The 144,179-nt window shown below is 44.1% G+C and overlaps 2 protein-coding genes and 1 long non-coding RNA gene across 9 annotated transcripts in view; all 3 read right to left on the bottom strand.

The window, feature by feature from the left end:
• Positions 1-7,337: 7,337 nt before the first annotated feature.
• Positions 7,338-9,519, bottom strand: LOC135559897 (uncharacterized). Its single transcript, XR_010458587.1, has 3 exons — positions 9,463-9,519; positions 7,499-7,594; positions 7,338-7,404 (listed from the first exon to the last, which is right to left on the bottom strand). It is a non-coding gene; the product is annotated as an uncharacterized LOC135559897 (long non-coding RNA).
• A 17,848-nt stretch (positions 9,520-27,367) lies between these two features.
• LOC115142457 (septin-9-like) lies at positions 27,368-117,137 on the bottom strand. Of its 6 annotated transcripts, none has more exons than XM_065001518.1 (11): positions 117,098-117,137; positions 78,980-79,633; positions 45,681-45,857; positions 42,932-43,060; positions 42,722-42,803; positions 42,487-42,624; positions 33,148-33,265; positions 31,023-31,118; positions 30,811-30,907; positions 28,990-29,041; positions 27,368-28,854 (listed from the first exon to the last, which is right to left on the bottom strand). In XM_065001518.1, the coding sequence occupies exons 1-11, from the start codon at positions 117,120-117,122 to the stop codon at positions 28,689-28,691; spliced, it is 1,734 nt and encodes a 577-aa protein (XP_064857590.1). In that variant the 5' UTR covers positions 117,123-117,137; the 3' UTR covers positions 27,368-28,688. The 6 variants fall into 6 exon arrangements, with proteins under 6 accessions (XP_064857590.1, XP_029537799.2, XP_029537798.2 ...); XM_029681939.2 differs by lacking the exon at positions 117,098-117,137 and adding an exon at positions 100,312-100,412; XM_029681938.2 differs by lacking the exon at positions 117,098-117,137 and adding an exon at positions 88,554-88,790.
• Positions 117,138-137,909: 20,772 nt separating this feature from the next.
• Positions 137,910-144,179, bottom strand: part of LOC115142455 (uncharacterized) — a 7,108-nt gene continuing 838 nt past the window's right edge. The window contains exons 2-5 of one of the 2 annotated variants that reach the window (XM_029681937.2): positions 141,933-142,052; positions 141,480-141,809; positions 140,968-141,089; positions 137,910-140,690 (exon numbers count right to left, since the gene is read on the bottom strand). In XM_029681937.2, coding sequence (XP_029537797.1) covers positions 140,529-140,690; positions 140,968-141,089; positions 141,480-141,809; positions 141,933-141,999 — 681 coding nt within the window. In that variant the 5' untranslated portion in view covers positions 142,000-142,052 and the 3' untranslated portion in view covers positions 137,910-140,528. Of the gene's footprint in view, positions 140,691-140,967; positions 141,153-141,479; positions 141,810-141,932; positions 142,053-144,179 lie in introns of both variants that reach the window. The other variant, XM_029681936.2, reaches the window with a different exon arrangement.

The raw sequence follows: 144,179 nt of genomic DNA, 5'->3' as shown, positions 1-144,179 counted from the left end.
GATAGTCAACCAGTCAACCACAGACCACACACCCTGTCAAAAAATAACTGAAACCCTATTGAAACCCTGCCAAATGTGTATGTCGACGTCTGCTGCCCCCAGCCTCCAGCTTATGTACATTAGACTGTGTGATTGTCTCATTAATGCAGACCACCCAGTGATTCTCAGTGTACCACAGCGTGTTGACTCCCCTGGTGCCGTGTAACAAACAACACTGGAACTGCAGCAACACGAAGGCATCACCCTGACACATACGCAGCAGAGGAGACACACACAGCACGCGCACACACACACACACACACACACAGCGCCAGAGAGAACTGTCTGGGAGACAAGACTAGGGCTCCCTTGAGCGCTATAAGCTCAATGGGGTTTCTCGCGCTGTCTGACAAGGGTCGCAGATACATGGTGTAAAAACAAACCAATCTACAGCTGTTTGATTACTAACTAACAAGTATGGCGCTACACTGCCCAGCCGCTCGCAAAACACAAACACATAGACACACACACACACACACAAACACTCCATCGAGTCTCTGCGCCTGAAAAGGTTCACTGAATGGCAAATTAATTTAATTACACAGTGACACAAAAGCGGTGCTTTGGCAAATAAAAAGGTAGGGGAGGAGGGAGTGTGTGTTCGGGAACAGAGTGAACACTCTGCTGCTATGGATCTGAGAGCAGCACATTTCTCTCTCCCTCTCTCTAAGGGATACGCCGGCGGCACCGTGCTGGAAAGAGTGTGAGATAATGAGCTGCTCTTTACCTGGCAGTGGCAGACAGAGCAAAATCCAAAACGTACTAGACAGAGGAAAGGGCGTGAGGGAGGGAGGGAGAGCACCCACCCGGCTGGATGGTTCAGGGAAAAAAGGTGAGAGAAAGAGCCACGGCGGGCGCCATTTTGAGTGCCGCCCGACCCCGACGTCTCGCCATTTTACAAGAGAAGGGGTATGAAAAGTCCCTGACCCACACACACTTCTAAACAAAAGCATTTGCATACCAACACAATAAGCATCGCTCTTCACTGCCAAGAGGACTCCGTTAATTAGCCCACAGACGACTTGCGTTGAGTACAGAGCGTTTTCAAGGCGTCCTTCAACGATGGTTGTGGAGTGGTTGAGATAACTACTAAGTTAATCTGCGTTCATAACAAGTGGGGAACTAAATGTAGACTGGGAGAAACGAGTTGTGTACGTTCACGTGCTTTGAACTCGTTGAGAATGACGTTTGGCTAATGGCAAACAAGCTCTGTCAACTAAAAAGTACAGCTTTTGTGCTCATGAACAATTTATAGAGTACAAAATACACTATAAATAGATTGCCATTTAGTTCATAAATAATGTTTTGTTGTTCCATTTAACTGCTGAAAATGCTGTTATCAAGGTCATTTCCTTAGTCGGTGACGTCAGAGCTCAGAATGTGGGAGAAGTTGGAGCTCAGAGAGGAGACATGTTTACCACTAGTAATTACGAGTTGGAGGGGAATTTGCTCATATCTGCGAATTTACGAGATGTTATAAGCACAGCATTAGGTACCATCCTAGTATATGTACCAATATATCTACATCATGGCAGGTGTCATTCGTATATACAACATTTACACAGCCAGCACACCTTATTAACATGAACACAGTTGTGTATAACCCATCACTCACCTCTTATACCCTAGTGGTAGTCAGCATCAATGTCAGTAGAGCCTAGATGACTAGGCGTCTTCAATGTTCAGGCAGGTCTTCCAAAACTAGTCTGGGGAGGCAGGGAAAGGCATAGAGTGAAAGTGTGAGATAGACTGACCTATTCAACTGAACGGCTAGTTAAACATGCCAACGTGGATTGAGGAAAGATGACAGGAGAGGTATGAATGAGTGTACCCAGCGTTGCGTGAACAAGGTGTGATTCGTGAAGCTCCGGTTTGAAGCGTTGTTACCCCTCAGGACATGGCCTGTCGTGAGCTAGTTGCTATTTTCCCACTCTACCTGTCTGGCCTTGGCAATTGAAGAGTTGTCAGAACAGCAATTCTACTAGGCTACTGTAAATTGTATAAATTCGTTCTAGAAAACAAAAAGTAGCCTAATGTCTTCTGTTGTAGCCCAGGCCCACACACGCCTTGGAACATTTTGGAATAACTTTGTAGTTCTCTATTGTAGTTTATTATCCAACATGGTTTACTAGGCCTATAAAGGCAGTTAAAATACATTGACCACCTTCCAATCCTAGAATATTTCCATTAATTATATTCCCGGACTGATGTTTACTTGCAACGGTACAACTACATCATCACCAAACTAAAAATATTTAGAAGTTTCATTGCAATTCGGTAGGTATATTTTACCCCCATCATTCCACTTCCAGTATCATATTGTTTGATTGTTTTCTAAATACCTTGTAATTTGGTTCTCCTCATTATAACTTTGAAAAAAATAATCCGTCATGACAATAAAACCCAAACTTCAATGGTAAAGCTTTGGTAAAAAGCCTTTCCGGTAGTTTTCGAAATTAACAAGTGTTTCGCAACGATTCAGAAGTGCCAAATTGCGTATGAGGAAAGGGGCTTTTGTGATTGGTTGAGTCAGGTGGATAATTGGCAATCAAGAGAGAATGAGTGTAAACAAGAAAATAGTATATTTCTTTGAGATGCATTAAGATGCATCTTTGATACGCTATCATACCATAAATTACACAACAATAAACATTGTATAACCTTTCGTCATTTTTTTATGTTACGTAAAGCTACATTGCTGAATGAATAGTACTCTTGGTTTTGACCTCTGTCCATGAGTTTTTGGCGGAGTGAAGAATTGTGTTTGGCAGAATGGCACATTTATGACTTTGGAATAAATGTTTAGTAGGGAAGATAAGGGAGTTAAACATTGACTACACCGGGAATGCAAAACTGTCCGGGAACTAAATATTACAAGCGGTGTATGTAGGCTACATATTACTGAGGTCCTATTCCGTATCATGTCCAAAAATACAGAATGTGAATCTAGATTCAAACAATTCCCTATGAATAAATGGGAGACAAAGTACGAGGGCAAGGAGATACTGATAAATATAACCAAATGGGGTCTACATAGGTTTTCCTTGCCTGGCTACCCAGACTCAAAGGCTATGCCAACGGACATTAGTTACTTCTCCATAGCGAAAGACCGAGCAGGAGAATTCCAGGAGAACAACGGGCGTGTTTAGAAGCTGGTAGCCTATGAGCATCATCTAACTCAATTAAAAGTGAGTACATGATGGGCATAAACAGAAAGGACATGTATTTGGTTTAGAGAAGAGAAAATGCATAGGGAGAAAACAGATGTGTTCCCTACACCCAAATCTAGCTAAAAACAACACAATAATACATTATAATTATAATAACAACATAACGGTAAAACATAACGGTAAATGTAAAATGCACTGTCACAAATATGACATTAGCATATTGGTAAAGACAGGATCGTTTGGCAAGAGGTCTTGCATTTATGAAAACACAAAGGGAAAAAGACAAAGGGATTTCAAAGCATCTCCACACTGCATTGCTGTTTTACTGGACAGTGCAGAACCTAAACCCTAATATCTAGACAACACCATACAGCACAACATGGACATAGACCAGGTCTTTCAAGATGAACTAAATGTGCTATACTTCGATAGCTGGTCTGTACACTGTACACTATCTGTATGCTATAATACTGTGGCATCCCATCTCCCTAGGGGACATCTTGTACTGTTTACCCAACAGCTCTGACCTACAACGACCTACACTAGAACTTCCAGCTAACAGAAACTCTGCTTAGCAGTTGATCATGTAAAAATGGTTATACAACTTGATATTGGTATGTACAGTCCTTTATGTCACGTCAGCCAGTGATGATGGGGAGATGTCGGAGGAGGCTCAGTGTGAGTGGATGTGTGTGTGTGTCACGTGGTGTTTGCATGTTTGGGTGCGTGTGTGTGTGTGTGTGTGTGTGTGTGTCACATTAGTTGCCAGCCGTTAAAGATATGGGTTGTTCCACAAAATGAGTCCCTTTTGCATCCCTTTGATATTTAAAGTAGAAATTGTGCATCAATTAAAAAAGCCTGTTTAAATGAATTAAATAAAAGTATATTTTTTTATATGAATAAGACTTGATTAAGTGCCAAAATTCAGCATCTTGACATGTATCTCTGTGCATGCTCTGTGATTTCTAGTAAGATTTTAACCCCAACAGTTTTCAAGTGTTCACCATCATTGTAAAGCCTTAGTTTTTTTGTTGCTTTGACAGAGTAATTTCTAAAGAGTATTATTTATTTCATGTGATTAGTGATTCATTTTAAGGGGAAACAATTAAGAAAACATGTTCCTCGTTTTAAGTTGAACCCTGTTACGTGAACTGAACTCTCATTTTAATGATGAAACTATATTTTTTATTCAAAGAAACATGAAAATAAATCAACTGAGCGGGTCGAGCATAATACGTACACCTTATTACCCATATATAGAAGGCAAAAAATGTTTTAACAATAAAAAATAAAAATGTGAAGCTTGCATTGAATTGCTCCTCCCTGTTGCACACAAGCTTCCATTCCCCTGTTAGAAAGGGATTTATGAATGATTTAAGATGAAATTGACAATCCTGTTACCGTCAACACTGTTATTTGATTTGGCTTCTAATAGGCACTTACTACAGTCATTTTTATATTTAACCTTTTGAGATTGGGAAAACATTCATTTTAAAATTAAGTTGAACATGTGCTCTTTATGACAGAATGTTAAAATTAGGTCAAATAAAACTCTTCAAGTCACACTACCCAAAAAGGGTCTCATTTTGTGGAACAACCCATATGTGCGTGTGTGTGTTTCTGGGGTGGTTAGACATCTACATCTCATGGGTCAGAACTGTGCTGCCACCCCGTTGGCCTGCTGTGGGTTGACCAGTGTGTTGGGTGGCTGGGCGTTGGTCTCGTTTAGCCTGCGGACACGGTACACCTCGTAGTGGATGCTACTGGTGATGTCCTTGATGTTATGCATGTGATAAATGTTACCTAGAGAAACATCAACCCAAGGACGGACCAGCCATTATATCAAAATGATAGTTTTAACCATGTTTTGAGGCTATACAGTGCTTGCTTAAATTTACGTTGTTTACAAATGTTGAGGTAAAACAATCTTATATTTAGGGTTCTGATGAGGTACAACAGTTGAACTAAGCTCATGAGGCATTCATAAGTTATATTCTCGAAGAACCAATTGGTATATACAATTTATTTAAAAGTCCAAAAATGTATTAAGCAATTGCAGACTGCCCCTTTAATAATACACTTTTACCTTTAGATAGTATTTTATGTGCGTTCAGAAAGTATTAACACCCCTTGACCTTTCCCCATGACAGCTGCTGGGCAGGTCTACACCTCTCTCTTCCTCTCACTTGCTCCCTCCATACATCCCTCTCCCACTGCCTGGCCAGGGGGCAACCACATTTCTCACATCACATGCTCCCACAAACATACCTTTGTCTTAAGTTCAATTAAAGTCCATGTGTGTTTTAACCCCATAGAGACTAAGCCTTGGGGCAAAACAAATAGTAAAAAATGTCATCACAAGGAAGTATGTTTTGAAGCGTCTGTCCTATATTTTTACCCATATTTATCCCCTTTTCGGGGCACAAAACGACTTCCATACACAGACGACTCTTGTGAAGCTTGTGGGTGTCGTAGAGAAAAACAACATGAGTCTCAGCTTTCGATAGTGGGGTCGTAATAGTTTGTAGCGCAAAGCGTTCAGATTCTACAAACCGAAGTTGGCACCGTCAGTACAGACTTCAGATGAGTCCTGTGAAGCTAGGGGGGTCGTGGAGCTAGTGGGGGTCGTGGAGCTGGTGGGGGCCGTGGAGCAAAAAATGCCCAAACTCTGAACACTGCAGACTTTTTAGGGAGAAAAATACATTTTTCAGGATGTCTCCTGGTCTGACAAACACCGCTGTAACTCTGACACCTTCTAGCTCAGATGCGGAAGGACGATTGAGAAGCTAATATCTAGCTTGAACAGAAAGATTTGTATTCTTATGCTAATTAGAGGAGCTTCAATCGACTATGGGGTAGGAGACCTTGACAGTTCCTGAAAAGGACCTAAGTACTAGAACTCTAGAAAGCTATGTACGCTAAGTTCTGGTTGGTTGGTCCTTTGAACAGACCTAACAGCAAGAGGTCCAGAATAATATAGTTGTTCTATACAAGTGTGGAGTGATGAAAGGAGCATTCACCAAGAGCCAAGAGGGGCCCTGGAGGGCCCAGGTGCAATCTGGGAAGAAGACAGTCGGTCCTCCAGTGAAAAGGAGCTGTGACATTTCCCCCCCCCCCCCTCTCTTTTCAGACCTCCTCCTCCTGTTTGTTCATCACCTCCAACCCCCCTATTCCCCCCAGTGGTGAGTCATGGACGCTCACTTGATATGACCCCCAACTTGGCAGTAAGAATGCTTAAGGCAGTCCAAAAAACATAAACACTATGATAGTTTGTGTGTGCGAGTGCAGGCATGTTCTCAACTACAGTATTGTCTGTCTACACCAGTGTCTGTCATAGACATTCAAACCAGTAGATAGTGATAGCGCTGACGTCATCCACGTATTCCTATGGAAAACTCCTGATGGCGCATGAAGCCGGAAATATTCTAATTTGAAGGGCACCATATTGCTGAATGGGACTGAATGGATCATGGTGAAATTGACCGTAACTAGCAGAGGAACATGGTCGATGTAGTCGTTTTCATCCTGCCTGAGAGAGTCAACCGTAATGTCTACAGCACGAGGGTGCAAGCCTCCTCGTAGCCTGCCGGCTCGTGATTGGACTGTGTCAGCACGTGGTCCTTAGTGGACAAATGTAGTAGTCAGAATGGATCACTATTTAAAATATGCATCTCGATTGGTAAAATAATTCACAGTGGGAATCGAACTTGATCATAATAAACACATATTAGAGCCCAAAACGACGTTGCTCAGAGCTCATGACATCACATTCCAGACCGGACACGGCAGGCCTGGTGTCTGTGCACAATTTCCCCCATTATGACCCGGATTCAGAAGATTCGGTAAATCGTCCTCCTCGCGTCTATTACTCCTAAATCTGTTTAGTCAAAGACAGACCAGAGAAACGTGGATATGAGTTAGACGACAAATGTTTAAATCAGTTGGCTGGGATTGAAACATGTACTGGCAGTAGTAACATGCATGGTTGATCCACTGTACTGTGCAGTCCAATCAGGCAATGGCAAATCTGCTTCAGCCCATTTGACATGATTAGTATGACAGGGATAGTAATGGTTGTGTGTGTGTGTGTGTTGAATTACCTTCTATGGCTACCCACTTTGTTTGTGCCCAGAATAATCTTTCCATTGATCAGGTACTACTGGTTGCTCCCCACCACAGCAAATGGGATCATCTCCTGACGACACACAACACAGGGTTTATAATGAATCCATGGGTGGGTGGGTGGGTGGGTCGGTCGGTCGCGCGTATTTACAACGCTGTAAACCCACCCTGATCTCATCATTGATCGTCCTGTCATCAGCATCCTCGTCAAACTCTTTCTGAGGGTAGACGTCGATCCCGTTGGCTCGCAGTCCTTCCCTGATCTGCACACACACAGAAACACATCAGAATCTAACACCAGGTTTGCACCGTTTCATCAATGTACTGTAGAACAGCAGTCAGGGCTAAACAATGGCCGTTTCCACCTCATGTCATCTACCAAGTCATCTAGTCCTGGAGGTGGAGGAGTGTGTGTCCTGCCCAGTACAACAACATCACACACCAAAGCCTTTCACTCACCACCAGAGGAAAGACCAGGCCAGGGAGGCTTTGTCACATCATAACAATTCTTCAAGCAGATCTCCAGATACCCTGATTGTTTGGACCAGTATAAGGTCATCATGATTGAAACGATAAATATACAAGTATGAAATGATTGACTACACACTGTTCGCTCACTCGGATTCCACCATAAATACTCCATGTTGTTAAGGCTGGTGTTGACCTTAAACAATCTATATCATGTTCTTTAACATGGAGACTTACTGTGGAGGTTAACAACCATTAAACAAATATACAGCCAGACACAAAATGGACGCCTTCTTTACAATGACGAACACAGACAGGCTTCTTCTGCCAGCAGTGATGGCCTTTAAATGAATGACCGTTCCGCTCACAATTACTACTTTGACAGTTTCCACTTGGTTGATGATCAAACAGATTTTCTACATTACTCTGTTTATACTTCTTGGAAAGTCTAAACTTGTAGCTTTAACTTTCTCAGCCTTAGGCCTACATTATAGGATGAAATGTAAACTGACTAAATTTTTAAAGCTATAACAGAGCATGCACACACACACTGTTGGACACAGATGGCAAAACCCGAATAAAAAGCTATTTTGTTCCTTTTGTATGCATGTCAACTGCTGCAGGGAGCAGAGAACTAGAAAGAAACATCAAGAAAAATGTAAGATCACAATCCCAGGGTCGTACATTGCCCAGCCCATGCAGCCAACCAAAACAAGCTGGTTACAAGCCCCAGAGCTTCCATCTCGCTCTGCCTTGTTCTCATTGGCCGTTGTCGGGGGAACGGTAGCCAAGTCGCCCAATGTGTATCCTCCTCCAGAATTAATAAAGCTGTCACGGGATGCCAGAGAGTGGAGACTAGCGTCCCTGGAGAGAGGGAATGTGCATGTACATGTGCATGTCCTTTTCTTCTTTGTGTGTGTGTACATGTTCATTTTCTTCTCCCAGGCTGACCACTGGCCAACAGAAACAGAGCGGGTTGCAGAGGTCTCTTTAAACTGAGCCAAGCAGGTAGTTTAGGCCTGTGTATCCTGGTATGGTGCAGAGTTAAAGTTACAGGAAGAGAAAGTAGCATTTGGGAATTCCATTGAATTCTAAATCATTTAAACTTCCATTTAAATCAGCAGAGGGCCTCTAGTCTCTATAACATAAGCATGAATCAGTCATCAACAGAAAGGGTTATGCATTCCATTATGGAGGAGTAGCTACTAGACAGCCTGCTACAGTACACTGGCATCTGTGCAGACGTCAGCTGCCTCGGAGGTTTACAGAAAGCTGGAATACTGTAAATAAATCACTTCTTAAAATGCTCCTTTCTGGCTAAAAACATCCGTTAAGTGTTCCAAGGTTTCATACCACTACTCCTCAGACTGGGCAGAGTACAGTAGTTTATCCAGATGGCTGCTGTTTGTAATGCCTGGCATCGCTTCATACCGGCCTGTGTGTGATCTTACCCTCTCGTTATCCTGTGTGTGTGCACGCGGGTGGCGTGTGTGTAATCTTACCCTCTTGTTACCCTGCTGTAAAAGCCTAATGTCATCCATGTCAGGTTGTTGTAGTGCAAAAGGGACTAGTTTAAAAGCAAATATACAGATTAATGTCATAGGCTTTTTGTGTACACACACGTGCCTGTACACACACACACACACACACACACACACCGTACCGTCTGTTTGAAGAAGTCCCTCTCCTCCAGGGTGAGTGTGTCTGCCTTGGCGATGACTCCACATCCAGGGGCCTCAGACTGGAGAGAGACAACATGGAGGGAGAGAGATAAGGGGGGGAGGAGATGGAGAAGGAGAGAAAAGATGTTAAGATATTTTCTGATTGGTAGGTTATATTGTAATGCAGCACTGTGGTATAATTGAAAGCATGTCCAAGACATTTATTCAACCACAAAGGACATTTCTTTTAAGACGTTTGATAAAGCAGTTGTGGGGCAATGAATGTCACATCCACTGAAGACTTTTCAGTCATGGATGATATGAGACAGATGTACCACTAGGGGGCAATGATGGTCCATTGTCTATTATTTTCTGATCAATGACAATGTCATGACTTTGGCCTGGGGGTTAGGTTTATGACAGTCATAAATACCTCTTCCCCCTTTTTCCTCTCTCTACCCTACTGAGGTTACATTTGCAAAACACTTGGATAACATAGAGATTCTGGGAACATCAGAAGGTGGGTGGGGGGGGGGGGGAATGAACTATATTCTGGTAATCTGACCAATGGAACATATGCGGTGGTACTTAATGAATATGATGTCAGTTCGGTTGTCATCTGAGACATTCTCATCAATGATCAGATGACAAACTCTACAGTGGAAAGTCTACACATCAGAGTTATCGGATTCACATGGAATTGTTGTTCAATTTAAATGTTTGAATATTAAATTATTCGTGATGGGATGAAATGTGATTTTAGCTTCTAAAATGTTAGGTTTGGGTTTTCATAAGGTAGGGCTCTGCTCAATCAGTGGCCCGCCCCTGTGAAGGGACATGGGCTATAAAACTTTTCAAACACGCCCTCCTCTTCCTTCCTATAAGCCCTTAACAACAATATAACCTCCTGTTCCGAGGACGACGGTCCTATGTCAGAATGGTTCAGATAATAACTACAGAACGAAGCCAACATCAGCGTGAGCTTTAGTTGCGAATGGTATGAACTTTGAACTCCTATTCACTACAGAAGTAATACCTCCTAGCCGTTGAGTTAGCAACAGCAGATGCAAACGAGGGTTAGGAAGGAACAGACAAAGTATACCGTCTATCACCCAACGACATTACTACAACGTATCCAATTGACAACCAGAGACATTCTTCAAAGGACTCGGTTGGGCAAGACGGCCTTCCATCTACCACCAACCTACCGAAGTGCAGCTCAGAGTAAATATTTATTGCATTTTCCTTTTCCAAATGGGCGGTAATTTAGAATGCATAAGATACTGTATTTACAATAGCACAGCTTAGGCCTTTGTTCCTCAGTCTTCCCGCTCTTTCACTCAAACCCAGCCCATTTTCTTTTGTGTAAGAAGCTGTCATATCTGTTCCGCCCGCTAGGGACGTTTTCTTTTATGATGTAATTTGTAATCAAGTTATGATTTTATGTGTATGTGTAATTTTTTTAAATTGGACCTTTATTTAACCAGGCAAGTCAGTTAAGAACAAATTCTTATTTTCAATGACGGCCTAGGAACAGTGGGTTGACTGCCTGTTCAGGGGCAGAACGACAGCTCAGGGGTTTGAACTTGCAACCTTCCGGTTACTAGTCCAACGCTCTAACCACTAGGCTACCCTTGTTAGCCATGGTTTGTGCAGATAACCAAGAATGTACAACTTTCAGATGAGACTGAATTAAGATGACGATTAATATTGACTGCTATTGATGTAAAATATTACTAGGTCTTTAAGAGTTTATTCGGAAGATAACAGCTCTATAAATATTATTTAGTGGTGCCCGACTCTCTAGTTAATTACATTTACATGATTAGCTCAATCAGGTAATATTAATTACGGAGAAATTATTTTATAGAATAGCATGTCATATCACTTAATCCGGCATAGCCAAAGACACGACAACCCCAAAGACACAGACGACTCATAAACTCCACATCCAGGGGCCTCAGACTGGAGAGAGACAACATGGAGGGAGAGAGATAAGGGGGGGAGGAGATGGAGAAGGAGAGAAAGATGTTAAGATATATTCTGATTGGTAGGTTATATTGTAATGCAGCACTGTGGTATAATTGAAAGCATGTTCAAGACGTTTATTCAACCACAAAGGACATTTCTTTTGAGACGTTTGATAAAGCAGCTGTGGGGCAATGAATGTCACATCCACTGAAGACTTTTCAGTCATGGATGATATGAGACAGATGTACCACTAGGGGGCAATGATGGTCCATTGTCTATTATTTTCTGATCAATGACAATGTGATTTTGCAGCAGTGTGCCAGTATAATCCTAAATCTCAAATGTAAAAGACGAATCATAACCTCTTTCCAAGGTTAAACACAAAATGGTTAAGAACTGAAACTGATAAGCCTGGAAACAGATAATGGTCCTCAAGATTTGTCATGGATGGCAGTTTTAGGAGGTAAAATGTGGGTATAATGCAATTGAATACATATCTATATTGAGCATTATGTGACGAGAGACATTGTCCTCAACTGACCACTCACACAAAGCTTGTACATCCTACTCCCAAGTTGTCAAGTCTTAGAGCTTCTTCTACTATCTCCTATAAACCTTCTCATCTCTTTGTATCCTGTATACACTCTCCTATCAGAGGAGAATGCATGAGAATATTCAGGCTATAGCTAGCCTGGCAGTGGCTCTGGCTATTCCATATGGAGTATGTCTAGAGTCTGAAACACATTTACACATTCATTTATTCAACATTTAAAAAAATGTGAATATCTCCAAACCACCATTTTTGATGATTTTAAGACATATCGTTTGGAACAATGCATTACAAGTACATCACATTTACAGAGTGGGCTCTCTGCTCATTCTGAAGTTCTTATCAATTGTATGAGCACCACCAACACAGGGAACGGTAAATGGATTCAAGAGGAAACTCCCTTTGCTGATGAGTTGCTGAATGTGCAATCCTAAAGGTGGGCTGTGATTGGTTAATGACCTATAATGTTAATTTCTATGTATAAAATGGGTCGTACCAGAGAGCCCACTCTGGAAATGTGATGTGTATGAAGACTATAGTGTTCCACACAATATGTCTAAAATTATGGGAAAAACGGATAATTTGGCAATATTCATAGATTCAATGAATAAATGTATATTTCAGAATCTAAACATACTCCATGTTAGAGAACACTATAAGGAGTATAATGACTCCAAGATGCCTGTATCATGTACAGTTCACAGATCGATGGTCTTACAGGAGGCATGTAAAATAGCCACTTGCATCATGATTTCCTAAAGAAAATGGTTTGTGATTCAAAATGTAAAAAGCATTTCAAACATCCTTTTGGGATGCACCTGTCATGACGTTGGCCTGTGGGTAAGGTTTATGACCCCCCCATAAATACCTTTCTCCCCTCTCTCTCTTGACTCTACTGAAGGACTCTTGAATAGCCTTTGTTAAACATAGAGAGTCTGGGAACTTCAAACAAGTGGGGGGAAAGGAACCATATTTCGGTAATAGAACCAGTTGAAAATATACGTTGGTACTTAATGGATATGATGTCAGTTTGGTTGTCATCTGAGACATTATGACTGATGACAGGACGACAAACTGTATCTGGGAAAGTCTACACATTCTAGTTATCAGAGGCACATGGAATTGTTGTGCAATTTAAATGTTTAAATAAATTTCACACTATTTGTGAAAAGATTCAATGTAATTTTAGCTTCTAAATGAGAGATTTGGCTTTTCATAAAGTTAGAGCTCTGCTCAATCAGTGACCCACCCCTGTGAAGAGACATGGGTTATAAACTATGAAACACACCCTTCTCTCTCTCCACTATATAAGCCCTTGACGAAAATGTAACCTCCTGTCCCGAGGACGATAGGACCACGGTCCATTAGTTGAAAAGGACTAACATGTCAACTACAGAACTAAGCCAACCTCAGCGTGAGCTTTGGTTGCAAATGGTATGAACTTTGAACTCTTATTCACTACAGAAGTGATACCTCCTAGCCGTTGAGTTAGCAGCGGCCGCTGTAAACACGGGCTAGGAAAGGACAGACAGAGTATCCCATCTACCACCCAACGCCGACACTACAACGTATTCCGTTCACCACCAGAGACACTCTTCAAAGGACTCTGTTGGGCAACACGGCCTCCCATCTATCACCAACTTACCGAAGCGCAGATCAGAGTAAATATTTATTGCATTTTCCTTTTCCAAATGGGCGGTAATTTAGAATGCATAAGATTCTGTATTTACAATAGAGTAGCTAGTAGATAGAGACATATTTTCTCCCTTTGTTCCTCAAGTCTTCCCGCTCTTTCACTCAAACCCAACCCCCGTTCTTTGTATAACCAGCTGTCATATCTGTTCCGTCCGCTAGGGAAGTTTTCCTTTATGACATAATTTGTAATTAATGTATGATTAATTCTGTGTATATGTAATTATGTGTGATTAGTTAGGTATTTAGTAAATAAATAATTAAACCCAATTTTGTATTGCTGATTCAACTTGTTAGCCAGGGTTCGTGAAGATAAGCAAGAATTCTACGATGTTCAGATGAGACTGAAATAAGGTGACGATTAATATTGACTGCTATTGATGTAAAATATTACTAGTTCTTTAAGAGTTTATTCGGAAGATAACAGCTCTATAAACACTCTTTCGTGGTGCCCTGACTTTCTAGTTAATTACATTTACATGATTAGCTTAATCAGGTAATATTAATTACAGAGAAAGGATTTTATAGAATAGCATGTCATATCACTTAATCCGGCAAAGCCAAAGACACGACACTACCATAGTCATGTGTATTTATCTCAAACTGCTCAAGCTAGTAAAAGGAAACCTTGAAGCAAGTTGCTGACTCTAAACCAAGGACAAATCAATTCAATTAATGAATATTCAAGAGTAGTGTCTACAATCAAAACATTTTTATTCTGCTTGGGATTTCTCTATTATGGACATAATGGCACCAAAGCATGGAGCTATCCAAGACACATGGGTTAATTCCCAAATGGCATCCTATTCCCTATGTAGTTCACTACTTTTGACCAGAGACATAGGGGCCCTGCTCAAAAGCAGTGCACTACAAGGAAAAGGGTGTCATTTGGAATGCACATATGGCTTTGGCATCGTGTCTATGTAATTGATTAGAGGTCCTTGTTTCAAACCTCAACCGACAGACGATATTCCATTTGTGAAAGCAATGAATACGGAGGGAAGAAAAAAAACGAAGAATGAATGAAGAAGGGGGAGTATTTGGGTTTTGGGGAGAATTTTTTTAATAGTGCCAGAAGCTTCTTAAGTCTAGACCTTGAACCAGGTTCCACCGGCAGTAAGATCTATATTGCTTAAAGAACACCAGAACACCAGGATTGAGAGTTATACCCTCATATTGCCCTAAAGAGCAGCATTGGCTACTAAACACATTATTTTAGTGTCTCTCCCCTCATCGCCTGTCATGCCATCCGTTTTTGCTGAGTGACTAAGTGTTTTGTGTCGTGTTGTTCCTATTCATGTGCCTCAACACCAGGAAGGCCCAACCACCACTCACCCATGTCCACACTGCACCAAATTATGTGGCTCCCGGCTCAACCATCTGAAGACCCACAAATAGAATATCCACAAATATTAGACCCTACGGGCATGAGAGAGACTAACCAGGGTGCACTTAAGGACACTTTAATCCCTGTTAAATGAATCTAACAAACTGCAGACGTGAGTAAATGGAACATTTGCTAAATCACTAGCAGAGCGGCATGAGGCAATGTGGTTGGTATTACTGAGACATTAAGAGTGGGTTTCTATACAAACGTTATTCAAAATTAAACAAATAGCCACCACTTGAGTGTTTAATCTGATTATATTCGCTGCTAGTTGCTCACTAAATTAACCGTGATGATTCACAAGCATGCTGACGTTTTAAGGTTTAATTTTCCACTGCTGAAATCACAAGAAATAGCACATTTTAAACATTCAAATGGTTTTGTCCCCATTCCTAGTCATTGTTAGGCACCTCACACACTATTCCCACCTGAACATATACAAACGGATTCTAAATGCTTTGTCATATACATTGTCTCAGTCTCCCCATCACTCCCTGCCTAATGTTTTCTAGACTGGGTACTATAGTCTACAAAAGTATCTGCAGTCAAAAGGAGTCTTTGTGAAACTTGATTCCTAAAGCGATACCTCAGTGTCTCTGAATAGAATGAGTTCCACATGTGGTCGAAAGAGAGAGGGAAGGGGGGAGAGGATAGTGTAGGAGTGAAGAAGGAGGGGAGGAGAGGAGAGGGAGGGGGAAGTTTAGAGGAAGTGGTGAGGAGCATCTAATTTGTAAAAATGTTTACAGTATTAAAATTAAAACTTTTTCAATTGCACAGGAAATTAAGTTCTTCTCTTTCTTGTGATGCAAGTGTCGAGACGATGTGTTAAAGCCCAGATAAAGCAACGGAAAGACAATATTTGATTTTTAAACTTTTTTTGTATTTCATTGAGTGTGTTTGACAGGTCATGACAAACATTTCCGCGGTCATAACGTTAACGTGAAAACAACTACAGGCACAAGCAAAAGTATGAAAGAGTCGTAGTAGTAAAATGAAAACAATCAATCCATCAAGATTGAAGTGACAATTGGATTTTGCTTCCCTCAAACGCAGGAAATAGATGGCTGAAACATACAGATCCTCAGGTGGGAATGCACATTGCTAGTATAAGATTTATGGCATATTTCATTGTAGCATATATATATATTTGAGGATACCGTTCAAAATTCCCTGATCCGTGACTTGGAGGTGGGAGAGGGTATTTGTGACAAGGGTGCCCTCTACCCAACTCTATGGTCACGTGAGTACTGAGGGCACTCGTAGCAGGTGTGGCCTCTATTTTACTCTATGGACAGGAATTTATATGGGATGATCCGAACTTCCTCACACTCGTGTGAGTAGGGGAATGTGGCGAGATGTCTCTCATAATATCAGAGAACCGTGGTTACGCAAGTAACCCTAAATTCTCTTTAAATAATTTGTTTTGACATCTCATAGTGGGATATAACCAACTCCCATATCACACATGCTCTCTGGAGCCAGGGAGTCTCCATTCCCTTTGATGGGAATTCCTTCTGGACAAAACATCTGCTCCTATGTTCAGTACACCCGGGACATGAGTCGGGCGTAGGGACAGTACTGTAGGTGTGCTCTGCTCCAGAGAATAATCCTGACAGATAGTCTAAGCGTAGGGAGTGAGTGCCATCCAGGCGCATAATGTACTCCACTACAGTCGTATTGTCCGTTCTGATCAGAACATGCTAATTCTGAAGGGAGGGTAAAAAATGTTTCAGTGAAAGAAGCACCATCAGCAATGAGGTAATTTATGTGAGCAATGTGGATTAGTGGGGTCCATACTCTGTTTATTACATTTCCCTTGTGAACTGCGCCCAAGTCTGAGTGACACATCTGTCATCACCACTGGAGTGCCCAGTGTTGCCAACTTAGCGACTTTGCTGCTATATTTAGCGAGAATTCAGACCCCTCTGGTGTTATTGGAGACTCTGACGTGAAAGCATGTATCGTTCTTACTCTTCTCAACGAGCCCGGATAAAGGAGGAGAGTTGGAATTGTGAGATTTAAAAAAAAACAAGAATCGACAGTTCATTTGTAGTTCTAAGCATATTTAGGATATTTTCTACTCACTGTTTGTCTCTCCCATGACGTTATTCCTCTCTCCTATAGCATCCATCACAATTACATGCACATGGCCAATTATGCAAATTATGTGATGACGTCATTTAGCGACTTCTAGGACAGCCAATAGCTACTTTCCTTACTGCGGAGTTGGCAACACTGGGAGTGGCAGAAACGAAGATGGAGGGGCTCTTCCAGTGACTGGGAGCTGAGAGACATGCGGATGTCACCTCTATCCGGCGATTGACAGACAACAGGCAAAACCCTCAGTAGGCCGAGTGGTACTACTGAGATGGTGGATGCCATCAAACCCAGCACTCGGAGGCACGTCTCGAACATGACCGAGCACCCCTGTGTAACAGGGAGAGGCACTGTAGGAACGAGGCGATGCAGTCTTCCGAGAGTGTTGCCCGATAAGGGAGAGTACCCAGCATTATGCCAAGGTATTCTATTCTCTGTGTTGGCACCAAACAGTTATTTTTCTGATTGATCTTGAACCCTAGCTCGGAGAGTTGGGTTAAGCTTAGCTTAAACTTCCCAGTCAAAACAGTTTGCACATATGACATTTTGACGTTTCGGCATCATTCGCCAGGGGTTTTTCCTGGCATGTTCGAGCACACAACCATTTCTCTTGAGGCAAGCCAAAGTTTGGTAGCCGAAGTCTACGCCCCTTCGTTGGTGATTGGTCAACAGTAGGGATTCTTCAATTAAGTGTTTGTCATTCAACGACAGACGACTAGTTGCCATGCACATTTTGTCACTTGCAAACATCTTAAAACCTCCTCTGCAAAAACTTCAAAATGAATGACATATTTCTTGACTTATCTTTGATTAATTCTAACTATTTTGAGGAAGTGTTACTACGTGTTATTTTACATGGCGAGGGACAAACAGTAATATTGCTGTTTTTTTTTAAGGAAATGTCTATCTATTTAAGGGAATATGCGAGGCACGAATCGAATCTCCTTTTCATTCTATTTTCAACCTGTGTATGTGGATGCCTGGATACAGCAGAGGCTTTTTTTACTGAGGAAATAAAAAGAGTGAATGTATAAAAATGGGTCGCTGCACAAAGGGAAGGGTTTTAGGAGCACAGATGTGCCCCTCCCTCATAGTGGGGTGAACTGTTGGTTGCCCCTCTCTGCCGTGTACCCCTAGGTTGGGCGCCCATTCACTGCAGGGGAATCAAATGAGCCGGACATCATCGCGGCTGCAGGGAAGGAACGTTTTCCCCACTGTCAACCCATTAGGGGATCCGAACTGTGGGGTCGAAGACCAATGTGTGGCTGGGGGCTTCTCGCAGAAAGTTTCCCCCTCTCTGACACGAAGCCTTGCCTTCTGGAGGGGTTGGCCAGGTAACCACGATTCCCAGATCTACAGAGTTCGCATTTCTGCCGAATGATGGCAACAGGTGGTCCAAACAGTCCTTTCAGCCCGACAGGAACGTGAAGGAAATGTCCTTTCTCCTTGTCCGAGGCCACAGGCCTCTCTCCCCTACCACTGCAAAGCTCATGGCACAACCACACGCTTGAATGGCACAACCTGGAGGCTCGGAAGTGTCGTCTATGAAGACACCGATCTCTTCCCAAAGATTTGGATTAGGATTGCCAATCGATAGGAGATTATGCATCTCCAGCATCAAATCGGCCTGGAAAGCCAGTAGTATGGGGCGTAACGTTCAACACCTGTGAAGAATGTGCAGCAAACACTTACACAGTTTAGTAGATAGATGCGGAGAAGCGGTTCGTCTTAACAGGGAGAAAAGTGTACATCTTTGACAAGGTACTGGGGTTGAAGTGGTTGGTCAGTGACCACTCAACCACCGGTGGATTGTCCTTGACGTTCATTTTGGCCAAAAGTCTGGTTTGGACATTGCTAGTCATATCAAATGTATTTATATAGCCCGTCTTACATCAGATGATATCTTTAAGTGCTGTACAGAAACCCAGCCTAAAACCCCAAACAGCAAGCAATGCAGGTGTAGAAGCACGGTGACTAGCAAAAACTCCCTAGAAAGGCCAAAACCTAGGAAGAAATCTAGAGAGAACCAGGCTATGAGGGGTGGCCAGTCCTCTTCTGGCTGTGCCGGGTGGAGATTATAACAGAACATGGCCAAGATGTTCAAATGTTCATAAATGACCAGCATGGTCAAGAAATAATAATCACAGTGGTTGTCGAGGGTGCAGCAAGTCAGCACCTCAGGAGTAAATGTCAATTGGCTTTTCATAGTCAATCATTAAGAGTATCTCTACCGCTCCTGCTGTCTCTAGAGAGTTGAAAAAACAGCAGGTCTGGGACAGGTAGCACGTCCGGTGAACAGGTCAGGGTTCCATAGCTGCAGGCAGAACAGTTGAAACTGGAGCAGCAGCACGGCCAGGTGGACTGGGGACAGCAAGGAGTCATCATGCCAGGTAGTCCTGAGGCATGGTCCTAGGGCGCAGGTACTCCGAGAGAAAGAAAGAAAGAGAGAATTAGAGAGAGCATACTTAAATTCACACAGGACACCGGATAAGACAGGAGAAGTACTCCAGATATAACAGACTGACCCCCCAACACAAACTACTGCAGCATAAATACTGGAGGCTGAGACAGGAGGGGTCAGGAGACACTGTGGACCTATCCGATGATACCCCCGGACAGGGCCAAACAGGAAGGATATAACCCCACAGGAAACCCCACCCACTTTGCCAAAGCACAGCCCCCCGGGACACCACTAGAGGGATATCTTCAACCACCAACTTACCACTACACTCAATCATATGACCCACTGAAGAGATGAGTCTTCAGTAAAGACTTAAAGGTTGAGACCGAGTCTACGTCTCTCACATGGGTAGGCAGACCATTCCATAAAAATGTAGCTCTATAGGAGAAAGCCCTGCCTCCAGCTGTTTGCTTAGAAATTCTAGGGACAATTAGGAGGCCTGCGTCTTGTGACTGTAGCATACGTATGTACGGCAGGACCAAATCAGAAAGATAGGTAGGAGCAAGCCCATGTAATGCTTTGTAGGTTAGCAGTAAAACCTTGAAATCAGCCCTTGCCTTAACAGGAAGCCAGTGTAGGGAGGCTAGCACTGGAGTAATATCATCACATTTTTAGCTCTAGTCATTCTAGCAGCCATATGTAGCACTAACTGAAGTTTATTTAGTGCTTTATCTGGGTAGCCGGAAAGTAAAGCAATGCAGTAGTCCAACCTAGAAGTAACAAAAGCATGGATACATTTTTCTGCATCATTTTTGGACAGAAAGTTTCTGATTTTTGCAATGTTACGGAGATGGAAAAAAGCTGTCCTTGAAACAGTCTTGATATGTTCGTAAAAAGGGAGAACAGGGTCCAGAGTAACACCGAGGTCCTTCACAGTTTTTTTTTAAACGACTGTACAACCATCAAGAATAATTGTCAGATTCAACAGAAGATCTCTTTGTTTATTGGAACCTAGAACAAGCATCTCTGTTTTGTTTAAAAGTAGAAAGTTTGCAGCCATCCACTTCCTTATGTCTGAAACACAGGCTTCTAGCGAGGGCAGTTTGGGGGCTTCACCATGTTTCATTGAAATGTACAGCTTGGTGTCATCCGCATAGCAGTGAAAGTTAACATTATATTTTCGAATGACATCCCCAAGAGGTAAAATATATTGTGAAAACAATAGTGGTCCTAGAACGGAACCTTGAGGAACACCGAAATTTACAGCTGATTTGTCAGAGGATAAACCATTCATAGAGACAAACTGATATCTTTCCGACAGATAAGATCTAAACCAGGCCAGAACTTGTCCGTGTAGACCAATTTGGGTTTCCAATCTCTCCAAAAGAATGTGGTGATCGATGGTATCAAAAGCAGCACTAAGGTCTAGGACCACGAGGACAGATGTAGAGCCTCGGTCTGACGCCATTAAAAGGTCATTTACCACCTTCAGAAGTGCAGTCTCAGTGATATGATGGGGTCTAAAACCAGACTGAAGCATTTCGTATACATTGTTTGTCTTCAGGAAGGCAGCGAGTTGCTGCGCAACAGCTTTTTCTAAAATGTTTGAGAGGAATGGAAGATTCGATATAGGCCGATAGTTTTTTATATTTTCTGGGTCAAGGTTTGGCTTTTTCAAGAGAGGCTTTATTACTGCCACTTTTAGTGAGTTTGGTACACATCTGGTGGATAGAGAGAAGTTTATTATGTTCAACATAGGAGGTCCAAGCACAGGAAGCAGCTCTTTCAGTAGTTTAGTTGGAATTGGGTCCAGTATGCAGCTTGAAGGTTTAGAGGCCATGATTATTTTCATCATTGTGTCAAGAGACATAGTACTAAAACACTTGAGTGTCTCTCTTGATCATAGGTCCTGGCAGAGTTGTGCAGACTCAGAAAACTCAAAGGTTTTCAAAATTGCATTTGGCTTCAGTCATGCACGCTGAGAAGAGTTGTTTTCCTGGAACGGTCCTAGAGGGAAGTTCTACTCCTGTCGTACCAGTCCCTTGCTGATGCCACCCCCCATGGGTTCAGGCCACTCAATATGCTGCCTGTTTGCTGACATCAATGAGTGAATATCTCATCCGCCATCGATGCCCAGCTAATCTAGCAGGTTCCATGGCTCCAAAAAACACCTGAAAAAGTGAAACGTAACTAGCGTTCACCACTTGGGTTAGTAGCCTAGCTAGTTAAGACAGTGCTGTCCAGAAAAGCTAATCCTTTAACAATGTGAACGTAGATAGTATTCGCCACAAGGGTTAGTAGCCTAGCTAGTTAGCTTCCTTTGGCTAACTTTGTGCTATGTTGGTCTTGCAACAAACGAAAGCGTGGCTCTTGACCAATAAGCAGTGACGCTAGGATGGCCGGTCTAATCAATGCCGATGAAGGGTCAAACTAACAGAGAACAAACTAGTAATTCTACCCTTCCAAGTAGAAAAGCTAGTCGTAGGATAGCTAGCCTTGCAGCGAGCTAGCCAGGTTACCTAAGCATGGCAGCTAAGCTAGCCAAGTCTCCGCAGTTAGTCGTGTGATGCTAGTTACAAAAGGAAGACAAAGGCAGAAAGGCACTGAAGCAAATTATTACTCGAAAATGTCACCGAACACAAAAGACGTGAGCTAATAAGGTTACACCACCAAGTGCAGGGTTAACGGCACATGAACAGTTAAGCAGGAAAAAGTATCAAGTTGTGCTCAGGAGAGCCAAGTAGAACTCTTCTGTGAGGAAGAGAGGTGAGAATGAGAAGAGGGAAGGTGAGTGGCTCTTTGGTATGAGGGCTCCCTCATTCGCCACTTGACCGGTCTGATTAGTCCTTCAAGCTACATATGCCGAAACAAATAATTGAAAGAGAACCCGTGTGCGTCTTTGACATTTAAGTCACATTTATCATGTAGAAGATAAGAATAGAACTCCCTCACCATTGTTGTTCATAGGCCAAAGAGCTACAGTACATTTTCCTCTCATCCAAAACATGTAAACAGAGTTTGCATGGAGTTAAACTAGAATTTTCAAAACAACATTGGCATTGAGTAGAACAGGTGCTTAAGTCAGATGACATGAAAATAGAGCTCTTTGGCCACGCAAGCCAGTTGTGGGTTTGGCATGGAAATGAGAATGCATGAACAGAAATGAATCCCATACTTAATTTAAAATATAGTGGTGAAATGTATTGCACCTTTATTTGATCAGGGAGTCATACTGAGACCAAGGCGTCTTTTTTTACAGATGAGCCCTGAATTACACAAATTGCAGAAAATAAACATCAATATAAATACGAAATGCAAGAAGGAAACCAGGTCACAAAAAATAAACACATTAATCTGTAAAAATGTACTCAATCAGCTTTCTGACTTGCACTAGAGGAGGAAAAACATCAAATGTAAGAACATTTTGAAGATTGTTCCAGAAATAAGGTGTTCCAGAAGTAAGGTGTTAATAAACTCAAAGCTGATTTACCTAACTCAGTAGAGAGCAGAGGATTTTCCAGAGTTAGCCATCCCAGAGACTGAGTGTTGTAACTCATATGCCTAAAGTTTAGTAATGGTGTTAGGTACAGTGGGGCTTTTTGTAAAAGGCTTTATAAATGAAAACATAGCAATGCATCAACCTACATGTTTGGGCCATTATGCTTCCACTGGTCCTGGGGCAACAGCATAGTGAACTTTACCCAGTACCAGGACATTTTAGCCAAAAAGCTGGTTGCCTCTGCCACAACTGGCTCGTCCTGCATGACAATAACCCCAAGCACACATCAAAATCCACTTAGAAATTGTTAAATTGGCCACAAATCAACATTTTGAAATGGCAGTCTCAGTCTCTGGACTTGAAACCTTTTGAAAACCTGTGGTTTGAATAAAGAGGCCAGTCCATAAGTACAGACAAATTATATATTTTTTATTTGACCTTTATTTAACTAGGCAAGTCAGTTAAGAACAAATTCTTATTTTGACAGCCTAGGAACAGTGGGCTAATTGCCTTGTTCAGGGGCAGAACGACATATTTTTTACCTTGTCAGCTCGGCGATTCGATCTTGCAACCAGGGGTTAATTAGCTATAGCTCTGGACGGACGGACACATACATACACACACAATCCTCCTAGTTCATACATGATAGCAATGAGAGAAATTAATACCTTTTGACCTTGCCCAGATAGGTCTTCATTGACTTGGTGTCATGAGATGCCACCCTTATTTTAAACATTCCCCAATCACTGTTTGTAATGGTTAAGGATCTCCTCAGAACCACTATAACATATAGTATATATACAAAACACAATCCCGCAGGGCTCTTATACAAACACACTATATGTGTGTGTACGTGCATGTGTGGGCATTCTCTCTTCTCTACCAGCATCACCACACAAACATAAATACATGGCTAGCAGTACCGGTGCATCAAGTCTGACACCAACAGGCTCCTAAACAGCTTCTATCCCCAAGCCTTAACCAACAGAATGAATTGACCCTTCTGTTAAATTTTTATTTTTTCACTGACTCTACACACTCACACATTTATACCGACTCCACACACACACCTGGCATTAAAACTTGAAACTTAAAACACTGATTGATGTCTAAGCTGGGAAGGAAGACTCAAGGTTGTTCAACATGCTCTTTGTAGCGTCAATCACTTCTCAGTGTGTTCTCATTCTCCTAGATCCATCTGTTGGCTCAGGCTCTGCACACTCTTGGATTGCATCCTACCTGGCAGGTCACTCCTAGGTGACGTGGAGAGGATCTGTGTCTGCACCACATGTCTGCACCACATGCGCTCACTACCGGTGTCCCCCAGGGCTCAGTACTAGGCCCTCTCCTCTAAACACCAAATCACTTGGCTCCATCATATCCTCACAGTTGCACCTATCAACTACTTTTCTCCTTCCCACCCCTTCTGACAGGTGGCGACATGCATCTCTGAGTGCCTGGCAGACATCTCAGCTTGGAAGTCAGCCCACCACCTCAAGCTCAACAAGAAGGAGCTGCTCTTCCTCCGGCGGGGAAGGCCTGCCAGATCCAAGAGCTCTCCATCACTGTTGACGCCATGGGGTCCCCCTCCCAGAGTTCAAAGAACCTTGGCGTGACCATGGACAACAATCTGTCGTTCCCAGCTCTTCTCTGTCCTGGCACCCCAATGGTGGAACGAGCTTCCACCTAACGTCAGGAAAGCAGAGGGCCTGCCCATCTTCCGAAAACGTCTGAAACCCTACTTCTTCAAATTGTATTTGTTACTTGCGCCGAATACAACAGTGTAGACTTCACTGTGAAACGCTTACTTCTGACCCCTTTCTCAAAAACGCAGAGTTAAAAAGAAACATTTGCTCAATAAAAAAGGAAATAGTAAGAACAAAATAACAATAATGAGTAGTTACTCAGACGTAACGCCGTTCCCTAGCTGTTCCCTAACCGTTCCCTAGCTGTTCCCTAACCGTTCCCTAGCCTAGGGCTCGGGGACACACTTAACTCATACAACAAACCGGGGTGCCCCAACTGGGGATTTTATTTGGCCTCCCAGGTTTGTTGTTGGACATAAGATTAAAAACACCAGCAAATCAGCTCCAAGTGATTTTAATTCAGGAAATGTTTTACGAAGTAGCCCCACAAATAATACTGTAAAATAGATACACGCAATCGTATACAAACGTAAGCAAGGTTTGAAATTATAACGTTTTAGTCAAATATTATATCCGTTTGGGCTTCTTGCGGTCAGTTTGCAGTCGACAAATTATTTGTAATAATGTTCTGTCCCCCCCCCGACCATCCACTCAAAAAAAGTATAATTGGCCCAAGGCTGAATCTAGTTGATGATCCCGGTCATACACATATGCGGGCGCCTACACACCCACACAAGAAGCGCATGCACAATTTTAAAAAGGCAATGTTGTAAGACACTGGGTTTATGAGTCCCTACTCTGTGTGTGTGTGTGTGTGTGTGTGTGTGTGTGTGTGTGTGTGTGTGTGTGTGTGTGTGTGTGTGTGTGTGTGTGTGTGTGTGTGTGTGTGTGTGTGTGTGTGTGTGTGTGTGTGTGTGTGTGTGTGTGTGTGTGTGTGTGTGTGTGTGTGTGTGTGTGTGTGTGTGTGTGTGTGTAAGGCACATATTTGGTGGTGGCTTTTAATTGGCCCTTTTGAGCTGTTGATGTTCTCTTAATGAGAGTCTGCTAGAGCTTGTCAACATTAATGGGCATCATTACTCCACCATCTCTCTCTGCCTGACAGCTTTCTTATATCTAGTGAAGGATGCATGCCACTACGTGTAGTGTGTACCAATCTCAGGGGCACTCGGGGTAATAGTTCCCCAATGGGGTTCCATGCTAGTTCTCGAAAAACAAACTGGAGTGTGTGTGTGTCTACGTGCATATTAAATGCCACTCACCCGCAACCATGTCTAAGAAGAGTCCAACTTTAGCCACAGGACTAAACACTCATACTGCAACACAAAACATTGAATGAAATGACTGACACCCTCTTTCACCTACTAAAATTGAAGATTGATCCCTTGGGGATCTGCAAACCGAGTCAACAACCTGCTAAAATGGAAGATTCCAGATCCCCGAGGGATCAAACAAAGCCAACAACCTGCAGAGAACAGTAAATCACAGAGCAGTTTACAAAACACATCTGCTCCCTGGCGTCGCATCAATCTGAAGATATATATTCAACTCGTCGTGCCTTACAATAGCCATTCATTTTGTTTGGATTCAGACTGTTGCGTTCCCCAGGAGGACATTTGGTGAACAATGATTGGAAGCTGTAAAGTGGAGTGTGTGTAGCTGGCTGCAATGTGTGTTGTGGGTGTGTGTGTCACTAGGAGGTGGAGTAACGTCCAACTGCAGTGGTTCTCAAACCTCTCCTCAGGATCCCCCAGACATTTTACAATTTTCTTGTTGCCCTGAACTAACTCACCTGATTTACCCAGTCAAGGGCTTGATGAATAGTCAACAAGTTGAATCAGGTGTGCCAGCTGTGGGACGGCTGGGCGTCCCAGAGGAGAGGTTTGAGAACCCCTTCAGGCAGCCTCGCTGAAAACTGAGAGACAGGATACAAATAGGCACTAATGATGATATTAAAGTTCAATCTATAGCCATCCCGCCCCTGGATACCACAACAGTGCCAGTCAGCTTCCCCTGTGCCATCTGCTGGGTTATGTGACATCTGTGTTCTCCAAGAACACACTTACTGTATTCCCAGCCCTGAACGTTCAACTGTCTATGGGAACGTTTCCCAAACTCGGTCCTGGGGACTCTAAGGGGTACACGTTTTGGTTTATGCCCTAGCACCACACAGCTGATTAAAATAATGAACTCGTCATCAAGCTTTGATTATTTGAATCAGCTGTGTAGTGCTAAGGCAAAAACCAAAACGTGTACCCCTTAGAGTCCCCAGGACCGAGTTTGGGAAACGCTGGTCTATGAGCCCTTGGCCATGAGCTTGTAGACATGAAAAAAACATTGGCATCTGAAGATCCAATCACCTGACTAAAACGGACCAGTGAAAATATGACTATACATTCTAAATTTAGCTCATGCAGAGGACCCTAATTTGATGTAAAAACCCCTCCCAATACACACTGTATTTACCTCAATTCAGCCACAGATAGTTTGAAATAACTTTATGACTTTGCAAAGACACTTTATGACACTAAAACCCAAACACTACATAAAGGGTATCCTTTTCCACACAGTTTCAGACATGCCAAATTGCAAATTTTGTGATTGGTTAAGAGAGGAGTCACCTGCACAGGTGAAATGGATTGGCAATCAAGACAATTGTGAACAATAAAAATATCAATCTTTATTTATTTGACATAGCATATCAAAGATAAACCATACTCTCATCATACTATAACAAATTACACAATAACTATACAACAGTAAACATTGTATTACCTTTTGTAATTGTTTATGTTACGTAAAGCTACATTGCTGAATGAATAGTACTCTTGGTTTTGACCTCTGTCCATGAGTTTTTGGCGGAGTGAAGAATTGTGTTTGGCTGAATGGCACATTTATGACTTTTTGGAATAAATGTTTAGTAGGGAAGATAAGGGAGTTAAACATCGACTACACCGGGAATGCAAAATTGTCAGGTTACTAAATATTATTACAAGCGGTGTATGTCGGCTACATATTCAACCTACCTGTAGTCCTATTCTGTATCATGTCCAAAAAGACCATGTAAATCTAGATTCATAGAATTCTCTATAAATACACGGGAGACAATGCATGATTGCAAGAAAAATACAACCAAAGCAGATCTGTAGATTTTCCATCCTCTCGGAGAGCAACAGGAGTGTGTAGGTCGACTGGTAGGCTATATGAATATCTAACTCAATTATAACGGGAATACATAACAAGCATAAATATCTATTTAGAAATCAATTCTATATATTTCACTTCTCTTTAAAACAGAAAGGACATTTATTTGGTTTAGAGAAAGTTCGGAGAGCATAGGGATGTCTGTTCCCTGCATCCAGACAACAATACAATAATATTAGAACACAACAGTAAATGTAAAATGCACTGTATGAATGAACATGATACGTTTAACAAGATACAACATTGACAGGATGGTTTGGTAAGAGGTCTGAAACATATGAAAACGCACTGGAAAAAGACAAAAGGGATTTCAAAGCTGCTCCACACTACATTGCTGCTTTTCGGGGCAGTGCAGATGTGTCCAAAAATATACAAAGAACCTAAACCCTACCTCCTAATATCTCCAATATCTAGACAACACAACCCAAACGTAGAACAGGTCATTCCGACCAGTTATTTATAGTTGAGCTAATTGATGTGCTATACTTCGATAGCTGGTCTGTACACTATCTGTATGCTATAATACTGTGGCATCCCATCTCCCTAGGGGACATCTTGTACTGTTTACCCAACAGCTCTGACCTTGGCAGTTGATCATGTATGAATCATTATATACGTGATATTGGAATCCTCTTTGGAGTGTGTACAGTCCATGTCAGCCAGTAAGGATGGATGTGTGTGTGTCACGTGGTGTGTTTGCATGTGGTGTGTCACAGTTGCCAGCCATTAAAGATACATATGTGTGTGCGTGTGTGTGTGTATTTGTCTGCAGATGGTCAGACATCTACATCTCATGGGTCAGGACTTGGTGCTGTGCTGCCACCCCGTTGGCCTGCTGTGAGTTGACCGGTGCGTTGGGTGGCTGGGCGTTGGTCTCGTTTAGCCTGCGGACACGGTACACCTCGTAGTGGATGCTACTGGTGATGTCCTTGATGTTCTGCATGTGGGTCCTTACAGAGAGGAAACACAGATGAAGATTTAGTGAGAGAAACATCGACATTACCCAGAGAAACATCAAGCGTCATCAAAAACACTGGTCAAACACAGTCAGTATCACCATCACTTAAAACACAGTTAATATTCACCTGATGAGAAGGTCTCGCAGGTAAGCAAACTCACAGTGTGCAATGTTCTCAACTGCAAAAAGAGAGTAAAGAAAATGAAATTGCATTCTATGGGATAAACAGCAAGTGTTTTCTGTTTACAGTTAGTCAAATAATATACAATACAATAGCCACGTAGCATATATTTTGTGTATCAGGGTGTGCATATCAAGTTAAATGCCATGTGCTATTCTACACTCTGCCACAAGATGGGAGTATTGCGCCAAAGACACCCATTTATCTTGACATCTGCAGCAATTATCTTAAATAAAGGTTACACCTTCCACTACAAGTAATTTAATCCATCTCAGCTCCCTCAGCAAGTCAGATTATTTAACAAACTCTCCATGACAATTTGCTGGAGTCTAGAAAGGGTCCAACACATGTTTGAATGATCGATTATGTCAAGTCCACAAAATGAAAAAGGAGTGTTATTTATGTGAAATCGCAGCACAGGAAATTAAATTCCATTTCATCCCTCTTAGGGAGGGGCGGGGGAGAAGAGGGTGCTGCTGTGTGACCACCACAGTCTGTGGGTATACTGATTCACGTGGTGGTGGGTCTCCCTTAACCAGGCTGGTTTTTAAATGTTTCTCTGGCTAACACTTTCCTCCACCTATTACAAACAGGGGATTAACACAAGAACACACACAGAGAGACAGACACGTTGTATATGTACCTGTATAGGTACCAGCCCTCTAGATAAGTATGACTTATGGAATGAGGAGGGGGAGAAAGAATTTGATAATGAGGTTGATAATGAGAAAGACATTGGGGCAGTGGTAGAGGAAAAAGAGAATGTGACAGACAGACAGACAGACAGACAGACAGACAGACAGACAGACAGACAGACAGAGAGACAGAGAGACAGAGAGACAGAGAGAGAAAAAGTGAGAACGAGTAAGACAATCAGCGAGAGAGAGAAAGAAAATAGGAGGAGAGAGAAGGAGAAAGAGGTCCTGGCTATGAGAACCCTGGGCCTACAGGACTCCCTCCTCTTGTGGCCTAATTTATGATAGCAGTGCAGACAGGTCCGACCGGTCCTTCAGGTCCCTCCCTCCCTCCCTCCCTCCCTCCCTCCCTCCCTCCCTCCTCCCTCCCTCCCTCCCTCCCTCGACTGCCTGGCTGGCTCGAGTCAATGTTCCCTCAGCCAGGGGACAACCACATTTCTCACTTATCACACCCGTGCTCCGACAAACACACCTTTGTCTTAGAGTTAAATTATGGGTGTTTTAAGAACACCTTGACAGTTCCAGAACAGGACTCAAGTACTAGAACTCTAGAAAGCTATGATTGCTAAGCTCTAGTTGGTCGGTCCTTTGAACAGACCTAACAGCAAGACGTCCAGATTAAGATATCTGTTCTACAGCCATCTGTCGACAAGTGTGGAGTGATGAGAGGCGCATTCACCAAGAGCCAAGAGGGGCCCTGGAGGGGCCAGGTGCAATCTGGGAAGAAGACAGTCGGCCCTCCAGTAAAAAGGAGCTGTGACATTCCTCTCTTTCTCTCTAGACCTCCTTCGGTCTGTCCTCCACACATCACCTTTCCCCCCACTGTGTTATGGATGCAGACGGCTCAGTAAATCCTCCATGGGTCTGTGACTTAGAAATGCCTTTAGTCACAGACCAGAGAAACGTGGATATGAGAAACACTCGCTCATAGTCACACAAGACTCAATCAGTTGGCTGGGATTTAAACATGTGCTGGCAGCAGTAACGAAGCATGGTTTCGCCAACATCTGCTTCAACCCATTTTACATGACTAGTTTGACAGGGAGAGTAATGGTTGTGTGTGTTGAATTACCTTCTATGGTTCCCCACTTAGTTTTTCTGCCCAGAAGCCTCTTTCCATTGACCTGGTACTCCTGGTTGCTCCCCACCACAGCAAATGGGATCATCTCCTGAACCCACACACACAGTTTAAGACAAACAATTGCTTTGTAATGAATCCATGCGTCAGTGTGTGTGTGTGTGTGTGTGAGATTCTGCATGCCTATACACACATTGTATACCCACCCTGATCTTATCATTGATCATCCTATCATCAGCATCCTCGTCAAACTCTTTCTGAGGGTAGACGTCGATCCCGTTGGCTCGCAGTCCTTCCCTGATCTGCACACACACAGAAACACATCAGAATCTAACACCAGGTTTGCACCGTTTCATCAATGTACTGTAGACCAGCAGTCAGGGCTAAACAATGGCCGTTTCCACCTCATGTCATCTACCAAGTCATCTAGTCCTGGAGGTGGAGGAGTGTGTGTCCTGCCCAGTACAACAACATCACACACCAAAGCCTTTCACTCACCACCAGAGGAAAGACCAGGGAAGGGAGGCTGAGACTTGTATCACATCAGAATGCATCAAAAGTAAGTAAGTAAGCCTACTCATTCTTATAACTTAACTTTCACTGGCTAACCAACAATAACAACATAAATGATTCATGCAGATAGCCAGATTGTTAGACCAGTATGAGGTCACCGTGGCTGAAAATATAACAGAATAGGAAAGGACTGACTACAATTCTAGAGTAGCTCACTCCGAGTCCACCGTAAACACTGCTAAGGCTGGTGTTGATGTTAAATGGTCATTTAATGTTCCCTGACATTGAGAGTTAATGTGGAGGTTAACCACTATTACACAAATATACAGCCAGACACTCAGGTTTACAAAATGGCCGCCTTTCTTCTATGTCTTTATAATGACTGGAACACAGACAAGAGACAGAGAGAGCACGACAGGCTTCTTCTGCCAGCAGTGATGGCCTTTAAATGAATGACCGTTCCGCTCACAATTACTACTTTGGCAGTTTCCACTTGGTCGATGACGAACAGGTTTTCTAAATTTCTCGGTTTATACTTCTTGGAAAGTTTAAACTTGTAACTTTCTCAGCCTTGGGCCTATATCATAAGCCCACAACAGTCGACGGAACGTGACCAGAGCACACACACGAACGCCCGCAACGAACTGTGGACACAGAGGGTAAAACAATAAGAAGCTCTCGTTCCCTTTGCGTGCATGTCAACTGCTGCAGGGAGCAGAGAACAAGAAAGAAACGTTTTAAAAAACCATTAAGATCACAATCCCAGGGTCGTACATGGCCCAGCCCATGCAGCCAACCAAAACAAGCTGGTTACAAGCCCCAGAGCTTCCATCTCGCCCGCCCTTGTTCTCATTGGCCGTTGTCGGGGAAAACGGTAGCCAAGTTGCCCAGCGTGTTTCCTCCTCCAGAATTAATAAAGATCTGTCGCAGGACGCCAGAGAGGGGGAGACTAGCGTCCCTTGATGTGTGTGTGTGTGTGCGCGCAGGCATGTTATTTTGTTCTCCCAGGCTGATCACTGGCCAACAAACACACACTGGAACAGAAGGGGGTGCAGAGGCCTTTTTAAACTATGCCAAGCAGGTCGTATAGGCCAGTGTAACCTGGTATGGTGCAACTTTCAAGAGAAAGCAGCAACGGAGAATTCCATCGAATTCTAAATCAGTAGAGATGGCCTCTATACCATAGACATGAGTCATCAACAGAAAGGGCTGTGCTTTCTTTCATGGAGGAGTGGCTACTGGACAGCCTCTGCCGAGCAGCTACTAGACAGCCTCTGCCGAGTGTTGCATAAACCTTACTCTAAACAGACTCCTTATCTGAGGTCCTGTGTGGTTTCTCCATCTCCTGTACCCAGTAGCGTATTGCTAATAAGAGACTAGCCTGCTACAGTACACTGGCATCTGTGTAGACATCAGCTGCCTCGGAGGTTTATAGAAAGCTGGAATACTGTAAATAAATCACTTCTTAAAATGCTCCTTTCTGGCTAAAAACATCGGTTAAGTGTTCCAACGTTTCATACCGCTACTCCTCAGACTGGGCAGAGTACAGTAGTTTATCCAGATGGCTGCTGTTTGTAATGCCTGGCATCGCTTCATACCGGCCTGTGTGTGATCTTACCCTCTCGTTACCCTGTGTGTGTGCAAGCGGGTGGCGTGTGTGTAATCTTACCCTCTTGTTACCCTGCTGTAAAAGCCTAATGTCAGCCATGTCAGGTTGTTGTAGTGCAAAAGGGACTAGTTTAAAAGCAAATCAACAGATCAATGTCATAGGCTTTTTGTGTACACACACACGTGCCTGTACACACACACACACCGTACCATCTGTTTGAAGAAGTCCCTCTCCTCCAGGGTGAGTGTGTCTGCCTTGGCGATGACAGGGACTATGTTGACCACTTTACTCAGACGACTCATAAACTCCACATCCAGGGGCCTCAGACTGGAGAGAGGCAACATGGAGGGAGAGAGATAAGGGGAGGAGGAGAGAGATGTTAATAAGATTACTCTTAAAGTTAAGATATTTTCTGATCAAATCTAATTTTATTGGTCACATGCGCCAAATACCTTACAGTGAAATGCTTACTTATAAGCCCTTAACCAACAATGCTTTAAGTTAAGATTTTTAAAAACGTATATAGAAAAAGTAACAATTAAACATCAGCAGTAAAATAACAATAACGAGGCTACATACAGTTGAAAAAGGAAGTGTACATACGAGTTTTAATGACTCCAACCTAAGTGTTTTTCAACCACTCCACAAATTTCTTTTTAACAAACTATAGTTTCGGCAAGTCTGTTAGGACATCTACTTTGTGCATGACAAGTCATTTTTCCAACAATTGTTTACACACAGATTATTTCACTGTATCACAATTCCAGTGGGTCAGAAGTTTACATACAAATGTTGACTGACTGTGCCTTTAAACAGCTTGGAAAATTCCAGAAAATGATGTCATAGCTTTAGAAGCTTCTGATAGGCTAATTGACCAAATTTGAGTCAATTGGAGGTGTACCTGTGGATGATTTCAAGGTCTACCTTCAAACTCCGTGCCTCTGTTTGACATCATGGGAAAATCAAAAGAAATCAGCAAAGACCTCAGAAAGAAAATTGTAGACCTCCACAAGTCCGGTTCATCATTGGGAGCAATTTCCAAACTCCTGAAGGTACCACGTTCATCTGTACAAAGAATAGTACGCAAGTATAAACACCATGGAACCACGCAGCCGCCACATTGCTTAGGAAGGAGAAGAGTTCTGTCTCCTAGAGATGAACATACTTTGGTGCGAGAAGTGCAAATCAATCCCAGAACAGCAGCAAAGCCTTGTGAAGATGCTGGAGGAAAAGAGTACAAAAGTATCTATATCCACAGTAAAACGAGTCCTATAACGACATAACCTGAAAGGCCGCTCGGCAAGGAAGAAGCCACTGCTTCAAAACCGCCATAAAAAAGCCAGACTACGGTTTGCAACTGCACATGGGGACAAATATCATACTATTTGGAGAAATGTCCTCTGGTCTTATGAAACAAAAATAGAAATGTTTGGCCATAATGACCATTGTTATATTTGGAGGGAAAAGAGTGAGGCTTGCAAGCCGAAGAACACCATCCCAACCGTGAAGCATGGGGGTGGCAGCATCATGTTTATGGGGGGCTTTGCTACAGGAAGGACTGGTGCACTTCACAAAATAGATGGCATCATGAGAAAGGACAATTATGTGGATATATTGAAGCAACATCTCAAGATATCAGTTAAAGCTTGGTCAGAATGAGTCTTCCAAAAGGGCAATGACCCCAAGCATACTTCCAAAGTTGTGGCAAAATGGCTTAAGGACAACAAAGTCAAGGTATTGGAGTGGCCATCACAAAGCCCTGACCTCAATCCTATATAAAATTTGTGGGCAGTACTGAAAAAGTGTGTGCAAGCAAGGAGGCCTACAAACCTGACTCAGTTACACCAGATCTGTTAGGAGGAATGGGCCAAAATTCACCCAACTTATTGTGGGAAGATTGTAGAAGGCTACCTGAAATGTTTGACCCAACAATTTAAAAGGCAATGCTACCAAATACTAATTGAGTGTATGTAAACTTCTGACCCACTGGGAAAGTGATGAAAGAAATAAAAGATGAAATAAGTAATTATTTCTACCATTAATCTGACATGTCACATTCTTAAAATAGAGTGGTAATCCTAACTGACCTAAAACAGGGAATTGTTACTAGGATTAAATGTCAGGAATTGTGAAAAACTGAGTTTGCACGTATTTGGCTAAGGTGTACGTACATTTCCGACTTCAGTACAGTACAGAGTCAATGTGCTGGTAGAGTCAATGTACATGTTGGTAGAGTTAAAGTGACCATGCATAGATAATGAACAGAGAGTAGCAGCAGCGTAAGAGAGGGGTCTGGGTAGCCCTTTGATTAGCTGTTCAGGAGTCTTATGGCTTGGGGGTGGAAGTTGTTAAGAAACCTTTTGGACCTAGACTTGGCGCTCCGGTACCGCTTGCTGTGCGGTAGCAGAGAGAACAGTCTATGACTAGGGTGGCTAGCGTCTGACAATTTTTAGGGCCTTCCTCTGACACCGCCTGGTACAGAGGTCCAAGATGGCGTGAAGCTTGGCCCCACGCATTACCCTCTGTAGTGCCTTGTGGTCCGAGGCCGAGCGGTTGCCATACCATGTTCTCGATGGTGCAGCTGTAGAACCTTGAGGATCTGAGGACCCATGCCAAATCTTTTCAGTCTCCTGAGGGGGAATAGGTTTTGTCGTGCCCTCTTCATGACTGTCTTGGTGTGCTTGGACTATGATAGTTTGTTGGTGATGTGGACACCAAGGAACTTGAAGCTCTCAACCTGCTCCACTGCAGCCCCGTTGATGAGAATGGGGGCATGCTCGGTCCTCTTCCTGTAGTCCACAATCATCTCCTTTGTCTAGATCATGTTGCGGGAGAGGTTGTTGTCCTGGCACCACACAGCCACGTCTCTGACCTTCTCCCTATAGGCGGTTTCATCATTGTTGGTGATAAGGCCTGTTGTGTCATCGGCAAACTTGGTGTTGGAGTCGTGCCTGGCCATGCAGTCATGCGTGAACCGGGAGTACAGGAGGGGACTGAGCACGCACCAATGAGCTGCCATGCTGATCCATGTTGAGGATCAGCATGGCATATGTGTTGTTACCTACTCTTACCACCTGGCAGAAGCATGTCAGGAAGTCCAGGATCCAGTTGCAGAGGGAGGTGTTTAGTCCCAGGGTCCTTAGCTTAGTGATGAGCTTTGAGGGCACTATGGTGTTGAACTCTGAGCTGTAGTCAATGAATAGCATTCTCACATAGGTGTTCCTTTGTCCAGGTGAGAAAGAGCAGTGTGGAGTGCAATAGATATTTGGTCCTCTTTGGATCTGTTGGGGCGGTATCGAAATTGGGGAGAGTCTAGGGTTTCTGGGATAATGGTGTTGATGTGAGCCATGACCAGCCTTTCAAAGCACTTCATGGCTACAGACGTGAGTGCTACAGGTCAGTAGTCATTTAGGCAGGTTACCTTAGTGTTGGGCACAGGGACTATTGTGGTCTGCTTGAAACATGTTGGTATTACAGACTCAGTCAGGGACATGTTGAAAATGTCAGTGAAGACACTTGCAAGTTGGTCATCGCATGCTCGGAGTTCACGTCCTGGTAATCCATCTGGTCCTGCGGCCTTGTGAACGCTCACCTGTTTAAAGGTCTTACATCGGCTTCGGAGAGCGTGGTCATACAGTCGTCTGGAACACTGATGCTCTCATGCATGCTTCAGTGTTACTTGCCTTGAAGGGAGCATAGATTAATTTAGCTTGTCTGGTAGGCTCGTGTCACTGGGCAGTTCGCGGCTGTGCTTCCCTTTGTAGTCTAATAGTTTGCAAGCCCTACCACATCCAACGAGCGTCAGAGCCGGTGTACTACGATTCAACCCTAGTCCTGTATTGATGTTTTGCCTGTTTGATGGTTCTTTGGAGGGCATAGCGGGCATAGCAGGATTTCTTATAAGCTTCCGCGTTAGAGTCCCGCACCTTGAAAGTGGCAGCTCTACCCTTTAGCTCAGTGTGGCTGTTGCATGTTATCCATGGCTTCTGGTTGGGGTATGTACGTAGTCACTGTGGGAACAACATCATCAATGCACTTATTGATGAAGCCAGTGACTGATGTGATGCGCTCAGAAGGATCCCGGAACACATTCCAGTCTGTGCTAGTAAAACAGTCCTGTAGCTTAAAACTTGGTAGGTTATATTGTAATGCAGCACTGTAGTATAATTGAAAGCATGTCCAAAACGTTTATTCAAAGTATTTTCAGTCATGGATGATATGAGACAGATGTACCACTAGGGGGCAATGATGGTCCATTGTCTATTATTTTCTGATCAATGACAAGGTAATTGTGCAGCAGTGTGCCAGTATAACCCTAATTCTCAAATTTAAAAGACGAATCACAACCTCTTTCCAAGGTTAAACACAAAATGGTTAAGAACTGAAACTGATATAAGCCTGGAAACAGGTAATGGTCCTCAAGATTTTCATCATGGGTGGCAGTTTTAGGGGGTAAAATGTGGGTATAATGCAATTGAATACATATCTAGATCTAAAGACATTGTCCTCAACTGACCACTCACACAAAGCTTGTACATCCTACTCCCAAGTTGTCAAGTCTTAGAGCTTCTCTACTATCTCCTATAAACCTTCTCTCTTCCCCATCTCATCTCTTTCTATCCTGTATAAACTCTCCTATCTGCGCTCGATCTGAGGAGAATGAATGAGAATGTTCAGGCTATAGCTAGCCTGGCAGGGCCTCTGGTTGTTCCGTACGTCTAGATTCTGAAATACACATTTTCACATTCATTTATTAAAAATTGAAAATATGAATATCTAAAATGTTGTTCATTTTAAGACAATACTCTCTACAAGTACATCACATTTACAGAGTGGGCTCTCTGCTCATTCTGAATGTCTGATAATTGTTTGAGCAGCACCATAGTTGGCCTGGCAGTACCTCCTCCTCCTTTCTATAGGCTCCCTCTCTTTTCAGTCTCTCTCTTTATGGTATCACCACTCCCTGCTTGGCTGGCAGTAATGCCTCTGGTTGTTCCCCTCTCCAGCTCCTCCTTATGGTCTCCTCTCCCCTCCAATTATCCCAGCCATGATGGGTCACCCTGGATCAAAGACCTGGAGCAGCTGGACTATAGAGGGGCCCCCTCAGGAGAGGGGAGAGACATGCACACGGAACGGGGCAGGAACAGAGAACACTACGCGTGCCAATACACGTCACACTACATGCCAAGGGTGTCCGAGAGAGACCCACGTGACATGGTAAGGGTGTCCGAGAGAGACCCACGTGACATGGTAAGAGAGAGAGAGAGAGAGAGCGAGGAGCGAGAAAGGGGGAGAGAAGGAGAGCGACAGACACAGAGCGACAGACACAGAGAGAACACCACTTAATGGAAAGAAAGAAAGAGGAAGTGTGAGAGAGAGCTCCCATAGGTCATAGCCCTGCTGCAGCTCTCCTTGGCTCCGCCTATAATTTGATCTCCTGTCCCCTCAGGAACCGTGACCTCAGCTTTGTGGACTGTAAGTCAGACACACACAGTGTCTCATGTGCATCAGTGGTATGTAGGCCTACTGTACACAGGTCAGTGAATACATACGGTTGATGTTTGACTATAAAGATGTTCACACGCCTCTGAACAAATAGATGAGACCGAGGTTCACTGCACATGTGAATCACATATCAGTCAACACACACACATACCACAGATAGACATGCACATGTGAATCACATATCAGTCAACACGCATACCACAGATAGACATGCACACACACAATACAGCTATACTCCAATTCTTCACTTAAAAACGGGAAATTATCAAGAAAAAAGTTCAGCACACACAATGCACGCCTACACACTAAACTGTACATATTTATGCACACAGAGATGCCATATGCTCAAATTCTCCACTTCAAAAAGGGGAAATAGTCAACTTGGTAGCTGTGTCTGCAGAGGGAGGGCTGAGCTGTCAGTGCTAATTCTCGGAGAGCTGTTCTGTGGTCAAAATGGAAGCAACCACGTAGGGGGAGGGGGTGACCGCACTGTAGACTGCTCTCTTCCCTCCTCTTTCTCTGATGTCTTTAAAACCACCTCGCGGGTCAAGAGAGAGTCCAAGTGCAACATTGGCTGGCGTAACCGTGGGATACCCTGGTAGTCCTCAAAGAAAGCATCCTTCATGAGGTAACAAGAGGACAGCCTTGAGGGAAAGAGTGTGGTCAACCATTCAGTCAACGGCTGCTAGGCAGACAAGACTGCATCCGCTTCCATTCGCTACAGGTGCGACATAAATGGCATCCTATTCCCTATATTGTGTACTACTTTTGGCCATAGCCCACAGAGCATAGGGTGCCATTTGGGACGTATCCTACGTCTATTGAAAACCAGTCTACCTACTAAATGAAACCTTGAAGCAAATTGCTGACACTTAAAAGTACTCCAACTAACCCAGGGTCTAATACCTTCAAATTGCAGTCAAGAAGTTTGACAATAAAAAGAACCACAACCATTGGGCTATAAAACTTGATGTCTCTGCTATTATTTGGTGATATGAGATACCAGTATTACTGAATATTCAGCGTAGTGCCTGTTACGGACATAATGGCACCAAAGCATGGAGCTATCCAAGACACATGGGTTAATTCCCAAATGGCATCATATTCCCTATGTAGTTCACTACTTTTGACCAGAGACATAGGGGCGCTGGTCAACAGTAGTGGACTAAAATAGGTAATAGGGTGTCATTTGTTACACAGCCATGGCCTTGGCATGGTGTGTTAGTAATTGGTTACAGGCCCTTGTTGCAGACCTCAAGTCATTTGTGAGAGGAATGAAGAGGAGAGTAGAACGGGAGTTGGGAGAATAGACCATGAGCCAGGTTCAACCCACAGGCTTTCATCCTTAGATTGTCCTGTAGAGGAGCATTGGCTACTCAACACATTATTATTGTGTCTCTCCCCTGTCGTCCCATCTGCTTTTGCTGACTCTGCGTGCGTGCGCGTGTGTGTGTGTTCGTGTTTTATGCATCCCTATGCCTGTTGCTTGTATTCTCTAGCCCAGTGCCAGGTTGTAGCTTCAGCCCCACAGTGAGCGGTGGTGAGTGGAGGGGTAGGACATCCTCTTTGTGCTCCTGCTCTGAAGTCTCCTGGTGGCAGTTAAGAAGATCCTTCTTCCTGCTCCCCCTGTTTCCAGGCCTGATTAAGAGGTCCCTAGAGGGGACAGGTGCTTGGAAGTTTCCAAGAGAGCCTGTTTGGGGGAGGGGGGATGCACTCGAGGTCAAGCGGGTGAGAGAGGGAGGGGATTGGCAGGGGAAGTGAGTCATTTTAGCTTTTGGGACGAGAGAACGAGGGAAAAAGCTTTGGCTCATGCTTTGCGAAAGAGGGTCTGGACAATGCACTGACTGTAGAGCTGCCACATAGACCCACACACACACACTGTGCAGCTGTGGTGTCTTGAGGGGTAGGTGAGGGAGTGTGTCAAACTGTGGGATACACACACACACCACACACTCAATACACTCCAGAGAATAACTGGTGGACAACTGTTGAGCTACAGGTCAAGGAAATGATGTGGGCGGATGGAAGAGACAATTGTGAGCCAGTAGATGGAGTCCTGATATGTGTTCAGACAGTGTGTGTATATATATATGCAAGTCCACCCAGGGTGCCCAGGGTGCGCACACACACACACACACACAAACACACACACACAAATGACTAAAACTGCAGACGTGAAAGGAAGGAGTATTATTATTAAACCTTTATTTAACTAGCCAAGTCAGTTAAGAACAAATTCTTATTTTCAATGTTGGCCTTGGGTTAACTGCCTTGTTCAGGGGCAGAACGACAGATTTTTACCTTGTCAGCTCGGGGATTCGATCTTGCAACCTTCCGGTTACAAGTCCAACGCTCTAACCACTAGGCTACCTGTCACCTTGAAAAATGAAACAACTAGCCACCACCTGGGTGTTTAAAACTATTCTGTTAGTAATGCATACACATCTAGAAGACTGCAGGACCTTGACAGAATCTTTACATGCTCCGAGACAGACTGAAGACACTTAACCATTTCCCTGTCTATAAGAATAAATGCTTTTAACTTTGCATGAAAATAACCTCACACAACGTCAACAAAACTAAGGAGATGATTGTGGACTTCAGGAAACAGCAGAGGGAACACCCCCCTATCCACATTGATGGAACAGTAGTGGAGAGGGTAGTAAGTTTTAAGTTCCTCGGCGTACACATCACAGACAAACTGAATTGGTCCACCCACACAGACAGCATCGTGAAGAAGGCGCAGCAGCGCCTCTTCAACCTCAGGAGGCTGAAGAAATTCAGCTTGTCACCAAAAGCACTCAAAAACTTCTACAGATGCACAATCGAGAGCATCCTGTCAGGCTGTATCACCGCCTGGTACGGCAACTGCGCCGCCCACAACCGTAAGGCTCTCCAGAGGGTAGTGAGGTCTGCACAACGCATCACCGGGGGCAAACTACCTGCCCTCCAGGACACCTACACCACCCAATGTCACAGGAAGGCCATAAAGATCATCAAGGACCACAACCACTCGAGCCACTGCCTGTTCACCCCGCTATCATCCAGAAGGCGAGATCAGTACAGGTGCATCAAAGCTGGGACCGAGAGACTGAAAAACAGCTTCTATCTCAAGGCCATCAGACTGTTAAACAGCCACCACTAACATTGAGTGGCTGCTGCCAACACACTGACTCAACTCCAGCCACTTTAATAATGGGAATTGATGTAAAATATATCACTAGCCACTTTAAACAATGCTACTTAATATAATAATTACATACCCTACATTATTCATCTCATATGTCTACGTATATACTGTACTCTATATCATCTACTCATCTTTATGTAATACATGTATCACTAGCCACTTTAAACTATGCCACTTTGTTTACATACTCATCTCATATGTATATACTGTACTCGATACCATCTACTGCATCTTGCCTATGCCGCTCTGTACCATCACTCATTCATATATCTTTATGTACATATTCTTTATCCCTTTACACTTGTGTGTATAAGGTAGTAGTTTTGGAATTGTTAGTTAGATTACTCGTTGGTTATTACTGCATTGTCGGAACTAGAAGCACAAGCATTACGCTACACTCGCATTAACATCTGCTAACCATGTGTATGTGACAAATACATTTGATTTGATTGTCTAGGATTTTGGTGGTTTATCTTTCGGTATGTTAATATGAAGTAATTCTCTAATTTGCCAAGTCGCGGTTCCTGGTCAAATATACAAATGTATCCTAAACACTTTGTTGTACATACATGGTTTTAGTCTCCCTGGCACTCATGGTTTGCTTTCACAGTGGATAGGATTGGGTACTATAGTTTTCCAAGACAGTGGGTACTATAGAGTCTGCAGTCAAAGGAGTCTTTGTGAAACCTGATTCCCAAAGCGATACCTCTGAGTCTCGGTGGACAAGATGACTTCTATAAGTGGTCGAAAGAAAAGGAGGGTAGTCTAGAGGAAGTGGTGAAGTCCCAGACAAACAAACAGTGTGTGTGTGTGTGTGTGTGTGTGAGAGAGAGTGAGTGAGCCCATAACTCACCAGTGTCCAGTAGGTGGTATGAAGTACATGCAGCAGTGAACCCGTGAGTCTGGGATCCTCTTCTTCCTGTCGATGTTGATCTCCTCCTGCAGGTACTGCTCATACTGGTCATTGATGAACTTCATGATTGGCTGCCAGCTGTTGGGGGGAGGGGCACATGGGAAATGGAGTTCACAGACAGGCGACGACACAGTCATTCACTCTGTGGTAGGGATAAAAAAAAACTACAACTCACCAGTTCTCGTTGTTGATGTGGTCCCCAAAGCCGGGAGTGTCGATTACCGTTAGTTTCATCCTCACGCCCTTCTCTTCGATGTCTAGACAGAGACACAGGAGATATCCATGACATGTATTATGTATACTGCATACCATACATATACATATTATAATGTATACTGCATACCACAGATCCGTTTGTATGTATGTGTGTGTGTGTGTGTGTTACCGTGACTGATGGACTTGATCTCGATGGTCTTGGGGATCCTCTCCTCGGGGGTGGACACCACAGACTTCCTGCTGACCTTAGACTTGAACAGGGTGTTCATCAGGGTCGACTTCCCCAGACCACTCTGACCTGTTAAAGACCAACACGGGGTGAGCTATATGTCTGGACACACTCAAAAACAGAGGGGCTTATCTTCAACCATGAGGCTCTTCTAACCTGTCGTGAATGTACAATAGCTTTCCTGACTCTGAACAGAGACCCTACACACAAGTCATGTGACAGACCGAGCTAGACAAAGAGTGTGTCCTCATGCACTCACTGACTATGACACCAGCGTGGCAGCTATAGGGCCATTCCTGCCTGCTGTCGGGCCATTCCAGCCTGCTGTCGGGCCATTCCAGCCTGCTATCTGTCGGGCCATTCCTGCCTGCTGTCGGGCCATTCCAGCCTGCTATCTGTCGGGCCATTCCTGCCTGCTGTCGGGCCATTCCAGCCTGCTATCTGTCGGGCCATTCCTGCCTGCTGTCGGGCCATTCCAGCCTGCTATCTGTCGGGCCATTCCTGCCTGCTGTCGGGCCATTCCAGCCTGCTATCTGTCGGGCCACAGAGGACAGATGGACCAGCCACACACACTCCTCACCAAGACCCAGAAAAGGACTGGCCACCGCTCAGAACCTGGTTCCTCTCTAGGTTTCTTCCTAGGTTCCTGCCTTTCTCGGGAGTTGTTCCTAGCCACTGTGCTTCTACATCTGCATTGCTTGCTGTTGGGGGTTTTAGTCTGTGTTTCTGTTTAAGCACTTTGTGACATCTGCTGATGTAAGAAGAGCTTTATAAATACATTTGATTGATTCCTCTACCTCCCCAAGGCATCCATTAGCAGCAGGCCTGACAGTGGGCATCGGCAGCACAGCTGTGCCAGCTTAATTAGCCTTTATGCATAGGGGACACTGCTGCGGTCTAAGGGGCTTTAGGGCTGGGATTAGGGTAATACATCTCACAGAGGGGCCTTCAGAGATTGGAGTCGGATTACATCTCCTCTGACCTTTCTCACAATGCCTTTAGAGAGGGACAGAGAGCACTGCTGCTGTGTCGAACTCTGTCCCGGGGCTCCTTATGGGTGCACGTTTAGGTTCTTGCCCTAGCACATCACAGCCGATTGAAAAAAATCTAAGTTTGATGATGAGTTGGCCATTAGGAATCAGCTGTGTAGTGCCAGGGCAAAAAAAAAACAGAGGGGGCCTCAGGACCGAGTTTAGGAAAGACGGTCATAGAGGATAGCCAAAACGGCCACTTCAAAACCAAATCAGAGTTAGGCACTTGTACAGTAGTAAAACGACTTCACATCGAGTTTGACCCCGGATACTGTAGGTCACTGGATCAACTATACCCCTGTAAAAAGGACAACCTTATAAAATGTCTTCTTTAACTTAATCATCAGGACTTGGACAGATCCTATATGTACAGATAGGGATGCATCAACAACAACCCTCTATTCTAACCTGGCCTTTATCATGCGAGTCATGTCTCTCACACCAATAGCGACTATAACATGTAAGCGCACAATTGCACACCATAACCTGGGCTCACGAACACAACTATCATTCACTACAAGTCTGCCTTTCTCCAACGTTCCGACTCCACTTCCAGTGGGCACACGGGTCTGACGTCTCTGATGGAGCGCTGGCTGAATGTTGCCCTTTGCTGAAAACAACTATGAGGGTTGTGATGCATGTCAGTGACGGCTGGTCAACAAGAGAAAGATACAGCCTAGTCAGAGATTATGAAAGTCTGGCGTATTTTAATTTTTTATTGAATTGATCTTCCTACATCATAGCAATGAGAGAAAATGAATACTTTTTGACCTTGCCCAGATACGTTTTCTTTGACTTGGTACCATGAGATGCCACCTTTATTTTAAACAAACACATTCCAATGGTTTAGGATCTCCTCAGAACCACTATGACAGCTAGTATGTATACAAAACACACTCCTGCAGGGAGTACTGTGTGTTCTACTCTACCACCATCCCCCACTGACTGCCACCAAACACAAAAAGAGACATCTAAGCTGGAAGAGAGACTCGAGGTCCTTCAACATGCTCTTTGTAGCTTTCAATCACTTCTCACCGTGGTAAAGTACAGGTAACTGCCGAAATAAAGGAAACACCAACAGTGTCTCAATAGTGTGTTGCTCCACCACGAGCCGCCAGAACAGCTTCAATGTGCCTTGGTATCGATTCTACAAGTGACTGGAACTCTATTGCAGGGATGCGACACTGTTCTTCCACGAGACATTCAATAATTTGAGATCTTAGATCCGGTGACTCGCGAGCTGTGGTGAGCTGAGGGCAGGGTAGAGTTTGCTAGAGCCTGTCAACATTAATGGGCATCATTACTCCACCATCTCTGCCTGACTACTTTCTTTTATCTAGTGAAGGATGCATGCCACTATGTGTAGTGTGTACCAATCTCAGGGGCACTTGGGGTAAGGGTTCCCCAATGGGGTTCCACGCTAGTTAGTCCTGGAAGATCAAGCACTCACTCCAGGCTCATTTCCAAATGACAGCGTGACTTTGAAAACATTTAAATAGAGTGTATAGAAAATAAAGTGTGTCTCGCTCTCTCTGGGGATGGGTGGATGTAACTGAGGATGTGTGTGTGTTCATGCGTGTTTAAAACCATTCACTCACGTCCATGATCTCAAAAGGGTGTGTGTTGCATGCGTGTGTTCACTGTTCAACACCACTCACCGACGATCATGATGTTGAGCTCAAAGCCCTGTTTCATGGCCTTCCTCCTCATCTGCTCCAGGATGGCATCGATGCCCACGTAGCTGAAGTCGCCAGCGGCATGTGACGCTCCCTTGGCAGGGGGTTGCGGATGTGGTGGGGCGGACATGTTGCTGTGGTTCGGATTGACCTCTGACCCTGATGATGAGAGAGAGAGAGAGAGAGAGAGAGAGAGAGATCAGTGTTCAGCATAGAACATTTTAAATAGGAGCGTTCCATGCTGACAAACATTCTGATAAATATTTTCCATCCTACTCGTCACTGTAGCTGCTGATCAATGAGTAGATATCACGAATGTTCGCTGAATTCCAGCTGTACTGAACGCAAACTACACCGGACAAATGTAAGTTATCAAACTGATTCTACACAACAGTGGTGGCATGTTTGAGGAATAATGGATGCTATGCTTCAGCAGTATCAACACGGTTAACAACTCCACCTCACACAATAAGTCACTCTAACAAGAGTCCAACTGTAGCCACAGGACAAGACACTCATACACCGACACAAATCATTACATGAAGTGACTCAGAACCCCCCCCCCCCCCCCCGTCTAAAAGAGACAAACACAGATCCCTGTGGAATTAAACTGAGCGAGGCAGCCAACAACCTATAGAGACTTTAGCCCAATAAATGACACACAGAAAAGCAGACAAACACATCCGCTCCCTACACCACCTAAATCTGAAGATGTACGTGCGTGTCTTACGATAACCATTCATTTTACTGTGTTATGGTGAACAATGGTGGCAAGCTGCAGCTGTAAAGTGTATGTAGTTCTCACAATATTTCAAATTACAAAAAAAAAAAAAAAAGGTACACAGACTCGTGTTGTAGAATAGTAGCAGTTACAACTCACCTGAGTGAGTGACTGGGAGGCAGGTAGATGAAAAGTACAGTCTACGCTGACGTAGACCTAAAATAGTCCAAAGTTGCTGAAGAGAAGGTGTGACTGCCAATTGTAGCAAGGCTAACTGCCAAAGCAGTGTCTGGACGAGCCTACTAAACAGACAACAAGCTGCTATCAACTGTCGCATGTACACACACACACACACACACACACACACGTTAGCCCTGGAGGGGTGGGAGGAGATAGTTGGGTGTGATATTCCTTTGACAGCGTGCTGTGGTATCATCTACTGCTCAAGGTTTACAGACACTCCAAACCACAGACAGAGACATGTCACAGCCGCCAAAAATAGCCGTGAATGAATTCAAACATGCGAGCAGAAGATCCACAGACAATCTTCAAGACCAATGTACACGCTGTTAACACGGACCACGATGAACGTGCTCCGGATACGGGGGAACTGTGGCTGTCGTTTCCAGTGCTTTACATTCTAGTTGTGTGTCCATACAGTTCACTCACAGTAGGAGAGAAAGTAGAACTCCCTTTTGGAGTTTGACAACGTCAGCTCTGGCTGTCTGTGACACGTCATTCTAACCCCCCTGCAGCTGTGTGTGCATGTTGACCTGATGAATATGGATGAGTATCAACAGCCACGTCAGTCTTTACAGTGAAACCTTCACCGCAGTCTCTGGGTTTCCTGTTCATCACAATCGCATCTACATCGTCTCGCTTTAGCTGGCATTGCCTGATGATTCAAGTGTTGCGTTTTCCTCCACCTTGCACACGGGAAGTCATTGTTATTTCCTGTTCATGTCTGATAACGGCAGTTGGGAGTGTGCCCATAAAACATGCTGCCTCAGATCGGACACTAAATTCAATGTCACGTATAGAATCTTCTCCAATGGCTTTCTACACAATACGGAACCATTTTGTGGAACGACTACAGAAGGAGCTTTCTTTTATTTGGACTAGGAAGGCCCAGACCTTCCACAAGGAAGCCCTGGGAAAAGTGCTGCAAATAAACTTTTAATAAACACAGTGTTCCCAACTGGTCTATCGGAGCTAGAATTTCAGGGCCGAACCTGGACCCTCGTCCAGTGACTACCACACACGCATACATCACCTACACAGGAACCAATATACACAGGCAGTTAGGAAAGCTAAGGCTAGCTTTTTCAAACAGAAACTTGTAGCACACACTCAAAAAAGGTTCTGGGACACTGTAAAGTCCATGGAGAATAAGAGCACCTCCTCCCAGCTGCCCACTGCACTGAGGCTAGGAAACACTGTCACCACCAATAAATCCACTATAATTGAGAATTTCAATAAGCATTTTTCTACGGCTGGACATGCTTTCCACCTGGCTACTCCTACCCCGGTCAACAGCCCTGCACCCCCCACAGCCACCCGCCCAAGCCTCCCCTATTTCTCCTTCACCCAAATCCAGATAGCCGATGTTCTGAAAGAGCTGCAAAATCTGGACCACTACAAATCAGCAGGGCTAGACAATCTGGAGCCTCTCTTCCTAAAGTCATCTCCCGAAATTGTTGCAACCCCTATTACTAGCTTGTTCAACCTCATTCGTATCGTCTGAGATCCCCAAAGATTGGAAAACTGCTGCGGTCATCCCCCTCTTCAAAGGGGGAGACACTCTAGACCCAAACTACTACAGACCTAAATCTATCCTACCCTGCCTTTCTAAGGTCTTCTAAAACCAAGTTAAACAGATCACCGACCATTTCGAATCCCACCGTACCTTCTCCGCTAGGTAATCTGGTTTCAGAACTGGTCATCGGTGCACCTCAGCCACACTGAAGGTCCTAAATGATATCATAACCACAATGGATAAGAGACATTACTGTGCAGCCATATTCATCGACCTGGCCAAGGCTTTCGACTCCGTCAATCACCTCATTCTTATCAGCAGATTCAACAGCCTTGGTTTCTCAATTGACTGCCTCGCCTGGTTCACCAACTACTTCTCAGACAGAGTTCAGTGTGTCAAATTGGAGGGCCTGTTGTCCGGACCTCTGGCAGTCTCTATGGGGGTGCCACAGGGTTCAATCCTCAGGCCGACTCTTCTCTGTATACATCAATTATGTCACTCTTGCTGCTGGTGATTCTCTGATTCACCTTAATGCCATACAACTCTCCTTCTGTGGCCTCCAACTGCAAGTAAAATTAAATGCATGCTCTTCAACCGATCGCTGCCCGCAACAGCCCGCCCGTCCAGCATCACTACTCTGGACAGTTCTGACTCAGAATATGTGGACAACTACAAATACCTAGGTATCTGGTTAGACTGTAAACGCTCCTTCCAGACTCACATTAAGCATCTCCAATCCAAAATTAAATCTAGAATCGGATTCCTATTTTGCAACAAAGCATCCTTCACTCATGCTGCCAAACATACCCTCGTAAAACTGACCATCCTACCGATCCTCGACGATGTCATTTACAAAATAGCCTCCAACACTCTACTCAACAAATTGGATGCAGTCTATCACAGTGCCATCCGTTTTGTCACCAAAGCCCCATATACTACCCATCAGTGCGACCTGTACGCTCTCGTTGGCTGACCCTCGCTTCATACTCGTCGCCAAACCCACTGGCTCCATGTCATCTATAAGTCTTTGCTCGGTAAAGCCCCGCCTTATCTCAGCTCACTGGTCACCATAGCAGCACCCACCTGTAGCACTCGCTCCAGCAGGTATATTTCACTGGTCACCCCCAAAGCCAATTCCTCCTTTGGTCACCTTTCCTTCCAGTTCTCTGCTGCCAATGACTGGAACGAACTGCAACAATCACTGAAGCTGGAGACTAATATCTACCTCACTAGCTTTAAGCAACAGCTGTCAGAGCAGCTCACAGATCACTGCACCTGTACATAGCCCACCTGTAAACAGCCCATCTACCTACCTCATCCACATACTGTATTTATATTGCTCTTTAGCACCCCCAGTATCTCTACTTGCACATTCATCTTCTGCACATCTATCACTCCAGTGTTTAATTGCTATATTGTAATTACTTCGCCACCATGACCTATTTATTGCCTTACCTCCCTTGTCTTACCTTATTTGCACACAATGTATATAGACTGTTTGTTTATTCCTTGTGTATTCCATGTTACTTTATCTTGGCCAGGTCGCAGTTGTAAATGAGAACTTGTTCTCAACTAGCCTACCTGGTTAAATAAAGGTGTTCTCAACTAGCCTACCTGGTTAAATAAAGGTGTTCTCAACTAGCCTACCTGGTTAAATAAAGGTGTTCTCAACTAGCCTACCTGGTTAAATAAAGGTGTTCTCAACTAGCCTACCTGGTTAAATAAAGGTGTTCTCAACTAGCCTTAGCCTACCTGGTTAAATAAAGGTGTTCTCAACTAGCCTACCTGGTTAAATAAAGGTGTTCTCAACTAGCCTACCTGGTTAAATAAAGGTGTTCTCAACTAGCCTACCTGGTTAAATAAAGGTGTTCTCAACAAGCCTACCTGGTTAAATAAAGGTGTTCTCAACTAGCCTACCTGGTTAAATAAAGGTGTTCTCAACTAGCCTACCTGGTTAAATAAAGGTGTTCTCAACTAGCCTACCTGGTTAAATAAAGGTGTTCTCAACTAGCCTACCTGGTTAAATAAAGGTGTTCTCAACTAGCCTACCTGGTTAAATAAAGGTGTTCTCAACTAGCCTACCTGGTTAAATAAAGGTGTTCTCAACTAGCCTACCTGGTTAAATAAAGGTGTTCTCAACTAGCCTACCTGGTTAAATAAAGGTGTTCTCAACTAGCCTACCTGGTTAAATAAAGGTGTTCTCAACTAGCCTACCTGGTTAAATAAAGGTGTTCTCAACTAGCCTACCTGGTTAAATAAAGGTGTTCTCAACTAGCCTACCTGGTTAAATAAAGGTGTTCTCAACTAGCCTACCTGGTTAAATAAAGGTGTTCTCAACTAGCCTACCTGGTTAAATAAAGGTGTTCTCAACTAGCCTACCTGGTTAAATAAAGGTGTTCTCAACTAGCCTACCTGGTTAAATAAAGGTGTTCTCAACTAGCCTACCTGGTTAAATAAAGGTGTTCTCAACTAGCCTACCTGGTTAAATAAAGGTGTTCTCAACTAGCCTACCTGGTTAAATAAAGGTGTTCTCAACTAGCCTACCTGGTTAAATAAAGGTGTTCTCAACTAGCCTACCTGGTTAAATAAAGGTGTTCTCAACTAGCCTACCTGGTTAAATAAAGGTGTTCTCAACTAGCCTACCTGGTTAAATAAAGGTGTTCTCAACTAGCCTACCTGGTTAAATAAAGGTGAAATTAATACAAATAATAATAATTTAAAAAAAAACTTACTTCTAAACCCTCACCCCAGAATGAATATCTGAACGACTGTGAATCTCTGAACTGAATGTCCTTTTCTCCTCCACTAATAGTCAGATTGAGACACCCCAATAGAAGAGAATGGGTAGGTGGTGCCGGTTGAGTTGGACCACACCTTCACTTGCCAGTATCTGTGTGGAGCTGCAGTCTCAACCTTCACTTTCCCAGACCCTGTGATGATAGACGGAGGCTAAGACACCACAGAGCGGCTTGGCTGAAACGTCCTGGGAACATGAACTTTATAGAAGACAAATCCGTTCCTCTTTACCGTCATCAATCTACGCACATCACCGTCAGAGTATTGGGTTTTGTTTTTGTATTCCCTCAACCGGCAAAGCACTCAACTCCTTTGTGTTAAAGGGGGAGGGAAAGCATGACACAATGGCATGTACAGGGCCTTTGTTGATGTTGTGGTGTCATGTGCCTAACTACCTGCCTGCCTGCGTGCAGCATATCACCCTGCATCCCATTGCTGGTTTGCCTCTGAAGCTAAGTAGGGTTGGTGCTGGTCGGGAGACCAGATGATGTTGGAGGGCCAGTAGGAGGCACCTTTCCCTCTGGTCCCAACAAAAATAAATATCCCAATGCCCCAGGGCAGTGATTGGGGACATTGTCCTGTGTAGGGTGCCGCCTTAAATAAATAAAAGGTTAAATAAAAATAAACATTTCAGATGGGACGTTAAATGGGTGTCCTGACTCTCTGTGGTCATGGCACATAAGAGTAGGGGTGTTAACCCCGATGTCCTGGCTAAGTTCCCAATCTGGCCCTCATACCATCATGGCCATCTAATCATCCCTAGCTTCCAATTGGCTCATGTATCCCCCCCATAACTATTCCCCAGGTCATTGCTATAAATTAGATGTGTTCAGTCAACTTATCTGGTAAAATAAGGGTTAACAAAAAATTCAATTTTTTTTTTTTTTAAAAGAGTACGGACCCTACTGTGCAGGAAGCAGCCTCTCTAAGAGACAGGACACAAACCAGCACTAATGACATATTAAGGGTCTATAAGCCATCCCATGCCTGGGTACCACAATGCCAGCTCCCCCTGTGCCATCTGGTGGGTAACGTCTGGGTTCTCTAAGAATACACCCAAACAAGGGCACTGCGTTCATCCACCTCTGGCCTGCTCGCCTCCCTACCACTGAGGAAGTACAGTTCCCGCTCAGCCCAGTCAAAACTGTTCGCTGCTCTGGCCCCCCAATGGTGGAACAAACTCCCTCACGATGCCAGGACAGCGGAGTCAATCACCACCTTCCGGAGACACCTGAAACCCCACCTCTTTAAGGAATACCTAGGATAGGATAAAGTAATCCTTCTCCCCCCCCCCTCCCTCCCCCCCTTAAAAGACCTAGATGCACTATTGTAAAGTGGCTGTTCCACTGGATGTCATAAGGTGAAAGCACCAATTTGTAAGTCGCTCTGGATAAGAGCGTCTGCTAAATGACTTAAATGTAAATGTAAAGAGACCACACACACACACACACACACACACACAGCGAGAGAGCAAGGAGAAAATAGGGTGCTGATGGCTGTGGCTTAACCAGACTGGGAATCTGCTGTCTGAATTCTCTGTTCCGGCTGGACTGGCACAACAGACGAGAACCATCAGTTTCCCTCTCCTCAACAGTGACCACTGATCAAATCTGATTGGTCACATACACATGCTGTTGCGGGTGTAGCGAAACATTTCACCTTCCTCATAATTTATGAGCTACAAGAAAAACATTGGCGTTTGAAGATCCAATAGATGGGGCCCCATCAAACTTTTATAGAAAGCCTTGCCTTCTTTTTATGAGTCAGAATAGCAGACAGGCATAAAAATGTTTTATACAGAGCTCTGGTAGCCTTTGAAGCCTGCTGGGTCTCTGGCTGATTCACCTGATTAAAACTGACCAGTGAAACTATGACATTCTAAACTTAGCTCACGCTAAATTACCCTAATTTGATGTGAAGCCCTCTCCAATACACGTTGCATCCAAACTGAAGACGAAGGGCCCTTGAGCCCCCCAAAAAAGCATCTGTTGCTTATTCAAAAGAAATAAGATATTTGACCTGTAAAAACACCTAGCTGACCCCAGAATAAACCCTCAAAACACAACATCAAATGATTTCTTCCACTTTCTTAACCCTTTCCAACTGACTACCATTCACAGTGTTTTTACCAGAACTCTGAAAACAGACAACTGTTACGACTGGGGTTGAAAAAAGGCTAACTGACATTTCTGACTTGAGTGTGAAAAGAGATTTAAGTATTAAGGGAAAGAATGTGGAGCTTTGCAGAATGGACATGGTGGAGTTTAAGGGTTCAGTCCATCCTCATTTTCCTTGCATGCATGGATGAATGAATGGATGGATGGATGAGACCCTAACAGCTGCTGTTTCCAGACTACACATCCAGATTTGCTCCATTGAGAACCACCTCTGTTTCATCTAAACACTGGTTCGTTACACTCATCCTAGATCAATGGGGACCATGTGGACACTCATCCTAGATCAATGGGGACCATGTGGACACTCATCCGAGATCAATGGGGACCATGTGGACACTCATCCGAGATCAATGGGGACCATGTGGACACTCATCCGAGATCAATGGGGACCATGTGGACACTCATCCGAGATCAATGGGGACCATGTGGACACTCATCCGAGATCAATGGGGACCATGTGGACACTCATCCTAGATCAATGGGGACCATGTGGACACTCATCCTAGATCAATGGGGACCATGTGGACACTCATCCTAGATCAATGGGGACCATGTGGACACTCATCCTAGATCAATGGGGACCATGTGGACACTCATCCTAGATCAATGGGGACCATGTGGACACTCATCCTAGATCAATGGGGACCATGTGGACACTCATCCTAGATCAATGGGGACCATGTGCACACTCATCCTAGATCAATGGGGACCATGTGCACACTCATCCGAGATCAATGGGGACCATGTGGACACTCATCCTAGATCAATGGGGACCATGTGGACACTCATCCTAGATCAATGGGGACCATGTGGACACTCATCCTAGATCAATGGGGACCATGTGGACACTCATCCTAGATCAATGGGGACCATGTGCACACTCATCCTAGATCAATGGGGACCATGTGCACACTCATCCGAGATCAATGGGGACACCCAGCACCTTGGTCAAATGAGGAGGATTCTATTTAAAAAGACATGAACGAACAAGGGTGGAAATAAGATGTTTAGAAGTTCAATTATCTTGTGTAACGAAGCGGTTGAGATCTGAATGTTGAAAGCTAAATTATGCTACACGGTATGATCGGGACTGCATTGGTGGCGGTTATGGTATGGGATAGTACCAGTGTCTGCGTGCCACATCTAACCTCTACTGTCATGTATAATGAATGTTAATACGGGCTCATACAGAGATATGTATATCTGTGTTCTCTAGTAAGGATTGCTCACAAGCTACATTTCTCAACCCCATATGTGAGGTTTCAGGCTCTGTGGTAGATTCATGGTTTCCTGTTTGTCAGTAGAGACACAACGGAAGAGGCCTAGACGAGACAGCGAAAGAGACATCAATGAGAAATGAGTCAACTCATACGCCACCTGAAGACTATAAAAATCAACGTGTTTAAAAAAAAAAACAAGCACTGCTGATTCATTTCAAATGACAACCTCACTGACCATTTCAAGACCTTAACAATAATCCCCCAGTTTCCCTGTTAATCATGCCAGCTGACAGCAGTGCTGCACTAGTACTACTATAGCGTATCAAACCATCTTAAAAAGCACAGCCACCACATTCCCCACTCCCTTCAAGAGTTGGGGTCAATTCCAATTCACTTCAGTCAGTAAACTGAAATTCCAATTCTCCTCGTTGAAAAGCAATCCCCTTACCCTACATGCACCCTGTGCCCACCCGGTGCTCCTGGCCAGCCAACACGGCGTTCCCAAAGGAATGTGTTCTCTCAGGAATCTCTCCCACATCCCATTCGGATACAATCTGCCCACAGTCTGCACCGGAGGATCATTTACATGCACCCATAACCAAATATTGTTCTGCTTTCATTCTGCCGTTCAAACATTCATAATATCCGGCACATCCTGATCCAAATACAATATTCAAGGAGTGTAATTCATACTATGAATTTCATTCAAATCTTGTTTGTAGAGTTATGAAGCAATGGGTTGGTTGATTGCGGAGCGATGTGCTTTCGGTTTGTTTTGGTTTCTATATATTAAATATAATACAATACAATACAATTCGGCGGAACCTTGTTCAAAACCCATAGAAGACTCCAGAACTTTTCCAATTAAACCTCAACCTCTTTAGTTGCCTTTCTGTTATAAATTACATGACAAAGTGATTTTTTTCTTTCTCCGTTCTTTGAGGCAAATCCAACCTTTGATGATACCAGAACTCTGGATACCACAGAGAAGGGAAACATGGATGAGAGAGACCATGACAATGATTCATCTCCTGCACGACTTCTAATTTGGCCTGATGTTGGGCCATGCTGTTTGAATTGTGTGGCCAATGATTAAGCTGGTCCATCCAGGACTGGTCTGTGGGAGAGAAAGAGAGAGAGCTCTGGTCCAGGACAACATGTCTCTTCACAAGACAACGGGTCATAAAGAATGAGAACTCCACAGCACCAGTCATCCAATCCACTTTGAAGGTCTCTGGACTTCTGAGAAGATTACAACAGTTAAGCTGCTTCCTCATAATTGGTGCAACACACATTGTGACAGATTCTATTTGCATGGCTCAGATAAGAGACAGTATATGCCTTCTCTACAACCCTTTAACACATGGATGCCAAGGATGTCTTTGGGAGGAAGCCTAGGCATCATCCGCTTCTTGGTCACACACAGTTACCGATCCCCTTAACAACACGGTCTGCTCTTTTAATGTCCCAGTAGCCTGGTCCCAGATCTGTTTGTTCTGTCTTGCCAACTCCATGTGTGTCATTGTCACACCAGGACTTGGAGTTGGCAAGACAGCACAAACAGATCTGGGACCAGGCTAGGGTCTCTGCCCTGTACCGACCAAATGGTCTGACTCTCTCTCTCCCCCTCCATCTCTCTTATTCACCCCACCCCCCTCTATTTTACAGGAGATTACATTTCCATAGCTTTGGCGGCTGTCTCTCTCTCTCGTTAAATCGTTAAATTGTATGCCTTCTGCTGTCTTGAGCAGATATGTGGATGGTAGGATTACATGGGGCAGTGTGAGAGAGGGCTGACGGACAGGCACGGCAGGATGGCACCGGATCCTACTATTGGACATATTGCAGTAGTCACTATTGCCCTAAGAGCAACTCCTCCTCTGTATAGCTTACTGTACAAGACACGCATGCAAGAGGCATTGTAGACTAAATAGAGTAGAGTATTGTAAAGTAATTTACAAAAGTTTAATCAGAAAGGCTGGTCTGAATGCAGCCTAACACAATTCACTCGTTTTCCTATTATTCGGTATAGTGGGAATGAATACAAAACGTATCTTCATCAGCATGGCGTTTTGTTCTGCTCTTCCTATTAGTCATGTGTGGAATGTCATTCACCCAATTACCTTACAGCCTATAAACACGGCCCAAAAACTTGCTGTTTAACCTATGGCCTCACTCTTGCAATTATCACTTTCCTCTCTCTGAACCAAGGGGTGTAAATCTTGGGGTGTATTTATGTCAACTTACCCATGTTCTCTCACTTCCTGTTTTTCAGCAACAGTTTGACTACCACCCACCTCCCCACCACCACCACCACCAGCTATAATAACCTTCAGGCCCGTCATTGGAACTCCTTTCTGGGTTCGATGCCAGCTGCACAGCAAAGGGCTACCGCTCAACAACTATATCATACCAGTCATCCAACAGACTCCCATTCAGAGTGACACACAGAAGCATCCAGGGTCAATGCCTTGCTCAAGGGAACGTTGACCGATCTACCACCAGGCCAAAAAACGTGATCCCTTCACAGTTCCCCAATAGCTGTCCCTCAACCCAGCGAGACCCCTCCCACAGCACCCCCCCCCCACCAAGAAGAAAAAAATGTATTTAAAAAAACAAAACCATTCCCTACCCCAAAGAACTCCACCAACCAAGAGAATGAACTAAAGAGAAAAAAGAAAAAGACAGAACAGCAATCAACAATGCAAAAAAAATAATAATAATAATACATTTAAAACAAAAGGACATCAAGGAAACCGAAAATCTTAACAGCAATGTCAACTGTATATGTTTGTGTGCATGTCTGGCAATATTACATGTATGTGTGTGTTCTTGTAAGCGTTTATTTGAATGAGAGTGTGTGTATATGCATGTGTACACCTGCACGGCATCAGCCTCAGGCAAACTGGCATTAGCTTTAAAAAAAAAACTAACCCTCAGTGTCATTCAAACGTTCTTGTAATTATGTTAGAATTATTATTATGTTTTTACTTTTATCTCCCACACAACAACTCCACTCCCACTTGTCTCTAATTCCACATACCAACCCTCAGCTTCCCTCAGCCCATCCCATCTATCTCTGCTGGCCACCCACGTCGGGTTTCTACGCAACATATATCTTTCAACTATGCTGTGATGTTTAACGTACAATTTCAATCTATATAATCGAATAGAATCCACAAATTGTGAGTTGAAGATAAATACTTTTACTAAGAGAATTAGTAATTGACTGACCCGGTCTCTCCAGATCTCCTAACAGTTCTATTTGTAGGGTCAATTTGACATCAATGCGGTGCATTTTCAGCCATTCCTGAACCTGAGACCAGAAACAGGCTACTTGAGGGAAATACCTAAATAAAATGGTGTGTTGATTCTGTATCCTCACAACAAAATCTGCAGAGCTTCGATGATTTTATGCCCCAAATAATTCAACATTTTGTTGGTGGCAAGAATTCTATATAATAATTTGGCTGAAATTCAACATTTTGTGCTTCTTGCGTTGTTTTATATACACCCTCTACCATGGAATCGGTACATCAAAAATCTCTTCCCAACTATTTTGCAATCTGTATGGCACAGTTGTCAACATCCTGGTCCTCAAATGAAACTGGTATACTTTCCTATATGCTATTTTTATTCCTCTGCCAGTTTTGATATTTTATATTGGGCAGACAGACCAGTTCCCTACCTCCTCCAGTTTTGATTCTTTATATTGGGCAGACAGACCAGTTCCCTAACTCCTTCCATTGCCACGTGCCTCCTCCATTTTTGGGATAATGCTGTAATCAATTGGTTGTACTCTTGGATTGAGCAGGCCTTCCCGTACAATTATGATTACTCCAAGAAGGACATAACTCCACCGTTCCAATTTACAATATAATTTAAGAACAAAAATACACTAACATATTTTCCATAAATACAGGTATTTTATCAACCAGCACATTTGAGTTCAGCCATAATATTTGTTGTAATATTTTATATATTTTCAGGGGGATGAAATTGTAGCCAGCTCTGCAATGCTTGTTTGAAAAAGATACTTTGAAAAAAGTATAATTTTCAATGATTCGAAAATGAGACATGGCGATCTGCACAAAAGGCAAAAAGGCCATTTAAAAAAAATGGATGAGCTTTTCTTAGTAATCTACTTGAGAACCATTTAGGGTTAATTAATATAACATTTGTGTCATCGGCATATACATGGACACCTTTGTTTTTAAGCCTTAGATTTCTAATCCTCTAATGTTGTTATTGGATCTGATTTTAATAGCTAGCATTTTGATGGCCATAACGAATATATATGGTGACAGCGGGCACCCTTGTTTAACTCCTCTTGACAATTAACTCGGAGATGTAGCCGTTATTTATTATTTTACACCTGGGGTTGCAATACATTATTTTCTCCCATTTTATAAGAGAATTACTGAAAGTGAAAAAAATCCAGGCTTACATTATCAAATGCCTTTTCAAAATCCGCTATAAATACCATTCCTGGCTTCTTATAGGTTTCATGATGTTCCATTATTTCTAGTAGTTGTCGTATATTATCTCTAAATGTATCGCCCATGTAAAAAAAACTGTCTGATCAGGATGAACAATGAGTGTTATACATTTCGCTAGTATTTTTGCATCACAACATTGAAGTGTAAGGGGCCTCCAGTTTTTTAGATACACTGGGTCTTTATATTTTCCATCTGGGTCTAGTTTTAATAATATACAAATCAGACCTCCCTGCTGAGTACCTGACAGACTACCATTTCTATAGGAATAGTTAAAACAATCTAACAATGGAGCTTTAGTATATCATACTCTACCGGTATGCCATCAAGCCCTGGGGTTTTTCCAAACTGAAAGGATTAAATAGCCTCAAAAAGTTCTTCCTCTGTAATTTGGTCTCATCCTCTTCCACGGATCATTCTGTACATTTGTGAATTTTCCATGTTTTACATTCATTTGGAAAAAAATCCTTATAATAATCTTCATTCAGTGGGAGAGGATGAGACGGAAAAGAGAACATCTGCCTAGAATAATTAGCTTCCTCTTTTAAAATATAATTCAGACAATCATAGATGACTCAGTCTTCAGTAACGAGTTTCTGCAAATTATTTTTGTTAGCGTTCTTGTATTGGAGATTCAGGAAGAATTTTGTGCATTTTTCTCCATATTCCATCCAGTTTTCTTTATTTTTTTGTAATAGATTACATTAGATCGTTCTTGAATAAGTTCCTCAAGTTCTTTTTGTTTCCTCTAACTTATTTTGCATCTCTGTAGTATCATTGTTATTGCTATTTACCTGTACTATTAGTTTAGGGATTTCCCTTCTTAGTCTTGTCTCTTAAGCCAGAAAATTCCTTTTTATTATTGGATGAAAGACCCCTGAAGGTACATTTAAAAGTATCCCAAACAATAAGGGGATTTGCTGAACGTATATTACACTGGAAAAATTCAGTTATAGTCTTAGTTCAAATTAAGTTGTCCTCCAGTAAACTTGGATTAAATTACCCCAAACTATTTAATAACATTCCATATTGCATTCTGTCTCTGCTGTTCAATCAGTGAGACATGTACTTGATTGAACTTGGGTATCAAGAAACATTCCGATTGTAAGGTAGGAGATTATCTGGTCACTACTCCTGTTTGGTTAAACCCACACTGGGTACTGTAAAAGTCCTCAAGCAGAAAAAAAGTGGAGAGCAATGCTGGACATCCTGTTTCCCAAGAGGAGCAAGTCAAGTACAGTGTTTCAAGTTGTATTTGTCATATGTACAGGATAAACAGGGTACACACACCGTCCAACAAAAATGCTTATTTGCAACTAATACAATATAAAAAATAAAGTAAATGGCTCAGTAGAATAGAACAAACATTTTAGCATTAAGCATAATACAGGAAGGGTGAACTATGGGATCTGTGTGATTGAGATAAATAGGCAATGTTTCGGTTGGTAAACACCTGGGGGTCAATGGAAGGCTGAAACAGTCCGTAGAGATGAGGCTAGGTACACTAGGGGGATATACGTAACTGTTCTGTAGTGTACATCCAAGAGGATATCCCACTCACTCAATCTCCCATCCGTCCTTTGAACCAAAGGGAACCAGCTGATTAAGAAGGTCAACGTGCCGCTTTACTGCAATAACACCATAGCATGTGATAGTGGGCTTGAAGAATAGAACGGTGGACAGCACACACACACACACACACACACACACGCTTCAGATGAAGGTGGGTGAAAAATGCTACCGGCTCACTTCATCCTTCACTCCTGCCGTCACTCGTCGGCCCCCTGAGAATGTGACCTTTGGCCCTGCGCGGCCCAAAGCAGATTGTGTTAAAAGACAGCTTTCCACACGGGAACTTCTGGAACACAAACGATAATGACCTGCCCCCTTTACCCACCACAGAGACAGTGGCAGAGTGAGAGAGAGAGAGAGAGAGAGGGATGGAGGGAGAGAATAGAGGGCATGAGAGGCGAGGCAGGCCCATGCTGTAAATACAGCGAGTGAGAAAAATGGAGAGAAGGAAACAAAGTTGAGGAAAATATAAAGGGAGGCCCATGCTACAAAGACAATGACAAGGTGAAAGACGGAGAGCGAGAGAAAGCATCAACTAGAGATGGAGTATATGAGAAAGGAGAGAAAGGCCCAGCAGAAGTGCAGCCATTATTGTGCTGTTGAGTGCCATGTCGGACACTGTGTGAGAACCAGCTGCTTTAAGTCATAAACCTACCACAACACTATAAAACCCTACAGGCCTCTGAGAAAGAGGGAAGACAGACTGAAAGGAACCCAGCCACAGAGTCATCCAGAGCAGCATTATAGGGAACTGGGGGAACTGGTGTATGGCAGACACACAACCATGAAGTGGGAAGTTGGGTGGTTTTAAAAAATATTTTATCCCCACTGAAAACTGTTACTCTTCCTTATAAGAGGAAAATGTAATTACGTTCAGAGTGGAGGAATGAGACGATAAGGTGCCCTGAGACAAGGCCTGAGAAGACACGGTGGGGAATATTTTTCCAAGATTTTCGTTTCATTTCATGCTGCAATTAGCTACACATAAAAATGTGTTTCCAATTAGTTTTATTAGCCAGCTGCCCCCTTTATATTTCCACACATTTTGTTATTGGAAGATATGCAATTATGATCACTCCCATTGCCAACAACAACCACAGAAGTCAAATTAATATTCCTTTAAGCGTTAATAAGGGGCTTAAATAGACTTAAGAAAAAAGGGTTTACAGATGTCTGGACATGAATCAAGTTGTTTGCTCATATCTCCTAAGTAGTGTGTTCTACAGGGCCAGAAACATTGATCTAATTTCCCTGTTAATGACCTGACCGTGTTCCACTACGTAAGAGTCATCACACAACAGGGTTCAAGCAGACTGTTGGCTGTACCCTTCAGGCAGCACAAACAGAGGAGGCCAGCAAAGAGGACGTACGGGAATCGAAGGAAGAAATCCCGCTACACCAGAGCTAGACCTAATAGTCTCCGATTGTGATCTAGAGAGAGCACTGAGGAATTAATGACGGCTGCAATGACTGGCTAGCTAATGTCAAGCAAAGGTTACACATAACCCAGAAGCTATTCCTCTAAAAAAAATAAAAAATAATTCAGACTGATACATTGACACTGTAAATGGAGTCAATAGATAGCAAGCATGTGTTGTTGACGAACAGCGCGCCAACGAGGACCATGTGTACTTCATCACCCGGTACTGTTAAAAACAATCATGACGGACGTCCTATCATGTCGTTGTCATCATGACTCGGTGTAGCGGTCATAAGGCAGGGGGCCCATAGCCTGCTGTGCACATGCTGCCACGGGCCCCTCGCTGTCTCGCCCTGCACACCAACAACTTTCGCCTATAACAGGAAATGACACGTTTACCGTTCCTCCCTGCTCACGTCCTCCCCATCTTGTCCTCCTTCCACCCACCTCTCACATACACTAACAGTAGTGTTAACCTCGCAGTGGGGTCTGGAGGATGGACTCCTCTGTCATTGGATGAGAAAAGGAGAGGCTGTTTAAGGCATAACAGGCCACATATCCACCTCTTAAGAGCTCTCTACCCCCAGGATAGTCACCCGAACAGGGTCTGGCTCATTAGAGGGAAAACATGACCTATTTATTTTAATAGAGTGAAATGGGACAGATTTCTTTGCTTTCCCGTTGTAAGGTGTTTTGCTACGGTGTGTGAGCCGAGCCACGTTCAGTCCTGCCACCTTCCCTGTGAGCTGAATAGTAACGAAAGCATGAAATAATGGCGGACGTATTAGCGAAAGGTTACACTGTAATCACAATGCAACTACTCCCTTGTGGGCTAATGTAGCTAATTAACGGTTGGTTTATTGTGTTGATGGCTAATAACTGTAGCGGCTAGCCTGGAAGCTGTAAACACATTACAGCTTAATAGGTTTTAATATTAGGTCAGTGTCTCCTACTCTAAAGCGTCGGTGAAATAAATGGACTAAACACGTGGAACAGGGTTGGTTATGTTCCCTCTTGACACTGCAGAAATACGTATTTGAGGTTTCTGTATTCCTATTTGTTGGTTGAGTTTACATATCAACAAGGTGTTATGTCATTGGCCATGCTTGCAGATAGTGGGAGATGTCGAACGTAAATTCTTCCGGGTCTGATATTGACACGCAAGCGGTAGGTCACGTCCTGAAATAGAATATTCTACTTTCATATTTACAATGTGTAAGAGTTCACTATGTACCTGTCCTGATGTGTATACACACTGAGTATACAAAACATTATGAGCACCTGCTCCTTCCATGACAGACTGACCAGGTGAAAGCTATGACCCATTTTTGATGTTACTTGCTAAATCCACATCAAATCAGTGTAGAAGAGACCGGTTAAACATGGATTTTTAAGCCTTGAGACAGTTGAGCCATGGATTGTGTATGTGTGCCTTTCAGAGTGGGAATGGGCAAGACCATGAAAATCTAAGTGCCTTTGAACAGCATATGGTAGTAGGTGCCAGGCGCACCCGGTTTGTGTCAAGAACTGCAACGCTGCTGGGTTTTTCACACAACAGTTTCCCCATGTGTATCAAGAATGGTCTACCACCCCAAGGACATCCAGCCAATTTGACACCTGTGGGAAGCATTGGAGTCAACATGGGCCAGCATCCCTGTTGAACAGCATCCCTTGTGGAACAGCATCCCTTGTGGAACGCTTTCAACACATCGTAGAGTCCACGCCCCATCGAATTGAGGCTGTTCTGAGTGCAAAAGTGTGTGACCTCAATATTAGGAAGGCTAATGTGTGGTATACTCAGTGTCTGTGTACGGTACCTGTTAGATATTGGGGGAAGTCTGGGATATGCTTTTGTATGTTATTGCTGTAAGAGTGAGTTAGCTAGCTCGAGATTAGCCCCTGCTAATGCAGTTGTTTCCACGGTAACAGTGGAATCACAAATCTACAGCCATCAACATACTGTTGTCCTGCACATCTAATGTGCTTCTTTGTGTCCATCGCCAGAATAAACACCAATCAATTGGGACCGCTGGCGGGGCATTTCTTTCTTTAAAAACGCAAGAGGGCTACGAAGTACGGTCACATCTGTTACAGTGGTGCTGAGACCAATTCTCTTGTCTTCGCAGCATAGCTGTTGTGTCCACGCACACACACACACACACACACACACACACACACACACACACACACACACACACACACACACTAATGTTGACTGCAGTTAAGCTAACAGTGTCACTCCTTGGCCATATAGGGATACAGTGTGGCAGACACCAAGGCAAGGACATCTAGAACATCTGACTACATGCTACACTGCTGCGTCTTGTTCTACTGTCTTCAATTATAGTTGTCCATTGGTGGATTGTGTACAATACAACCTGTTGAAGGCTGGGTAAAATGGAGGTCATGTGACCAAAGCTGGAACTACTGCAAATGGAAGCAATATGTTTGATATTTCAACAGCAGAAACAGGGAACGGAACATGGTCAGTCACATAAGGTGGGGCACAAACATGGTTCGTTCTCTCTTGAGGCGGCAAGTGAAGCGGAGGGGCTGGGTTGGAAGGAATGGTCCGCTCTTCTGTTGAAAAAAAAGTCTCATGCAGAAAATGTGTCCTGACGCTTCAACTCACCTTGAACTTGCTACAGCAATCCACCAGAGAGCAGATGCATGGGGTTGCCAAAATTAAATCATGTCGAAAAGTTGGCCTCTACATCTTACTTACTAATCCACTGTAATGTATCAAAGTCAAGCTAAAACAATCGCTGATGGGATAAAAAAAAAAGAAAAGAAAAAAAGAGAGAAACATACCAGGGACCTTAAAAACACAGGGAGCAATTAGGACTCCCCCCATCCATTTTAGCAGATTGATTATTCAATCTGAATGGAGCCGAGTAGACAAAGGAAGAGGGAGAAGACAGTGGGGGATGAGAAACAGGGGGGGGTAACCTAAAGGAGGGGGGGGTAACCTAAAGGAGGGGGAGCAGCAGCCCCCCAGAAAGCACAATGGAACAAGAGAAAGACAGATAGAAAAAGGTCTGGTCTGAATATTGACACCTTTCCAATCCCTGACAAATACAGCTGTCACACACTACACGCTTCAGCTCCAAAACCCAGTCCAGACAGGACACCTGGCAAACTAACTTTGACACACACCAAACACACACTCGCACACATTGAACTACTCCTCTTTCCCTTTCTATCACTCCTCCAGCTTCTCTACAGAAGGAAATCACACACGGTCAGAGAAACAAGAAGCCGTAGCATGTTATGAATGAACAGAAAACCAGAGACACTCACCCCAGCCTCACTTTCTCTCTTCCTCCTCTCTTTCCTCTCAACCACCCTGATTTCTGCTCCAGCTGGGCAGGCTCTGCTTCTGCTCCCAGGCCCCTCCCCCACAGCCTGGTCACATGACCCACCACTCTACACCCCAGCCAGGCGGCCAGCAGCAGGCATGCCACACCCCTCATTCAGGGAGAGTTGAATGGGGAGCATTGTGAATGTGCTGGACACAGCCAGTGTGTGTGTATATATGTGTAGGGGGGGGGGGGCAGTTGGAAATGGGAGAAAGGGGTGTATGTGTTTGTCAGGAAAAGTGAGTGTGTGTAAGAGGTGGAAACGGAAATATTAAACAGAACATGTGTGACAGTTTGCACGTGCTTGAAAAGGAAATATATGTTTTTGTAACAAATGTGTATTCAGTGAAGGGGTGTGTATGTGTGTTGATTTCTATCTGTCCCTTCCCTCCCAGGGCAGTGTGTCTCTCCCTGTGTGTGTGTGTGTGTGTGTGTGTGTGTGTGTGTGTGTGTGTGTGTGTGTGTGTGTGTGTGTTTGTACTGTGAGGAGGACACTGGGTCATCTCTCCTCCTGGCTCCTTCTCCTCCTGGGCTACAATGAGTCTCCATCCATCACATTAATGCCTGCCTCTCACAGCCCCATGACTAAAGGAATATGTCCCAGATAACAAATGAATACCATCCCATAGAGTCATTAGACTCAGTATGAAACATTCTATGGGAAACAGCCCTGTCGACTTTAATTCAAAACATTATGAACTGTAGAAGAGTACAATGTGTGATTTCCTTTTGGTCTCATACGTTCACTTGTTGCATGCAATAACTGCAGAGCTTGGTTTTTCATCATGTCTACATACACTGAAATACATTAGTGTGGTATTTTCTTTTGGTTTCATAGCTACATTCACTTGTTGCGTAGGGCTATCCATCTGTGGAATTGTGTCTATCAGAAATCTGCATTCACACAATAAAAGACACAATCCTTTCAACGCTGAAACAACACGCTTCTTTCTTATCCGATTGCTGGAGTTAAGAGAACATTTGTTTTATCTCAAGCGGGTGGAAAGATGGAAAGAGAAACATCTCCGTACTGCACTTAATCCAACAAGCTTTTTTCCCCCCACATTTGCAAGCTGATGCGAGGCCCAAGAGATGTTGTTTTCTCATATTCAGCACAAACGCCTACCTTCCTGTCATGGTTTCGGTGGTTTGTGTATGTATTGGACCACATGGTTTGTGCACCTGGCCCTATTGGCATCCGGTCTCAGTGGGAGATAGATATGAGAGAGTATGTTGTCTTCTCCTGAACTAATACAGATCATCACCAGCATGCTCTTCGGTTGAGGCTGTGTCTGTTTATTCTCCCAAGAAAATACTCATATTGAAGCTAGGCAGTTGCATGTGGTTTCTGATTCAATGTAGGGCAGGTTCTGCAGTATGCACTGATTTGTCCATGATTTGTTCATCCGCAGCGTAAAACACTGCAGCACAAACGTTGTTTGTTTGTTTGTTTGTTTGTTTGCTTTCCCTTGTCTTGTGAGAACCCAGAGATCAAATGTGACTGAATCAATGACCGCCATACATTTAGTTAGTTCTGTGGAAAAGCAGCTAGTTCGGGATAATCACCCTGTCATAATGGGCAAATTCTAATTGGAACTCAAGCTTTGCTCATTGACTGAGTCTATTTCAGTGCTCCAATTCATTGCAAAATAACTAAGTCACCGGCCCATAGAAATAGACGTCCTAGAACAGTCATCCTTCGATTACTAGTGTACGCTCATGACCATAGCAACTGATCCGAGTCCAGCTCTTCAGCCCTTCAGCTAATAGACCTCAGAATACCTTTTTGGCAAAGAGAAGCTCTGTGGGTGAGAGATCACATTGACTTCCGTCCTTATCTTGATTACATGCCACGATAACGAGATGAGACCCTGGAGCCACATCCTTGTTTTGCAGTTGCAAACAAACATTTGAATTATTGTGCCAGAACCTTATTAAATGACCCAGCTCTTACGCGGCTGTTGCTCCGTTGGCTGAACATTTCTCCAGAGCTTTGTTTGTCATTCTGTTTGTTTTGTCATTTACCCCACTTCTGGAGGCCATTTTGAGGCCAGATTCGTATAAATAACTGTGTGGGCCGAACAGGCAACTGGAGACCCATGCAGGCACAGCCCCAGAGGGGAGCTCTCTGATTGGACTAGAGGTCAGGTCTGATTGGAGGAGGCCCACACAGTGATTAGAACACATGGAGCTGATTAACCAAGTCACCTCAATGACTCAGCAGAGAGAGTGACTCACACAGACATACAGCCTCCCACCCAGAGAGATGGAAGAAGGGATAAAGAAGGGATGAAGAAGGACAGCGGAGGAGGAGGGAGAGAACATCTGGCCAAGCTTATCTGGGAAGGAGAGAAACAAGCGACTTCCTGTTGAGCTGTAGCCGAGGCTGCTCTGCTCCCCTGTGGTGCAGATGGAGACAGCATGTGAGGATGCATGCAACCAGATGAAAACAGCTGAGGCCCTGGGTGCATCTCTCTAGTCCAAAGTGGATTCCTCTCCTTGTCTCCTCTCCGTCCACACTCATCTGAGGGAACCGGATAAGGGATAGTAAATTCCCACTAGGATTAGATCAGTGTAGGTGAAGGAAAGCAGACGGAGAGAGGTAGCCCCTTTACACTATTGACATGAACTCATAATCTCATGGCACCACATAGGAGACATGGTATAGGCAGAAAAAGGCCAGTTTGGAGTTCATTTTAGGGACCGACTTCTTCCTGACTGTGTAAACAGAACAGGATAAACTCTGACCTTGGTCACATGGTCAGGAAAATCCCTAGCCCGACTTGTTCTTCTCTCGCTACCCTGAAGACATGACGTTCGTGCAGTCCATTTCTAATCCTCCTCCATATACACACACTGTATTACTTCCTCGGGGACTGTGCTGCACTCCAGCAATGCTACACGATCCCTCCAACTCTGCTCCTGACTCACCTCAGACCTCAGCTTGTATGTTGCTCTTCAAGGTTACAATAACCCTGGCCTTGTTTGCTTTCATCTGCGCACACACACACACACACACACACACACACACACACACACACACACACACACACACACACACACACTTTTGAAAGACCCATGCGCCTGTTGTTTGAACAGCGGCCGCAAAGTAGATAAACTGTTGGAATTTGTGGTCAGAGGTTTGTTTAAGGTGTTTATCTAGTGGCTTGTTTCCCCTCAGTTTTACAGTGTTAGGATACTTCCCAGCTGTGTTACCTAACAGAGCCAAATAACCCCCATATAAATAGATATATACACTACTGTTCAAAGGTTTGGGATCACTTAGAAATGTCCTTGTTAGTGAAAGAAAGGCACATTTTCTTGTCCATTAAAATAACATCAAATTGATCAGAAATACAGTGTAGACATTGTTAATGTTGTAAATGACTATTGTAGCTGGAAACGGCTAATTTTTTATGGAATATCTACAGAGGCCCATTATCAGCAACCATCACGCCTGTGTTCCAATGGCACGTTATGTTAGCTAATCCAAGTTTATCATTTTAAAAAGCTAATTGATCATTAGAAAACCCTTTTGCAATTATGTTAGCACAGCTGAAAACTGTTGTCCTGATTTAAAGAAGCAATAAAACTGGCCTTTAGATGAGTTGAGTATCTGGAGCATCAGCATGTGTGGGTTCGATTACAGGGTCAAAATGTCCAGAAACAAAGAATTTTCTTCTGAAACTTGTCAGTCTATTCTTGTTCTGAGAAATTAAGGCTATTCCATGCTAGAAATTGCCAAGAAACTGTAGATCGCGTACAACACTGTGTACTACTCTTTTCACAGAACAGCGCAAACTGGCTCTAACCAGAATAGAAAGTGAGTGGAGTGAGTGGAGTGGAAGACCCCGGTGCACAACTGAGCAAGAGGACAAGTACATTAGAGTGTCTAGTTTGAGAAACAGACGTCTCACAAGTCCTCAACTGGCAGCTTCATTAAATAGTACCCGCAAAACACCAGTCTCAACGTCAACAGTGAAGAGGTGAAGAGGTGACAACAGTGAAGAGGTGACTCCTTCTAGGCAGAGTTCCTCTGTCCAGTGTCTGTGTTCTTTTGCCCATCTTAATCTTTTCTTTTTATTGGCCAGTCTGAGATATGGTGTTTTCTTTGCAACTCTGCCTAGAAGGCCAACCTTAACAAAGTCTACACTGTATTTCTGATCAATTTGATGTTATTTTAATGGACAAAACATTTTTGAAAGAAAAGCACAAGGAAATTTCTAAGTGACCCTAAACTTTTGAACGGCTAATAAAAGGCCCCGGCCTTGTTTGCTTTCATCTGCTTTCAACACACACACACACACACACACACACACACACACACACACACACACACACACACACACACACACACACACACACACACACACACACACACACACACACACACTAGATAGAGAGAGAGAGAGGGCTAGAGAGTGAGAGAGAGCGAGCTGTTGAGTCTGCTATACTGCAAGGCTAGCATGTACAAGGATTCCATCAAACCCACATTAGAAGCATACAGACTCAGACATTCTGATAACACATACTGTGTATATGCACAAACTATTCACCTCCACTATCGACACAAGGAAATTCTTAGTGATACATAACTCAACTGTGGACATGGAGACTTAACGCAACATACAAGAGTAGCACGAAACAGCACAGATGACAAAACAACACTTCAAGGAGAGAGAAATCAATGCAGACCTTATGCGGCCTCACCTCATCTAAACTGAGGTTTTAGGGGAGGAGAGGAACTTATTAAAAAGCATCTTGGGATGTCCCTGAATCCCTTTCCATTTACTCAGCGTCTAAAGTAGAGTTACACAACATGTAGCCCTGATTGGCCTTAATAGAAACCAGTTGTCTCACCAGTTATGTCGCAACAGCCCTCCCCTTCCTTCACCAAGTTTGCATCCCAAATGACACCCTATTCCCTACATAGTGCACTACTTTTGAGCAGAACCCTATGGACCCTGGTCAAAAGTAGTGCACCATATAGGGAATAGGTTACCATTTTTGTCGCAACCCAACAGCCATACTCACAGAGGACCTCCATCTCAGGGTTAATGTGCATCTCTGCACCACATGTATCCATGTCTTCCAATCGCAGTCCCAGTCGAAGCATCACAGAACAGACTATTCCGACGTGGAAGTAAAAACAAAATCCTCAATAAAATTCCCAACTGCTTCCCAAACCTAAACTCTTCACTGTGACAGCTGGGAGTGACTGGGAGCGCTTGGGATCGAATGCCCTATTTCTGTAACTCTCCCTCTTCCCGATGTTCCCAACTCAACATTTCTTACCCGGAGCCTCAAAACTGAACAATAAACAGAGCTCCACAGATCGGATTGGCCTTCCGGGGGAATCCCTGCCCCTAATTCCAGCTGGAATTCTAGGGGGGAGTCAGATGACTCAGCTTGGAATGGAGGAGAAGAAAGAGAGGAAGACGGGACTCTGATTACATACTTTCTCTCTGTGCGGTCGTTCCAGAAAACTTCCCAGAGTTATGAGGATAATTATCCATAATAAAAACCTTGCCATGTGCTGAACTGGGAGAGACACAGAGAGAGAGCTTATCAGTGTTACAGTAAATTCATACCAAAAGATCTAGTCACAACATAAGTTGTCAAAGTATTTTCCAATTACAGCTTTACTGTAAGTTGGATGATTTAAACGGTGTAGCCTGTTTCTAAACGATATGTCAGTACAGTCTAGAAAGGGAGAATAGGACTAACCGGAGACGTGTGTACTACTGTACTCAAAACAGCCTCTACTTTGTCGGCAATTCAATGACTTTATTTAGCTAACCAACACCGCATACTGTCAGAGGCAGTACCGTTGCCCTTTCCCCTACATCTTCAGCTGCTCTTGTTTGTTCCGTCTTCTCTCCCCTGTGTCTCATCACTGAGTACAAAGGTGAAAGTTCACCCAGAGTTCCTCTGAACTTTAGCTAAATTGAAAAAGCTAGCTACGGCCACAGGATAATGACTCCCAATGTAGCGGTGTTAGCTGTGCTTAGGCAATAGAGGACTAGCCGTTCGCCATGGAGGTGAGAAGCCAGTCAGGCAACTAAGCAGTGTGTGTATGTGCGCGTGCGTGTTCGTGTGCGTGCGTGTTTGTGTGCGTGTGCGTGCTAACCCAGTGTTGTTTGATCTAGGGCTGTTCAGAGGGGATTAGGGTTTAAGTCTAGTCATAATATTACCCCTGTCAAACACACCTCGAGGTACAGTGCCGTGCGCCAATGGGTGCGATGATGACTCCATTATGAAGAGTGGTCTCATTCACCTCAATGTATAGTGAGCATCAGCTAGGAAGTAGTTGCCGTGGCGATTATCAGCATGGGGCACCAGCCTGTTACACTGACACCATGTTGGCCCTACAGTACTTCCATTACGTCCTGAGGAAATTGATTGAATGACAGATCAAATCAAACAAACCTGGAGGGGCCAATACGACCAAATCAATGAGATCTGTCGGTGAGACACTTATTTAACATGGATTCATGTCTTTTGTGTTTTACGTTTTTTAAATAATTGAAGATGATTAAACAATTGATCATAAAAAGTTTCCACTTCTATTGAACGTCTAAGGATCAATAACCCTTTGCAGTACTGTGCCCCCCCCAATGGACTAGTGGCTGATAGAATTAGGATCACAGAACATATACTTGAATGGGGATGCCCGTTCTAGTAATTACATTTCTATGGTGGCTGATGACTATTATTATGGTACCTCCCTAGGAGAGGTCCAGCAGGGAGGGGTGGTGTACTGACCCCACACATACCCTGCCCAGCCTAGCAGATGGCACAATAGCGGTACGTATTGGCCATCTGTCCACTCACAATTTGTGTGCACACACACTCACACTCACTCAATCTCTGGCCACACAGCAACGACGGCTGGTTACTGCCCGAGACAAGACCTATACATGACGTCAATTTTTTATTTTATTTATTTATTTAACCTTTATTTAACCAGGTAGGCAAGTTGAGAACAAGTTCTCATTTACAATTGCGACCTGGCCAAGATAAAGCAAAGCAGTTCGACAGATACAACGACACAGAGTTACACATGGAGTAAAACAAACATACAGTCAATAATACAGTATAAACAAGTCTATATACAATGTGAGCAAATGAGGTGAGAAGGGAGGTAAAGGCAAAAAAGGCCATGGTGGCAAAGTAAATACAATATAGCACAATATCCGGGAACCTTGTATTGTTAAGGTGAAAGAGAGAGTAATTACAGCAAAAACACCATTATCATTCCAAACATGGCCCTTATCAGCCAGAGAATGAGGGAAACCTCATTAGCAGAGGATGTTGAGAGCTGAGGCACTGACCCAAAGTGGACCTTCTCTTTGTTAACCAGCTGTACAGTTGGCAAAAAGGAGAAATACTGAGCTCATCCTGGTCAGCCCGTAGCAGCTGGGTGCAGTCTATAAGCAGGATCAGACAGGACCAGACAGGACCAGACAGACACCTCTTCAAGATAAACCAGAATAAACCAGATAAAAGACTGTGGTAGAGGCAGGGGAGGGTCCAGACACTGGTGGTGATGATAGTTTTTGGCTGGTGGTCAGGGGGTCAGGAAAAGGTCCTGGCTCTACCTATTTTGTACGGTCGTGACTAGTGTCAGGCCAGCTTGACCAGCATTCAGAGAACTCACTAAGGAAGACAAGGGTGGGGACTGGGAGATAGCGGCTCAGGGAGACTGGAAATAGGAGGAAGGGGGAACTGGGGTTGCTTTAGTGGAGTTTATGGGCGTGTGTGTGTGTGTGTGTGTGTGTGTGCTGCATGGGAACCTTCTTTAACCCCTGACTTCCACCAGGCGGAGCAGAGTAAACAGAAGCTTCCGGAAACATTATCTGGGGGACCCTGTCTGGTTTCCACTTCTCTCAGTTCAGCTCTACCCTCAGGGGAAGCGCTCAATACACACAGGCAGACACAGGCTTTCCACTGACCCAGTCAGAGTCCACAGCCTCCAAAAACACGTTCAATCACATCAGGAATAAATCCTACAAAACACAAGCAGACACATTCATTCAGTTTTAGTGAGATATAGAACCATGTGTGAGTGAGAGAAGAGAAAGGCGGGAGAGAATGAAAGAAACAGAGTAGATAAGAGAATAAGAGATTATTTAAGAGTACTTAAAAATGCACCTTTAATTACTGTCTACATGCCCTCAGCAATGTCCTATATAAGATGCGAGCATTACCTGCAAGCCAGGTCCCATAGCTATCTCCCCTAAGTCATACCCTAACCCTACACTCCACCTGTCATACTGCACCTCCTGCTGGCCACTTTGAGCTCTGCGCCCACAGACATCATTATGAGCAAACGCTGCTATCCCTCAGGGGAGCTGAAAGTGAGTGGCCAACACTGCAGTCTAATGACCTCAGTCTGTGGTTTTCCTAGCTAACCCTGAGAGGTTTGGAACCTGTAAACAGTTTAACATGAGCCATGATGATACACTCTAGCAGACGGCCTCCTCTACTCAATTCAATTTCAATTTAAGGGGCTTTATTGGCATGGGAAACATATGTTAACATTGCCAAAGCAAGTGAAGTAGATAAACAAAAGTGAACTAAACAATAGAAATTAAGGGTAAACTTAAGGGTAAACATTACACTCACAGACGTTCCAAAAGAGTAGACATTTCATCTCTCTCTCTCTCTCTCTCTCTCTTTCTCTCTCTCTCTCTCTCTCTCTCTCTCTCTCTCTCTCTCTCTTTCTCTCTTTTCCCCTCTCTCTCCCCCCCTCTCTCTCTCCCTCTCTCCCTCTCTCATAATGACACAGCAGGTCATGCTGAGTGCAATTAAACTGTGAGACGCCTAACCACTGTCTGAGGGTGTGTGTGTGTGTGCGTACGTGCATGTGTGTGTGCATGTCATAGTCCTTCCTTGTCATCAAGATGTGTTAAGAACACCCAATAAGCATCATTTCCAGTTCAGTATCTGCCTGGTTAAAATGAGTGGGGCCTCCTTTCTCTCCTCGTACCATAGTGACTTGGTGAATGACTTCATGAATACCCTGCGAGCGAGAGAGAGGCATCTCTTGCTATGATGGATACCAGGGGCGTATTCATTACGCCCGATTCTGTTGCAACATTTCTTTTAAACGGGAAGCAAACAAGACGGGACCGACCTGAATTAGTCCAATAGAAACTATAGTTTTGCGCCGTTTGCTTCCGTTTGGTAAACGGTTTCCGTAATGAATACACCACAGGCCCTGCTGTCAAGAGCTGCTTTACCACAGCGACTTCACCTGAGATACCAATCGGAGTGCTTCAACTAAGACTAAGAAGCTGGAGAAGGTTTAAAATCACATAGCGCTGTAGGTCATTCTAGTTCCACATATGTGACACAGCATGGAAAGACACGGGGAAGGGGAGACGGAATACAGTACTTTAGAATCCGAGGGAATTAGTGAGGTAAAGGTAAACATTCTTACTTTAGGAATGTTGACACTCCATTTCACAGTACAGGCCCAGTGTGTGTGTGTGTGTGTGTGTGTCAGAGACTAACTAGCGCGATGTTAGCCAGATGGGAATGGCGGCCCCCCCTATTCCCTAAACGTTCCTCTTGGGGGGTCCACTGCTAATCATGTTAATCAGCCTGGGATCTCCCTACCCTTCTGTCTCTCTCACTGTGTGTGTCTGTGTGTGTGTGTGTGTGTGTGTGTGTGGAGGGATTCTGTGTAGAAAGGGGATAGTGGGGCCCTCATCTGGTGTGACGCTGCAGAAGGTCACATGGGGGTACAAGGGTGTAGGGGACCGGGACAGGCAACACACAGGCAGGCCACCAGAGGAGAATGACGGGGCATGGCGGAGAACAGTGAGAGGAGTGGGTCACGGAACAATCAAAATCCTTCGTCACAACTTTGTTGATCAATCAAACATGTCAGTTCAGGGCCAATGAGACACTATGAGGATTTATATAAACAAATCCAATGCTGGGTTAGAGGGCTTGAAGTGGCAGAACTGATGGCATAACCAAGCACCCCCCAGGACAGAGTGGTATTGTTACAGTATAATATAACAGCAATCTGCAGTCTAATGGACCTCTGGTTCTACAGAGGTCAAAGGGCGGCAGGTAGCCTAGTGGCCTAGTAGCCTAGCCCAGTAACCGAAAGGTTGCTAGATCGAATCCCTGAGCTGACAAGGTAAAAATCTGTAGTTCTGCCCCTGAACAAGGCAGTTGGCCTACTGGGGAACAGTGGGTTTTCATTGTAAATAACAAATTGTTCTTAACTGACTTGCCCTGTTAAATCAAATAAAAAGGGTAGTCAATCAAGGCAAATCATAACCCTGTCAATCTACTATTTAGTTCAATGTAGATGTGTGATTGGGAGCAACAGTGCACTGATTCAATTAAAGTGTCTTCCAATTTCTTCTGCAGTACATATAAAACTGGTTATTTGGTGTTCTACAAACATTAGTTACCTGTTGATATTTAGAGCCACCGACAGAGATCAGAGACGGACATTTTGATCCTAGAAACTAACTAAAAATGTATCCAGATGTACTCTGTTGTGGTGAGATCACACAACTGGCTGGAAGTGCCACTGACTCAGATCACATGACCCAGGCTGAGAGAGGAAGAGAGGCGCGGTCAGGACGAGGGGAAACAATCGTCCTGACGGACAGCACACGGAAGGAAGGAAGCCCGGGAAACCAGAGTGTGTGTCTCTGATGTCATTACCCGTTTGAAAAACTGAATGGACAGGAAAACGGCTTATCACTCAGAAAAACACAGCTGACAGTAACTTGGAAAATTTCAAACAAGGCACGGAGTCAACAATCTGTACGCCAATGTAAAGAGTTTCATATCCACCATTATCTAGTTGGATGAAAGAGGATCAATCTCTCTTTTAAGTCACTTGTGAAACCACCACATCTATCACTCATAGTCACCTATTGAAATGAATTAGGGCCTACTTGTGTATTATGTTGGAGCCAATTTCTCCTACTTGACACAAAATCTGATGGAAACAACCCACACTAGCAGTCCACTACAGTGTTGTGTTGTTCACGTTTCTGCTCCACTGACGCCATCTCCCCTCATTGACAGATGGAGTGGGTCAGAGCAGGGGTCAGAGTCCCTCAGTCAGGGTGGGCCCCGGCCTCAGGCCCTCCAGGCAGGTCACCCTTCATTGAGAGCCCTAATAAGGCCCTCTCCCTCTGGGAAAATAACTAGCCCAGACCTCCGTGGCCTGAGTAGGAACCACGCTACAAGACTCCCAGCTCCAGAGCAGAAACACACACACACACACACACACACACACAATCGTCCCAGCAAATCTGAGCTCCTAATATTGGAGTATAGCCTACAAACTCGTACCGAATGATAAAGTATGGTCATTTATACTGTTCCAGTCCACGAACACATAATGCTAAACTGGTCTGTGTCGACAGGAAAAAAGCCTACAGAATTAGAGTTAATTAAGGCCAAATAAGACATGGAATACTTGGCAATATCGCTAATAGCACTGACTGGAACATACTGGTTTATTAAATACTGAAAGCCATGATTCATTTGATAACTGCGGAGTTCAAGTTTGAGGAAGCGAACGAGCAAGCCTAAGTAGAATGCTTTTCTCCATGTGTCTGTGTCCAACATTCTGTGTCCAAAATTGCACCCTATTCCCTATATAGTGCACTAGCTTTGACCAGAGCCATAGCCCCACTATATAGGGAATAGGGTACCATCTGATAAACAAAACCAATGCGTCTAGCAGCTGTAGTTTCCCTGCAGCTGGCCCCATGCTGTGTGCTCCCTCGGTCTCAGGTCTGAAACGTTGTCTAAGCGTTATTTATACATTCTCTAAACGCTTTCTAAATATGGCTTGAATGCAGTCTAAAGACTGTGTAAATGCTGACACATTAGGTCATATTTGGCTCCGGGTTTTATCCCTCAGTTTACAGGAATCTAACTTGGCTCGTGTCGGACGCCCCTTCTGGGGGCCTGAGACACGCTCAATCTGCAGGGGGAGGAAAGAAGAGGAGTGTTTGTGCGCGTGTTGTCAGAAAGAGAGAGGAGGAAAGAAGAGGAGTGTCTGTGCGCATGTTGTAAGAAAGAGAGAGGATGAAAGAAGAGGAGTGTCTGTGCGCGTGTTGTCAGAAAGAGAGAGGAGGAAAGAAGAGGAGTGTTTGTGCGCGTGTTGTCAGAAAGAGAGAGGAGGAAAGAAGAGGAGTGTCTGTGCGTGTGTTGTCAGAAAGAGAGAGGAGGAAAGAAGAGGAGTGTCTGCGCGTGTTGTCAGAAAGAGAGAGCAGGAAAGAAGAGGAGTGTCTGCGCGTGTTGTCAGAAAGAGAGAGGAGGAAAGAAGAGGAGTGTCTGTGCGCGTGTTGTCAGAAAGAGAGAGGAGGAAAGAGATGGATAGACAAGGAAAGTACAAAGCAAAGGAAAGTGAGTGAGTGGGAACCCAAATGTATCCGATGTTGCCGGCTGCTAAAACACGCTGGTTTGCTTTAGGACAGGGTTCCTTCATACATTCATCACTTGCATATGTAGGAGAATAAAACAATATATTGTTGTTATCTCACAGTCTACCAAGAGTGCATGAATTGAAGAACAAATTGCCTGAATATTTTTTGTGCATGCAGCGATAGGGGACTGAGTTGAGAGGGAATTGAAGAACAAAGCAGCCGAACATTCATTGATCGGGGACTGAGACGCTGGGCTCCAGACAGAGCAGAGGGAGGGACAGGAGAGACAGGCCGTAGTGACAGACAGGCCCAGGCTTGGCTTTAATCAAACAGACCTCTCCTCTTACAGGCCCACTCCGGGGACCCAGAGCGCTCCACTCTGTGTGCGATTGCATCGTCCAGTCCCTCTGTGAGGTAGTAGAGGAGGGCAACTGGAGAGGGATGATGTGTTCTGGAAAATGTTCTGTACCCCCACCACTGGAGGTTTGAAAACTAAAATTGTATCCAAAATGTGGATACCAACACTACTGTGTACTGCGGAGGTATGTGCATATTGCCAATAGTCTTAAAACAGAAAGCTGACATGAATGCAGAACCATAGTACACGGTTTCTATATATACACCTAGCCTCACTGGTCCCAGATCATGTTTGGCATGACAAAAAAACGACTTGAGTTGGCTAGATAGCACGAACAGATCTGAGACCAGTCTACGATGCACTTTGCTAACTCATACGACTTTTACAGAGTGGCATCTCTCCACCAAGGCAGTTTGTATCAGACTGGAGGCACTCAGCCTGTGTTGGAGAGGCCACTCCTAGAAACAGTCCCCAGATCAGTGGTCTGCTTTCTCATACCAAAGCCTCTGCTCAGAAGCCTGTGTTATGCCACGGGGAACTCCAGCCCAGATCAAACACACACACACTACCAAACACACCAGATCCTATGATTAGTGGTTAGCAACACACACACACACACACACACACACACACACACACACACACACACACACACACACACACACACACACACACACACACACACACACACACACACACACACACACACACACACACACACACCAGGCCCAAAGCCTCAAATCACTGCTTTACTCTCCCTTGCTTACACATGTATATACTGGTCATCTCCATAGCAACTTCACAGTGACACAATTGAAACACAACAGAAAGTTGGGGTCTTCCTACAAAGCCAAGCATCTCTACGGCTGTTTGTGTTCCCCACCAATTGAAGGCCCTCACTCTGTTAGAGTGACTACAACCAGGATCACATGAGGAACCTAAGGACTTAGAGGGATGAGAAGAAACCTAGGGTCAGAGGTTACTCACTGTCAGGGTTGGGAGACTTGGTGCGGTTGGGCGAGGAGCAGCGGATGGTGGTGACGATGGTGTTGTGGTGGGGGTTGGGGTGGTGCGGGTGGTGGACCGGTGCATGATGACCATGGTTCTCGTGGTTGTTCTTTCCATTCCCCGTTGTCTCGGGTGCTTTGGTGACGCTGATCCCTGGTGTGGTCCTCACGGCCGGGCCATCCCCCAGACTGAGGGGCTCGATCCTCCGGGCATGGCTGGGTGGCTCGGGGGTCCGGGCCCCTGTGCGAATCACCACCTCCTGGGGCGTTTTAGAGAAGGCCACCTCCCGTTTGTGGCCCATCTCGGGCGTCTTGGAGTGGCCTAGGACCTCGGGTCGTTTTGCCCCGAATCGGAGGGAACCAGGGCTGGTTGGATCTACCTGCTTGGAGGAAATGTCGATGGAGAGCTCCGTGCGTCCCCGGGATATGGGTTCAGGAGGCTTGGAGCTTCCCCCTCCCATGATGGTCTTGGAGATGGAGCCGTTGTTGTTATTGCTGGCGCCCAGTTCACGGTAGTAGATGCTGGTGGGGGACATGACGGGGCGGTGGTTGGGGTTGCTGGGCGCCCGGCGGGAGCCTGGCGAGGAGTTGACCGAGGTGTCCACATCCTCCACCTCAAATGACCTCTTTAGAGCTGCATGGAGGGTGAGATGAGACAGACACACTCAGTCAGTGAGTCATCCATACTACCATTTCTGACATTGATGATAATCAGAGTGCACTTAGGGCCGGTTTCCTAAACAAACATTACTGCTAGTCCTGGACTAAACAAATACAACAGCAAATATATGAACAGTGTATTCTAATTCCAGAGGAGCAACATGAACTGTTTCGACGTCCCTGGCATCGTAGCTGCTTGAGGTTAGTGGGTAGAGAGAAGCTGGAAAAGCAATCTCAGCAACATCACAAAGGAAAATGGCAGCAACAAGCAATTAAGCCAAGCTCAAATCATTTCAATAACTCGTTATTAGTGGTGCCAATCTGTCACTACATACGACTGCAGATGGCACTCTATAAGTTTATACAAGTTTAACTGGTGCCAGTTGTATGACACAGTGTGGTACTGTATGTTATAAAATGTGGTCCAATTTATACACCCACTTGCACGGCCTCAAATGGCCTTAGACTTGCATAGCCTTATATAAATGAAAGTCATATATCTGCCTTGTATTCTCTACATGCATTCTTGAATATTGTATGAGATATGGATGAGTTATGGATGAGTACAATGCATTAATACCAAATGAACAAAAGGAGACACACCTCCCCCCAGGTTACTGATGGCTTTGTGAGAAAATCCTAAAAATAAGTTTGAACAAAAACATGAGGCTAGTTTGGCCTTGTAGGCATTGCCTCTTAGAAGTCAACTTGAATCCCATGGAGAAGATGCTAAGCTAGTCCCTGTGGTTGTGAGTTGGTTATGACATCACAGTCACACACATCCATGACCTCACTGTACTACTCAGTAACTCCAAGCTGATGATCAGTTCTGTTATGGCCTAAAGAGTGTGTGTGTGTGTGTGTGTGTGTGTGTGTGTGTGTGTGTGTGTGCGCGCCTACACGTGTGCATGCATGCATGTACACTACCGTTCAAAAGTTTGGGGTCACTTAGAAATGTCCTGTTTTTGAAAGAAAAGAAAAGCACACAAGACGCCTCACAAGTCCTCAAATGGCAGCTTCATTAAATAGTACCTACAAAACACCAGTCTCAACGTCAACAGTGAAGAGGCGGCTCCCGAATGCTGGCCTTCTCGGCAGAGTTGCAAAGAAAAAGCCATATCTCAGACTGGCCAATAAAAATAAAAGATTAAGATGGGCAAAAGAACACAGACACTAGACAGAGAAACTCTGCCTAGAAGGCCAGCATCCCGGAGTCACCTCTTCACTGTTGACGTTGAGACTGGTGTTTTGAGGTTACTATTTAATGAAGCTGCTTCAAGTGTCCATGATGTCTATATGCTGTCGTATGATTGGTGTTGCTAGTCCCCTTCCCTCTGTATCTCTCTATTTAAACACTCACTGCTGCTATGGTTACCATACATCTTTCCATTTTATTTTGCTGATCTGCCTTTCCTTAACCAACGTTAGCATAGCACAGCATTAGCAAACTGCTAAACCTCCTCACTGTATTTGAAGGGTCTCATGTGTACATACTGTAGGTGCTAAATGCTCTTAACAACCCCCAAAACACCTTTTAAAAAAGGTTCTCAACTAAACATTTATTTCCAATGACTATCTGTTCTCTCATGCTTCCTCCATTACGCTCTCATGGATTTGGGGAATATTGGAGTTCAATTTCGGAGTCTACGAGGCATTATAAAAACTTTTTAGCCCTCCATTTTAAGGATGTGTGTTGCTTTGGCTGTTACTAAAAACACATCCCATCTCCCATATCTTCAATTAGAACGGGAGACCCAATCCCATATGCCGCTTATAAAACAGAACACGGTTGTAAGTTATTTCCATGTCCAAACCACTTTGCCACTGGACTCCATCCCCCATAACCCCCCTTTCCTCCCTCTTGTGTTCTATGATTGTGCTGAATGATTCCAAGGTTCTGGCTACTTTCAACTCGGTCCAGGACTAGGATTTGACCAGCCAAATCAGTCTGCTGCTTAGTGCTTCGCAAACAGTGAGCTGAAAGACCATTGGTGTATCCAGTGATCTGAAATATTCTAAACGTTGCAGACAGAAATAGAATGAACAGAGCTGACTTGATTCCCTATTCAATCTGACAGACAGTCCCATCTTTTCTACTACATACATTTCTATCTGAATGTTCTTTAACGTTACATGCTCTTGAACAGGCTCCAGGGTTGCCTGCATAGAGAGACAGTCAGTATAAGCCTAACACTGATAGGACTTAAGTGTTATTATCAGAGAGAGACTGTACAATGTATGATTTAATGCTCAATGCTTAAAAACAGTCAGCTGGGTGTAAGACCAAAGACCACGGTTGCATAGAGACTGTCAGACAGGCATAACACTGATAGGACTTAAGTGTTGTCATAACATCCAAGATGGCTGCATATGATTTAATATGACCTAGAGATGAAACTTTCTCAACGGTCACCATCTGCCTGACAAGGACTTCAGAGAGAGACATTACGGGAATTACTATAGCGAAATAGGAATGTTCCTCGACTCAGTTCTACCATGCGGTTTTCCCACGGTTTTCTATACATTCAGAGGTCACTCTTTCAAACATCATTCCACTAGAAGACAGAGAAGAAGGATCACGTGTTTCCGAGGAAGCATCCAAGGATATCCCTGTCATGGATTTCACACGTGCTGGATGGACCTGGGATCACGGAGCTCCAGTATCCCGACGTGAGCGAAGGCCAGACGGACGATACCGTCTCATCCCCCGAGTGAAATGGCATTCCCAGACAATGAGCTGGAAATACAGAACGACTCTGCGGAATCTCCTTAACAAACAGAGCCTACTTCTCTCTCTCCCTATGTAGCCTACCTCTCGGTCTCTTGTGAGGGGATGACCATAACAATGGCCACAGGGCCTGGCATTATTCCTGACCAAGAACAAATCTGGCCAGATGTTGTGGTTAGGAAAACTCCTGGTCCTAGCATAGCACAACACGCTAAGATGGAGGCTCTCTCCCACCTGACCTAAATAGGAGGGCCGGGAAGATACCAGTATCGCAAAAACATATCCATGGCAACAATGAAAACACGAAGCAGACTCAACTCTTTGGTCCTTTCAAAACCAGCTGTATGTAAAATATTGTGTACTATAGCTTGGAAAATAAATACACGTGGCTCTGGATGACAACATAATGATGATTGTTTCCAACATTAGGACTGTTTTCTTAAAGAAATCTGCTTTGTGTTTTGTTTCTCTGCCACGACACTAACGAGTATCGCGATACTGGTATCATCCCCGGCCCACCTAAATAGATTTCAATAGAGAGGAGGAAACAGACTTTTGTTCTCTCTCCCACCCTGCTAGGCCCAGGTGCTGGCCTTGACTTCCTGTCCCTGTGTGCATCACTGGCGTTAGCTCATCTCCTCAAGGACACACAGATAGAGTAATGGACAACAGATACTTATACAGCTCTGATGCAGCTAGAAAGAGATAGGCTTATGAGAATTCTACAGTTATGCAGGTGCTTTTATCTCATGGTTTGAGTTAACAGTATGCGTTTCACTGTTAGTCTACACCTGTTATTTACGAAGCGTGTGACGCTTAAAATTCGATTTTTATGCAGGACCTGTGAAATGTAACTATGCTCCGACCAAACGAGCCATCAGAACCACAACGTATTGTTTCCTGTTTACAGTCTCACGGTAGTTATAGAACGAGACCGACTTCCTGGTTGTGTTGGTTCTGACTGAGGTCCGAAAGATCAAAGTCATCGCCGCATCCTGTTGTGGGGTTTAGTGAGGCTAGAGAAAAGACTGAACACTGAGGAAAGAGAGGGCGAGAGAGAGAGAGACCATAGACGTACACTAAAACTGACTGAAAAGGTCAAGACATGAGGTTGCGTTCTCTATGGTCCACTGTTGCACTACAGCTCATCCACATCAGCACACTATCCTACTAAACAAGGCCAACGGACATCATGGTGGCCTTCCTGTTAGAGTCCCAGGCCTTGTTCAATACTCCTTCACTGAGACGCTTGGTGAGTATGGGCCCTGAGCTCCATGGCATGTCGTCTGAGTCCTGATGTGACCGGCTGGATCAGCTTCCTCAAAGAAAGGGGTCTAGACGGGGGCCAGACGGCCTTCAGACCGGCCTGTTAGAACTGAAGAGTGAAGGGAGCTCTCCTGGGAACCGCAACTCTGAGGCCCAAATGCTAGAGTTTCATCAGTGTGTGTGTCTAGTCTAATTTATGTCTATTGGGCCGGATGTGCAAGTGTGTGTTTTGAGGGTTAGGGCAGAAAAGGTAAAACTGTACTGTAGCAAATATATAGTATTACACACCATCTATGGGATACTGAAGATATTGGCAAATAAAATTGCTGACGTTTCTCTGTTCATAACACCATGGTTTTAAGTCTGTAGTCAATGGTTGTGAACCACTGACCCATCTCTTACATTCCAGACTCGCTCACTTCCTGATCAATATCACATGACGGTGGAACGATGAGAACACTGACAGTTACTGTAATACTGCCAGATTACGGCCTATGAAAACATAAGAGGCATGATGATATAATGCTAGCATTTAAAACTGTGCAGTGTCAGACATTTACTACTGTACATACAATGCCAAACCCACTGGCAAAACAGCGATTATGGCTTGAATGAAATGTCCATTCAAGTTGACAACACTTTATCTTGATACACTAACACAAACTGTAACGGTGAAGCTGAACTCCGTGGCGCTACATATGCACACAGCGGTTCTGCCAGTGTCAACAAAAGCGGGCTACAACATTATGCAGTGGAATGTTAATATCATAGAAATCTTTCAAAACCAAGTCTGACAAGGCAAGGCCATCGACTGACCGATAAAGTTACTCAAACCCTCCCCTTATATTCCACTTGATCAGTCCAAAGGTTAGCCACCGCTAATGGTAGGGTGTCAAATACACACTTCCTTTTTGTCTTCTCTGGACACTGTTGGGTTTATGCTGACACACGGCGTGTGTAACTCGCTCGTGTTCTGGCTGACACCAGGTTCAGCACAAAATAATTATAGTAGAGAGAGCGAGCGACAGAGGCAAAGAGAGAGAGAGAGAGAGAGAGAGAGAGAGAGAGAGAGAGAGAGAGAGAAAGATATGGAGGAACTCAAAGTGAACGCAGCTGTTGGTAGTTCAGTAGTGCTTGGCTCCATACCTTTCAGTCTGAACCCCTGGGTGCTTGGCAGGTAAGGCTTAGTTCATTCCTTTGAACAAGCAACACCCACAGGTTAACGACTATAAAGCCTTCTGTACTGGAGGCCACTGCCACCCTGGTTTTACATCCCTTGTTGACCACTGGAGCCGTTTCCAATGTTAGAAGTATCAAGAGTGGACAGATTCCAGACAACACCTGTAGCTATTTCAAACTCCACAATAGCAAACAGACCGCGAGAGGACTATTCACTGTTGATGAGTAGGCCTATTCGCTATCGAGTCGATTCACTGTTGATGAGTAGGCCTATTCGCTATCGAGTCTATTCACTGTTGATGAGTAGGCCTATTCGCTATCGAGTCGATTCACTGTTGATGAGTAGGCCTATTCGCTATCGAGTCGATTCACTGTTGATGAGTAGGCCTATTCGCTATCGAGTCGATTCACTGTTGATGAGTAGGCCTATTCGCTATCGAGTCGATTCACTGTTGATGAGTAGGCCTATTCGCTATCGAGTCGATTCACTGTTGATGAGTAGGCCTATTCGCTATCGAGTCGATTCACTGTTGATGAGTAGGCCTATTCGCTATCGAGTCGATTCACTGTTGATGAGTAGGCCTATTCGCTATCGAGTCGATTCACTGTTGATGAGTAGGCCTATTCGCTATCGAGTCGATTCACTGTTGATGAGTAGGCCTATTCGCTATCGAGTCGATTCACTGTGCAGTTGATTCACTATGCGGTTGATTCACTATTCAGCTCATTCAGTTTATCAGAGAGCGGTATACGAGACCAAGGCTTATGACTTGATGTTGATCTCAGATGCACTCAAAAAGAAGAAATACAAATCCATACCGACGCACTAACATAAACCACACCATCTAAAAACACACACTGTCCACAAACAATAAGCCTCTGGAAAATCCCCACACTTTTAGTTTGAGCTGAGAGCCAGACAGATAAGAGACCAGACTGGATTTGCCAGTAAATTGAAGAGTAGGCCTACGACAGCAGTGCCTCAGCAGCAGTGTGTGACAAGTAGTGATATTTCTACACAGCCCCCAGATCAGATACCAGGGAGAATCAGATACAAGTAGTGATATTTCTACACAGCCCCCAGATCAGATACCAGGGAGAATCAGATACAAGTAGTGATATTCTACACAGCCCCCAGATCAGATACCAGGGAGAATCAGATACAAGTAGTGATATTTCTACACAGCCCCCAGATCAGATACCAGGGAGAATCAGATACAAGCAGAATCCACAACTGCCTGAGAGGACAGGCTGAGTGACAGGGTGGCTGACATCATCTTGCTAACATGGCACTGATATGGTCTTTTTCATCCATTTGATCACGCAGTACTGCTACTGAACACATAATCACTCACCAAAAACACCATAAACCTACAGATGTGGGAGACAGAGTCTGGTCTGTCCAATATGGAGAGATCACCAAGTCTGGTCTGTCCAATATGGAGAGATCACCAAGTCTGGTCTGTCCAATATGGAGAGATCACCAAGTCTGGTCTGTCCAATATGGAGAGATCACCAAGTCTGGTCTGTCCAATATGGAGAGATCACCAAGTCTGGTCTGTCCAATATGGAGAGATCACCACAATCCTTTCTCTCAAAAGAGCAAGGTCTTACAAGGTCTGACTGATATTGTTTTAAGGGACTTTCTAAAACAGGACCACACATCCAGAAGTGTAATTCCAAGGGAGTGAATGCACATTTAGACTGATCTGACCAAGAGAGCGAGAACCCGACGCTCATTAAGTGCTGGACTGCGTCCATATGACCCTAAACCAATGAATTAATAATACTGAAATGTTTAACTGTGTTCAGTCACACATTCAGTTTCTCAGATCTGACGGAGTAAGCACACTTTCAGTTCAATGTGTGTGTGTTTTGGTTTTACTGTCCTTGTGGGGATAAAAATAAGAAACCCGCACACTGCTCGATAGTACCACTGCTCTTTTAATAACCTTCACGTAATCGGCCTCCAGAGTCCTCACAAGGATAGTAAAACAAGAAAATTCAGACAAATGGGTACATTTTGTCAAGCCCACAAGGAAAAATATTTTTTTAGCCTTAGCGGTTAGGTTTAGGCTTACAATTAGGGTTAGAGATACAGTTAGGGGTTAGGTTTAGTTTTAGGGTTAAGGTTGGATTAAGGATTAGGGGTTAGGTTTAGTTTCATGGTTAAGGTTGGATTAAGGATTAGGGGTTAGGTTTAGTTTCAGGGTGAAGGTTAGATTAAGGATTAGGGGTTAGGTTTAGTTTCAGGGTGAAGGTTAGATTAAGGATTAGGGGTTAGGTTTAGTTTCAGGGTGAAGGTTAGATTAAGGATTAGGGGTTAGGTTTAGTTTCAGGGTGAAGGTTGGATTAAGGATTAGGGGTTAGGTTTAGTTTCAGGGTGAAGGTTAGATTAAGGATTAGGGGTTAGGTTTAGTTTCAGGGTGAAGGTTAGATTAAGGATTAGGGGTTAGGTTTAGTTTCAGGGTGAAGGTTAGATTAAGGATTAGGGGTTAGGTTTAGTTTCAGGGGGAAGATTAGATTAAGGATTAGGGGTTAGGTTTAGTTTCAGGGTGAAGGTTAGATTAAGGATTAGGGGTTAGGTTTAGTTTCAGGGTGAAGGTTAGATTAAGGATTAGGGGTTAGGTTTAGTTTCAGGGTGAAGGTTAGATTAAGGATTAGGGGTTAGGTTTAGTTTCAGGGTGAAGGTTAGATTAAGGATTAGGGGTTAGGTTTAGTTTCAGGGTGAAGGTTAGATTAAGGATTAGGGGTTAGGTTTAGTTTCAGGGTGAAGGTTAGATTAAGGATTAGGGGTTAGGTTTAGTTTCAGGGTGAAGGTTAGATTAAGGATTAGGGGTTAGGTTTAGTTTCAGGGTGAAGGTTAGATTAAGGATTAGGGGTTAGGGCAGGGTTTCCCAAACTCGGTCCTCGGGACCCCAAGGGGTGCATGTTTTTTTTAATGCCCTAGCAGAAAACAGCAGATTCAAATAATCAACTAATCATCAAGCTTTGATAATTTTAATCAGCTGTTTAGTTAGGGCAAAAACCAAAACCCTGCACCCCTTGGGGTTAGGGAAAATAGGAATTTGAATGGGAATCAATTGTTTGTTCCCCACAAGGATAGCAAAACAAACGTGTGTGTGTGTGTGTGTTGGGGGGGGGTCAGTGTGTGACGGTCCTGTCAGACCTCTCACAGCTGGAGGGAAGGACACACTCGGAACGGAGGAGGAAGAGGAAAGGAGGAAGAGGACAACAAAGGAAATCAATGTTAGCTTCACAGGACAGCTAGGAAAACAAAGGAGAGAGAGGGGACACACTGAGGAGTTGTGAATGAATTGGGGGTTGATGCGGTGGCCAGATGAGGCTTTGCTATAAGTCCCTTTAATGCTTTCAGTTGGAACGTTTCCTGTGGTGGAGTAGCACTGTCAATACTGGGGTACTCTACTGATGTAACTAGGATATGATCAATAACAGACTCAGATTAAGAAACCGAGGGGAACACATGCCCAATGCGCACACACACACACACAAACAAACTGGAGAAACAGAGCGAGAGAGAGAAGGGAGAGACCAGTGCTGTTAAGTGAAGAAGGCTAGTGACTCAATTGTAAATTTGATCTGGAAAAAGTATTATGGAGATCAGTTGTCTTCAGTCGTTAGTCACCACTGGCTGTCGATGGGAAGGTCTGTGACAAGTAAAAGAGAGTAATCAAAACGTAGAAATCAAAACATGACAAACCTTCAAAGTCCGAGATAATTCCATCCAAGTGAGCAGTAACCTTGGAGTCAGACATGTTGCTGGTTTGATATAAAAGTAAACAGAATTCCCAAATCCCTTCAAGGTAACGTTCCACAGTCCCTCTACTGATTCTAAATCAATCCCAAATTAGGAGCCAGTGTAAAAACCAGCGTGCTGAGTAGTCGATCTGATCCAAGCCCACAGCTTTCTTAAAGGAGCAACTTATTTTTCTCTGCTTCCTCCTATGCCTGGCACTACATCGCAGCATTCAGTCTTTAGAGAGTGAAAGGCAAGCCCTCCTCTCCTCCCCTCAGAGAGAAACTCCCTCCCTCTTTTTTTGTGCATCTCCCTGACTGCCGTCTCCCTCTCAATGAGTGTGTGTGAGTGTGTGTGTGCGTGTGCGTGTGTGAGTGCATGACTGTGTGTGTGTGTGCGTGCATGACTGTGTCTGTGTGTCAAGTCTGATCCCATAACATTCTACAACATGTAAAAAGACATGAGCCAACAGGGGAAATGTCACACAGCCACTTAACCAACTTCCTGGCCTCATGTAATCAACCAGCAAGCTCCTCTTCCCTCAGCCAACCAGTCAAAAAGTCAGGCCCTCAAAAATGGCCTTCATAAACCTCAAGCCACTCAGTCCCACTCCACTCGAGCTAACATGAACTGACCACCTCAGAAAGTACCTCAGTAGTTATAGATAAACATGGAATTCTGCCTCACGACCACTAATTAAAAAACACTCACTTCTCTGGTACTTTCCTGACACAAAGTCTGACAGAATCTGCAATGGCACTCTTTTCCCTATATAGGGCCCTGGACAAAAAGGTAGTGCACTATATGAGCCCTGATCAAAAAGGTAGTGCACTATATGAGCCCTGGTCAAAAAGGTAGTGCACTATATGAGCCCTGGTCAAAAAGGTAGTGCACAATATGAGCCCTGGTCAAAAAGGTAGTGCACTATATGAGCCCTGGTCAAAAAGGTAGTGCACTATATGAGCCCTGGTCAAAAAGGTAGTGCACAATATGAGCTCTGGTCAAAAAGGTAGTGCACTATATGAGCCCTGGTCAAAAAGGTATATACACACACACACACACACACACACACACACACACACACACACACACACACACACACATAATAGGGTTCCATTTCAGACTCATTCTTTGACTCACTACCTCTCTAATTAAAGAACACTCATTTCTCTGGAAGTTTCCTGACTGATTACACTGTAGGGCCTAGTGTGGCTAGGGAGCGAGTCACACACACACTCACTCCCTGTTAAAAAATGGTTCCGAGAGAAAACACAGGAAGTTATGATCTGTGGGGATTTCGGAGAGTGTGTAACCTAATAACACAACGCGGGAATGAGCTTGATAAGACAGCATTTGATCGGAGTGGTGATTACATGTCTCTGGGGACTACTTATTTGGGGGCGAGTACCAAGTTCTGAAGGCTTGGAAAACTGTTGATATAAAAATAATAGAAAAAGACAAAAAATAACATATTGTTGTCCTTGTGCTTCATACTAAAGTCTGCACCGCAGTCACCCTGTAGTAATTAGCATTAGGACGCAATAGTAGAGCTATTTGCATATGATCTCCCGTTAGCATTCTACGCTAACAAAGCAATAGTAGAGCTATCTGCTTATGATCCCCCGTTAGCATTCTACGCTAACAAAGCAATAGTAGAGCTATCTGCTTATGATCTCCCGTTAGCATTCTACGCTAACAAAGCAATAGTAGAGCTATCTGCTTATGATCTCCCGTTAGCATTCTACGCTAACAAAGCAATAGTAGAGCTATCTGCTTTTGATCTCCCGTTAGCATTCTACGCTAACAAAGCAATAGTGTAATTAGTGATGAGCGACTCATGGCTTTTCCAGAGCAACTCACTTCCGGTTTGGAGCCGGACATGTTGAGACCTACAGGAAGTCAACATTGTAATCACACAGTGTATTTCACCCTTAGTGGAGCATATGGACCATACAGAGGACACCTCTGATGCCAACAAGCAATTTCCGTCTTGTGAATGTGTACTATGTATACTAGCCGGCTGTATGAATGAAAAGGTATTTTTGAGAAGGTCAATATCATCATAGGAACCTGGGCCCACCTGGTGGCTGGCGTTGCCTCACCCTAACACCTTCAGGTCAGGAGCGGTACTGTTGTGTTTTATTGTGTGTTCTGGTTCCTTTCTATGGTGAGTGTCTAGGGACCAGGGCCAGAGGCTGTCAGGTAGAGTGTGTGTGTGTGTCCAAGGACTATGGAGTGTGTGTGTTTATGATATATACCAGTTATAGGATTGGAATACTTCTGCTAGACTGCTACCATGTTTACCACTTGTGCTGTGTTGCAAAGGTTACAGTCTTCTATGGATTGTGTACGGTGCCTCTTAGTGCTGAAAGCAACCATGGGTTGAGTCAGCCTCATAAGTACTCACATACCCACATTCTGTGTGTCATACATCCAGTAAACCTGACAGCTGTGTATAAGTGTGTGTTGTGTGTGTGTGTTGCAGGACATCCTCACTAACCCATGCATGTGCATTCATGTATGTATATTTGGTCAAATGTAGCAGTGTGTGGCCCCCTGGTACTCAGCCCCAGTGGCAGTACTGTAAACCATATGCCACACAGCCTCAGTCCTCAATTAAACCTAAAACACACCGTGCGAAATACGCACCTCCCCAGCCATCATATATTTATCTAAACACGCACGCAAACACACACGCACACGCAGATGATGGCTCCATTCCAGGCATCGGGAGACAGATTTTCAAAACAACATCTGGAGCGCGTGTGTGTTTCAGTACCCCTGAAATGTACACTAAACAGTGTTTGAAGGCTCAGGGCTAAACTGTAGGGCTAAACTGTAGAAAGATCTCCACCAAAACAATACAGCCTAGTTCTGGATCATGGCAGAGAGACACAGAGAGAGAGAGAGAGAGAGAGAGAGAGAGAGAGAGAGAGAGAGAGGAGAGAGAAAGGAGACAGGAGAGCTGTGGTGTCGATGCATGTTTTTTGTGCAAACGGGTGCCGGTTTGGGTCAGTACAATGCACTTATAGGATAGGCTGGTCTAGGACTCTTCACATATTCACACGGACTACATCACATCATGTCTCCCCAGTATATGTGGGTTAGCTTTGTCACTTACGGTGTAGGCCTCCTGATACTTGACTGGTTGTACCTGCAGACTTAGTTGTCAGGCCAATTTCAGAAGAATAGGAACACACAACCATAGACGTTCATCACCAGGAAGTGACACAAAACCAGTCGCCCCACATCAATTCCTTTTATGAGTGTGTGTGTGGGATTAGACAGTTTCTCTAAAATGACACCTTTTAAAACGTGATTGTCCTGACCTTTCGGTCCAGACAGCGTGGCAACACCGCTGATGACTGCTGATGAAATTGACGGAGCTAAATGAACTTGGCTTCAATAAAAGCTTGAGTAGAGAAACTCTACGGAATTAAAGGGGATAATAAAACTCAGAGAACGAGTGAGAGAGAGAGAGAGAAAGCAAGAGCGCGTGAGAGCTGTCCAACTAGAAGTCGTAAACACGCCAGGACTCCTAGCCTGACTGGATCATTTCACACTTTGCCCATCAGGCATAAAACACACACTGTGCGATGAAGTGTGCCTTTCCACATGTCACGTTATGATGCATTTAGACGAGGGCCGCAAAAAAAAACATCTTACCAGTCATCAAATCAAATTTGATTTGTCACAGGCGCCGAATACAACAGGTGTAGACTTTACTGTGAAATGCTTGCTTTCGAGCCCTTCCCAACAATGCAGAGTTTAAGAAATTAGAATAAAAAGAAAAATAGTAACACAAGAGGAATAAAATAAAGTACACAAGAATGTATACAGGGAGTACCAGTATCAGATCAATGTGCAGTAGTATGAGGTATTTGAGGTAGATATGTACATGAAGGCAGGGTAAAGTGATTAGGTATCAGGATAGATAATAATAAGGTATTTGAGGTAGATATGTACATGAAGGCAGGGTAAAGTGACGAGGCATCAGGATAGATAATAATAAGGTATTTGAGGTAGATATGTACATGAAGGCAGGGTAAAGTGACCAGGCATCAGGATAGATAATAATAATGTATTTGAGGTAGATACAGTGCCTTGCGAAAGTATTCGGCCCCCTTGAACTTTGCGACCTTTTGACACATTTCAGGCTTCAAACATAAAGATATAAAACTGTATTTTTTTGTGAAGAATCAACAACAAGTGGGACACAATCATGAAGTGGAACGACATTTATTGAATATTTCAAACTTTTTTAACAAATCAAAAACTGAAAAATTGGGCGTGCAAAATTATTCAGCCCCCTTAAGTTAATACTTTGTAGCGCCACCTTTTGCTGCGATTACAGCTGTAAGTCGCTTGGGGTATGTCTCTATCAGTTTTGCACATCGAGAGACTGAAATTTTTTCCCATTCCTCCTTGCAAAACAGCTCGAGCTCAGTGAGGTTGGATGGAGAGCATTTGTGAACAGCAGTTTTCAGTTCTTTCCACAGATTCTCGATTGGATTTAGGTCTGGACTTTGACTTGGCCATTCTAACACCTGGATATGTTTATTTTTGAACAATTTCATTGTAGATTTTGCTTTATGTTTTGGATCATTGTCTTGTTGGAAGACAAATCTCCGTCCCAGTCTCAGGTCTTTTGCAGACTCCATCAGGTTTTCTTCCAGAATGGTCCTGTATTTGGCTCCATCCATCTTCCCATCAATTTTAACCATCTTCCCTGTCCCTGCTGAAGAAAAGCAGGCCCAAACCATGATGCTGCCACCACCATGTTTGACGGTGGGGATGGTGTGTTCAGGGTGATGAGCTGTGTTGTTTTGCATTGTTGCCAAAAAGTTCAATTTTGGTTTCATCTGACCAGAGCACCTTCTTCCACATGTTTGGTGTGTCTCCCAGGTGGCTTGTGGCAAACTTTAAACAACACTTTTTATGGATATCTTTAAGAAATGGCTTTCTTCTTGCCACTCTTCCATAAAGACCAGATTTGTGCAATATACGACTGATTGTTGTCCTATGGACAGAGTCTCCCACCTCAGCTGTAGATCTCTGCAGTTCATCCAGAGTGATCATGGGCCTCTTGGCTGCATCTCTGATCAGTCTTCTCCTTGTATGAGCTGAAAGTTTAGAGGGACGGCCAGGTCTTGGTAGATTTGCAGTGGTCTGATACTCCTTCCATTTCAATATTATTGCTTGCACAGTGCTCCTTGGGATGTTTAAAGCTTGGGAAATCTTTTTGTATCCAAATCCGGCTTTAAACTTCTTCACAACAGTATCTCGGACCTGCTTGGTGTGTTCCTTGTTGTTCATGATGCTCTCTGCGCTTTTAACGGACCTCTGAGACTATCACAGTGCAGGTGCATTTATACGGAGACTTGATTACACACAGGTGGATTGTATTTATCATCATTAGTCATTTAGGTCAACATTGGATTATTCAGTGATCCTCACTGAGAGAGTTTGCTGCACTGAAAGTAAAGGGGCTGAATAATTTTGCACGCCCAATTTTTCAGTTTTTGATTTGTTAAAAAAGTTTGAAATATCCAATAAATGTCGTTCCACTTCATGATTGTGTCCCACTTGTTGTTGATTCTTCACAAAAAAATAAAGTTTATATCTTTATGTTTGAAGCCTGAAATGTGGCAAAAGGTCGCAAAGTTCAAGGGGGCCGAATACTTTCGCAAGGCACTGCATGTACATGAAGGCAGGGTAATGTGACTAGGCATCAGGGTAGATAATAATAAGGTATATGAGGTAGATATGTACATGAAGGCAGGGTAAAGTGACTAGGCATCAGGATAGATAATAATAAGGTATTTGAGGTAGTTATGTACATGAAGGCAGGGTAAAGTGACTAGGCATCAGGGTAGATAATAATAAGGTATTTGAGGTAGATATGTACATGAAGGCAGGGAAAAGTGACTAGGCATCAGGATAGATAATAATAAGGTATTTGAAGTAGATATGTACATGAAGGCAGGGAAAAGTGACTAGGCATCAGGGTAGATTATAATAAGGTATTTGAGGTAGATATGTACATGAAGGCAGGGAAAAGTGACTAGGCATCAGGATAGATAATAATAAGGTATTTGAGGTAGTTATGTACATGAAGGCAGGGTAAAGTGACTAGGCATCAGGGTAGATAATAATAATGTCACACCCTGACCTTAGAGATCCCTGTTTATTCTCTATATGTTGGTTAGGTCAGGGTTTGACCAGGGTGGGTACTCTAGTTTTTGTATATCTATGTTTTCTTTTTCTTTGTTGGCCTAGTATGGTTCCCAATCAGAGGCAGCTGTCTATCGTTGTCTCTGATTGGGGATCATACTTAGGCAGCCCTTTTACCCACCTTCAGTTGTGGGATCTTGTCTTTTTTGTGTTGCATGGTTTTGCACTCCTAGCTTTACGTTCATTGAGTTGTTTATTGTTTTTTGGTGGAACATTTAAAATTAAAGGATATGTACGCCTACCACGCTGCACCTTGGTCCGGTCATTCTACGAACGAGGTACGTAACAGAAGATCCCATCCAATGGACCAAGCAGCGTGGTCAAGAGGACTGGACCTGGGAGGAAATCCTGGAGGGAGCAGGACCCTGGACAAGGGCCGGGCAGTATCGCCGTCCGAAGGAGGAGATAGAGGCAGCGAAAGCGGAACGGCGACGTTACGAGGAGTTATACCAACAAAGCAAGCACGAGAGGCAGTGTGTCTCCCCCACTTTTTTTGGGGGGGGGGCACACGGGGAGATTGGCGGAGTCAGGGTTCAGACCTGAGCCAACTCCCCATGCTTACCGTGGGGAACAGGTGACTGGTCAAGCACCGTGTTATCCGGTTCTGAGCACCATGCCTTCAGTACGCATCCACACCCCGGTGCGCTCTGTGCAAGCTCCCTGCAGTTGCCGTGCTAGAGTGGGCATTCAGCCAGGACGGATTGTGCCAGCTCAGCGCTCCTGGCCTCCGGTGCGTCTCTTCGGTCCAGGATATCCTGCGCCAGCTCTACGCACGGTATCCCCAGTTAGCCAGCACAACCCAGTGCGGCCTGTTCCAGCTCCCCGCACTTGCCGTGCTACAGGTGGGATTCAGCCAGGACGCGTTGTGCCAGCTCTACGCTCCAGACCTCCAGTGCGCCTCCACGCCCAGCATATCCTACGCCGGCTCTACGCACTATGCCTCCAGTGTGCCTTCATAGCCCAGTGCATCCAGTGCCAGCTCTCCACACTCACCGAGCTAAAGTGGATATCCAGCCAGGACGTGTTGTGGCAGCTCCCCGCACCAGGCTTCCAGTACGTCTCCTCAGTCTGGTGAGACCTGTTCCGGCTCCACGTACGAAGCCTCCAGTGATATTCCATGGCATGAAGCTTCCAGTGATGATCCATGGCCCGGCGCCTGTAGTGGAAATCCATGGCACAAAGCCTCCAGTGATGATCCATGGCCCGGAGCCTGTAGAGATGATCCATGGCAAGGAGCCTGCAGTGAGGGTCCCCAGTCCGCAGCCTGCAGCGACGGTCCCCAGATCAGAGCCTGCTGCGACGGTCCCCAGTCCGGAGCCTCCAGCGACGGTCCCCAGTATGGAGCCTCCAGCGACGGTCCCCAGTCCAGAGCCTCCAGCGACGATCTGCAGTCCAGAGTCTTCAGCGACGAGCTGCAGTCCAGAGCCTCCAGCAACGGTCTTCAGTCTCCAGCGACGGTCCGCATTCCAGAGTCCCCAGCGACGGTCCGCAGTCCAGAGCCTTCAGCGAAGGTCTGCAGTCCAGAGTCTCCAGCGACGATCTGCAGTCCAGAGCCTCTAGCGGGGGTTCCCAGTCCAGAGCCTCCGGCGACGATCTGCTGTCAGGAGCGTCCAGCGGTGGTTCCCAGTTCAGAGCCCCGGCAACGATTCACGGTCCCGAATCTCTGGCGACGATCCACGGCCCGGTTCCACAGAAGCGGAGGGATCAACATAGGGAGCGGGGGCTACGTCCCAAACCGGAGCCGCCTCCGAGAGTAGACGCCCACCCGGACCCTCCCCTATAGGTTCAGGTTTGCGGCCAGAGTCCGCACCTTTGATAGGTAATAATAAGGTATTTGAGGTAGATATGTACATGAAGGCAGGGTAAAGTGACTAGGCATCAGGATAGATAATAATAATGTCACACCCTGACCTTAGAGATCCCTGTTTATTCTCTATATTTTGGTTAGGTCAGGATGTGACTAGGGTGGGTCCTCTAGTTTTTGTGTATCTATGTTTTCTTTTTCTTTGTTGGCCTAGTATGGTTCCCAATCAGAGGCAGCTGTCTATCGTTGTCTCTGATTGGGGATCACACATAGGCAGCCCTTTTTCCCACTTTCAGTTGTGGGATCTTGTCTTTTTTGTGTTGCATGGTTTTGCACTCCTAGCTTTACGTCTGTTTAGTTGTTTATTGTTTTTTTGTGGAACATTTAAAATGAAAGGATATGTACGCCTACCACGCTGCATCTTGGTCCGGTTATTCTACAAACGAGGTACATAACAAATAAGGTATTTGAGGTAGATATGTACATGAAGGCAGGGTAAAGTGACTAGGCATCAGGATAGATAATAATAAGGTATTTGAGGTAGATATGTACATGAAGGCAGGGTAAAGTGACTAGGCATCGGGATAGATATTTTATTTCACCTTTATTTAACCAGGTAGGCATGTTGAGAACAAGTTCTCATTTACAATTGCGACCTGGCCAAGATAAAGCCAAGCAGTTCGACACATACAACGACACAGAGTTACACATGGAGTAAAACAAACAAGTCCCATCTACCGTGGCAGCTGACGGCATTCACCGCCAGCCCCAATGACATTTACTGCCGTGCTCTCATTGAAAACAATGACATCGGCTTTGCCATCTACCGTCCACCTCGTACCATCTAAACATACCATTATTGTAGCGTTCCCTACAGGTTACATTAGCATTTCCCACACCTTCAATGAATGTTCCACTGGTGCAAGGCCCAGTCAGACCCGTAGATCATACAAGGGTCACACGAGAGCTGGCCCTTGTCGAGATACACCTTCAAGACTACTAGTATCCATTGACGAATATATCATGACTAACCTAACCCCAGATTAGACCCCTGTTCCGTCATTTCCATGTAATAGCCTAGTACCAGCCAAACACCAAAAGGCGGGGCTTCCATAGAGCCTGCCTGCCCAGTTTCCTTCTTTCCTGTTCTCAATGTCCAGGGCCATGTTCTTTGGGCCCGGTCTTATCCTAGTGGAGAAATAATAATATTAGCAGACAATAAAAGGTAGGGTGCAGAGAGGTGGGAAGGTAGAAGTGTCGACAGCTGACTCATGGAGGAAATCCTGTGCACTGCTTGTATGGAACACAAAGAGCCTTGCAACTTCCTCTACAGGGGTTCGCCATTGGGTAGTGTGCATGTGTGTGAGTGGAGTCTTGCATGTGTTTGTTGTGCTGTGTCTTAAGGGTACTGCATTGGCTATCGCCTGCATTCACTGCACTGTTTACATTGTGCAAAACCCAAACAAATTCAAAGGAAAATTCACACACAGCAGCCGAAGGATGAGTAAGCTGACGTGTGACACACTGAACAGGCCTTGTGTTGATCCAGAGCATGTAAGAACCAGTGTTCAGAGCAAAGCCCTATCGTCACCTCCCTCCCTCCACATTCACCTCAACTGGTCTATCAACTACCACCTCAGCCACCAATAGCCTGCCATGGCTGTGATGAGAGCATCACCCAACAGGATATCCTGTACTGTTCATATCTCTATTTAAAATGTCACAATAGAGACAGTTAAAAGGCATTTTTGATCTCCTCTCAATTCCACTATTAATCATCAGTTTTCATTTTTCCACTGAAGCACCAGCCAGACACATTGAGTGAGTCAACTATCTGTCATTATAGCACAATGTGCTGCCCATACGTAGAGATGATCAATAAGACATCACATTGAACATATTATCTGAAATCCAGCACAGCCGAGGATACTGAGGCTACACCACGGCCGTAACTCTGAGGACTGACGCTACGGTTTATAGCAGAGAGGTTTGAAACACTACAGAGCCAAAACGGAGAGTGGCGACAGAGGCTCAGATCACGGGTCCAAAATGTCCAGCTGAGACTTAATACTGTAGCTCATATCACTCTTAAAACAAGTTGTGTTTTTTGGGAGGAAACGTTGATTGTCATAGCAACACATCTAAAAACAACCCCATAAAAACAAAATGAAGAGGAGCAGAAACAGGAAGTTGCTCAGCCCAGTGCTTCCTGGGTGAAAGGCGACTGCTGCCACCAAACGCTCGAGCTGTGGAGAAACCTCACACTTCTCCTCGCCCCCGCCAACGTCCGACTTTGCTAGATTCTTCCAACTCACACAAGAAAGAAATCCCCGTCTGCAAAATATGAATCATCCACATGGAACTTTTCACAGAACTCAGTGAAATGGTGGTGCAGTCCACTGACTGCCTGCAGAGACAGACTGCTAAGGGAAACTCACATAGCAACACTGCCTCCCTGTGGTCTAATCTAGAACTATACAGAGTCTGCACAGCAGATCATATGCACTCGGAGCTGAAGTGGAGCCATCTCATTAGCAGCTGAATGAAGGCAAATATTCAGAGTGACGCTCAGTTTGACGTCCGACGCTAATCTCCACAAGCCTGTTGGATTAGCCTTATCGTTTTAATCCAGTCTGAGCCCATACGGGCCAGTTTAGAAGCCCCTCTACAAACAAAACGTACCAAAAAAACTGAAAATCCAATGATTTTGATTAGGCAGATCTATGGATCAGAGATAGCTTCAGTCATAGCACTGTGTGTAAACAGAGAGGGTGACATGAACAGGGGAAGTGGAGGAATATCAACCCTGAAGTTGAGAGCAACAGTGGGGAGGACACAGCATGACACGCAGTCTGACAGGTCACAGTGTGTGGGACGTGCTAGGTTTTCCTGAAAGACGCTGGCGGAGGCCACAACCGCAAAAAAAGCATATTATGAGCTCATGCCTCATCCCATAATTAAACATAGACTCTCCCATCAACCATAGTTAATCCAGATGACTGAAATCAAGCATAAACTCCCTTGTACGCATGGCCATGACATTATTCGGAGTGAATCATGTCTATAGTCTAGCTCCCACATCAGGGTCAGCTGAAGTAAATCATTAGTCCCTCATATCCAATGCAATCCTACTGCAATGCCTCAGTCACAAATTGCATATGTTTGTGGCTTTTCCACATTTCTTTCCGTAGTAGTGTCCAGGATACCTTGTAGTCATAGGGCTTAAGACACTTCTTCACATGATGCCCACTCACTCACCCACTCACTCACCCACTCATTCAGTAAAGGCAGCCGTACACTATCTCACGGCTGACAGTGTCAGAAAGAGACAAAGAAAACCACCCCGCTGTAGAGTAAACTATTACATGTCAACACTTAAAAATGGAGAGAATTAGAGCCGATGATCATATTCTTGTGGAATTTATTAGCAAGATGAATTGGTTAGTCCTAAACTCTTCAAACAGTAGTGAGGCAACCGGACTAGACAGACAGCGTACCCCAGTGTCTACTGTACTGCCGACTAAGCAAACAGAACCTCGAATGACTCGTGGCTTCCTCTACACAGGCAAGGCAGCGAACTAAAGTTACCAAGTGAGTTAGAATAGAGAGAATTAAGCAGCTTTTCTTCAATGAAAAAGACTCCAAACTACACAGAAGAAAAAAGTTTGAGAGCCCAGAACTTACCGGCTATTCTGTCTCGCTCCATTACTTGCTCACAGCCTTAGCCACATGTAATGTCTGTCTTTTTTCTCTCTCTCCTTTTTTTGCTGAAGACTTCCCCTTTTTCTGTCTGACTTAGTCACATCTCTCCCCCTCCCTCCCTCTTAGGTCTAATGTCTTCAATCTGCCGTGATAATGCAGTTTTATCACTGTGTGACGATGCAGTGTTAGTACTGTGTGATAATGCAGTGTTAGAACTGTGTGATGATGCAGTGTTAGTACTGTGTGATGATGCAGTGTTAGAACTGTGTGATGATGCAGTGTTAGTACTGTGTGATGATGCAGTGTTAGAACTGTGTGACGATGCCATGTTAGTACTGTGCGATAATGCAGTGGTAGAACTGTGTGATGAAGCCATGTTTGTACTGTGCGATAATGCAGTGTTAGTACTGTGTGATGATGCAGTGTTAGTACTGTGTGATGATGCAGTGTTAGTACTGTGTGATGATGCAAGTGTTAGTACTGTGTGATGATGCAGTGTTAGTACTGTGCGATAATGCAGTGTTAGAACTGTGCGATGATGCAGTGTTAGAACTGTGCGATGATGCAGTGTTAGTACTGTGTGATAATGCAGTGTTAGTACTGTGTGATGATGCAGTGTTAGTACTGTGTGATGTTGCAGTGTTAGTACTGTGTGATGATGCAGTGTTAGTACTGTGTGATAATGCAGTGTTAGCACGGTGTGATGATGCAATGTTAGCACTGTGCGATGATGCAGTGTTAGTACTGTGCGATAATGCAGTGTTAGTACTGTGTGATGATGCAGTGTTAGTACTGTGTGATGATGCAGTGTTAGCACTGTGTGATAATGCAGTGTTAGTACTGTGTGATGATGCAGTGTTAGTACTGTGTGATAATGCAGTGTTAGCACTGTGTGATGATGCAGTGTTAGTACTGTGTGATAATGTAGTGAAAGTACTGTGTGATGATGCAGTGTTAGTACTGTGCGATGATGCAGTGTTAGTACTATGCGATAATGCAGTGTTAGTACTGTGCGAGGATGCAGTGTTAGTACTGTGTGATAATGTAGTGAAAGTACTGTGCGAGGATGCAGTGTTAGTACTGTGTGATAATGCAGTGTTAGTACTGTGCGATAATGCAGTGTTAGTACTGTGCGAGGATGCAGTGTTAGTACTGTGTGATAATGCAGTGTTAGTACTGTGTGATGATGCAATGTTAGTACTGTGCGATGATGCAGTGTTAGTACTGTGCGATGATGCAGTGTTAGTACTGTGCGATAATGCAGTGTTAGTACTGTGCGATGATGCAGTGTTAGAACTGTGCGATGATGCAGTGTTAGTACTGTAAGATAATGCAGTGTTAGTACTGTGTGATGATGCAGTGTTAGCACTGTGTGATGATGCAGTGTTAGTACTGTGTGATAATGTAGTGTTAGTACTGTGTGATGATGCAGTGTTAGTACTGTGTGATGATGCAGTGTTAGCACTGTGTGATAATGCAGTGTTAGTACTGTGTGATTAATCAGTGTTAGCACTGTGTGATGATGCAGTGTTAGCACTGTGTGATGATACATTGTTAGTACTGTGCGATGATGCAACGTTAGCACTGTGGGATAATGCAGCATTAGTATGGTGGGATAATGCAACATTAGTACTGTGTGACGATGCAGCGTTAGTATTGTGGGATAATGCAGCGTTAGTGCTGTGTGATAATGCAACGTTAGTACTGTGGGACAACACAACATTAGTACGGTGGGATAATGCAGCGTTAGTACTGTGTGACGATGCAGCGTTAGTACTGTGGGATAATGCAGCGTTAGTACTGTGGGATAATGCAGTGCTAGTACGGTGTGATAATGCAGTGCTAGTACTGTGTGATAATGCAGAGGTAGTACTGTGGGACGATGCAACGGTAGTACTGTGGGATAATGCAATGGTAGTACTGTGGGATAATGCAAGTACTGTGGGACGGTGCAATGGTAGTACTGTGGGATAATGTAATGTTAGTACTGTGGGATAATGCAACGTCAGTACGGTGGGATAATGCAACGTTAGTACTGTGGGATAATGCAGTGTTAGTACCATGTGGCCATGTGCTGATCATATAGACGTTCTCTCTATCTTTCTCTAGAAAGATCATGGAACTCAAGCACTCCGCTACCTCCATTTAACAGCCCCCTCTCTCTCTCACACACACACACACACACACACACACACACACACACACACACACACACACACACACACACACACACACACACACACACACACTCTGGTACTGTATGTGTAGGGCCCTTCGACACCATTCTAAGATGCCACGGTTACAAGGTAAACGTGGGGTAAGCGGATGAAGAATACTCCCATAACAACATCACACTCAACTGAGTGAGTTATAGAGGAACTTTAACATTTCCTGACCAGAGTCTGTGTATTCTATCCTCCCAGAGTATCTCCAGTTCTAGTGACTGGGGTTTAATCAGGAAAAACAAACACTGGAGTCACTTAACAGACCCGGAGCATTCCGTAGTGCCCACCCCTAACCCCACTCCCTTTCCAACCCCTCTCCTGACGCCAGGAGAGCAGGACGCACTCTGGCCTCTGACCCTCCACCTTGCTCTCAGGAGAGGTCACTTAGCGAGCTGCCGTCTGGGCGAGAAAACGGCCAAACAAACACACGCGGCCCAAGTTACAAGCACTTCACTTCCCTTTCCATTTGTTCTCAAAGGGACATCCAATCCCTCCCTAGATAGCTAAGTCGCTAACTCTGCACTATCTAGATAGCTTTAGCGTAAACATGATTGGAGACAAACCCTTTGGCTCTTTCAGGTGAATGTGACCTGTCCTGGGCTGTTTTAGTTTAATCTACAGGAACCGCGGCTGGGTGAGGACAGTGATATGCTACAGTTGCGATAGGGCAAGTTGTTTATCTTGGCTCGCCCCGATGACAAACGCCCAGCTTTATCTGAGGTGATGATACAAGAGACGGGGCTGGGGATGGTGTACGTGTCGATGGGGATTCATTGTACGTTGTCAAAAACTTAAACTTTGCAGTCTCTCTGCCAAGGAGTGTGATCAGAAGTGAGTTCACAAACATTCATAACAACCTTCTCTGGGATTGTTCCCTCTGTCTTGTAAGATCCTCTTTTTAAATAGCTTCATCTACTGTATGGAGGGACCCAAGGAAGATGGAACCAGTCATGAAAGGGTCAACAGATGGGACACACACAAACACCCCAATCTACACACACACACACTGGAGCCCAGTGGGAATGAGACAGGCATGAATGAGCAGTGGGGTTATCTGTATCTATATAGGCATTTTTACAGAAACCCGTTATCTAGGGTCCCTTCTAACCCAAACCAGCTCTGTGGAGTTGTATGTCTCTCCCCCTCTGATGCACCTCCTTCCCCTGGCTCTCCTCGCTCCCCCACTCTTCATGTCATATGGCCATATGTCTGTGTGGGGGAGTAGAGGGACTGGATGGAGGGATAGGGGTGTGTGTAGATTTGTAGGTGTGTGTCCATATGTGTGTCCATGCTTGCGCTCACACACACACACACACACACACACACACACACACACACACACACACACACACACACACACACACACACACACACACACACACACACACTGTGTGGTTACTAAAGGTCACTCAAAAAACAGATCAGAGCTACATTCTGGATACATTTTCACCTTTATTAAAGAGGAACTCAGTCATAAGGAAGAAGCCAACTTCCATCCACATGGTGTTTGCCAATGTTACTCAAGTCTGTCAAAAATTGAGGCCCGGTTTTAAGGCTGTTAAAGCTGTTGAGCAATAACAAAGTTAATGGAATGCAGTGACTGCTTATGACATGTTTTAATTAAGGAGAACTCTTTAGGGCAGTCAAATGGCAGCACTAACCCGGTCTACCCTGGACCTAGTCAGTGCTCAGCTGGTCAGGCGAGACAGTCAGACCCTTGGCCTGAGCCCATAAGCACTGTGGCCTCTTTCACACAGACTCATGCAAGCAGGCACGCTTGCGACCACACGCACAAACACACACATAGAAACACACGTGACAATCTGTGACATCCTATTTCTGACACTCAGGCAACTAACAAAGCAGCAGTATCTTTTGGTGTCACACTTTTTTGATTTGTGATATGTGTACGGTATTTAAACAGTGGTAAGCCAGCTCTGAGTCAACGTTGGTTTACTATAAGCCTCAACAGGGCTGTACTGTAGTGGCTCCATGGTGAGACCTAATTGAGGAGAGGGAGACCAGCTTCAGTGTCCATCTGTAGAGAGAGGAGAGAGAGACCAGCTCCAGTGTCTAGCTGTAGAGAGAGGAGAGAGACCAGCTCCAGTGTCTAGCTGTAGAGAGAGGAGAGACCAGCTCCAGTGTCTAGCTGTAGAGAGAGGAGAGAGACCAGCTCCAGTGTCTAGCTGTAGAGAGAGGAGAGATACCAGCTCCAGTGTCTAGCTGTAGAGAGAGGAGAGACCAGCTCCAGTGTCTAGCTGTAGAGAGGGGAGAGAGACCAGCTCCAGTGTCTAGCTGTAGAGAGAGAGAGACCAGCTCCAGTTTCCATCTGTAGAGAGAGGAGAGAGACCAGCTCCAGTGTCTAGCTGTAGAGAGAGGAGAGAGACCAGCTCCAGTGTCTAGCTGTAGAGAGAGGAGAGAGACCAGCTCCAGTGTCTAGCTGTAGAGAGCGGAGAGAGACCAGCTCCAGTGTCTAGCTGTAAGAGAGATGGTTTCACTCATACGTTTCACCACCTACCCTCTACATAATCCAAACCTGCCTGCTGGAGGAGAACCTCCCACCACACTAGGGCTGCCCCCCCCCAACTCAAGAAGGAGCCAGAGATCAAGATAACCAGAAGAAAAAAATCCTTAATCTGTCCCAACCATCCAACTCCCGCTGGCTTTCGCAGATTCTGCTGTTACTCTCCTGAAGTTGCCGGTTATAGGCTACACGAGGAGTCGGCCAACTTTCTCACGAGGAATGCCAATTTATATTCAAATTTTTACTGATCCGTGTACCAGTTATGGTTTTCATATTCACATTTTTCATGGAACAATTTCATTTTATTTATAATAATGTCTTTGAATCTCAAAATCATTGTCATGTGGTACATCAAAACTCTATCCAGTTCTATATGAAAATGATATAAACTTAAAATGTAACTTCTATTGCCAACTATGTAAAAATAGCCTATAAAGCCAACAAATAAAAACATTGCAGCCTGCAGTGTCCACACATGGCCTGTCTGCAACGAACTTGAAACATTGTATTAACTCTTAACTTGGGTCTGGCCTGAAGCTCCTTAAAACATTGTATAACATATTCTGTGCCATCAGCTGTAGGCTATTTGCACAAGGGATAAGTAATAATCAGGTAGGCCTATTTATGATGTTTCCACTGGATCAGAGAGCATGACATTTTTCCTTTTACACTGAGTGGTTATGAAAAAGGAGAGAGCTGGAAAGAATTCTCAAATACATTGAGGAACAATTGTTAGTCTGAATGGATGTAAAAACAGACTTTGCTTCCTCGCTGTTTGAGGTGAAGAAAACATTACTTTGAGAAGCCTATAGGCCGGCCTACTTCTATGCGTAAACAGGTGCACGCCCTTACTCAACATTGTCTTTTGTTTGGAGTGCTCCCGACAATGACTAAATGGACAGAACTCGTAAATGGAATGAAATAAAACAAAATGTGTTTCATAGGTTATGCGCTCTGCAAACAACGTGTCCACCCCGACAATGAGAGCGGTAAACGACTGGAATAATAATAATAACTCAGCAAAAAAAAGAAACGTCCCTTTTTCAGGACCTTGTCTTTCAAAGATCATTTGTAAAAATCCCAATAACTTCACAGATCTTCATTGTAAAGGGTTTAAACACTGTTTCCTATGCTTGTTCAAAGAACCATAAACAATTAATGAACATGCAGGTGTGTCACAGCATCTTCGGACTGAGCTTGTTGTCATTGCAGGCAATCTCAACACTGTGCGTTACAGGGAAGATATCCTCCTCCCTCATGTGGTACCCTTCCCGCAGGCTCATCCTGACATGACCCTCCAGCATGACAATGCCACCAGCCATACTGCTCGTTCTGTGAGTGATTTCCTGCAAGACAGGAATGTCAGTGTTCTGCCATGGCCAGCGAAGAGCCCGGATCTCAATCCCATTGAGCACGTCTGGGACTTGTTGGATCGGAGGTGGAGGGCTCTTCGCTGGGGAACTTGCAGGTGCCTTGGTGGAAGAGTGGGGTAACATCTCACAGCAAGAACTGACAAATCTGGTGCAGTCCATGAAGCGGAGATGCACTGCAATACTTAATGCTACTGATGCCACACCAGATACTGACTGTTACTTTTGATTTTGACCCCCCCTTTGTTCAGGGACACATTATTCAATTTCTGTTAGTCACATGTCTGTGGAACTTGTTCAGTTTATGTCTCAGTGTTTGAATCTTGTTATGTTCATACAAATATTTACACATGTTACGTTTGCTGAAAATAAACGCAGTGCACAGTGTGAGGACGTTTCTTTATTTGCTGAATTTATATTGAATGCATTAACAGACATTGCCGTAACCAAACAAACATTGTAGATTAGAAATTACAGGAATTAACTGTAAAATGTACTACTGGTGATCTACTGTATGTAATGGGGAATTGATAGACACTAACAATGAAACACAAACAATTCACACAATGAAGTTATGAAACAATGAATGTGCACAAATTGGCAGGAGAGAGCTCATTCTGGAGAGAGAAGTGCATTGTGCAGCCACACTCCCCATCTTCTTGGACTGTGCCATCCCCACGGCCTCCGCAATGGATTAGTTCACTGAGATGATTATTTCACTGAGATGATTAGTTCACTGAAATGGGCGTGAATAAGAGGTGTGCCAGAATTTTGTTTTTAGATATTTACTACTGCTCGACAAAAACATCATAATTTCTGTCCACCAACAGCCTATCGGCCAAACAATCGACCAATCTAATAATTGTTTCAGTCCTACATCGCACACACACACCGCACACACGCGTGCGCGTATGCACACACACACACTCGCACATATGCACACACATGCGCACGTATGCGCACACACATGCATGCATACGCACACACGTGCACACACACGCACACATACGTGCACGTATGCACACACACGCACGCATGCACACACGCGCACGTATGCATGCACACACACATACGTATGTACACACACACGTGCACGCACACACAGGCGCATGTATGCACACACACATACATACGCGCATGTATGCACACAAACACACATATGCAGACACGTCCACGTATGCACACACGCGCACATATGCACATATGCACATACACACACGCACATATGCACGTATGCACACACACACGTATGGACACACGCGCGCACGCACAGGCGCATGTATGCACACACACATACACACACGCACATATGCACGTATGCACACACACACACGTATACACGCACATACACATGCGCACGCATAGGCATGCACACACATACAAAAACACTCATATGCAGACACACACACACCACCTTCACCACCCAGCCTGGGGAGGAAGGCTGTTATCCAGAGCAGATTCCTCTCGCATGACCGTACATCCTGTAAACACACACACACACACACACACACACACACACACACACACACACACACACACACACACACACACACGTACACATGTTGTGCAGTAGGGCATATGGGCATAGAAAGCAGACAGCCATGTACGCAAAAGCACCCATGCAAGACCAAAAAAGCTGTAGACTACACGATGACTGACGTTGCATGGTGAGCCTAAGGGTTCACATTAAAATGTAAGCCGTCACTTTACTACATGACCTATGGCCAAACGCCTGACCCCAACATGCTACATTTAGCTATTTAGTTACATAAGAGTCAAGGACTGGACCAGCACACAGCGGACCACTAGTATAGACATGCCTGTGGGGCTGTGATGCACTATGAAGGACACAGAACAGTCAGAAGGAGATTAAAGATGAGTGGGAAGAGAAAAGAGAGATATAAGAGAGGAGGAGGTAGTGAAAGGACAATGTAAATGGACAGGAAGAAGAAAGGAGTGAAGGTAAAAAGGAGAAGAGATCAGGAGGTTCCCTCTGCAGGAGCATGTCTTCTGCACATCTGGGGAAGGGCCTCGGGGGGGCCGATGATATACACACAGGCATAAACACACACACACACACACACACACATACTTTTAGACCGTCTTTCTAAACCTACAGTAAGAGCTGATGATGCAGAATAAAGGGGGAACGAGGCAGAGAAAATAAAACAGACTGTGCCCGATTCGTCGCTGCAGCCACAATCTATGACCTCATCTCAGCGCTACACAGCGCAGCTCCCCTATTCTCTGTTAGACACAGACAGGCCTGTCCTTCTCATGAGTCTACTGCCCTGCTTTTACAACCAGACCTGCTGGCCTGGGGATCATTCACAACATTGGGGCGGCAGGGTAGCCTAGTGGTGTTGGGCTACGAACCGAAAGGTTGCAAGTTCAAATCCTCGAGCTGACAAGGTACAAATCTGTCATTCTGCCCCTGAACAAGGCAGTTAACCCACTGTTCCTAGGCCGTCATTGAAAATAAGAATGTGTTCTTAACTGACTTGCCTAGTTAAATAAAATTCAGGTTCTAAAAAGTCTCACCATCCTGAATAAAAACCCTGCTACGACACATCCAGCAGCTGTTAATCTAGGGCCTGTGACACACACACACAACACACACACACACACACACTCTGCCTGATTGAGGGACCTTGATTTGATCCAATCACCTGATTCTCTCTGCTCCCGATGGCAGCCACATGCTCATCCCCAATCCCATCCACATATTCCCCACTGATGGTGTCCAAATGCTGAGGGAGGGGGGATGAGTGAGTGGGGCTCACTGGGGCTTTGGGGGAATTGACACAGATTGAGATTGTGATTATGCAGAGTCAGTGTGGTTGAGTTAATGAGCACGGTCAATAAGACAGTGATTAGACTTGGTCTTTGACGTTTCTGTTTGCTATCAATTTCTCATGGTTTTCATTGGTTAAAGATGACCTGGTGTAAACCAGTCAGAGAAAGTAGTTACACTTCCCACTTCATAACCAAATAGAGAATGAATTTCATGGCCAATGTATAGCTGAATAAGTAATGTCCCAAAGGCTGAGTAATTACTCTGGAAATGGCAGCTCACAGTACAAAACAGATTGTAGATACTATCTAACCCACTCCCCTCAGGACAATCATTTCTCAACTCGAACTCAAAGACAGACTTTTTTTTCCTTTCCAAAAGTCTGACAACCCCCAACCCCAATTCCAGGTCAGTAAGAAGTTAAATCAAAGTGTTGTAAAAGTGCTTGGACTGCAGTCCGTCCGTCTGTCCTTCCCAGCGTGGCTGTGGTGGTACTGGGACATCTGCTGGATATTTGCTCACCATAAGGTAGTAATTAGAGCCTGGAGGAAGCTGGCAGCAGACAGAATGGGATATATCCTCACAGTGTCGGGTCCACAGGCCCAGGAGTCTCCGGCTCTACATAGCCCAGACCTTGCCTGAGTCTCTGATCTGTTTGTGTTCCAACTTGTTTGGCGTGACACTCATAGCAAGGGAGTTGGCAAGACAGCACAAACAGATCTTGGATTCAGGCTATAAAATGCCTAGGTCAGAACCACACTTAGCATTTTGAATGACTGATAGAACTGACAGATGTAGTTAAATACTGAAACACATGTAGACATTGAGAAAATGGATCATCAACAGTGGCTTGGATGTCTTATCAATTCACTAAGTACTGCCTAACACACAGCAGGGTACAGAGTGCATGGACAAACAAGACTGAGGGCTAGGTAGTCAACAATAATGTGTGTTTCGGGATTACACACACACACACACACACACGCACGCACGCACACACACACACCTCTGTCCTGTCCCTGGGAATTAGACTAAACTGAGTCATGGTGAGGGAGTGAGTGAGTGAGCGAGCGAGTGAGAGAGAAATAGAGGGAGAGAACAATAGAAAGAGAAATGGAGAGGCAGAGAGAGAGAAATAGTTCCTGTGGTTCCTTGTGGCTTGTGCCCCTGTAATCAGCATGGAAGGCTCCTGATGTCTAAATCTGCTGCACTGACCCAGACAGTCTCCACACACACACACACACACACACACACGCACGCGCACGCGCACGCACACACACACACACACACACACACACACACACACACACACACACACACACTGTGGTAGTGTCTGTGCATGTGGAGTTTGGTCACAGAGCACTCCCAGATAAATACGAGACCACAGAGCGTTAAATATGCCCTACGTGGCTTCTACTGAGACATTATGCAACTATTAATTGACATGGCCATCCACATTACCTACCATTGTACCTTAAAATCGATTCTTTTAAAAACACATGCTATTACTGTTTTTAATGCATCTGCGGAAATGCAATAAAGTTTTGGGGGAAAAAATTTCTCTTGATTACCCCCTAATATGATAATAATATGTTTACAAGCCAATCTGCATGGCAATAATGACTAGCTCATTAGTCATGCTATGTTAATGACATCTGCTCTCAACAGAAGGTGTGTGTGTTTTATATAAGTTATATAACTAAATAATGGATAACACTAGAAGACTGCCCATCACCCTAAGCCATAGTGACATGGCCCTGTTTTCAGTGTCCTGTTTTCAGTGTGTGTGTGTGTGTGTGTGGGGGGGGGTTCTAGGCTTTAAGCTGAAATGTCATCCGTGTTACACAAATCAACATCCCTATATATAGCTGAACTCTGACACACTGGCTAATGATGTCATAGAGCGCACCACAGTATTTCCGGCGGTATTGACGGCATTCCAAAACAAAACGTCAGTGGGCATTCCTGCACAGCGAGGCTAATCATAGAGGCATCTGGACCTGGGGAGACTGGAGACAAATGAGCCATAATAAGTAATGGGTTACTTCCTATGGGGGGCGTAAGATTAGGCTAATGAAAGCTTAAAGCTTCTCCAGCAGGAAATGGAGATAGAACCATTAGTGCGGATATGCAAATTCACAGAACACCAAGTCCCGTTGAGAACCACAGGCTAAGTAGTGGGAGTTCTGGGTGGGAGTTCTGGGTGGGAGTTCTGGGTGGGAGTTCTGGTGTGATACTCATCAACGAGAGAGGTTAATACGTCCCTTAGCAGACACTTTATTCTAAAGAGACAGAATAGTCAACATTATTAACAATGACACAGGACGAACATGAAAAAAAATGGCCCATGTGGGAAATCTAATCCACAACCCTTGTGTTGCCAGCACCATGCTCGAACTCAGTGAACCATTGGAAGCACGATCCACAGTGAGTTGGGTTTGGTCCAGTACAGAGTGTCTCAGACTCAGGGAACGAGCTGGCTTCACTGTAAGGCAGCATTGTTAAGGAGACATAAAGAGCAGTATTGACTCCTCATCTGCTGCTTGGTCACTACGGGACCTGGATCTGCCGTTGTGCTACTGAGTAGGAGGATGGCTGACACACTGGAGCCTAACGGGAAAACTAGATACAACGGTCCTTATTACATACAGGGTTGCTCAACTCGTCCAGCCACACGGAGGGTTGATACACAGCATTCCTTTACTACGGCGTTGCTCAATTCTGGTCTAGGGGACACTCACACAGTATTCAGGCATTTGTTCCAGCCCAGCACTAAACTGATTCTGCACTTACACACCTGATTCAACTGGTCAATGGCTCGTTGATGAATTGATTCAAGAGTTAGTGTTTGGCTTGAACAAAAGCCTGCACTCCCTGTGTGGGGGTACCCTGAACCAGAGTTGAGAGACTCTGCCCTACTTTCAACTGTCTGTGCCCAGGAACCAGAGACGCCTAGCGGTCCCAGTTGACCCCGATGCGACATCTGAGATAATTTGTCACTTCCTCACATCAATGACATCACCGGGAGTGCTGCCCCATTAGGAACGACTACACCACACACAAATAATCTGACAAACACAAACACTGTTACAGATTAGTAACTCATACGCACTAACAATACATGTATTTCTGGTCTCTCTTTCCTGTTAGTACTAACTTAGCTGAAGACTAGAATATAAATCGCTGTAGGTCAGCATAACGATTTTCCTGATGACAAACCATGCTGATGGGGACGTTACGCTTCACCGATCCATTTGATTCGCTATAAGTCTTTGAAAGGCTTGCTGCTAATGCACATCAGAGACCTGACACCCACTTCATTATGGAGGCCAGCATCAAAAAATAGCAAGTGTAACAAGCTCATAACACTCCCTTGAGCAACTCCTCAGCACAAAAGGTCCATTCAGTGTGCGGACAAATCCTGAGAGGAGTCAGTGTACAGTGCAGCTGACTGGGTTCGCTCACATGTCCAGAGAGAGAGATGGGGAGTGCATTTACTCAGCTGAGCTCCCACCACGCTTTCATTTGGAGTTTGCTACTGGGAAATAGGCAACAACATAGGTACATCCATCCAGCCCATTAGTTCTTGATGTGTATCCCTGACAGACAGACAGAGGCCTCTGTCCAGATGAAGATTCCCTGGCCTTGCATTCATAGGCGACATCAGACACAAAACAAAAGTCTTCCTCTGTGTGGAAGAAAATATTGAATAATATCTATGTCCACTGGTTGTTAGTAATGGAAGACTGAGGAGGAGGGTAGATGAGAGAGAAGAACCCCCCTCACTGTAACACAGCGATGCAAAATAGAGCAGCGCTAACCACAGGGATGGGAAATAGAGCAGCGCTAACCACAGGGATGGGAAATAGAGCAGCGCTAACCACAGGGATGGGCAATAGAGCAGCGCTAACCACAGGGATGGGAAATAGAGCAGCGCTAACCACGGGGATGGGAAATAGAGCAGCGCTAACCACGGGGATGGAAAATAGAGCAGCGCTAACCACAGGGATAGGAAATAGAGCAGCGCTAACCACAGGGATGGGAAATAGAGCAGCGCTAAACACAGGGATGGGAAATAGAGCAGCGCTAACCACAGGGATGGGAAATAGAGCAGCGCTAACCACAGGGATGGGAAATATAGCAGCGCTAACCACAGGGATAGGAAATAGAGCGGCGCTAACCACAGGGATGGGAAATAGAGCAGCGCTAACCACAGGGATGGAAAATAGAGCAGCGCTAACCACAGGGATAGGAAATAGAGCAGCGCTAACCACAGGGATAGGAAATAGAGCAGCGCTAACCACAGGGATGGGAAATAGAGCAGCGCTAACCACAGGGATAGGAAATAGAGCAGCGCTAACCACAGGGATGGAAAATAGAGCAGCGCTAACCACAGGGATGGAAAATGGAGCAGCGCTAACCACAGGGATGGAAAATGGAGCAGCGCTAAACACAGGGATGGGAAATAGAGCAGCGCTAACCACAGGGATAGGAAATGGAGCAGCGCTAACCACAGGGATGGGAAATAGAGCAGCGTTAACCACAGGGATGGGCAATAGAGCAGCGCTAACCACAGGGATAGGAAATAGAGCAGCGCTAACCACAGGGATGGGAAATAGAGCAGCCCTAACCACAGGGAGGGGAACTAGAGCAGCGTTAACCACAGGGATAGAAAATAGAGCAGAGCTAACCACAGGGATGGGAAATAGAGCAGCGCTAACCACAGGGATGGGAAATAGAGCAGCGCTAACCATAGGGATGGGAAATAGAGCAGCCCTAACCACAGTGAGGGGAAATAGAGCAGCGTTAACCACAGGGATAGAAAATAGAGCAGCGCTAACCACAGGGATGGGAAATAGAGCAGCGCTAAACACAGGGATGGGAAATAGAGCAGCGCTAACCACAGGGATGGGAAATAGAGCAGCGCTAACCACAGGGATAGGAAATAGAGCAGCGCTAACCACAGGGATGGAAAATAGAGCAGCGCTAACCACAGGGATGGAAAACAGGGATGGGAAATAGCGCTAACCACAGGGATGGGAAATAGAGCAGCGCTAACCACAGGGATGGAAAATAGAGCAGCGCTAACCACAGGGATGGGAAATAGAGCAGCGTTAACCACAGGGATGGGAAATAGAGCAGCGCTAACCACAGGGATAGGAAATAGAGCAGCGCTAACCACAGGGATGGGAAATAGAGCAGCCCTAACCACAGGGAGGGGAACTAGAGCAGCGTTAACCACAGGGATAGAAAATAGAGCAGCGCTAACCACAGGGATGGGAAATAGAGCAGCGCTAACCACAGGGATGATGGGAAGGGATGGGAAATAGAGCAGCGCTAACCACAGGGAAATAGATGGGAAAATAGAGCAGCCCTAACCACAGGGAGGGGAAATAGAGCAGCGTTAACCACAGGGATGGAAAATGAGCAGCGCTAACCACAGGGATGGGAAATAGAGCAGCGCCACAGGGATGGGAAATAGAGCCAACAGGGATGGAAATAGAGCAGCGCTAACCACAGGGATGGGAAATAGAGCAGCGCTAACCACAGGGATGGGAAATAGAGCAGCGCTAACCACAGGGATGGGAAATAGAGCAGGGCAAACCACAGGGATGGGAAATAGAGCAGCACTAACCACAGGGATGGGAAATAGAGCAGCGCTAACCACAGGGATGGGAAATATGGCCGAATCCGGAAACTATCATCTCGAAAACAAGACTTTTATTCTTTCAGTGAAATACGGAACCGTTCCGTATTTTATCTAACGGGTGGCATCCATAAGTCTAAATATTCCTGTTACATTGCAGAACCTTCAATGTTATGTCATAATTACATAAAATTCTGGCAAATTAGGCGGGCCAAACTGTTGCATATACACTGACTCTGCGTGCAATGAACACAAGAGAAGTGACACAATTTTACCTGGTAATATTGCCTGCTAACCTGGATTTCTTTTAGCTAAATATGCAGGTTTAAAAATATATACTTCTGTGTATTGATTTTAAGAAAGGCATTGATGTTTATGGTTAGGTACACATTGGAGCAACGATACACACGGCATCGATTATATGCAACGCAGGACACGCTAGATAGACTAGTAATATCATCAACCATGTGTAGTTAACTAGTGATTATGATTGATTGATTGTTTTTTATAAGATAAGTTTAATGCTAGTTAGCAACTTACCTTGGCTTACTGCATTCGCGTAACAGGCAGTCTCCTCGTGGAGTGCAACGAGAGGCAGGTGGTTAGAGCGTTGGACCAGTTAACTGTAAGGTTGCAAGATTGAATCCCCCGAGCTGACAAGGTGAAAATCTGTCGTTCTGCCCCTGAACGAGGCAGTTATCCCTCCGTTCCTAGGACGTCATTGAAAATAAGAATGTGTTCTTAACTGACTTGCCTAGTTAAATAAAGACTAAATAAAGGTGTAAAACAAATTAAATGTACAGTTTCTAAAAAAATCGGCCAAATCAGTGTCCAAAAATAACGATTTCCGATTGGTATGAAAACATTAAATCTGCAATTAATCAGCCATTCCGATTAATCGGTCGACCTCTAGTCTCAACCTCACAAACAGAGCACTGGTATCGGTATAAGCAGATCTGAAGGCTCTCGATAGGTTTCAGCAGTGTAGTGGGGGACCTTCCACCATATTGCTAACAACCTACAGATTTAAAATCGAAAGGATAAGCCCAAGGAGAAGGGTTAGTGAGTGTTTTGGGACAGGCTGTCTGGTTTGTCTCAACACCACCACTAGGAGAGGGCTGGTATCAGTATCAGAGCTCTCCCAGGAGCCGACATACAGTGATAATCACTCAAAGCACTCCATAAACTGCTGAGGATAATGCTATGTAGGAAAAGGTCCTGCTTTAAAGGCCATTCTCATTCCCTCTGAAAGGTCACACACTGACTTAATGATGCTTAGCCTGGTCCCTGATCCATTTGTGCTGTATTGCCAACTGTAATCTGAGCATGAATCCCAACACACTAAAAAACACTTTGGCATCAGCATGTGTTATTTTCCGATTCACTTGATCCCAGGAGCCCGTCCTGTGGTCCTGAACGTTGGGAACGAGTGGGAAGCACAGATGGGGTCTGAGAGGAGCCAGTGAGCAGAGGTATGCTGTGACACACACACACACACACACACACACACACACACGCACACCGCACACACACACGCACACACACACGCACACACACACACACACACACACACACACACCACTATATGTATTAATAGAGCACAGCCTAGAGAGGGCCAGCACATCACAGCCATAGAGAGCAGGAAGGAGAAGGACAAAGGGATGAAGCATAATGGGACAGACAGAGGCCTTAATGGCTAGAGAAGTCCAGGAGGCTCTCCTCTCAGTCTGCATACACACACTGGTCAGAGGGGAGAGAAGAAAAATGCAAAAAGAGACAGAGAAAGATTAAATAAATAAAAGGAGAGAGTCAATAAAAAGGAGAGAAAGGTGATAGAGGTGACTGACCTGTACCTCTCCCTGTGTTAAAGTTTAGGCTCTTTGATTTGTCTAATGACAAGTCATGCAAGTAATGAAAATACAGGGAAGTCCAGGCATATGGTACACATGTAGACATGTAGGGAAAAACACTAGCCTATAGATCATTAAACGAAAATGTATTCAGAAATGTACATAAGAGGTTCAAATTAAAATAATTAAAATACAAATCAAACTAAGTGCTGAAAATACATAGTAGACAGACATGCACTCAAACATATCACATCATCTGCAACAAGCCTCCAAGATCTCGTGGAAATAAAGCAACTTGAAATTGAGGGGTGGGCGCACAATAGTGTATTCCACAATAATAACACATTTCCCAACATACCTGAATTCGCAGGACTTTTCTTCATGTTCTGGTCGTTTGGGCGACAATTAGTCAACGTTTTCCCCCAACAAATGAATAGAGTATTCGTCCAAGTATTCTTGTACTAGATCACGCTTGTCCTTTCACGGTTCTAACTGTTGGCGCGGCTCATGCGTAACCGTTCGCCGTATCCCAATTCAAACCATCGAGTAGCCTACTCGAACTATCGTAGCCTAGCCTGTATTATTTATTGTCACTGAATGTTTCACCAAGCCTGATGTGCACTTCGTGGGATGCTCCAAGTTTCAGACCACACTAGCGTGCATACGGAATCACGGGTGCATCAGTGGCACGAATGGATGTTGATGTGCCTTTTACGCACGTCCCACTTATGAACATGCTGTTATTTTAGTGTTCGGCTTTCTATGCATGACATCATCCGTGCGTATTCAATCAATCCATGTGAAGAGAGAGAGGTCGCAGAGACGACGTCATAGGTTCTTGACGTACGGAATACATTTGTTTGAGCTCATTGGCGTCCACAAAATGTCGCTCTACTGACCATTACATGGAAGATTGAGGAGGTTCTATTCGTAAATTAGAACACATCCATTGCATTTTATTGTGGTGTAAAATGTCACAAACACCCAATTTAGCCGTATAAATATTAATGACTCAGATGTTTCTATTACTGAAAAAAATATTAAGGCTACATGCAACAATTTTACTGAGTTAGAGTTCATATAAGGAAATCAGACAATTAAAATAAATGAATAGGGCCGTAATCTACGGATTTCACATGACTGGGCAGGAGCACAGCCATGGGTGGGCCTGGAGGGCATAGGCCCACTAAATTGGGAGCCAGGCACAGTCAATCAGAATGGGTTTTACCCCACAAAGGGGCCTTATTACAGACAGAAATATTCCTGTGTTTCATCAGCTGTCTGGGTGGCTGGTCTCAGATGATCCCACAGGTGAAGAAGCCGGATCTGGAGGTCCTGGGCTGAATTGGTTACACGTGGTCTACCCGGATCTGGAGGTCCTGGGCTGAATTGGTTACACGTGGTCTACCCGGATATGGAGGTCCTGGGCTGAATTGGTTACACGTGGTCTACCCGGATCTGGAGGTCCTGGGCTGAATTGGTTACACGTGGTCTACCCGGATCTGGAGGTCCTGGGCTGAATTGGTTACACGTGGTCTACCCGGATCTGGAGGTCCTGGGCTGAATTGGTTACACGTGGTCTACCCGGATCTGGAGGTCCTGGGCTGAATTGGTTACACGTGGTCTACCCGGATATGGAGGTCCTGGGCTGAATTGGTTACACGTGGGTTGCGGTTGTGAGGCTGGTTGGATTTACTGCCAAATTCTCTAAAACAACATTGGAGGTGGCTTATGGTAGAGACATGAATATTCAATTCTCTGGAAACAGCTCTGGTGGACATTCTTGCAGTCAGCATGCCAATTGCATTTGAATAATTGAATTGAATATTCATGTCTCTACCATAAGCCACCTCCAATACGCTCCCTCAAAACTTCAGATATCTGTGGGATTGTTGTGTGACAAAACTGCATATTTTAGTGTCCTTTTATTGTCCCCAGCACAATGTGTACCTGTGTAATGATCATGCTGTTTAAATCAGCTTCTTGATTTGCCACACCTGTCAGGTGGATGATTTTATTACATTTTTGGGACAAAGGAGAAATATTCACTAACAGGGACGTTTTATTTGAGATAAATAAGCTTTTTGTGCATATGGAACAATTCTGAGATACTTTATTTCAGCTCATGAAACATGGGACCAATGCTTTACAGGTTGCGTTTATATTTTTGTTCAATCCAAAACTATAGCCTTTTGGATTGTCAGCTGAAGGTATGGACCACAGTTTGCTCTATGTGAACTACAATCCCAACAATCTGTTTTAACGTTTAGAAACGTTCATAATCCTAGCTCGCAATACTGTTTTGGAAACGTTTGGAACTGAACTTTTATACCAGTGAGTAAGAATATAAGATACTCTTACTGTAAGCAGTTTAGAAAGTTGCACCCAGCTGTAGCAGCCTTCAGCCATGGAATGACACATCCTCTCACCCTGCACTCACATTTCCATTGGACCCTTCCATTCCACATTTCCGGTCAGAAGCAGGTGTTAATCAAAACACAGCTGGCTGCAACTTTGCTATACTGTGTCATGTATACTTGTTCTCAACTTGCTTACCTGGTTAAATAAAGGTGAAATAAAATAAATAAATAAATAAATAAAACATGTATACAGTAAGTGTATCTTTTGTGTTTGAAAAATGTTGTCATTCATATTAAAGTTAAGTTACAAATGTTTCCAAACCTGTTTTGCGTGCGAGGCATATTTGCGATTAGATAGAGGATTTGGGCAGCGTCTAAGAGTCGGGGCATTTCCCTGACAAGGCTAAAGGGGACGTCCAATGACCCAAATCTAGTGCAATTGAATCGGTGTAATGATAAGGGCTAAACCCACACGAACTCTAGGTTAAGACATTATTTGGGCTCCTCTTGTGAAGCCTAAATGAAACACTTACCTTGATGAAATACAGTACTTATTCATTTAAAATGGTTAGTTCCAACTCTGACCTTTTAAAACAACAACATTTTGATCCAGTATGCCCATACTTGGTCTGCAGAGGAGGCTGGTGGAAGGAGTAATAGGAGGACGGGCTCATTTTAGTGGCTGGAATGGAGTTAATGGAACGAAGTCAAACGTGGTTTCCATATGTTTGTGTTTGATACCATTCCATTATTCCATTCCAGGCATTACAATGAGGCCGTCCTCCTATAGCTCCTCCCACCAGCCACCTCTGGTAGTTTTTTATATGAATGATATTGACCTATCTGCCTCTTCAATGTGCAAAAACAAAATGCCATATAGGCCTCGTGCAGCCAATCAAAATTGATTAAGCTGCTGATTGTAAACGTAAAACAGCTGCCGATTGTTTAAAACAAAGGCTTACAAAATACTCACTGTGTGTGGGGGGGACCCAGGCTTGAGTTTTGGACCCCCCTTGACTAGATCACGTGTCAAACTCCTTCCACAGAAGGCTGAGTATCTGTGGGTTTCGCTCCTCTCTTCACTTGATGAATTAAGTTCACTAATTAGTAAAGAACTTTCTTCACCTGGTAGTCTAGGTCTAAACAGAAAGTTTTAAAATAACCTGCAGACACTAGGCCCTCCATGGAATGATTTAGGCATAGTCTTAGCTGCAATAGGAACCCTGTTGAGGGGCTGAACGTTAGACTCGCTGTCATTTATGTACGTTTTCGTATACTCAATATTACTGCACGTCATTTCATTGAAATGACGTTGAAACATTGTTGATTCAACCAGTGTGTGCCCAGTGGGTAGGCTTCTGTTGGCCTACTAACGGGCATTTTAGTTTACAAGCTGTAACCACATTTATGGAGGTCTGTTGTTTTTAGACATTTTTCTCACAGCAAACGTGAATACCAAATGAGCCCATTGAATGCATAGACAATTCTGGGTTCCTATGCTTAGACATTTCTGACGCCTGACAGATCTTACAATGCCTGGATAGGTTTTTTAAGTATCAACTAACCATATGTTGTAGCAATTTGTCAGTCGATGGCAAGGCACACAACCAGTGGTTAATGCAAGCAACTGTCTGTGCAGGGGAATGCGACCATTGGGCTTGTTCACCTTGCATCAAAAATAACTACTCATAAATGTTTGTAGACCAGTCAGTCACCATTTACCCACAATGCATCATGGATTTAATGCTCTCAAACATGGCAAGTGCCATCCCCTCATACCCCCTCATACCCCAAAACATTATCATGGTTTTGCTTCCCTCTAGTGAGCATACCTTTAACAACTACAGTTTCTGGTACTGTCTGAAAAATGACCGTCACGTCTTTTCTGGTTTACAAGGGAGAGGCCACAGCAGAGCATCTATCACTGTAAACTTTAAACACATCTTATACCTGTGTGATGAGGCAGCATTAGCCTGACCTCATCACCATTTTAAAAGGTATTTCATTAAGTTAATATCTAAAATGCTTGAAAGTATATACATGTGTGGTTTGGATAAAGTGAACTAGTCCATTGCTATGCATAGCTAGCTGCCGTTTTAGGTGTGCCTGACCTTAATTGTTTGCTACCAAGTTGAATGCTCAGGTTGAAGCCAGGTTTGGTGAGCTATGTAATTAGCAAGCAGCTCACATGCTTTCAGTCTCTGAGGAGTAGTTCTAATCATGTTCTACTTGATGTAGTTCTATGTCTTTTAAAGTAAAGCCTACTTGACTAATTATGGTAATTTTAACAAATGAATGTAATTAACTGAATTTGTTTTTCATAGTATTGCCTGGTCTAATTAACAAAGTAAAGTTGGTTAATCGATATGGGAATGGTTTAGGAGCTAAGGTAGAAAGGCTATCATTTACTCTCAGCTCAGGGTTGAACACCATTTTACAATTTGCTCCATAGCAGTTTGTTGTAGAGCGGATGAAGAGGTAATCTTTGGTTACGCTGTTTAGCTTGGACTTTTTCCACATTTTGTTACATTACAGCCTTATTCTAAAATTGATTAAATAAATTATCCTCAGCAATCTATACATAATGCCCTATAATGACAAAGCAAAACAAGGATTTTTGCAAATGTATTAAAAATAAAAAAACAGATACCTTATTTACATAAGTATTCAGAACCTTTGCTATGAAACTAAAAATTGAGCTCAGGTGCATCCTGTTTCCATTGATCATCCTTGAGATGTTTCTACAACTTGATTGGAGCACTGTCAAACCATAGTTGGCAGTGCATGTCAGAGCAAAAACCAAGCCATGAGGTCGAAGGAATTGTCTGTAAAGCTTTGAGACAGGATTGTGTCGAGGCACAGATCTGGGGAAGGCTACCAAACAATGTCAGCAGCATTGAAGTTCCCCAAGAACACAGTGGCCTCCATCATTCTTAGATGGAAGACGTTTGAAACCACCAAGACTTTTCCTAGAGCTGGCCGCCCGGCCAAACTGAGCAATTGAGGGAGGAGGGCCTTGGTCAGGGAAGTGACCAAGAACCCGATGGTCACTCTGACAGAGCTTTAGAGTTCCTCTGTGGAGATGGGAGAACCTTCCAGAAGGACAACCATCTCTGCAGCAATCCACCCATCAGGCCTTTATGGTAGTGGCCAGACGGAAGCCACTCCTCAGTTAAAGGCACATGACCGCCTGCTTGGAGTTTGCCAAAAGGCACCTTGAGACTCCCAGATCCTGAGAAACAAGATTCTCTGGTCTGATGAAACCAATATTAAACTCTTTGGCCTGAATGCCGAGCGTTACATCTGGAGAAAAATTGGCACCGTCCCTACAGTGAAGCAAGGTGGTGACAGCATCATGCCTTGGGGATGTTTTTCAGTGGCAGGGACTGGGAGACTAGTCTGGATTGAGGCAAAGATGAACAGAGCAAAGTACCGAGAGATCCTTGATGAAAACTTGTTCCAGAGTGCTCAGGAACTTAGACTGGGGCGACAGTGCACCTTCCAACAGGACAATGACCCAAAACAGGAGTGGCTTCGAAACAAGTCTCTGAATATCCTTGAGTGGCCCAGCCAGAGCCCGGACTTGAACCTGAACGAAAATCTCTGGAGAGACCAGACAATAGCTGTGCAGCAATGCTCCCCATCCAACCTGGCTGAGCATTTTATTTATTTTTCTATTTTCTTTATTTAACTAGGCAAGTCAGTTAAGAACACATTCTTATTTTCAATGACGGCCTAGGAACAGGTTAACTGCCTGTTAAGGGGCAGAACGACAGATTTGTACCTTGTCAGCTTGGGGATTTGAACTTGCAACCTTCCGGTTACTGGTCCAATGCTCTAACCACTAGGCTACCCTGCCGTCCCAGGATCTGCAGAGATTAATGGGAGAAACTCCCCAAATACAGGTGCCTGACTTCACCAATGCTCTTGTGGCTAAACGGAAGCAAGTCCCCATAGCATTTTTACAACATCTAGTGGAAAGCCTTCCCAGAAGAGTCGAGGTTGTTATAGCAGCAAAATGTTTCTAAAAATATAAATGCAACATTCCACAATTTCACTGTTACATGTAATATTAGGGAATCAGTGAATTGAAAAAGTTTAATTATGCCCTAATCTATAGATTTCAGATGACTGGGCAGGGGTGCAGCCATGGGTGGGCCAGGAGGGCATAGGCCCACCAAATTGGGATCCAGGCCCAGCCAATTAGAATGGGTTTCGGGTGGCTAGTCTCAGTGGCTGGTCGGGGGCTGGTCTCAGACGATCCCACAGGTGAAGAAGCCGGATGTGGAGTTCCTGGGCTGGCTTGGGTACACGTGGTCTGCGGTTGTGATGCCAGTTGTAAGTAGTGCCAAATTCTCAAAAATGTCTTTGGAGGTGGCTTATTGTGGAGAAATGAACATTATTTCTCTGGCAACATCTCTGGTGGACATTCCTGTAGTCAGAATGCCGATGGCATGCTACCTCAAAACTAGAGACATCTGTGGCATTGTTTTGTGACAAAACTGCACTTTAGTGACCTTTTATTGTCTCCCGCACAAGGTGCACCTGTGTAATGATCATGCTGTTTAATCAGCTCCTTTATATGCCACACCTGTCAGATGGATGGATTATCTTGGCAAAGGAGAAATGTTCACTAACAGAGATGTAAACAAATTTGTACACAACATTTTAGATAAATAAGCTTATTGAGGGTATGGAACAATTCTGGTGTATTTTATTTCAGCTCATGAAACATGGGACGAACAATTTACATGTTGCGTTTACATGTTGCGTTTGTTCAGTAAAGTTGTAGCAATAATGAAACTAATTCAGTGAGGGCATAGACCTAAAAATGTTGGCCTTTGTCTCGCTGAAATTGATTTCCCCCCAAATGCAATGTGTCATAATTTCTTTAGGCCACTGACAAAAACTTTAGCTCCAAACTTTTTATTATAGCACATGAAAAATGAGAATTTAATATGGATGAGATTAGTCACTCGCTTAATATTTTATACTTATAGCTTAAGTTTCACATTTCACTTGAAATAGGCAAGTGAGCTCCTATTGTCTGAGCCTTATCTTTCCTTTTGGGTTGTCAGCTGAAGGTATGGACCACAGTTTGCTCTATGTGAACTACAATCCCAACAATCTGTTTTAACGTTTAGAAACGTTCATAATCCTAGCTTGCAATACTGTTTTGGAAACGTTTGGAACTGAACTTTTATACCAGTGAGTAAGAATATAAGATACTCTTACTGTAAGCAGTTTAGAAAGTTGCACCCAGCTGTAGCAGCCTTCAGCCATGGAATGACACATCCTCTCACCCTGCACTCACATTTCCATTGGACCCTTCCATTCCACATTTCCGGTCAGAAGCAGGTGTTAATCAAAACACAGCTGGCTGCAACTTTGCTATACTGTGTCATGTATACAGTAAGTGTATCTTTTGTGTTTGAAAAATGTTGTCATTCATATTAAAGTTAAGTTACAAATGTTTCCAAACCTGTTTTGCGTGCGAGGCATATTTGTGTTTAGATAGAGCTTTTGGGCAGCGTCTAAGAGTCGGGGCATTTCCCTGACAAGGCTAAAGGGGACGTCCAATGACCCAATCTAGTGCAATTTAATTGGTGTAATGATAAGGGCTAAACCCACACGAACTCTAGGTTAAGACATTATTTGGGCTCCTCTTGTGAAGCCTAAATGAAACACTTACCTTGATGAAATACAGTACTTATTCATTTAAAATGGTTAGTTCCAACTCTGACCTTTTAAAACAACAACATTTTGATCCAGGCTGCCCATACTTGGTCTGCAGAGGAGGCTGGTGGACGGAGTAATAGGAGGACGGGCTCATTTTAGTGGCTGGAATGAGTTTATGGAACAGAGTCAAACGTGGTTTCCATATGTTTGTGTTTGATACCATTCCAGGCATTACAGTGAGCCTGTCCTCCTATAGCTCCCCTCACCAGGCTGTGACAAAATACCCACTGGGTACAGACGTCTATTCAACTTTGGTCCAACGTCATTTCATTGAAATAACATGGAACAACGTTGATTCAACCAGTGTGTGCCCATTGTGTAGGCTTCTGTTAGCAAGTTGTAAGTTGATGACGAGGCATTCAACCATTGGTTAATGCAAGTAACGTCAGAGCGGGGGAATGCGACCATTGGGCTTGTTCGACATTGTTGGCGACTGCCGAAGGACTGATCTACAAATCACCTTGCATCTTAAATAACTACTCATCAATATTTGCAGATCAGTCAGTCAGTCACCATTTCCCCACAATGCATCATGGATTTGATGCTCTCGAACAAAGCAAATGGCATCTCCTCATACCCCGTATAGGCCTACATTATCATGGTTTTGCTGCCCTCTAGTGAACATGCATTTATCAACTACAGTTTCTGGTACTGTCTGGTCCCATCTTTTCTGGTTTACAAGGGAGAGGCCACAGCAGAGCATCTATCACTGTAAACTTTAAACACATCTTATACCTGTGTGATGAGGCAGCCTTAGCCTGGCCTCATCACCATTTTAAAAGGCATTTCATGAAGTTAATATGATCTAAAATGCTTGAAAGTATATACATGTGTGGTTTGGATAAAAGTGAACTAGTCCATTGCCATGCATAGCTAGCTGCCGTTTTAGGTGTGCCTGACCTTAATTGTTTGCCACCAAGTTGAATGCTCAGGTTGAAACCAGGTGTGGTGAGCTGGGTAATTAGCAAGCAGCTCACGCATGCTTTCAGTCTCTGAGGAGTAGTTCTAATCATGTTCTACTTGATGCAGCTCTATGTCTTTAAAACTAAAGTCTACATGACTAATTATGGTAATTTATACAAATTAATGTAATTAAGTGAATTTGTGTTTCATAGTATTGCCTTGCCGATCCTGTGGGGAATCCCAGGGTTGAGTTTGGGACCACCCCCCCTTGACTAGATCACCTGTCAAACTTATTCTGTAGAAGGCTGAGTATCTGTGGGTTTTTGCTCCTCTCTTAACTTGATGAATTAAGTTCACTAATTAGTAAATAACTTCCCTCACCTGGTACTCTAGGTTTAAACTGAAAGTTTAAAAAAACCTGCAGACACTAGGCCTTCCATGGAATGATTTAGGCATAGTCTTAGCTGTAATAGGAACCCTGTTGAGGGGCTGACCTTTAGTCTCGCTGCCATTCTTGTGTGTTTTTGTATCCTGAATGTTACTGCTACAGACAACTGTTTTTCAAGTATCCTGAACTCTGCAATAAATTCAAGTATTGCTTTTCTGCAACCACAGGTCCATTCCCACCTATCACCTCCCTTGGTTACTCTGGATCTGATATTCTACAACCTGTCATTTTCTAGCTGCTTGCTCTATTTGCTGTCTCTTTGTCAGTAAGGCAAACCACAATCTCTCCAAAACATCTTAGGTGTTAGTTTCACTCAGCTGCATATGTTTTCAGGGTTGAGAGAGAGACTTGCTGTCGGTTAATATGTAGATTTGATGTCTTTCTAGTTATGAATAGATAAATGAGTTCATAAGTACTGTGTTTTTGTGCAGGTGTACTGTATATTCAGAGGAATGAGAAATATTTGTATAATTTTTCTTCTATGCCTTGAAAGTGGAAAGGAAATGGGAGCACAAACTCTCTAACTGGATTCCTGCCCCATCTTTCCTGTCCTCTTACCGGATGGAACACCTGATCCAAGTATCTCCTCCTACCTTACCCAGTGCATTCTAAATAGCAAACCTGCCTTTTAAGTTTCTCACTATTTACATATAGGTTGAAGTTAATGGGTATCTTCAACCTAGAATAAGAAAAGGTTTACAGGCCATATTTGCAAGACAACAGAATTAACAGGAAAACAACAGCTAAGAATAGAGAGGTATAGTCTCACAAAAGACAGGGCTGCTTCACCACACTTTTCACACAGTTGATATAAACATACTTTGACTGTATTAACACATACGTCAGGGGTAGGCAAATAGACTCAGCTGCAGGGCGATGTTTGTCGGAGATAAATGTTAGTGGGGTCAGAAAATAATTATAATAAGTTGTACATTGCAAAATGTAGGCCTCAGTTTAATCTTGATTTCACCAAAGATGTTTACAAGCTTGAGTGATGAAGCTCAACTTGAATGCAAATATACACTGCTCAAATAAATAAAGGGAACACTAAAATAACACATCCTAGAACTGAATGAATGAAATATTCTTATTAAATACTTTTTTCTTTACATAGTTGAATGTGCTGACAACAAAATCACACAAAAATTATCAATGGAAATCAAATGTATCAACCCATGGAGGTCTGGATTTGGAGTCACACTCAAAATTAAAGTGGAAAACCATACTACAGGCTGATCCAACTTTGATGTAATGTCCTTAAAACAAGTCAAAATGAGACTCAGTAGTGTGTGTGGCCTCCACGTGCCTGTATGACCTCCCAACAACGCCTGGGCTTGCTCCTGATGAGGTGGCGGATGGTCTCCTGATTTCTTCAAACCAAGCTGCTTACCTATTGCAGATTCAGTCTTCCCAGCCTGGTGCAGGTCTACAATTTTGTTTCTGGTGTCCTTTGACAGCTCTTTGGTCTTTGCCATAGTGGAGGGAGTTTGGAGTGTGACTGTTTGAGGTTGTGGACAGGTGTCTTTTATACTGATAACAAGTTCAACCAGGTGCCATTAATACAGGTAACGAGTGGAGGACAGAGGAGCCTCTTAAAGAAGTTACAGGTCTGTGAGAGCCAGAAATCTTGCTTGTTTGTAGGTGGCCAAATACTTATTTTCCACCATGATTTGCAAATAAATTCATTAAAAATCCTACAATGTGATTTTTTTGTTCTCTTTTGTCTGTCATAGTTGAAGAGTAAATAAATGAAAATAAAAATGGATAAAGTAATCCTTCTCACCCCCCCCCCCCTTAAAAGATTTAGATGCACTATTGTAAAGTGGCTGTTCCACTGGATGTCTTAAGGTGAACGCACCAATTTGTAAGTCGCTCTGGATAAGAGCGTCTGCTAAATGACTTAAATGTAAATGTAAATACTACAGGCTGATCCAACTTTGATGTAATGTCCTTAAAACAAGTCAAAATGAGGCCCAGTAGTGTGTGTGGCCTCCACGTGCCTGTATGACCTCCCTACAACGTCTGGGCATGCTCCTGATGAGGTGGCGGATGGTCTCCTGAGGGATCTCCTGCCTGTCCTGGACTAAAGTATCCGCCAACTCCTGGACAGTCTGTGGTGCAACGTGACGTTGGTGGATGGAGCGAGACATGATGTCCCAGATGTGCTCAATTGGATTCAGGTCTGGGGAACAGGCGGGCCAGTCCATAGCATCAATGCCTTCCTCTTGCAGGAACTGCTGACACACTCCAGCCACATGAGGTCTAGCATCGTCTTGCATTAGGAGGAACCCAGGGCCAACCGCACCAGCATATTGTCTCACAAGGGGTCTGAGGATCTCATCTCGGTACCTAATTGCAGTCAGGCTACCTCTGGCGAGCACATGGAGGGCTGTGCGGCATCACAAAGAAATGCCACCCCACACCATGACTGACCCACCGCCAAACCATGCTGGAGGATGTTGCAGGCAGCAGAACATTCTCCACGGCGTCTCCAGACTCTGTCACATGTGCTCAGTATGAACCTGCTTTCATCTGTGAAGAGCACAGGGCGTCAGTGGCGAATTTACCAATCTTGGTGTTCTCTGGCAAATGCCAAACATCCTGCACGGTGTTGGGCTGTAAGCTCAGCCCCCACCTGTGGACGTCGGGCCCTGATTACCACCCTCATGGAGTCTGTTTCTGACCGTTTGAGCAGACACATGCACATTTGTGGCCTGCTGGAGGTCATTTTGCAGGGCTCTGGCAGTGCTCCTCCTGCTCCTCCTTGCACAAAGGCGGAGGTAGCGGTCCTGCAGCTGGGTTGTTGCCCTCCTACGGCCTCCTCCACGTCTCCTGTAGTACTGGCCTGTCTCCTGGTAGCGCCTCCATGCTCTGGACACTACGCTGACAGACACAGCAAACCTTCTTGCCACAGCTCGCATTGATGTGCCATCCTGGATGAGCTCCCTGAGCCACTTGTGTGGGTTGTAGACTCTGTCTCATGCTACCACTAGAGTGAAAGCACCACCAGCATTCAAAAGTGACCAAAACATCAGCCAGGAAGCATAGGAACTGAGAAGTGGTCTGTGGTCACCACCTGCAGAACCACTCCTTTATTGGGGGTGTCTTGCTAATTGTCTATTCCATTTGCACAACAGCATGTGAAATGTATTGTCAATCAGTGTTGCTTCCTAAGTGGACAGTTTGATTTCACAGAAGTGTGATTGACTTGGAGTTACATTGTGTTGTTTAAGTGTTCCCTTTATTTTTTTGAGCAGTGTGTGTGTATATATATATATATATATATATATATATATATATATATATATATATATATATATATATATATATATATACAAACACACACACACACACATATATATATAGTTCCTTTGGAAAGTATTCAGACCCCTTGACTTTTTCCATATTTTGTTATATTACAGCCTTATTCTAAAATGGATAATTACTTATTTACATAAGTAGTCAGACCCTTTGCTATGAGACTCAAAATTGAGCTCAGGTGCATCCTGTTTCCATTGATCATCTTGATTGGAGTCTACCTGTGGTAAATTCAAGCAATTGGACATGATTTGGAAAGGAACACACCTGTCTATATAAGGTCCCAGAGTTGACAGTGCATGTCAGAGCAAAAAACCAAGCCATGAGGTTGAAGGAATTGTCTGTAGAGCTCAGAGACAGGATTTTCAAATATTCTGCAGCATTGAAGGCCCCCAAGAACACAGTACCTCCATCATTCTTAAATGGAAGAAGTTTGAAACCACCAAGACTTTTCCTAGAGCTGGCTGCCCTGCCAAAATTGAGCAATGGTCAGAAGGGCCTTGGTCAGGAATGTGACCAAGAACCCGATGGTCACTCTGACAGAGCTCTAGAGTTCCTCTGTGGAGATGTGAGAACCTTCCAGATGGACATCCATCTCTGCAGAACTCCACCCATCAGGCCTTTATGGTAGAGTGCCAGAAGTCACTTTTCAGTAAAAGACAAATGACAGCCCGCTCTGAGTTTGCCGAAAGGCCCCTAAAGACTCTAAGGTCCTGAGAAACAAGATTCTCTGGTCTGATGACACCAATATTGAACTCTTTGGCCTGAATGCCAAACGTCACGTCTGGAGGAAACCTGGCACCATCCCTACTTTGAATCAAGGTGGTGGCAGTATAATGCTGTGGGGATGTTTTTCAGTGGCAGGGACTGGGAGACTAGTCAGGATCGAAGAAAAGATGAACAGAGCAAAGTACAGAGATATCCTTGATGAAAACTTGCTCCAGAACGCTCAGGACCATAGACTGGGGTGAAGGTACACCTTCCAACAAACCAATGACCCTAAGCACACAGCCAAGACAACTCAGGAGTGGCTTCGGGACAAGTCTCTGAATGTCCTTGAGTGACCCAACCAGAGCCCAGACTTGAACCCGATCGAACATCTCTGGAGAGACCAAAAAATAGCTGTGCAGCAACGCTGCCCATCCAACTTGACAGAGCATGAGATGATCTGATCTATCCTTCCTGTTTGTCCCTGTCCGGGGGTGTCATCGGATGGGGCCACAGTGTCTCCTGACCCCTCCTGTCTCAGCCTCCAGTATTTATGCTGCAGTAGTTTGTGTCGGGGGGCTAGAATCAGTTTGTTATATCTGGAGTACTTCTCCTGTCCTATCCGGTGTCCTGTGTGAATTTAAGTATGCTCTCTAATTCTCTCTTTCTCTCTTTCTTTCTCTCTCTCGGAGGACCTGAGCCCTAGGACCGTGCCTCAGGACTACCTGGCATGATGACTCCTTGCTGTCCCCAGTCCACCTGGCCGTGCTGCTGCTCCAGTTTCAACTGTTCTGCTTGTGATTATTATGATTATGATTATTATTTGACTATGCTGGTCATTTATGAACATTTGAACATCTTGGCCATGTTCTGTTATAATCCCCACCCGGCACAGCCAGACGAGGACTGGCCACCCCACATAGCCTGGTTTCTCTCTAGGTTTCTTCTTAGGTTTTGGCCTTTCTAGGGAGTTTTTCCTAGCCACCGTGCTTCTACACCTGCATTGCTTGCTGTTTGGGGTTTTAGGCTGGGTTTCTGTACAGCACTTTGAGATATCAGCTGATGTACGAAGGGCTATATAAATCAATTTGATTTTGATTTGATCTGCAGAGAAGAATGGGAGAAACTCCCCAAATACAGGTGTGCCCTGCTTGTAGCGTCATATACCCAAGAAGACTCGAGTACTGAGTAAAGGGTCTGAATACTTATGCAAATGTGATATTTCAGTTTTTTATCTTTGATACATTTGCAAAAATTTATAAAAACCTGTTTTAGTTTTGTCATTATGGAGAACTGTTTAGATTGATGAGGGAAAAATAATTTAATACATTTTAGAATAAGGGTGTAACGTAACGAAATGTTGAAAACGTCAATGGGTCTGAATACGTTCAGAATGCACTGTATAAATACAAAGTATGTGGACACCCTTTCAAATGAGTGTATTTGGCTATTTCAGCCATATCTGTTGCTGACAGGTGTATAAAATCGAGCACACAGCCATGCAGTCTCCATAGACAAACATTGGCAGTAGAATGGCCTTACTGTAGAGCTCAGTGACTTAACGTGGCACTGTCATAGGATTCCACTTTTCCAACAAGTCAGTTTGTCAAATTTCTGTTCTGATAGAGCTGCCCCGGTCAACTTTAAGTGCTGTTATTGTGAAGTGGAAACTTTTGTGAGCGAAGTGGTAGGTCACACAAACGCACAAAACGGAATCGCCGTGTATTGAAGCGCGTAGCACATAAAAAGTATTTCCTCTGTTGCAATTCTCAATACGGAGCTCCAAACTGCTTCTGGAAACAATGTCAGCAAAACAACTGTTCGTCGGGAACTTCATGGACGAGCAGCAGCACACAATACGAAAATAACCATCTGCCAAGCCAATGCTACCTGCTCCAATGCGTAGTGGGTGGAGGAGGAATAATGGTCTGGGGCTGTTTTTCATGGTTCGGGCTAGGCCCCTTAGTTCCAATACTGTGCAGCTGTATTCATTGACCTGGCCAAGGCTTTCGACTTTGTCAATCATCACATTCTTATCGGCAGACTCAACAGCCTTGGTTTCTCAAATGACTGCCTCGCCTGTACACCAACTACTTCTCAGACAGAGTTCAGTGTGTCAAATCGGAGGGCCTGTTGTCCGGACCTCTGGCAGTCTCTATGAGTGTGCCACAGGGTTCAATCCTCGGGCCGACTTTTCTCTGTATACATCAATGATGTCACTCTTGCTGCTGGTGATTCTCTGATCCACCTCTACGCAGACAACACCATTCTGTATACTTCTGGCCCTTCTTTGGACACTGTGTTAACTAACCTCCAGAAGAGCTTCAATGCCATACAACTCTTCTTCTGTGGCCTCCAACTGCTCTTAAATGCAAGCAAAACTAAATGCATGCTCTTCAACCAATCGTTACCCCCCGTCCAGCATCACTACTCTGGACGGTTCTGACTTAGAATATGTGGAAAACTACAAATACCTAGGTGTCTGGCTGACTGTAAACTCTCCTTCCAGACTCACTTTAAGCATCTCCAATCCAAAATTAAATCTAGAACCGGCTTCCTATTTCGCAACAAAGCATCCTTCACACATGCTGCCAAACATACTCTCGTAAAACTAACTATCCTACTGATCCTTGATTTCGGTGATGTAATTTACAAAATAGCCTCCAACACTGTACTCAGCAAATTGGATGCAGTCTATCACAGTGCCATCTGTTTTGTCACCACCAAAGCCCCATATACTACCCACCACTGTGACCTGTACGCTCTCGTTGGCTGGCCCTCGCTTCATATCCATCGCCAAACCCACTGGCTCCATGTCATCTATAAGTTTTTGCTAGCCCCGCCTTATCTCAGCTCACTGGTCAGCATAGCAGCACCCACCTGTAGCACGTGCTCTAGCAGGTATTTTTCACTGGTCATCCCCAAAGCCAGTTCCTCCTTCGGCCGCCTTTCCTTCCAGTTCTCTGCTGCCAATGACTGGAACGAACTGCAACAATCACTGAAGCTGGAGACTATTATCTACCTCACTAGCTTTAAGCACCAGCTGTCAGAACAGCTCACAGATCACTGCACCTGTACATAGCCCATCTGTAAATAGCCCATCCAACTACCTCATCCCATACTGTTATTTATTTTGCTCATTTGCACCCCAGTATCTCTACTTGCACACTCATCTTCTGCACATCTATCACTCCAGTGTTTAATTGCTATATTGTAATTATTTCGTCACTATGGCCTATTTATTACCTTACCTTTGCACACACTGTATATAGATTTTGTCTATTGTATTATTGGCAGTATGTTTGTTTATTCCATGTACAACTCTGTGTTGTTGTTTGTGTTGCACTGCTTTGCTTTATCTTGGCCAGGTCGCAGTTGTAAATAAGAGCTTGTTCTCCACTAGCCGACCTGGTTAAATAAAGGTGAAATAACATTTAAAAAAGGGAAATCTTAACGCTATGGCATTCTAGATGATTCTATTGTTCCAACTTTGTGGCAACAGTTTGGGGAAGAGCCCTGACCTCAACCCCATTGAACACATTTGCGATGAATTGGAACGCCAACTGCGAGCCAGGCCAAATTGTCCAACATCAGTGCCCAACCTCACTAATGCTCTTGTGGCTAAATGGACGCAAGCCCCCACAGCAATGTTCCAACATTTTGTGGAAAGCCTTCCCAGAAGAGTGAAGGCTGTTATAGCAGCAAAAGGGGGACCAACTCTATATTAATACCCATGATTTTGGAATGAGATGTTTGACGATACTTTTGGTCATGTAGGATCATCATCTTGATCCTGCTGCCATCTACTCCAGACATACCAGAGAGGACTTGGTTGACTTCACTTAACAATGTCTATCGTTGTTCTTGTTAGGGGTTCAGCAGCGACGCTGGTGAAACCTGTTGTATTTTTTGGGGTCCATTATTCTTCTTCTACCATGGTGATGCCTAGTCGTGGTGGAACATTGGATGATGGTAAAGGGATTATCCTGTGATAACTGGGAGGGAGTTATCACATGATAGTCCCCAGGTTCTAGGGCCTTATTGCTTTTATAAAACAGTTGCCAAACATATTATACAAATATTAATGACATTGTTTCATCAAAAAAATATTTGACTCTATATCTAGCCACAAATTTCGGCAAGTAAGAAAATTGCTTTGCCGATATCCCCACACCCACACCAATTTCTAATTTCTTTAATTTTGTTATGAGAATCAAATCATTTCTGTGGCCCACATCAGAGTCAAATACTTTCTATAGAACAAACTTCAAGTCAGGACAGGCAAAGACGATTAATAATTAATGTACGTGTGTTATATTAAACATAGTAAAATGTAGGCAAGCAATAAACATTTCAGAACAACTACTAGTCAAATAAGTGATGACGAATTTTGGTGATGAGATTTATTTAGACTAATACACTTGAAACAAGTATCCAAAATGAAAACTGCAGACATTACTAATTCCTCCCCTGTGTTCAAACCACCATAAAAAAATAAAATGAAACGCAGCCTAATGTGATCATTGACAGCTGCCTTGAAGGACACAAAAAAATGCTTTCTGCTACTAAGATCATTGAAATGTAGACTAACCTGACAACGGACTGAAGAGCAGAAATCTCAACTTGCAAGCAAGATCAATGAAAACTTGAGTGGGTGCGCTTTCACACGAAGGGGGGGATTTCGGCACAACACCAGCACGGAGACCCGTGAAGCTACACCCTGAGCATTCCTCACACTCCCATGAAACTCCTGAAGGATAGCATTTAACCCTTCCTTTGTTGTTGTCTCATACTTGTTACTTGTTATTTGGGGATTGTCGCCCCCTCCCTTGTCCTGTTCCCACCACTCTGTAAAATCCATGTCTCCCAAAAGATAAACATTTATGTTGAAAAATATATATATATATATATTTGTAGGCTTGTTGCCACACTTCGCTGGTTAATGAATTAATGGAATTCTAAGTGTTTACGGTCCTATCCGGACAAAAGGAATGCATACTGTATGTGAGGATGCTGTTCATTGACTACACCACAGCCTTCAATTCCATAGTGCCCTCTAAGCTCACCACAAAGCTCACAGCCCTGGGTCTGAACTTCCTATGCAACTGGGTCCTTGACAGGCTGCACACAGATGGTGAAGGTAGGCAGCATTACCTCCTCAACACTGACTCTCAAAACGGGGGCCCCACAAGGGTGCATCCTCAGGCTCCTTCTGTATTCTTTGTATGGCCTCACACAGTTCCAACTCCTTCATCAAGTTTGCTGACAACAACGACGAGATGGCTTACAGGGAGGAGGTAGGCACTCTGACTGCATGGTGCCTGGTAAACAACCTCTCCATCAATGTCACAAATCAAAGAAGCTGATTGTGGACTTCCGTAGGAACTAGCCTGGACAGCCCCCATCCTCATCAACAGGACCGCGTGGAGATGGTCAAGAACTTAAAGTTCCTCGGCGTACACATCTCCAAGGAGCTGAAATGGTCAAACCACACAGACACCGTGGTGAAGAAAGCACAGGATGCTGAAGAAATTTGGCCTGTCCTCGAGGGCCCTCACAGAGTCCTACAGGAGCACCTTCGAGAGCATACTGTCGGGCTGCATCCCAGTCTGGTACGACAACTCTATCGTCATGGACTGCAAGGTGCTACAGAGGGTGGTACGCTTAGCCAAACGCACCATTGGGTGCACATGTGACAGGTTAAATGAAATATTCATAGCCTGTTATACATTAAAAAGTATTAGTAAGTTCATAGTATGTGAGGATCTTAAAACATCTAAGGTTAAAAAGATCATGCATTCAGTATTAGTGGATAGAGATTGATAACATTCATATAATTGTGTTAAAAAGTTCAAATCCGCCAAGCGTACAAAGGGTACGAATTGTGAGAGGAAAGTGTAAACGTTATATTGATTACTTTATTTTGTGGTGCCTAATGGAAGGGTAAAAATGTTAATCTGTGATCTACTAAATGCTCTTAATCTATGAGCCTAAGATCGATTGCTCTGGTGTCCACCCGTAGCTGCCATTTTATGTCGATTGTGAATGAACATGTGCGTTGTTAATAAGATATTTTGCAGTGTTATTTGCATAATGGTTTTTCAAATACTTTATTGTCTGTTGATAAATTGAGTTATGGTTTACTGAGTTAAAGCTTTGTGCTTGACAGTTATATTGAAATTAGTATCTGTTTAAGTGAATTACAGTGTATACTGTTGTGACTTGCATAAGCCTTGTACCCTAAAAACGATCTATTTCCTGTAGATCTGTTGTTCTGTAAAATGTGTTACTTTTGTAAAATGATTGCACTAAAAGTTATTATTGAGGAAATGACACCGTATCACTCTCGTGATTATTTCTCCCCTTTTTCAGGGGCATAACGCACACTGCCTGACCTCCAGGACACCTACAACACCAGGTGTCGCAGGAAGGCAAATAGGATGATCAGGGACCACAGCCACCTGAGCCATGCCCTGTTCTCCCCTCTTCCTTCACTCAGACGCAGGCAGTACAGCAGCATCATGGCATAAACTAGAAGACTGGCCAAGAGCTTCTACTCCCCAGATCATCAGGCTGCTCAATAGGAGCCTTACATTCTTCATCCCTCTGTTCCATGCCTCTGCCAGCAACGTAGATAAAGGTTGATATTAGGTTGACTCCAACATCATTTCTGATGTTTGCCGATAGCCTGATGCTCTAAAGCAGAGTGGCTGATATTCCAAACCTGGAGAGGTACTTGGAATATCTCGTGGCAGTGAACACCTCAATACGGGTTCCAGACCAATGCCTGTCTGACCACGAGGAGGTCCTGTTGATCAGCGAGTGATGGGGAACATTTTAGAATCATTAATCATCCTCATTGAGGTCCAGACCTCAGACCTAGGTACCAAAATGGAGGAACTTGTGGTGGTTGAGGAGCATCAGCCCTCGGAGATGGAGAAGCAGCCCTTGGAAGTTTATGGCTGTTGGAAAGCCAGAGGTAGATTTCCTCAGCCTTCACAAGCATCTTCTGGTGACACCATAGGTTGCCAACGAGGAGGTGAACACTGAGGTAAGAAACAAGAGCCATCTGAAAAGGCCTATTATTATGATAGTCTTTGAATGAAATTTCAAGCAACCCTGCAGGTTATGTGTATCATTTTGGACAACTTGACAATGTAGACATGACTTCGATATGTTTTGTAAAACTGCTACTAGGTTCCAATAGTTCTATGCGGTATGTCTGTCTGTTTGCAGAAGGATTCCACGGAGAATGCAGACCTCAACCAACTAGGCACCATTCACCAAGGAGTAATGTGCCTGGAGATTAAATCTGAGCAACTCGCTCTGGGCAACACCAACAGCGAAGACAACTGTAACAAAGATGTCCTCCTCCTGCAAAGAGTCGGAGAAACAGGAGGCTATGATTTATACCTGGCCCTCGACTGTGTCCAAAGTAATATCATATCACACATTTATATTACAAATGAGCAACAATTATTTTCTTTGGATGTCTGTGGTATGTTTTGTGAAACAGCTACAGTAAAGATTGTCGTTATTCCTACTCTTACAGTGCTCTCGTCTGTCTGTTTTCAGAACACTGAATGCCTGCTGAAGGCCGCAACTCAAGAACTTATGTTAGCGACGGTCTCAGGTCTGTTGTTCTATATTCAAGGCAACACAACCCATCTCTATTAAAGCTCATACAACAGACATGTTTTCAAAAACATTTATTTAGGCAATCTACATCAACATGGCAAATTGTTGCAATACTCAACGGTATTTCATTGTTTATAGAGGACGGAGCTGGAGGCAAATAGCCGAAGAAGCAAAATAACTTCATTAGGAAGATCTTCAGCCGCTTCCGCAGGATCATACCGTGTTCCTCTGGGATCTCCAGAGAGGACGACAACTGAGCTGCCTCCATTGAAAATAACTGTTTTACCAGTTGCTACCACCAACTGTAATATCACCATGGACAATTATATCATTGTATTTAAATAACCCGAAAATAAAAACTCAATTTTGCCGAAAATAAACATTCTGTATGTGCATTTTCATACTATGCTGTTATAAAACATGCACCATTTTTTAAAGACATTTTTAAATCAGAAGAGAGTACCACTTAGACCTTGCGCATTCTGATTTAAGAATGAGATTTACACAAAGACAAAGTCGTAGAGTGTGAGAATAGGGATACGGCCTATGTTCCATATTCATATGTCATGCAGGTCATGCTGTGTGTGTTTGGTTGTTGTGGAGGGCCTTGGAATTGAGGTATTCACTCACTGTGGTTGGTGTTTGAAAATGGTGGGCGTGTTAAACGGAAGCACTGTGTTTCCCTGGGATGTTGGATATGGTTGTGTGTCTGCTGCCACCACATCAGAAATGCTGCTGTCACCAGCAGCACACAGGTCTGGCTTACATGGGTCTGTTTGGCATTTATATTGTACTTGACTTATGGTTATAATTTTGGATATGATTGTAGAATGTAGTGTCAAAAACAACTTAATGATGCTGCTCATGTATACTGAAACGTAAATTGGACATTAAAAGTGATTCAGACCGGAAACGTCACATATTTGTTTAACCATTGATTAGAAAAGACTACAATACAGTCAATACGTTACTCTTGGCGTTAGGCTCTGCTCCTTCGGGGTAGCTCACTGCCAGAGCATGTATAATGATAACATAATAACAAACAGTGAGCCAGGTATGCTATACCAATCTCCCTGACTGGAACAAAAGCAGTGCCCAAACAGGTGGGTGATCAGAAAGCAGACATGCAGGGTGACTACCGCATGTTACAGCATAGCATGTCACCAAGAACACCAGTGCATAGCTTGCGCGCAGCAGAAATCATGAAATGATGTGCATTACCTGGTTAACTAAATAGACCGCCATATTACATTAGAGTGAATCTAATTGGTTCAATATCAGCAGATACAAATACTCTGGTTTCCTGTCTTAACTTTTCTTCGATTGATACTGTACGCAATATAGCTGAACATCACCAATGCATGCCAGATACACATACACAAATACAACATAAACATGACATACACAAGTGGAATATCACATGACTTTCAATGATGTATCAATATTTTGATTAAAATGGAAAATGGTGAGAATATTTTTCTTCCTTTAAAAAAAATACAAACACATTTACATTTATTTAAAGTGAAAATAGCTGTTAGGAAGTTGAAAAATAAGTAAAAAACAGTGACTCATAGTGTAAAACAAATACTACGTCACTTGGTAAAAATAGTTTTTCCAACCACAAGACGCACTCATTACTCCGTACCAGCATGAAAACAATGTACTCAGACCATTATGGTTTAACCTACTAGCTATCTCAACTAAAACAATAGATTACTCAAATGTAATTATAAAAATCACTTATATCCTAATGTACCTGAAAGTTTAGGCAGCTAAAATATTTGTACCTATGATAAAATATAATAAAAATCTTAACAAAATGTTCTCATTTTAACATTGAAGCTCTTTTGACTTTGTGTGCAGACAACATGCACAGGAACAGCTTGATGAGTGGTCCAGTGACCTAAAAACACTAAAACAACAGCAATATAAATCTTATTACCTGATCTATTGAAAAAAGTTATAGGGAGGCCTCCATCGCTATCAACTGTGCACCTTATGGACTAAAACAAGGATATTCAACTGGCGGCAGGGGGCCAGATCTGAACCGTTCAGTAATTTAGCCCCCTGATCAATTCTGAACATTCACAAAAGATCGGCAACAAATTCCGACGTTCAGTGCCAAAATGAAAAGCACTATGGTTGCTTTCTGTTATTTACTGAGATGCTTAGTTGTCAGATGATTTTCAAATGACCAAATTACTTTAAAGAATCTTTCAATAGTTCAAATGATGAGCAAAGCATTGAGCCGGTTTCTTTTCAATGAGGACCACATTGTTTGGTTGCACCTCAACTCACGTTGATCGAGCACTTTCCACTTCTTCCCCAACTACTTTTAGCAACATTTCATTAGAAGAAAAGTGCTTTACTGGTGTGTGTGGGACGCATGTGGAAAATGTCCGGCCCCCCTGCAATGAACTTTTTTTTACATCTGGCCCCCGTAAGAATATAGTTGAATAGAACTGGAATATAACACTGGATGTTCCCTCTTTTGTTGAAATATGAATACTATCCATATAGAGATTTTATTCACACACATAAGCATGGTATGACGCACACACAAACAATTTACCAATAAGACTTGCATTGTGGCTAGAACTGTGAAACACAGCAGAACAGGTTTGTCAATTCTGATGAAGTAAAGAAGCAATATTCAGAGAAAGCATTTGAAGAAGCTACACAGTGGTCCTACTTCCTCCTTTGGTAGACACAGAATAGGGGTACGATTCTACCTGCTGTGTGCCTGGTGGATAAATGTGATTCCGGGCCATGTCTTCATAGACCGAGTCAGGAAAGACCTGTGGTGTGTATCCTCCCTGGTTACAGCACCTCTTCACCTGTGAAAAAGGAATGTTGCTTCATTCATATCTTCTGATGCGCTACAAGAAATCAACTAAATTGTCTAATTCAACCACTTTTTAATTATTCTTGGAAGACATTGACTGGCATTGAAAGGACATTGTGTTTTGAGAGTTTAGAACAAAATGTAGATCTGCGTACTGGTAATATGCATTGAACGTGTTTATTAGGACAGGACAACTTGTTAATAAAGGACAATGTTTTGACAGATATACGTCATTGACCCATCACCTGGGCAACCATCAGCACACTCACCGGTGGAGCGAACCAGACGAGGAAGATGAAGGCACATATCACGGTGGTCAAGATGCTGGTGATGATGACGATGATGATGATCTGATGGCTTTCCACGCCGGATGGGCACGGCTTCTTTTTGGCTGGGTGAAAGGGGGTCAGTGTTACTGCAGTAGCTGTGGGGCATGGCAGCTGGAGGGCATCGTCTATGGAAGACATCACCAGATGGGAAAATCTAATCAGTATGCTGCGGCACTCACACAAAATAACTATCGGAGACAGAATTGTACAAAAGAAAAGCCACTGAAGGACAATTTTTGTCAACTTTTTGGTATCGAGACCTGCAGGCTCTGGTTGTTTAGATTGAAACTAACACTTGAGAGTTGACTAAATTGGTCTGAAACACTGCAGGGACCGCTGCCAGTTCATGAACCAAAGACTGAGAAACACCAGTCTGAATTCTAGATTACACAAATGTTTTCTACATGTGAAATTGACTGTTCATTCATGAGAAGAGTAAAATATACATCTACCATTCACCACGACCAGAGTGGAGCCTCTTCCTTGGTTGATGTCATTTTCATATGTGGTTTCATTGAATTTTGTGTAAACACACCAGTAGACACCTGTGTCCTCTATGGTCAGGTTACTGACGGTGATGGTCAGTTGGTCCACAGGTCCCTCAGTCTTCACTCTGTCCCAGTAGCGTTTCCTGGGGGACAGCTTGGAGTCACGCTGGTAGTAATACAGCACCTCCCTGTCCCTGTCCAGCCCAACATACAGGTACATTCCTTCCTGGTCTTTTAGAGTGGTGGAGCACTTCATGGTAAACTTCTCCCCTGTCTTCACCCAGAGAATGGCTTCTAAAGAAAAGACAGGGAAGAAAGAGGAACCATGGTTGTTAGATTCAAAGATACATATGTACCATACTGAGGACGTAATACAGAATCAACCTTGATTGGCTGGGAAGAAACAGCTTGCCTTACCTGCTGCTGTGGTCAATTCATTGAATGAGAAGTAGAACAACAGCAAACTCCTCAGCAGTGACATCATATCACCACAGCTGGCTGTGTACTGCTGTCTGTCTCTGTCTGTATGTCTCTCTACTTATAAAGAACAGGAAACAGGATACATCTGACATCACAGTCAACCACACCTTCATGTATTACTGCAGTGAATTCCAACCTTTTGTGGTTTCTGTACCACCAACTGAATTTCGCTCTGCCCGGAGTACCCCCGAAGTACCCCCTCGTGCAGTTTACCAGTAGGCCTATGGTCTAATCATGAGTCTTAAGTTCCTGCTGTGTATAGGCCAAGTACCTCCATGGTTCCTAGTACCCCTGGTTAAGAACCACTGAACACTATACACAATCTAATTTAGATTTATTTACTGAATCAAATTCTCTATATATGTTATTATAAATTCAATGGTTTATTGTGTTAGTGTGTTGGACATTAAATATGGTGAGTGGAGAGTTTAGATGGATTGTATTGTTATAGAACCACAACAACATATCCAACTGTAAATGAACTTCACTGCATTCACATTACAACAGGCATGTTAAAAAAGCATATCAAAGTTACATCATGTTGTGTTCATGTTATTCACCTTTCAGATGTCGATTTTTCTCAAGGTTAATCAAACTCAGCTCATAGCTCTTCTCACGCTTTGCATCAGAATTTGAATGTGAGGAGAGAATTCCCTCTAGTGGACATGTTGCTTCTGTTCAGTGTCACATGTCTAACTTCAGTTCAATCAATCCAGGGTTGTATTCACAAGGGATCAAATGAAAGCCGATGTAGAGGGACCACCAGACCATGTCCAATAACAAACTTTTGTTTTCGTTGTCCACTGTGAATTGTTTTGCTACTTCCCTGTACTGTCACCGGGCTAAAAAAAGTACAGTCTTTAGGTACTTTATCCACTTCTATAATACTTAATGATGGGGGGGAAACAACAGACATTCTTTGTACATAAATTACATAAATGTTTCTTGTTATGGGTTTCCTGCTTTTGGTTGCTTGAGTTAAAATGATTAAAACAGTTGAAATCTTAGAACATGAAAGAAGGCAGAATATTCTCTCCAAAAATTATGATTTTACTCTGTTTGAAGATTGTAATAATAAAATACAACAATTGAAATCCTTCCTTTCATTCCTTGAATATGCTATTATATCCACGTATTCTACAGATATTTACTATCCAGACACTGTCCATAATGTCTATACATCACATACAGTACCAGTCAAAAGTTTGGACACACCGACTCATTGTAGGGTTTATATTTATTTGGACTATTTTCTACATTGTACAATAATAGTGATGACATCAAAACTATGAAATAACACATATGGAATGATGTAGTAACCAAAAAGTGCTGATTCTTCAAAGTAGCCACCCTTTGCCTTGATGACAGCTTTGCACACTCTTGGCATTCTCTCAACCAGCTTCGGGGCCGCACTGTAGGACGTGGAAAGCTTTAAGTTCCACGGCGTACACATCACTGACAAAACTGAAATGAATGAAACGCACTAAAAAACACTGTGGCATCAGCATGTGTTATATTCTGATTCTCTGATTCCAGGAGCCTGTCCTGTATGTTGGGAACGAGTGGGAAGCACAGATGGGGTCTGAAATGGGCCAGTGATAAGCCAGTGAGGCAGAGGTATGCTGTGAAACACACAAACACACACACACCACTATGTGTATTAATAGAGCACAGCCTAGAGAGGGCCAGCACATCACAGCCATAGAGAGCAGGAAGGAGAAGGACAAAGGGATGAAGCATAATGGGACAGACAGAGGCCTTAATGGCTAGAGAAGTCCAGGAGGCTCTCCTCTCAGTCTGCATACACACACTGGTCAGAGGGAAGAGAAGAAAAATGCAAAAAGAGACAGAGAAAGATTAAATAAATAAAAGGAGAGAGTCAATAAAAAGGAGAGAAAGGAATAAAGGTGACTGACCTGTACCTCTCCCTGTGTTAAAGTTTAGGCTCTAATGACAGTGCGGCTTGGTTGGGTTGTGTATCGGAGGACGCATGACTTTCAACCTTCGTCTCTCCCGAGCCCGTACGGGAGTTGTAGCGATGAGACAATATAGTAGCTACTAAACAATTGGATACCATGAAATTGGGGAGAAAAAGGGGTAAAATAAAAAATATATATATCTTTTTAAATGGCATGCTGCCTCAAAACTAGAGACATCTGTGGCATTAGTTTGTGACAAAACTGC

The sequence above is a fragment of the Oncorhynchus nerka genome, linkage group LG15 (genome assembly GCF_034236695.1).
Source record: "Oncorhynchus nerka isolate Pitt River linkage group LG15, Oner_Uvic_2.0, whole genome shotgun sequence".
Classification (NCBI taxonomy): domain Eukaryota; kingdom Metazoa; phylum Chordata; class Actinopteri; order Salmoniformes; family Salmonidae; genus Oncorhynchus; species Oncorhynchus nerka.
This window is presented reverse-complemented; position numbering and strand designations above follow the sequence as displayed.

Excerpts from the sequence above, each read along its gene's own strand:
- LOC115142457 (XM_029681938.2), bottom strand. The coding sequence starts at position 88,608 with ATGTCTGACTCCAAGGTTACTGCTCACTTGGATGGAATTATCTCGGAC. Across the intron at positions 79,634-88,553 it reads AATTATCTCGGACTTTGAAG|CTCTAAAGAGGTCATTTGAG; the intron begins GTTTGTCATGTT and ends CCCTCCATGCAG. Across the intron at positions 28,855-28,989 it reads CTGCGAGACCTTCTCATCAG|GACCCACATGCAGAACATCA; the intron begins GTGAATATTAAC and ends CCTCTCTGTAAG.